Source organism: Hemicordylus capensis, chromosome 6 (assembly GCF_027244095.1).
Source record: "Hemicordylus capensis ecotype Gifberg chromosome 6, rHemCap1.1.pri, whole genome shotgun sequence".
Lineage (NCBI taxonomy): Eukaryota > Metazoa > Chordata > Lepidosauria > Squamata > Cordylidae > Hemicordylus > Hemicordylus capensis.
Window position 1 is genome coordinate 168,073,637 of NC_069662.1, and position 135,097 is coordinate 168,208,733.

A 135,097-nucleotide genomic window follows, 5' to 3' on the forward strand; every position below is an offset into this window, starting at 1 on the left:
AGGGGTGAGTGTCTCAGGGCAGGGGACACTCAGTTGGGAGAAGGTCCAAGAACAGGGGCTGGGCTGACTTCAGCAGAGTGTGTGCCCCCCCCCACACACACACCCAGTGCCAATGGGTTGTGCTGCTGATGACACTTTGTTTAAAGGCTGCAGTTTGGGGTGGGGGGTAAACTTAATGTGCAGTGAGGAGGCTGGAGTGTGTTCCCACTCAGAGCCTATAGGCTGCTGGGCACTAGGGAGCAGATACAAATATAGGGGGCTGCTGGACTGGGGGTGGGATGGCTGAAGGCTTTCTTTCTTTAAAGGCTGCAGTTGGGGGGGGTGGTAAATGGGCACAGGAAGAAGGCTAGAGTCTGTGCCCACTCAGAGCCTGTAGGCTGCTTGGCGGAGAATATTAATGCTGATCTATATTATGGGCACAGAGGGCTGGAGGAGAGGCTTCTGTTTTCTAAAACTGGAAAAGAAATCTTTGGAATGAGAAAAAAGAGAGAATTGTTTTTTAAAACCACGAGGCTGTGCTCCCCTTCTAACTACCTACTAGTACTAGCTAACAGGGATCCCTCCCACAGACAGAACCCCTGTTTAAACTTCTTTTAAACTAAACAACACACAACTTTTTAAATTCAATTGCAACACAAAACCTCCATCCAAACAGGGGGGAAAAGCCCAAGAATACACAATTCCAGAGACGTGTGTGTGTGGTGTGTGCTCATGTGTTAAATGGGTACTCACTCAGTCTAGGGCTTCACCCACATTGCATCGTCCAGTCATCCACTTCTGTGGTCTGGTCTCTGCTGAGTCTCCTTCTTTCTTCTTCAATTCTCCTTCTTCAGTCTTCAGATTGCGGGGGGGGGGACGGGGGGGAGCCTGGCAAATTGGGGGGGAAGGGGTGGTTGGCCAGGGGGCCAGTGGCTACATGGGCTCTGGGGCTGGTGGCTGGCACAGACACCAGGCACAGGCAGGCAGTTTTAATTTCATCAGCAGGAAGGGGGTGAAAAAAGATGGAATTCTCTTTCCTTCTCTATTCCTGAATCAGCAGCAGGAACAAAAAAGCAATGCAGCAGAGAATCCACTCCAGGCTGGCATGCAGCAGGGGCAGGCAGGCTGGGTGGCAAGGCAGGCTGAGCCCAGGCTGGCAAGGCAGAAGGCAATAGGCGGCAAGGCAAAGCAAAGCAAAGCGCTCTCTCTCTCTCTCGCTCTCTCTCTTCTTCCACGAGGCAGAAAGACAGAATGGTGGCTGCTGCCTCTTGAAATCTATTTGAATATCCCTCCTTGAACTCTCCACCCACCCTTCCCCATTCTTTGACCCTTCCCCTGGCCAGTGTGGGGTCAGTTAGCACTGGCAAGTGCCAAAAGAACAAATCTGGAACAAGGAGGGAATCGTCACCAGATCAGCCCATGCTTTCGTTCACTAATCAGAAGCCTGGAAGGGCAGGAAATTCAAAGAGACGTCAAAACAAAAATGGAAACTACATGGAGATTGCCACAAAATAGAGGTCTGAAACAACAAAACATTTGGCTCTGAAATTTGGGCCATTTGCTTTGGAGCGAATCTTGCTGAGCTTGCAGAGGGGTGATTTGTTTTGTGTACAAATTGCCCCAAACAGGTAGACTCAGGTACAGAGCGTTCTGTACCCGAAACGTTTCACACATCCGTAGATTTGAACCAGCAACCTCTGGCTCGCTAGGCAAGTCATTCCCCCACTGTGCCATTAGGAGGCTCATACCAATCAATCAATTTATTACTGCGGCCGTAGGCCATACAGAAAACATACAAAAATTAAAGAGAATTAAAAACAGAATATACCAGCAGTAGTATGGTACATAATAATAAACAATAGCTCCTAAAATTTGGATCTTAAACTGGATCTTAATCTAACAGCAACATAGAAGAATTTTGCCACCACCTTGGTAATCTCATTGTCTTGATCTTCCAGACAGAAATTCAAATAAAAGGGGTCAGCTCTTCCTGGGAAATGCTCCAATAGAGGAAATATAAGTTCTTTTCTGGTATCAGAATACAGGGAGCAATAAAGCAGCACATGCAAAACCGTTTCAGGTAGGCCTACACCACAAGGGCATAGACCATAATCTGAAGATCCCTTATGAAATCTTTTTTCTAGAAGGGCTGAAGGCAACACATTCATACGGGCCTTAGTAAAAGCTATCCTAAACTTGGGAAAGTGTAGGGAAGCTAAATACTTGGCACCTCTATTCCCCAAAGGGGGCATGATGCCGAAAAATAGGGGAGAACAGGTCCTGTTTCCCCTGGAGACAAGATTTTGGTGGTCAATATCACGAAGGCGTTGTATAAGTGTAACCTTCGCCTTCTCAATTCCCATGAGTAGAATTTCAGAGGGAGATAGGCCCATTTGCATTCTTTTGTTGTTAACATATGACAACCAAGGGCTAGGAAAGGAGTCTCTCCATAGAAACAAAAAATAGGAGCGCTCCTGGGTATCCAAGCAGAGTTTAATCCATCTGGTAAAAGTAAGCTCCCATGCTTTAGAGAGAATAGTAAAAAGTCCAGATTCCAAACACAATGCAGAGTAAGGTACACACCTGGGAACCCCAAAGATAGCCCTAAGGAATAATGATTGAACCGTTTCCATCTCTGATGTTACTCCCTGAATCCAAAGTGGGACGCCATAAAGTAACTGGGCTACAATCTTTGCTCGAAAAACTTGGAGGGCCATAGGCATATACTGGCCTCCTTTAGAATAGTAAAAACGCAGAAAAGCGTTGAGGGTTTTACAGGCAATAGAGATAGAATACAATCGTTGAGATTTCCAGTTGAGATTATGTTGGAAATGAATACCAAGATATTTGAATTTATAAACCTGCTCAATATTTTCCTTATTAATCGCCCACTTATAAAGTTTCCTCGCTTTAGTAAAAACCAGGACCTTAGATTTCTCATAATTAATGGATAGATTGTTGTCATTGCAATATTGGGCAAAGGCTGACAGCAATCTAAGAAGACCGAGTCGAGTCTGGGATAAAAGCACCGCGTCATCCGCGTACAGCAACACTGGCACACGAGTGTCAGCCAGCTTTGGGGCATGTGAATCTACCTTTTCTAAGCACTGCGCTAGATCGTTGATGAAAAGATTGAACAAGGTGGGGCCAGCACACAGCCCTGCCTAACCCCGCGAGTAACGGGGATTAAATCGGTTAATGCCCCATTGGAAGCATATCTGACTCGGATAGAAGAGTTAACATGGAGCTGCATAATCAGAAACAACAGTCTTTTGTCCATCGAAGATTTCCCAAGCTTAGACCATAATAATTCCCTGGGAATAAGGTCGAAAGCAGCTTTTAAGTCCATGAAAGCTGCAAAAAGTCTGCCCTTGGGCGCACTAGAATATTTACATGCAAGATGGTTCAGAATCATACAGTGGTCAAGTGTGGAGCGACCAGCTCTGAAGCCTACCTGTTCAATCCCTAGGATCTGCTGATCGGTAATCCATGATTCAAGTTTGGATAGTAAATAAAGGGCATATACTTTGCCCACTACCGAAAGCAGGCTAATGGGTCTATAATTAAATGGGTCAAGACGGGAACCCCGTTTAAAAATCGGAACCACTATTGCTATTCTCCACTTATCAGGGAAAATTCCTGTACTGTTTATTGAGGTAAACAGATTAGCTAAAACGGGGGCCCACCATTCCACATTGACCAGCAAAACCTCGGGGAGAATGGCATCAGGGCCTGGGGCTTTACCAGTTTTGAGACGGCTGAACAAATCAACTATTTCATCTGGCATAACCGGGGGCCATAAAGGTAACTTCTCAAATGAGGGTGGCGCAGAAAGCTGCGCAGGTTGAGCATCATTATAAAGAGCAAAAAATTGGGATTCCCATGTTTCAGCTGGGATCCTACACAACATATTAGGATGGTTTGTCATCGAAACAATATTCCAAAAAGCACGACTGTCTTTTTGGTTTGTAGCCAATATTAGCTTACCCCAGATATTTTTTAATGCCAGAGTCTTGGCAGATCTAAGGCTCCTTTTATAGGCCTTCTTTACCAGAAAATATGTTGGTGGGAGGTTTTGATCTAAACTCAATCTATAATCTGAGCTACAGCTCAGTCGGAAAAGCTGCTGTCTGGAAACAAGGAGTAGGGTGGAAGTCTAGCTACAACTGCTTCCGCACAGCTTTGCAGTTACAAAGGTGGCAAATTTTCATTTTGTGCAAGTGGTAGAGAAGGTGTGAGAGAGAGAGAGAGAACAGGAGCTTCCTGCATGGAAAGGGAAAGAGAAAGCAAGCTACAGAAAGGCAATTCACATGAGCAGCCCAGCCTGGGTTGGGCTGCTTGTGTGAAGTGTGATCCTGCCCCTGCTAGCCTGACTTTTAACCCTGGCCCTTAACCCGGGTTAGAGGGTGCAAGTGTGCAAAGGCGTAACTAGGGAAAATAGCGCCTAGGGCAAGCACTGAAATTGCGCCCCTGTCCAAACAGGAATGATGGGACTTGTAGTCAACAATATCTGGAAATCCTTGTTAAAAGGAACACTGTACCATCTAGACATGGTTGTTGATCAAAACCTGAAAACATGAGCCATCTCTGTAAAAGACTTAGAACAACAGTCAGGAGTTATGCGAGGATTCCAAGTGTCATTTTCTCTGTCTCATCTCATTCTTTTTTTAAAAAACATGACTTTGTCCTAGAGCAGGCATCCCCAAACTGCGGCCCTCCAGATGTTGCTGAACTACAGCTCCCAGCATCCCTAGACACAATTTTTTGTGGCTGGGTATGCTGGAAGTTGTAGTTCAGCAACATCTGGAGGGCCGCAGTTTGGGGATGCCTGTCCTAGAGGATCACCTGCCCAAATAGCCACTAGCAAAATAGGGGAAGAAGAAGGTGGTGTGTGTGTGTGGGGGGGTGTCTATAAACCAGTGAATGATTCCTGCCAGCCTTTGTCTTATGATGACTGTTGGCTCATGGTGGGGTATATGTGCATTCACCACACCAGTGCTTACTTTGACACCAAGAGGGAGGAGGATACATTAGTTTGCCACACTAGACAGAGGCATTTGCAACAGGAGCAGACAGCCAAGTTCCGCCAGGGCCAAAACCAGCCCCTGCCAGACTAAGAAATCATTGTAATTTGCCCCTTCCTGTCACAAGCAGTGTGCTGTTCTTTTATTATTGACTCTAACTCTCAGATATCCCAGTCATGGATGGAAAATTCAGGGTCAATTTACAAGAGACACATTTTCTATATGGAAGTTTCTTCTGTGCAGGTGTTGTGCAGAAACCCATGTGTAGTGACCGCCAGGGGCATAGCAAGGTTGGAACGGGCCAAGATGAGATTTTAAAATGGGCCCCCAGCCGCTCAAAGTCCAGGGCCTCCACACACCCCAGGCCCCCAAGGATTTAAGTCTGATATTTCAAAATAAGTATGCTGCCTGGAAATGCATTTCACTGAATACACACATGCACACCACACAGTATATAGTGATATACATTGAGTACTATATATTTGTGCTACTTTTAATGCCTAGAACACACTAGCAACGCTAATTATTAAAATGGCCCCCTCGCTGCAGATTAGCAAAGGAGACTTTCAACCATGCAGGGTGAGCCTATGTTTGTTTTCTCAGAATTCTGAACAAATTCAGTCAAGTTTGATTCCAGGAGGTTTTTCACAGGAGGCTTTTAAAGCCCTTTAACACACATCTCCTCTGGAATGGAGGTGCTGCATTCACATGTTGGCCAGATTGACCCTGAAGTCCCTGCGAGTTATTGGGGAGCAGTTCACACACAAGAAAAATAAAGTAAAATAAAATAAAAGCACCACACATGCTTCACAGTTCTCACTCAGACCTTCTGGGTTGCAAAACAACTTGAACATAAGTGCATTTATACATGAATGAAAGAAAGAATGAATAAATAAGTATTTGTTCCAGAAGTTTTTGTAATTTTCTGACATGAAACAAGCCACTTATAGGCCTTTTTAGACAGTTTTTGTTTTTAAAGCCAGCACATTTTTCAGTCTGTTTTAAATTAAATATTCAGAGACTTCTCACTCTTGCCCCACCCCCCATATCAAAGCCCTATGGCAAGCAGATCCCTATATACGGGGGTAACCACAAAAAGGAATTCACAGCCTACCTGGCAAAGGCTCTGCTGCAGGGAGCTCTGCCAGCCTCCTTCCTGCCTTGCTTGGGGCCTACTCGAGTTCAGGCTTCAGAGGGGCCTACTGGGAGGAGGCCTCTCTGGAAGCCCCACTGCCCACCCGCCGATAGCTGAGAGGCGCCAGGGGGAGAAGAGCTCTGCAGTTTGCAGGCTGCTCCGATCTAGGCCTCATTGCCGATCCTAGGCCAGAGCTGGAGGCAAGTGGCTGAGGGGCCCTGGGGCTGGGCAGGTGGGCAATGGGGTGGGGGTGGCAGGGACTGGCCACCTCAGTGGTGCCTAGGGCACGTGCCCTGCCTGTCCCCCCCCCCCCAGTTCCGCCTATGCAAGTGTGCCCTCAACCCTAGGTTGCCGATTGTGTGTGTGCTGAGGCTGCATGTAGCCAGAGCACACACAGAGTTGGGTGTCTAGGGTTCTTCACTCCTGGGGGAAACTGCCAATGCACCGTGCTTGTTGTGTGGTGCATTATGTGAATCCTGGAGGCCAGGACTCATTTTCCCAGCTGCCAGTGATCCAAACTGCTTGGAGCAGTGCAGATCGTATGGGTGCGTGATAGAGTGCCAAAGAGCTGCTCCTTGCTCGTCTGAGGAGAAGATAGGTTCAGCCCTGCCTCACACCCAGTGTCCCCTCTAACAGGGATTCCCAGATGTTGTTGACTACAACTCCCAGAATCCCCAAGCAAAAGCCATTGCAGCTGCGGATTCTGGGAGTTGTCATCAACATCTGGGATTCCCTGTTAGAGGGAACACTGCTCTCTTGCTCTCGCTCTCGCTCTCTCTCTCACACACACACACACACACACACACATACACACACCCCACCCATCAAGCTAGTGAGAACATCCATAGTCTTGTGCTCAAGGTTTTAGAGAATTCCTCACACGTGTATATATATTGAAGAGAAGTAAACAATGGTAGATTAAAAGCTGAGCTTCAGTGGGGGGGGGGCGGGCATTTTAAAATCTTGTCTCTTGGGCCCTCTCCAACCTTGCTACACCCTACATGAATGAATGAATCATAGTCCATCAGCATGAGGGTGCTTTCGAAATTAGACTCTGCAATGGGGTCACAGCGTATCTGCAAAGTGTGCTTCTATCCACACTTCCTGTGTTGTGACACTGCAGTCATTACACTGACAACAGGGTGCCGTGCACATTTCTGATGCCTTGTTTCAGATTTCATCGCTGTGATTTATTGCTATAACGTTGTGTGTCTGGTGTAAAAAGGTTGCTGTATTTTTCAGTTGTTAGTTTTTGCAAGATTGCTCCCCCTGCTGGAAGCTTTGCTATTTATGTTTTGAATGTGATCTGCCTGAACCAAAGCATTTTTCCACTGTTGAGCAGGTAATTTGGAAAGCACCCTGGGAACCTAAGTGTAAGAGCCTCCTGGTTTAACTGAAGCAATAAAGGGTGTTTAGTAGTGTCCCCACCCCCCACTGCCCCAACTAAGCTGCCAGCATCTCTAACATAGTAATTCAGGTGTAGATTCACCTCCGTGTATGGCTCACTGGTGCAGAAGGTAATTGATTCCACGCCCTGAGTTAACATTTTGCATCTGGCTCCAGTTGGCAGATCTCAGGATTCTAGTAAAGAACACAATGCAGTGGAACTGAGAAATGGCCACAGATGAAAAGCACCCATGCAGGGGAGAGAGATGGGCAGAAGGTCACAGGTTCTGTCCCTGGTGGCCACCACAGTGGGGAAGCAACCTGCCTAAAGAGCAGGAGGCTGTTGGTTTGAATCCCCACTGGTGTGTTTCCCAGAATATGGGAAACTCCTATATTGGGCAGCAGCAATATAGGAAGATGCTGAAAGGCATCATCTCTTACTGCGCAGGAGATGGCAATGGTCAACCCCTCCTGTATTCTACCAAAGACAACCACAGGGCTCTGTGGTCACCAGGAGTCAACACCGACTCAACGGCTCAACAACCTCTGTCCCAGGGAACCCCCCGGGTAGTAGGAAACAATCCCTGCCTGAGTCCCTGGAGAGCTGCAGAAATCAGAGCTAAGCTAGTCATGACACAGGAAATTCATGATAGATTTCGTTTATCAACAAATGTTTTCAGCGCATGTGCCCTGCCCCAGACAGGCCTTTCCCCCATATAGGTCCCTCCACATGTGTTTCTTGCCCATAATTTGAAAACATATAGGCGAGTATGATTCATTTCCCTAGTTGCCACAGCAGAGAACAGGGTATTGTTTCTGCCAGACACAAACATAGGCTTTGTTCCAAGAGGTATAGCATGAACTTTGAACTGATAGTGATTCTCGCCCACAATCTCACCTTGTCTACTGCTGACTCTCATTCTCTCACTCTCAGAAGCTCTAGAAACTCCAGCCGTCCTTCGGTGCTGCCATGGATCTCTTGGGGAGCCTCCTGGTCCTCTGCCTCTCCTGTCTGTTTGTCCTGGCCGTGCGGAGGAAGAGGGCCAAGCACCAGAACCTCCCCCCTGGCCCGACAACCCTGCCGCTTATCGGGAACCTCCTACAGCTGAAGACCAAGAACCTTATGGAACCCCTGCAGAAGGTAAGAAATGGGAATTTAGCTCTGCTGCATTTTCACTCCCTGGTCCCATCTCTGTTTAGGACTTTGGGCATGTTAATACTGCTGAATCTAGCCCCATAACAAAGCTACATGTCCTGCATCCCATCTGAAACTTCTTATCTCAGGTCAGCCACTGCAAAAAAAAAAAAAGTGAGTGACCAAATGTATTCTACTCTTAACGTTTTGCTTTCTCTTAGAGCACTTCTAGACAACAAATAAAGTGCTGTAACAGGGCTTTTCCAACTGCAATTTTATTCTCTCTCTCTCACACACACACACACTCTCTCTCTCTCTCTCTCTCTTGACCCCAGCAGATCTGTGTACCCATCTAGGTCCGAGGGGTCGTGTGCCCTGACCCTCCTGAACTGGCAGCCCTATAATCTGTGGGGAAGGCAAGTGTCTACTGCCTTGCCCACCACCCAGCCCTTCTCACTGTTTGTGAGAAAGGGCTCCTTGTCAATATGAAAGCAGCACCTTAGTGCTGTTTTCTCAGTGCCAGCTCTTGCTTTCTGTGAACTGATTTCTCTTCTGGCAAATGGTGGTTCTTCATGGGATACAAGGGCTGGAGCACAGGAGGTACTGAGAAAATCACAATAGGAACCTGTTTTGAATGTTTTCCATATAAACAAAGGGTGAATTCCCACTGCCGAAGACTACAGAAGCCTGCTGGTGGGTGTGGAAAGTGGAAAGTGAGTAAAGTCACACTTGGGAAAGCGTTTTTTAATTCAGCACTTTTTATTTCTGCTTGGAAGTGGCCTTACTCACTCTCCACCCTGCATTGTTCTCTTTCTCAGAAGTCCTAAGCATTTCCTTACCCCTGCCCTGGAAAATGGCCGTGCACCACAATGTATTTATTTATTTATCAAATTTGTATGCAGTCCCAAACTTCCATCTCTGGGTGGCTCACAACTACATTAAAAAGTTAAAACACATAAATAAATAAATACATACATACATACATACATACATACCTTACAACAGTTTAAAACCGCCATTAAATTCAATTGTTTGTTTGTTTGTATGTTTATTTGTTTAATTATTTAATAAATTTCTATGCTGCCCAAAACTCACATCTCTGGGCTGTTTACAATAAAAAATACCACTAAAACAAAATTAAAACATTAAAACAATTTAAAATGTAAAGCATGTTAAAAGTGTTAGCTATTAAAACTGTAAATCTAATTAAAAGCCTGGGTGAACAGATGTATCTTGAGTAACCTTTTAATGAGATGAGGAGGCTCTTATTTCAACATGGAGTGCATTCCAAAGCCTCAGGGCAGCAACAGAGAAGGCCCATCCCTGAGTAGCCACCAAACAGGCCTGTGGCAACTGTACACGAACCTCTTTGGATGATCTTAACGGGTGATGGGGACCATGGTGAAGAAGACATTCTCTTAAATACCCTGGACCTAAGCTTTATAGGTTATAACCAGTACTTCATATTTTGCCCAGAAACCTATCAGCAGCCAGTGTAGTTCTTTCAATACAGGAGTAGTGTGGTCTCTCCGAGATGACCCAGAGACCAACTTGTCTGCTGCATTCTGTACCAACTGCAGTTTCCGAACTATGTACAAAGGCAGCCCCACATAGAGCGCATTGCAGTAGTCAAGTCCGGAGGTGACCAGAAGATGTACCACTCTTCTCAGGTCATTTATCTCAAGAAACAGATGCAGCTGGCGTATCACCCTAAGCTGATAAAAAGCACCTCTGGCCACCATCTCAACCTGAGACACTAGAGGGAGGTTTGGATCCAGAAGCACCCCCAGACTGCACACCTGTTCCTTCTGGGGAAGTGTGACCCCACCCAGAATGGGCAGATCAAAATCATCTCCTGAGTTCCGACCCCGCATAATAAGTGCCTCGGTCTTATCTGGATTCAGTCTCAGTTTGTTATCCCTCATCCAGTCCATTACTGTCTCCAGGAAGGCAGTTAGGGAGGTTATGCCTTCTCCCGATGATGTTGATATGGAGAAATAGACTTGGATGTCATCAGCATACTGATAACACCCTGCACCAAATCTCCTGAGGATCTCTCCCAGCTGTTTCATGTAGATGTTAAACAACATCAGAGCCCATATGGAGCCCTGAGGGACACCATATGGAAGTTCAGAACAACAGTTTCCAAGGGACACCACTTGGAATCTGCCCGTGACGTAGGAGCAAAACGACCACGAAGCAATGCCTCCCATCCCCAACCCTCTCAGATGTTCCAGAAGGATACTATGGTCGATAGCATCAAAAGCTACTGAGAGATCTAAAAGGACTGACAGAGTCACATTCCCTCTGTTGATGCCCAATTGGAGATCATCCATCAGGCCGACCAGGACAGTCTCCACCTCCACAGCCTGCCCGAAAGCCAGTTTGAATGAAATGGGTGTAGAGAATCAGTTTCCTCCAAGACTGTCTGGAGCTGGGAGGCCACCACACTCTCAATTACCTTGCCCAGCCACGGAAGGTTGAAGACAGGCCTGTAGTTGCTCAACTCTGAGGGATCCAAGGTAGGCTTCTTCATAAGTGGTCTAATAATTGCCTCCTGAAGGCAAGGAGGCATCCTGCCCTCCCTCAGAGATGCATTTATAATCTCTATCAGGCCTTCTACAACAACCCTGCTGGCTGATAATAAAATAAGATGAGATGGACAAGGATCAAGAGAACAGGTGGTAGTCTGTACCATTCCAATCACCTTGTCCACATCCTCAGAAGTCACAAACTGAAACTGATCCAACTTATCCACATAAGAGGCGTCACTGTATATGTACCCTACCTATGGCTGGGAGACAAATCAGCCACTTGAATCCTCACCTATCAGCTGAAAACCAACAACCCAACATCAAATACTGGCCTGGTTTTTGCACTGAAGGAACATTGCTTGTTCCAGTTGATAATTGTTCACTGGGAATTAGGCAGGGGGAGTGCATACCCATTGACTCTGCTGGACCTCTCAATGGATTATGACACCATTGGCCCTTGCATCCTTCTGGCCCGCCTGGCAGGGATGGGGCTGAGAAGGGCACCATTTTGTAGTGGTTCGGGAAGGTGGTGCCCAAAGGTGGTGCTAGGGGACTCTTGCTCAGCTTTGTTCATTTTGTCTATGCCTCACAGCTTATCTCCTGATCCTGGTTCCTGATATCTGACTCTTCATGTTGGCATGGACACTCCAGCTTGCTTCATGGCCCAGTTCCTGATCTGCTGGCTCTGTGATGATGGATTTCTTTTATTACCTCTCTCTGCCACATCTCTGTATTCTGCTGTTTTTTTAATCTTCTTTATTTCATTTGATAGATATTGTTTTTAGTTTAACCACTTTGCATCCCTATGGGGAAAAGGTGGGATACAAATCTGTAAGTGAACAAAGAGCATTGTTTATGGGAACACATTTGTTTTGCCCCTGGTGGGAACATTTAAACAGGCGATCAACATACCCAAAATTCACGTCATGGTGGTTTCTCCCCCTCATTAGTCACCATTTCATCTGTTTGTCTGAATGCCTCTTCGCCTTGCCTAAGTTCTCTCCTCCCTGCTCTGTCTCTACAGATGTGTGAAAAATACGGACCCGTGTTCACCGTGTATTTTGGCCCAGAGCGGGTGGTGGTTCTCCACAGTTATGAGACAGTGAAGAAAGTTTTGGTCGAGCACGGAGCTGAGTTCACCGACCGAGGCAGCTTCCCAGCAGCAGATAAGACCAACAAAGGATTTGGTATTGTCCATCTGGGGGGGAAAGAGACATCATTTGCCAGAGCTGATGTGGTATAGTGAATAGGCTGCTGGATTTAGAGCAGGGAAGCTGGGTGGGAATCCCTCCTTAGCTATGAAGCTCATTGGCCAATCTTGGGCCCATCAGTAACTCTCAGCCTAACGTCTCGCAGGGTTGCTGTGGCGACAGATGCCTCAAATACCCTATTCAGACATTCAAAATATGTGCCAACCCAATATATGGGATAGTGAGTGCATCCACACAGTGGGTAGTGCCAGCAGTCATGATCCCATTTTGCCCTCCACACATGGAGTCTGAATGGATTCCGGAGGTATGAAAAGAGCTACGCTTTGTATTTGCCCATGTGAACAAAGTATGAAGGGATGCAGTGTTTGAAAAAAGGGTAGGCAACCTGAGGCTCTTCAGCTGTGGTCTGACTACAAATCCCATCAATCCTAGATACAATAAATTGTGGCTGGGATGATGGGATTTGTAGTCCAACAACAGCTGATGAGCCTTGGGTTGTCTATCTCTGTTTTGATGCATAGCATCCTCACTCACATTTCAGACAAGGCAAGCTGTGCACCCATTCTGATTTTCTCAGCCTGTCTTCTCCAGGTATCATCATGACCAGTGGTGAGCGTTGGGTTCAGCTCCGTCGTTTCTCCCTCACGACCTTGAGGGACTTTGGGATGGGTAAGAAAAGCATCGAGGAGCGAGTCCAAGAGGAGGTCAAGCACCTGGTGATGGAACTCCGGGCCAAAAACGGTTGGTGGTGAAAATGCACGCGTCCGATTCCTGTGAAGCCTGGTTGGTTTCATTCAAAGGAAATCCTAAACATTAGACAAAGGAATTTTGCACAGAGAAGAAAGCAGTTCACATGACTGAAAACTGGGTAGGACAAGCATCCTACCCAGCGTTGGGAGCTGTGTGTGCTCCTGATGCTTGATCATGTGTGAGCAAACAACTCAGGGTGGGGGAGATGATTGTGCGAGAGAGGAGCTGCGTAGGACAGCACCACCCTACTCTGCTCTCATAGTCAGTATTTTAACAAGGTAGGAGGAAAAGGTGTCCTATCCAGCTCCTCTCTCACAGATGAACCAACCGATAATGTTTTGTCTGTCATGTAAGGGACGGAGCACAAAAGCAACACAAACGCAACCCTGCAATTAAGTTCTGAGGTGTGAGCCTCTTCCAGCCCGCTGATGATTAGTACATGAATAGCACTCTGGAGTTCTCAGGGGCCTTCAGTGCATGACCTCAGTCATCCTTACAACCACAAGGGGTGTGCACAGAACCAAAAATTGTGGTTCGGTTAGAATTCGAATCAGTTCGAACCAAACCGTGTTGCTCCAAACAGGTTCGGTCGAACTGACTGGCCAGTCTAGTCTGTTTGACTAAACTGAATCGGCGGTTCAGGTGGCCAATATACTTGTAAAGGGGAATCTGGCGAGGATTCCCTTTTACATGTACAGGGGTGGGGGACCCTTCCAAAGATAAGGGGCAGCCAGACAGGGGTGGTGAGAGAGGTAATAAGCTCCTTGGCTGACCAGCAGAGCTGCCAGCATCTCTCGCTCACCATCCGTAGCTCAGCCCCAGGCACATTCCTCCCTCTTTCACCAAGCCACTGGCTTGGAAACAGCCCAGTTCTTGGCTCTGCGCATGGTAGTGCTGGCCTCCATGGCCATGAAAGTGGTGTCCACATATACAAGGATGCCATGCAAATAGGGGTGTGCACGGAACCGGCTGGTTTGGTTTGGTTCAAGTCTGACCTGGACCTGGGCCAGACAAGGCCAGTTTGGTCTGGCACCCCCTTGAAACCCCCCCCCCCCTCAGTTCAGTTTGGTCCTGGAATGGCATGACCCAGGCCATGCAGAGGCTCATTGAACAGGTGCGGCAGCTTCCAAAATGGCCACCGTGCTGAGGGGAAAGGCTGAAGAACAACTGAATGAGCCGGGTTTGGAAAGATGGAAGGCTGGCATGGGGGGCAGGCCGGGGGGAGGGTGTCAGTCCAGAGTTGAGCCAAACCAGGGGTTGTTCGGCTCAACCTCGAGCCTTCGGACCGAACCAGTTCTACTTCTAGCCGGTTCGGTACTGAACATGTTCTCACATCCCTACATGCAAATGCACATGCGCAGAGGCCAGAACCAAGCCGCTGAGGAGGGCCGCTCTAGGGAGGGTGAGCAGCGTCGGCAGCCATGCTGGCCAGCCAAGGAGCATATTATCTCTCTCACTGCCCTGCCCAGTCGCCTCTTACCATTGCCCAACCGGTTCACTCAAACTGGGCCTGGTTCCATTCAATCACAGACTTAACGCCCACCACCACCACCACCATTTGGTCCACAATCAAACCGCCAAACCAGACCTGTTTGAGGCGAGCCTGTTCTGCAATGAACCATTCATTCATACCTCTAACAACCACCCTAAAAGGTAGCTTAGCATTATATAGCGCTTAGCACTATCCCTCTGTAGGTTCTAATATAAACCTGCCTTCTTCTGAGTCAAACACTTTAAAAAAAAAAAAACCCACACATTTTTTCATATCTCGCTCTTCCTCTAAGGAGCCCAGAGGAGTTTACTACATACTTAAGTTTCACCTCACAACAACGAGAGAAGTGACTGGCCCAGAGTCACCCAGCAAGTCTCATGGCTGAATGGGGATTTGAACTCGGGTCTCCCCGGTCCTAGTCCGGCACTCTAACCACTACACCATGCTGGCTCTCTCACTTGGTCCACCTAGATCAGTATTGGGTCTGCACTGATAGATGGCACCTCTCTAGGCTTTCAGTCTTTCCTAGTCCTACCTGCAGACACCCGCAATTGAACCTGGGATCTTCTGCACGTAAAGCATTTGCTCTACTACTGAGGCATTTCACAGCTTTCCAATGTTCCACATGGGGGTCTTTCCCAACCCAAGCTGGCAATACTTCCAGGGACTGACTGACCCAAGACCTTCTGCGTGCAAATAAAGTACTTTGCCAACAGTGTACCACTCCCCTTCCCCTATGACCCCTTTCCCTTCAACTTGTGAAGTGAAGCCTCATCAACAACAGTGTGTGCACCGTGATGGAAGTCAGAAGTCAGAATCTCTGCTGCAACTTGATCTTGCATGTGTTTACACAGAATTAAAACCCATTGAGTTCAATGGGGCTTAGTCCTATGTAACTGTGCATGAGAGTGCTTGCTTGTGCACTCTCCAGGAGGGAAAAGGGGGGTCATGAGGGCAGCCGAGATGAATAGCCAGTGAATTCGTGGCTCAACTGAGATCTGGAGATTTCCACTGTGCTCACTCAGCAGGGCTTTGTCGCAATGGACTGACATTGATAGCTGGGTAGGTCCAAGCTCTGCAGTCTTTCCGATTTTCTCGGCAGGCCAGCCCTTCAACCCAGCGTCCCTTTTCAGCTCCGCTACTTGCAATGTGATCAGCCACATCCTCCTTGGAGAAAGGTTCGATTACCAAGATCATGAGTATCTCCAAATGCTTCAGTGGATCGTTGAAAGCTTCTGGCTTGCAAGCTCCGCTGCAGGGCAGGTGAGCAATCTTGGAAGAAGAATGAAATGAAAGTGATTGTGTGCTGATTGGGCCAGCGGCAGGTGGCGAAAGGGGTATGTGTGGTTTTTATATTGGCATGGTAGTGCCAGTATAGTTAAGATGTGGAGCTTCAACATTCCACTGCTATAAGCCCTGAAAATTCTATTGGCCATGAATTGGCCTATTGACCAATTCAATATTAATCTATTGAATTGTTTGTTCGATCTGCCTGAACATTTACAGGCATCAGCTAGATGACATCCCTCCAAATCCAGTGCAGATCTGATGTAAAGTGGCGGAGATGCAGTACTTTAAAAATAGGCCCATAAGTTCTTGAAAACAACTGTTGGCTACTTTTTTGCCGTAGGATAGCACGATAGATAGATAGATAGATAGATAGATAGATAGATAGATAGATAGATAGATAGATTTAATGTTTTACCTTTTTAAATTTTCAGGTATATGCTCAAGCACGATCCTGAGTTGTTTTCAAAAATTCACCCAGTATTTCCTGAGTTGTTAGCCTCTCAAGTCCCCTTAATTAGAAAGTAAAATCAAGGGCACAGATCAGCGATTTTCCCCACTGAGGCTTTTGAAGCCAGAGTTTGGAGGGGCAAATCCTGACTGGTTCTGAAGAGTCTCTCCCTGATTCAGAACTTAGCTTATTGATAAAGAAAGTCTAGGAGCACTTTGACACTTCTATATTTAAACATTCTCCTCCCCGTTTTACTTGATGGGCTTTTGCTTTCCCTTTCCATTGAGGTGAAAATAATATGGCTGAGTGAGGTCATCAGGGGATTTAGTGCTGGGTTTTATCAATATTCTGACACCCAAATCTATTTCTCCTTGTCATCAACATTGGGAAATGGTGTTAGCCCCTTAAATGCCTGCCTACAGGCAGTAATGGGCTGGATGAGGGATAATAAACTTAGGCTGAATCCAAGCAAGACAGAGGTGCTCATTGTTGGGGGTTGTAATCTACAAGATGACATAGAACATCCTGTTCTGGATGAGGTTACACTCCCCCAGAAAGAACTGGTTCATAGCTTGGGAGTGCTCTTGGACCCGGGTCTCACCCTGCTGCCTCAGGCTCAGGCTGTGGCAACGAGTGCTTTTTACCAGCTGTAGTGATGTTCATTGTGCCGTCTGGCCCGGTTCGGTCCAGCCCCCATTGAACCCCCCTTGTCTAGTCTGGTCCTTGGGGGTCCCCAAACTTTTTATTTTATTTTTTTAAAAAAAATTAGTTCTAAATACTTGCTGTAGGTTGCGGGGGAGTCCACGAGTGTTCCCCCTCCCCCCACTGGCCTCCCTCATCACTGCCGTGGCCAAGTAAATGTAGTATTTTTGGTCCTTTCGAGCCTCCGTAAAGGCGAGCGGCGGCCAATTTGACTGCCGCTGCACATGTGCAAATGCCCTCTGTGAGGCCGTAGACCATGCCAGGCCACGCAGAGGGCATTTGCACATGCACAGCAGTGGCCAAAATGGCCACCGCTCACCTTTACGAAGGCCGAAAAGGGCAAAAAAGATCACATGTACCCAGCCGCAGCGGTGATGAGGGAGGCTGGCAGGGGGAGAGTGAACCCTCACAGACACACACACCCTCGTGGCCTACAGAAAGATATATAGATATAGATATAGATATAGATATAGATATAGATATAGATATAGATAAAAAATTCGCGGACCTGTCCAGCGGTTCGGTTCTGGTCTGGACAGAACCAGGGCAGGAGTTTCGGTTCTATCCCAGACCCCCGATCCTCCAGACCAAACCTCCAAACTGCCAGACCACCGGACCGGTTCGCACATCCCTAACCAGCTGTGATTGATTCAACAACTCTGCCCATTCCTTGAGGAGAATAACCTGAAAACAGTGGTACACCAGCTGGTAACTTCCAGGTTGGACTACCGCAATGCGCTGTATGTAGGGCTACCTTTGTATGTAGTTCAGAAACTTCAGTTAGTTCAAAATGCAGCAGCCAGATTATTCTCTGGGTTTTCCTGGAGAGACCACATTATGCCTGTTCTTAAACAGTTGCACTGGCTGCCGATATGTTTCCAGGCAAAGTACAAAGTGCTGGTTGTTACCTTTAAAGCCCTGAATTAATTGATTGATTGATTGATTGATATACTGCCCTTCCAAAATGGCTCAGGGCAGTTTACAATTAAAACAAACCACTAAAACAATAAAAAGCTAAAACAAATTAAAAACAATATAACAACGATCAACAATTTAAAAACATTTTAAAACAGCAATTAAACAATTCCAGTAATTAAAAGCCCCAAAATCGGGTTAGAATTTAAAAACCCTGGAAAGCCAGGCCAAACAAATACGTTTGAATGGCTTCGGTCTGGGGGTACCTGAGAGAGCGCCTTTCTCTACAAGATCCCCACCACTCATTAAAATCATCAGGAGGGGTCTGTCTTCATTTTCCACTAGTCCATCTGGGATCGAGCCTTCTCAGTGGTTGCCCCTAGGTTTGGAATGCACTCCCTGTGGATATGAGAGGATTCTTTTCCTTGGAGGCTTTCAGGCTAGCCTTAAAGACCCATCTTTGTAACCTGGCTTTTAATGATATCTAGATTTAGTTTAAATTTTAATCAGGTATATTTATTTTTAAATTGTTTTATTATGTGTGTTTGATTTTAATGTAAACTGTCCTGAGCCACTTTAGGAAGGGTGATATATACATTGGATAGATGGATGGATGGAGTACAAACCAAGATAGATGGGTGGGGATGCATATGCATTTAAGATGCATGAATAAGTAAGTAATTTTTCCAGTGATGCAGACTGGTTTAATTTATATGAACATCACCTGTACTTAAAAATGAATACAAACCTACCGCGGAATTCACCATCACATGGATCAATTGATAAGCCCTCAGTCAATCCCTCTCCCACCCCCACCCCAGCTCTACAACCTCTTCCCCAGGATCATGGATTACTTGCCTGGCCCTCACCAAACCTACTTCAAAAACATCTTCAGCATTCAAGACTTGATAGCCCACAAGGTGAAAGACCACGAGGGAACCTTAGATCCCAACAATCCTCGGGACTTCATAGATTGCTTCCTCCTCAAGATGGAGCAGGTAGGAAATGGACGAAACCAGTGTTGGCTATAAGAAGCCAGGGTCCGAGCTTCTCATAGCCGACACTGAACCAAAGATTCCTAACGTGGGGTCCCCAGATGTTGTTGTACTACAGCTCCTATCACGCTAGTCACAATGGTCTTCAGGGATGCTGGGAGTTGCATTTTAACAACATATGGGCATACAAGACTGGGGACCACTGCTCTAAAGATTCCACGTGGAGGTGGGGGGAGACCTTACAGCAAGACAAAGGGATTACCTTGTGGCTGGCGTCTAAGCATCGTGCCAGCAACAGGGCTCTGAGCAATTTCTTCAGTGCTCTCCCTGCTTTCAGGAAAAGCACAATCCCAAGACTGAGTTTACTAGGGAGAACTTGATTATGACAGCTTTTGACATATTCCTTGCCGGGACGGAAACCACCAGCACCAGCCTGAGATACATCCTCATGGTCCTGACTGAACACCCAGCGGTAGAAGGTATACTAACTGAATGTTTGTTCTGCTTTAGGGTTGCCATGTTCTGGCTTTCCAAATCCAGGTGCTTAATTTGCATATTATGTAAATTGGCCTGAAAATCATTTTTGAGCAGAATAATGATTGCACGTTTTGCTCCATAACCCTGCTTCTACAAGGGCTAGAGTTTAACATTAATTTTTTTAAAAAAACACCAAAATCTGAAATCTGGGTGCTGCATGGGCTAAGAAATCTGGGTGAGATGCTTAAAATCCAGGTGAAACCCGAAATTCCGGGGGACATGGCAACTTTATTCTGCTTGCTAATAGACTGTGTGTTTCTTACAATAGGAACTTTAGTTATGGGGGTCATGTTTCTCAGGCAGTGGTTTCATCATTTGCAAACTGTTGTCTGTGTGACCCCCTTCCAGTCATGGCTTCTTAATTTCACTTGTTCTCTTCCCTGCCTTAAACCAAGGACCCCAGGGAGGTTACAATGTACCCTGGCCCCATTTTATCCTGAAAAGAACTCCAAGAAACAGGCTCGGCTGAGAGGGAGGGTCTTACTAAGGTAGTCCAGTGAGCCTATCAATCAAGGGGCCGCATTTCTATGCACTTGTCTCAGGTGGTGGACTTTTGGGGTGCCCTTCCATTGCCATTGGAGCCACAATTCGGGGTGACTTTTGCAAGCGTTGCACTCTTTGTGACACTTGCAAGAAGCACAGAGGGAGAAGAAGGGATTGCTGCTCACCTTCCCTCCTCCCTGCCTCCCCACCACTTTCAAAGCTAGGAACATAGGAACCTAGGAAACTGCCATATACTGAGTCAGACCATTGGTCTATCTAGCTCAGTATTGTCTTCACAGACTGGCAGCGGCTTCTCCAAGGTTGCAGGCAGGAATCTCTCTCAGCCCTATCTTGGAGAGGCTGCCAGGGAGGGAACTGGGAACCTTCTGCTCTTCCCAGTGCGGCTCCATCCCCTGAGGGGAATCTCTTGCAGTGCTCACACATCAAGTCTCCCATTCATATGCAACCAGGGCAGACCCTGCTTAGCTATGGGGACAAGTCATGCTTGCTACCACAAGACCAGCTTGAAAGGGGGCTGGCCGCCACCATGGGGTGCAGGCAAGGCATGGTAGCTTTTGTCCCCTTGCCTCAGGGTGGCATGATACCTCAGGCCACCCCTGTGGCCATCCTTCCAAGGTTGATCTGGCATCTCCAGGCATTGGCATCAGTCTTCAGGTGTGGTTGAAATCTTACATGAACATCTTACATGGTCTGTTGAAAGCGACCCCTGGAGATGGGAATGCTTGGAGATTGTGAAAAATGTTGGGGGGAATGCTGGGGAGAAAATCTCCAGGAAAAGCTTCTGTAGAGTTGGCAATACTATTGTTTGGGGAACAGCATGGCTGAGCAGGGATCTGGACCATGGTCTTCCACGTCCAAGCACAACGTTCCATCCACAATAATGCCTCGGAATTCCATGGCTGAGCATTAGCCAATGCAACATGAAGCCAAGGTAGGCAGAAAGCAGCTGAAGCTCAGTGAAAGAGCAACACCTTTGTATGCAGAAGGTCCAAGGTTCAACTTCTGGCATCTTCAATTAAAAGGATCTATGGTAGCAAGTTATAGAACTCCCTCCCCTCCGCCTCCCCTCCGCCTGAGGCCATGAAGAGCTGCTGCCAGTCAGAGCTGACAATACTGGGAACAACTGTCTGACCCGGAATGAGGCAACTTCCTTCCTTTGTAACCAACTGCATTGTTGTGCCTCCTAATAGCAGATGCAGCGATTAAGAGTGCCTTGTTCAGTTCCACACATGTAAGATTTCAACTTGCCACATTCTGGAAAATCTGTGAAAACTGGGGGTTAAGAACATAAGAACATAAAAACATAAGAACATCCATGCTAGATCAGACCCAAGGAGGCCCATCTAGTCCAGCATCCTGTTTCACACAGTGGCCCACCAGATGCCGCTGGAAGCCACAGGCAGGAGTTGAGGGCATGCCCTCTCTCCTGCTGTGACTCCCCTGCAACTGATACTCAGAGGCATCCTGCCTTTCAGGCTGGAGTTGGCCTATAGCCCTCAGACTAGTAGCCGATGATAGACCTCTCCTCCATGACATTATCCAAACCCCCCTTAAAGCCGTCCAGGTTGTTGGTTGTCACCACATCTTGTGGCAGAGAGTTCCACGAGCTTCCAGGACTTTGGCAAAGCCACGTCCACTTGAATCTCAATATCCCCTAGAAAAATCAACTGCAAGATGATAGGTTGAGAGCGGAGGAGGAGGAGAAGGAGGAGGAAGAGGCCATAGAAATTTGCCTCTAGAGTGTAACTTAAATGCCTCACTTTGGGATTCACTTCCAGCAAAGGTCCATGAGGAGATAGACCGGGAGATCGGCTGTGAGCGGCTTCCTGCCTTGAAGGACCGTCCTCAGATGCCATACACAGAAGCCGTCCTGCATGAGGCCCAGCGGTTTCTTGATTTCGTCCCTTTAGGAATTAACCGTATTGCAAGACGAGACTTTGATATTGAAGGCTTTACCATACCAAAGGTATTAGAATGGCTCAAGGTTTTTCTGCAAGGGCACTATATTGTAGCCTTCTAAAGGGTTAGTAAGTGCCCTCTTTGTTCCAAAGGTTATTTTTCCAGAACGGATGCATATAGTAGGATTTCAGACTCTGCAAACCCATTTTGTGAACTTTTTGTTGAAAAGCAGCATCTAAATATTCAAGAATAATAGTTCTAGGGAATAGGGGTGTGCACAAAACTGGCCTGAACAGGACTGGGCCAGTTTGGTTTTGTCCCCCATTGAACACTCCCACCCCCAGGTTCAGTTCATTTAAGGGGGGTTCGTGACTAAAAAAAAAAAAAATAAGTTTAGTACTTAACCCCTCCAGGGGGGTTCCCTGAGGAAGGCAAGAGGGGGGTGGTCCGCAGAGGTTCCCCCTCCCCCTATCAGCCTAACTCGTGGCAAAAATTGTCCTGTTCAGGCCTTCTTCGGCCCATTCCTGGCCTTTCCCCTGCCACCGCAGCCATTTTGGAGGCACTGTGCATGTGCAATGGGCCTCTGCGTGGTGTGGGTCATGACCCTGCTTGGACCCACCCACCCCAGTGGCCTTTTGATTGTGATTAAAAAGTTTTATAAATACATACAGCATTTCATATCTCCCAATGCACATGATCTCAAAGCTTGGTTTTCTACAGTCAGACTAAGGCTTTTATAAAGTAAAGCGTGCCACTGGGTCGGTGTCGACTCCTGGCGCCCACAGAGCCCTGTGTTTGTCTTTGGTAGAATACAGGAGGGGTGGACCATTGCCATCTCCCACACAGTATGAGACTATGGCTTTCAGCATCTTCCTATATCACTGCTGCCCGATATAGATGTTTGCCATAGTCTGGCAAACATACCAGCGGGATTTGAACCCGCAACCTCTGGCTTGCTAGTCAAGTCATTTCCCCGCTGCGCCATTAGCTGGCTGGTAAGACTTTTATACAAATCTTGAAATGAATGGTTAGCTGTCACTCTTGGGGAGTTGCCTTGTTGTCTTCTCTGCATATTACTATAGGGAACCACCATCTTCCCCATGCTGACTGCTGCATTGCATGACCCCAAACAATTTAAAAATCCACATCAGTTTGACCCAGAAAATTTCCTGGACGAAAGAGGAGCCTTCAAGAAGAATGGAGCCGACATGTCTTTCTCTGCAGGTAGGAATGGAACTGCCGCAAGGAAAAGGACATAAGCACAGCCCTGCTGGGTCAGACCAAAGGCCGATCTAGTCCAGCAGCCTCCATCCCAGGGTGACCCTCTAGGTGCCTCCAAGAAGACTAGACCTGTAGCCAAGTAGCCTCTCCTGCTATTACCCCTCCCAGCAGCTGGAATTCATAAGCATCCTGCCTCTGAACCTGCAGGTAACCATGTAGCGATCGTGATTGATCGCCACGGATAGGTCTATCGGCCACAAATTTGTCTCATCCCCTTTTCAGAGCTATCAGAGGCATAACTTGTGACACTGAATTCCAATCATTAACTATCCATTGTATGAAGAAGACCTTCCTTTTATCTGTTCTGAATCTCCTGCCAGTCAGTTTCACTGGATGTCTCTGAGTTCTAGTACTGAAAAGAGAGCAGTGGAGCTAATGCATAAGGATTTGATGAGATGGACTTTTCCTTCCGAAAAATAACCTGCTGGTGCCTTCTGTTTCCTTCTATTGCAGGGAAGAGGAGCTGCCTAGGAGAGGGCTTGGCCCGCATGGAGCTCTTCTTATACCTCACCAGCATCCTGCAGAACTTTCATCTCAAGCACCCTCCAGGAGTCACCAAAATCGACCTCTCACCGGATGTCAGTGGGGTTGGGAATGTGCCCCGCCAAGTCCAGATCTGTCTCTGCCCACGCTAATCAATGCCCATCCACCCTATGACATTGCTAGTGGGCCCTCAAGGACCTCCACCTTATCTCACTGATTCACTATACAGCTATGAAATATGTAAACTTTTTGTTTTAAGTTTCACTCTAATTTTGAGTTTTGAAAGAACTGGCAGCACCCTCTGCTGGTGGACACATAGATATTCAAAAGTTCCAGACTGACAGTTCCTTTGTCTGCAGACTGGATTATTTTTGATGCCCTGGTGGTTGCTATCATGGTTACCACTCTTATGAAAACCATGGCATCACATCTAAGCTGCAGAAAAGCTTGTTTCTACAGAGAAAATGTCAGGCTAGTTACTAGTATTTTCTTATGTTTATGCCTTGAACAGATTCAGTGAAGAAAACAAGGACTTTATCAATGATTTGGAAATGTACACCCGCTCCCACAAAGCAGAAGCAAATACATTAACATGCTTTAAAAGACACAAATTTGTGCTCTTTAAAAAATTACATTTTCCTACCAAGTTTGAAAAGATTTTTAAATTGCCCTACAAATACTTCCTTGGTAAAAGGTAAATTGGGCTGTCAAGTCGGTGTCGACACCTGGCATCCACAGAGCCCTGTGGTTGTCTTTGGTAGACTACAGGAGGGGTTTACCATTGCCTCCTCCTGTGCAGCATGAGATGATGCATAGGAACATAGGAAGCTGCCATATACTGAGTCAGACCATAGTTTCATCTCGCTCAGTATTGTCTACAAAAACTGGCAGCAGCTTCTCCAAGGTTGCAGGCAGGAATCTCTCTCAGCCCTATCTTGGAGAAGCCAGGGAAGGAACTTGGAGCCTAGATGCTCTTCCCAGAGTGGCTCCATCCCCTAAGGGGAATATCTTACAGGGCTCACACTTCTAGTCTCCCTTTCGTATGCAAACAGGGTGGATTCTGCTTAGCTTAAGGGGACAAGTCATGCTTGCTACCACAAGACGAGCTCTCTTCCCTTTTCAGCATCTTCCTATATTGCTGCTGCCTGATATAGTACCAGCAGGGATTCGAACCGGCAATCTTCCGCTTGTTAGAAGGGGAGAAAAAAGCTTTTCAGATATGGAGGAAAGATACTGCTGAGAAATATTATGCCCATGTTGGGTTGGGCACAGGCCACTGATGGATAATAAATATATGGTGGTAGAATTTATTGACTTTTGCAAATACTGAGAGGATTAACCTTTGCTGACATTAATGAAGACATCTTGAATTGATTATAAATACCTGAATTTAAACTAAGCTGCAACAAATTATGTATTATTATGTATTATGCTCCTTTGACCATAATACAGCTGAAATAGGTGTGGAATTTTATTCTAATAGTACATCTCCATGAATGGAAGTGGTGATTATTATAAGAAATGTTCTATTCAGTTATCGACTGTTGCCTAAATAGTTGAATAATATCACATATAAATGTAAAATGGCTGATTTGTGGAAGAAATCAAAAAGTAGAATTAATTGGAAAACAAGGGAAAGAACTTTCTAAATCTTGTGAAAATAGACTTACATCGCTTTTAAACCAGGACAACCCCAGTAATGTTTTGGATATCTTTTTCAAGTATTCAGTCTCTCAGAAACCTTTGAAGAGAATTATCGCATCATAGGAGAAGACCTGTGGTCTCCCATGAGAAAGATTTATTCCACAGCATTGAAGTTCTGAAGATCTAATTGGTATTTTATGATATATTATTGGATCTGCAAGTTTGCTTTATGGATTCTTAGTTAAACATTTGTCTCTAGCGCTGGCAAGAAAAAAATGTCTGTTTCCCTTCCTAATGCCCCCCTCCCTACTAACCTTCCTCCTTTATACTAAGCCCCAACCTTTACACAAACTAGTTATCAGGCATGACCCAGGCCACATAGGGGCCAATTGCAGAAGCATGGCGGCCTCCAAAATGGCTACCGCGCTGGAGGGGAAAGGCCTGAATGGGCCGATGAGCCAGCCGAACAGGCCAGTTTGGGCAGTAAGGGAGGCTGGCAGGGGGGAGGGGGAACCTCTCCAGACCCCCCACCTCCACCACCTCAAGCAACTCCCCCAGAGAGGGTAAGTTTGAAAAATATATATATATTTTTTTAATTTAAAAAATTGCAAAAACAAACAAACAAAACAAACCACGGGTAGGGTGTTCAAGGCGGTGCCGGACTGAACTGGTCTGGTTCAGACTCGAACCAAACCAGACTAGCCGGTTCTGTGCACACCCCTACAATGCAGATTCAAGTGAGCTTTTGAGTTAACTTCAAGGTTTCTTTGCCTAAAGACTGACCCTGTTAAAAAAAAACAACAACCCACCCTTTGGTTGCCTAAAACAAGCTAAACCTCACCTCAGCAGGAAAGTAGGTAAGGTTCTACGAACACTGCTCCCCTCCACAACAAAAGAGGATAATGACCACAGAAACTCAGGAGATGTGCTCATTAAAAACCTGATAGGTTTATTGGGTCTTTTCAACCTGACAGATAAGCCCTTGCATGTCCATTCGGTCTATTTACATACAAATTGTTTTTAACCTTTTCACGCCATTGTGCTTACTCTTGCACATCCAACAAAGGCAATGGATTCTTTTGAGATCCACAGGAATTCCCCTCCTCAGGTAGGAGGAACTGTCAGCATTTTGCCCCAGGGCACATTTTGGGCTATAACTGGCCCTAGTTTCATGAACCAGTGTCCTTCCCTTGGTCTCTATAACTTGGAGCCACCCACAGTTTGGGCAATTGACCTGACACCCACCATAACATCAGGCTGGGTCTTTCTCTTTGCACCATTCCTGCTCTCAGCCTCCAGATCGGCCTTCTTCACTGGCTCAGTCAGCACAACACACCTCACTGCTACGAGAAGCTGGCCACATAAGACCAGACCCCTTTGGGATTTACCCCTGCTGCCTAACCCCCGAACAGCATTTGGTTCTCTACTGCTGCCTCCCGGTTTCTGGTCCGTTTCTGAGAAAAGAAGTCTTTTGGTTGTACCTGAGCCATAAGGAAGGAGTGAGATAGCATAATAACCACTGCATCCCTCTGGGCTTCTCCCTATTCCTGTTCTTTCCTAAATCCAGAAACCTGTTTCTCTAAAGCCTCCTTTCTCTAGCCAGCCTGGAGTCATCTAATTCGGACACCAAGCTAAATTGCCTCTTTGCAAGCTACCTGTTTCATCTCTGTGATGTATTTTAGTAAAAATATTGCCTTTTCCCACTGTACCCCTAAACCCTTAAATAAACTGATTGTATTCGTGAATCTCAAGCTTCTCTCTGTCAGTTCACTTCCCTGGGACCAGAACTTTGCTCAAATTTATTCTGATGTGGGACTGCTGCATTCTAGTTTGCTAATTTCCCCACACAAGCCCAAATGCAGTTAGGGGTGTTCGCCACTCACCCTGGAGCAGTACCATTAACAGCCATGACATGCTCAAGCACCTTGAGCAGGAAGGGAATAGTGGCCACTGGGCTATAGTTGTTTACATCCTCTGGGTCCAGACTAGGTTGTTTTAGGAGTGGTTGAGTCTGGGCTCCTTGGAGGAAGAGCGGGATATAAATGTAAAATAATAATAATAACAACAACAACAACAACAACAACAAACAGGGGATAGTGAGTCCCCAGGGGCATTTTCCAAGGGGACTCACTATCCCCTCTGTTGTTTGTAATTGCCATGACCCCACTTTCACAAATACTAAACAAAACAGGCCTCGGATACCAAACATCTAAAACATCAAGTCAAATCAACCATCTGCTGTACATGGATGATCTGAAGCTGTATGGAAAGTCCCAGTTAGAAATTGAATCACTGCTAAACACTGTCCGTATATTCAGTAGCGATATAGCAATGGAGTTTGGACTAGACAAGTGTGCTGCATTAATAATGAAAAGAGGAAAAACAACAAAAACAGAAGGAATAGAACTGCCCAACGGAAGCAACATCAAGAACCTGGAAGAGAAGGAACATTACAAATACTTGGGCATTCTCCAGGCTGATAACATCGCACACACTGAAGTTAAAAGAAAAATTGGAAGTAAATACATAAGGAGAGTTAGAAAAATCCTCAAGTCCAAACTCAATGGCGGGAACACCATACAAGCCATAAACACCTAGGCTATACCTGTTATCAGATACGCTGCAGGAATAATAGACTGGACCCAGGCAGAGCTAGAGACGCTAGATTGTAAGACCAGGAAAATCATGACCATCAATCATGCTCTGCACCCCCGCAGTGATGTCGATAGGCTCTACCTCCCTCGCAGCTCAGGTGGAAGAGGAATGCTGCAAGTCCATCAAACAGTACAGGAGGAGAAAAGAGGCCTTGAAGAATATATCAAGGACAGTGAAGAAGATGCACTTCAAATGGTCAATAACGCAAAACTATTCAACACCAATGAAAGAAAGCAGGCCTACAAGAAAGAACAAGTCAAGAACCGAGCAGAAAAATGGAAAAATAAGCCACTGCATGGTCAATATTTGCACAACATAAGTGGAAAAATCAGACATCACCAAGACCTGGCAATGGCTTAAGAATGGCAACTTGAAGAAAGAAACAGAGGGTTTAATACTGGCTGCACAAGAACAGGCACTAAGAACAAATGCAATAAGAGCTAAAGTCGAAAAATCCACCACAAACAGCAAGTGCCGCCTTTGTAAAGAAGCAGATGAAACCGTGGACCACCTAATCAGTTGTTGTAAAAAGATCGCAGACTGACTACAAACAAAGGCATGACAAAGTAGCAGGGATGATACACTGGAACATCTGCAAAAAAATACAAGCTACCTCTAGCCAAACATTGGTGGGACCGTAAAATTGAAAAGGTTGAAGAAAATGAAGATGTAAAAATATTATGGGACTTCTGACTACAAACAGACAAACATCTGCCACACAATACACCAGATATAACTGTAGTCGAGAAGAAAGAAAAACAAGTCAAAATAATCGACATAGCAATACCAGGGGATAGCAGAATAGAAGAAAAAGAAATAGAAAAAAATAGCCAAATACAAAGATCTACAAATTGAAATTGAAAGGCTGTGGCAGAAAAAGACCAAAATAATCCCAGTGGTAATTGGCGCCCTGGGTGCAATTCCAAAACACCTTGAAGAGCACCTCAACACCATAGGGGCCACAGAAATCACCATCAGCCAATTACAAAAAGCAGCTTTACTGGGAACAGCCTATATTCTGCGACGATATCTATAACAACAGCAACAACATTGACGATAAAATTCTGGCATCCCAGGTCCTTGGGAAGGACACAATGTCTGGATAAAACAAACCAGTCAATAACACCTGTCTGACTGTGTAAAATAATAATAATAACAATTCTTCTTAGGGTTTGCCTTTGAATCAGGATCTTGGATGAAGGTAGTGGCAGAAGCTGCTTCTTGGAGCTGGCGGGGCAGAGGGGAGGGGAGGGAGCTAGGGGTAACCATAGGTGGGGCTAATAGTAGGCATGTCCAACCCTAAGTTAAAAAGAAATGAATCACCAGCCCATGGTTTTCTCCATCTGTAAAGCAGTTTACTTGTCTCATCTAAAATCTTCATCATCCACACCAACACTTGGCACTTGACTGTTTAGCGCTAATTTAATGCTAAATTCACAATTCCCTCCTTCATTGGCTGTGAGTAAAGGAATCCTGCCATTAGAGTGGTTCATGGTGGGTATCAGTGTGGTAGGTAGCAATGCTCTCTCTGTGTCATCCCCACTAACTTCTCTGTCTAAAGTTCTACCCCTCAGGAACACCATTCCTTTTTCTGTCAACATTGCCTCCATTTCTCCCCCTGCTTGCAATCTCAGTCCTCTCCTCCTCACCCCAGGCAGCACTAGGCAAAATCACCTTAGTGGCGGGGGAGGGAGTTTTGAATTTTGAGCACCTGTTCACAGGTAGCATCTGCTTACACATGTTTCACATGGCTTGGAAAATACCACAATTTTTTGGCCACACACAGAGCCCACTAGTTTCACAAATATGGATGTGTGTGTGTGTTTATTTATTTAAAGCAAGTCTTATTTCTCCCTTTCTCACAATATAAACATTTCTGGGATATATCCTTGGTCTGCAATCCTATGCACACAGCAGTTACATGGGAGTAAGTCCCAATAAATTCATTAAGGCTTTACTTGGAATAAACTGTATAGAACTGGCTGCAGTTCTATGCAACATTTACTTGAGAAAATCCTTTATCAGCTATGGAAATGAAACCATATAAATCACAAACCTGTCCAAAGAACTTACCTTTCAATACTCCTTTCAATACTCCTACCACTCACCAAAAAAAGAAAAAGAAAAACACATAACCAACCAACAGCAAACAATAACTGGCACAAGGACTATAGAGTAGAGATGTGCACAAAACTGGTTTAAGCAGTTCGATTCAAGTTAGAACTGGGCTTGAACTGGGTGCCCTGGTTTGATTACAGGTTTGGTCAAGCTGACTTGTGATTCGCTTTGAACTCAAACCATGCTCAGTTCTAAAAGGTTCACCGTAGGGAATAATGGGGACACAAACCACCCCATTATTCTCTGTGGGTAGAACCTAGAGGCACCAAAATGTGTAGGGTGGTAGGGTGCCATGGGTGCCAACCACCTTCCAACCCGCAAGGCAATGGGGTACTCAGATGATTTTAAAGGGATTTTTTAGTTTTGAGTGGTTTTGTTTTATCTGCCATAGGGAATAATGGGGATTTGAAGTGGTCCCATTATTCCCCATGGGTAGCACCTAGGCACTCCAAAGTAGGTTGGAGGGTAGGGCACCATGAATGCCAACTACCACCCAACCCACAAGGCAGTGGGGCTCTCAGGTGATTTTTAAAAGTGTTGTGTATTTTAGATTCTCTGGTGTTGACATTTTTCACAGGGAATCCCTATGAAGAAGTTATATAGCAATTGAGTGTGGATTCTTGGTTGCTACATAACTTCTTCATAGTGATACCCTAAAAGTTAGTTTCCAAACAGATTGATCCACTATGTGTGGATTGTCCATTGTGAAATATCTTCTTCATAAGGATTCCCCTGTGAAAAGAAGTTAACAACCAAGAATCTACAATACATAAAAATTCCTAAAAGATAACCTGAGTGCCTTACTGCCTTGCAGGTTGGGTAGTAGTTGGCACCCATGGGACCCTACCACCCAAACCATTTTGGTGTCTCTACGTACTACCCAGGGGGAATAATGAGTCAGTTTGAATCCCCATTATTCCCTATGATCAAACCTTTTAGAACCAGCTCAAGCATGGTTCACGCTAAAGCCGGACCACAGGTCGGCTTGACTGAACTGGTACTCCAGCCTGGGGACCTGGCTCGAGCCCAGTTCAAACTTGAACTGAACCGCAAGAACTGGTTTTGTGTATATCCCTAGTAAGGGCCTGCTCTCCTCTTTCTTAATGTTCCCACTCCCTGCTCCTGAACTGTGCTAGAAATGTGGTTCAAACCGTGGTTTGTGCACACCCCTACCACAAAGGTGTTAGGGTTGTATTTTGACACCCTTCCTATTTAATATCTATATTAACTATTTAATTAAGCAGCTGCTGTGTCTTGACCTGCATGCCCCCAAGTTGGCAAACAGACGTCTGTCTATTTTACTATATGCAGATGATGCGATAATTTTATCACACACTCAAATAGTCTAAAGAGAGCCCTTAAGGCTCTTGCACAACACTGTAAAAGAGAGCATTTGGTTATCACTTATTCCAAAATAAAAATTGTAGTTTTTTTCCCCACGGGGAAAAAGTACACAAATGGTACATTGATGACCAATCTATCGAACAAGTAAGTTGTTTCAAATATCTAGGTGTTGTTTTTCAGGCCGATGGAAAGAAAACAGCAAGTCAAATATTTTCCTTCGTTGGTCCAAAGAAGTGTGGCAGCTATTTTAAGATTCCATCATGCCCAGAGAGGAAGTTTCCTCCCAGCAGCTATTAAATTGTTTGCTGCTAACTTGCTAAGTCACTAGCATAACTCTTATATGGAACACAAATTGGTCCCCTATCCCAACTTTGGTCCTCTTGAAAGGGTTCAATCTAATTTCTTAAGAGCTCTCTTTACACCCTTCTGGCTTAAGTTTAATTTCACATCTTTAGATTTGACGTTTGACACCTTTAGACTTGCTGAATAATTTTCAGTCTACTTGGCAGAAGAGTATAAACCTCAAATTGCTTTCTTATGGCCTGTCTTCTGACTTTTTACTTGGGCTTACTTTTTTTACTTTGGGCTATGTCTAAAGTTATTATACAGCAACTCATAATGGATATTGAATTACACAGTGATCTACATTTGTTGTTCAGTTCTAAGGGGCTCTAAGGGAACTCACTAGACCTGATCCAGCATTATATTTATCAACACTAACTTACCCAAAATACCGAGGGGTTTTTTCTAGGGCCCATTTCAAAGCCCTTCCTTTGGCATTACTGGAAGGCACATTTCAACATATTTATCTGTTTCACAATGTCAATGTCCCTGTGGTTCCAGCGAGATTGAGTCAATAACTCAAGTCCTCCTTCAGTGTAGCTTTTATCATGATTTGAGGCTTGACCTGATCTCACCAATGTTCAGGGCATTCGTTGAATTTTACATTAATTTTCATTTCGCTAACAAAGATTCTTTGGTGACTTATAAAGCAGTTAAATTTTGGTTTTTAGCCTCCAGGGCTTGCCAAATGTCCGTAAATTTTGCTTAGGTTACACAGGTCAATGTTGTAAGAGTATCTCCATACAAATGTACTTTTCCTTTTCTTTTTGCCTGTCTTGCTGATTACTGACCATAATAAAGATTAACTGAATGGAAAGGAACCCCTTCCTCCTTTGCCCTGAAGCTGCTAGGATCTCAGTTTGCATCGTTCAGTGTGATAAACTCAGTCAGTTTTGCAGCTATAAACTTAGCCGGCCTTGTTTGCTGTTTCACTAGGTCAGTTTGACATAGGATCCTGGAGTAACCTGAAACTGCTGCTCAGCAAATAAATTCCAGCCCAGGCACTCCAGCCAACAAGTCTCTTCCACCCCTGGTTCTCCCCCATCATGAGAGCATAAATGATTAACTCCCCTCACAGCGACATTGCAGACTAAAGCTCTGTTTAGAGTTTAGAAACTCTGTTTAGAATCACCAGTGGTGATTCGCCTCTAATCTTGCTTGCCTGCCTGCTGCTGTCTCTGATTCTACTATTTTGAGAAGTTCTAAAACTCCAGCCATCCTTCAGTGCTCTGATGGATCTCTTGGGAAGCCCCATGCTTCTCCTGTTCATCTGCCTCTCCTGTTTGATTTTCCTGGCAGCATGGAGGAAGAAGGACAAGCACAAGAATCTTCCCCCAGGCCCGACACCCCTGCCGCTTATCGGGAACCTCCTACAGCTGAAGACCAAGAACATTATGGAACCCCTGCAGAAGGTAAGAAATGGGAATTCAGTTCTGTTGTTTCACCCTGACTCCATCTCTGTCTAGGACTTCGGGCATCACTTAATGCTGCCAGATATAGCCCCATAACTGAGCTTTCTGCTCTACTTCCCAGCATAACCTTCTTGTCTCAGTCCAGCACTGCAAAAAACAATTTAGAGAGCAAATGTCTTCTAATCTCCGATTTGGTATTAACCCCTAATTTGTCCCTTGACCTTACTTCCTTGTTTGTTCCTTCCCTCCCGCTGTGTGTGTCTTCCCAATTGTGACTTCAGTGGCATCCAGTTTTCTGTCTCACTACCATTCCCAACTGGAGAGGCTGTGGAGCCACCTTAGCCAGTAAGGGTGGAGACCTGGTCTTGTGGTCACAAGCATGAATTGTCCCCTTTGCTAAGCAGGGCCCACCCTGGTTTGCATTTGTATGAGAGCTTGGATGTGTGAGCCCTGCAAGATATAGTCTTTGGGGGATGCAGCTGCTGTGGGAAGATCACCTGCATGCTTGTTTACAGAAGGCTCCAAGTTCCCTCCCTAGTATCTCTAGGGAGAGAGAAAGTCCTGTCAGCAACTTTGGAGAAGCCGCTGCTAGTCAGTGTAAACAATACTGAGCAAGATGGACCAAGGGTCTGACTCACTAGAAGGCAACTTCCCATGTCCTTCCAAATGGTCATGGAATGCATGGAATGGCCAACAACCCTTCAGAAATTCTATGCATTCCCTCTGGAAGGAACCAGGGCTTTTCAGCAGGTTTAGTTTTAGTACATTCCCTAGAGCATCTGCTTTGCATGCAGAAGGTTCCAAGTTCCCTCCCTGGCATCTCCAAGACACAGCTGAGAGAGAGAGAGAGTCCTGTCTGCAACCTCGGAGAAGCCACTGCCAGTCTGTGTAGACAATACTGAGCTAGATGGACTTATGGTCTGACTCAGTATATGGTGGCTTCCTATGTTCCTAAGCTAAAACTGAATAAAGAAAGAGGTTCTCCTGGTCAGGAGAACAGCAGATTTGATCATGGCACATCAACCTGTTCTGGATAGGGTTGCACTCCCTTTGAGAGATTCGGTTTACCATTTGGAGTGCTCCCAGGTGCAGCTCTGTGGCTAGATAACCAGGTAGCTTCTGTGGCTCTTGAGGCATTCACCCAGCTTCCAGTAGTGCACCAACTACACCCTTTTTTCTTTTTTTTAAATCTCGAGCTGACTTGATCACAGTGATCCATGCCCTTGTTGTTGTTGCTTAGACTACTTAAACTAGATGAAAGTTTGGGGCGGTGTACAAATTTGATAGATACATACATACATACATACATACATACATACATACTGTAATGTATTCTAGGTGGGGCTGCACTTGAAGACTCCATGCAGAATTTTGACAGGGTTTTTGCAAAACCCTGCAAGGGTTTTGACAGGTGCCATTGTATGGGGATTGTAATGGGATTGTATTTGATAGTAGAATTTAGTTAGTTAGTTAGTTTATCACTAGCCATCTTACATTGCTATAGGAAAAAGGTGGGGTACAAATCACTAAATGAATAAATAGCATTGTTTATAGGAGCAAATTCACTTTAGCTCTGGGGAGAGCATTCTGTTTCAAAGAGATGGCGATGATGCCAAAAAAAAACCCAAACCCCACCCCATGATGGCTTCTCTCTCTCAGCAGTCACCACTTCATCTGTTTACTTGAATGCGTCAGCAGAGGCCTTCACCCTGCCTATGTTCTCTCCTATCTGCTCTGTCTCTACAGATGTGTGAAAAATATGGACCTGTGTTCACCATTTATTTCGGCTCAGAGCGGATGGTTATTCTCCACAGTTATGACACACTGAAGAAAGTTCTGGTCGAGCATGGAGATGAGTTTATCAACCGAGGCTCCTTCCCAATAATTGACAAGTTCACCAAAGAAAGAGGTATATTGTCCATCTAAAAAAGTTTTATTTTCCATCCCCTTCCTAATGATGCCTAGCATGGAATTGGCCTTTTTCACAGCTGCCGCACATTGAGTCGACACTTTCAACGAGCTGTCCACCACGAGCCCAAGATCCCTGTCCTGGTCAGTCCCTGACAGCTCAGATCCCATCAGCGTATACTTGAAGATGAGGTTTTTCATCACAATTTGCATTACTTTACACTTGCCAACATTGAACCGCATTTGCCACTTTGTCGCCCACTCACCCAGTTTGGAGAGATCCCTTTAGAGCTCCTCACAATCCATTTTGGATTTCACTACCCAAAAGAGTTTGGTATCATCTGCAAATTTGGCCACCTCGCTGCTTACCCCTGCTTCTAAATCATTTATGAATAAATTTAAAAGCCCTGGTCCCAGTATGGACCCTGGGGGACCCCACTTCTTACTTCCCTCCATTGTGAAAACTCTCCATTTATCCGTACCCTCTGGTCTTTCAACCAGTTAACAATACACACATGTACTTGACCCCTTATCCCATGACCATGAAGTTTCCTCAGGAGTCTTTGATGACGAACTTTGTCAAAAGCTTTTTGGAAGTCCAGGTATACTATGTCAACTGGATCACCTTGATCCACACACTTGTTGACACTCTCAAAGAACCCCAAAAGGTGCTGATGCTGGATGAAGGTGGTGTGCATAGAGGGGTCACATGACCCCATTTCAGACAAAAAAGTTACACAAAATGACCACTGATCTTTCTGGGCTCTGAAAACTATTCCTATTGGTCCAGGGTGGTGAGGCGTGTTCATAGAGGGGCCACACAATCACTTTCAGGGCACGCCCAGTCATATTCTAGGGTGGAAGGTTTTTTTTTAAAAAAAATTAACTTATTGATTAATTAGCAAATGTATTGACTGCCTAACTTCGAGGCAGTTTACATAAATTAAGACAACAGCAATGAAAACAAGAGCAAAAGGGGGGAAACACACAGACACACTAAAAACTAAAAGCCTGTCAAAATAAATAAGTTTTCAAAAGCTTCTTAAAGGACAGAAGGGAGGTGGCGTTATGAATCTCAGGAGGCAGGTGTTCCATAAGGAGAGGGCTGCAACAGAGAAGGCCCTCCCACAAGCCCAGGCCCCTTGTACCTCCCCTATAAGAATACCTAGGAAGCTGCCACATACTGAATCAGACCATTGGTCCATCTAGCTCAGTATTGCCTACATAGACTGGCAGCAGCTTCTCCAAGGTTGCAGGAAAGAATCTCTCTCAGCCCTATCTTGGAGATGCTGCCAGGGAGGGAACTTGGAACCTAGATGCTCCACCCAGAGCGGCTCCATCCCTGAAGGGGAATATCTTGCAGTGCTCACACATGTAGTCTCCCATTTGTATACAACCAGGGCAGACCCTGCTTAGCTAAGGGGACGAGTCATGCTTGCTACCACAAGACCAGCTCTTCTCCAAGAATTTTGAGAAGGCCTACCTGAGACAACCTCACAGGGCGCATCAAGGTTGGACAGGAGGGGTGGTCCTGAAGGTACACAGCCGCCAAACCCTGAAGGGTTTTATAGGTGATAACCAGCACTTTGAATTGGACCCGGAAGCAAACTGGCAGCCAATGCAGTGACCGCAACAAAGGTGAAACATGGTCATATTTTAGGTTGCCCATAAGCAGCCAGGCTGCCACTGTGGCATTTTGGGCCAGTTTAAGCTTCCAAGTCATCTTCAAAGGCAACCCCAGGGAGAGCACATTGCAATAGTCCAACCAAGAGATGACAAGGTCATGAGTCGCGGTTGCCAGGGCCTGCCAGTCGAGGTAAGAATGCAGTTGCACACCAGACCAAGTTGGGCAAAGGCGCCCCTGGCCACAGCTTCCACCTGCTGTTCCAGAAGGAGCCATGAGTCCAGGATGACCCCCAAATAACAAGCCTGCTCTTTCAAGGGGAGCGCAACCCCATCAAGGGAGACACTCAAAACCGGAACCTGGCCAGATCAAGAACTGGACAAGAGTAAGAGGGATTAAGCCTGAGCTTGTTTTGGCCCATCTAAACCAAAGGTTGGGGGCTGAACATCCGGGGCAAGGGTGTACCCCTGGTTCTGACCCTTTCTGATCACATAAGCCCCATTTCTTTCTGGTGATGTAAGCCCCTCCTTTGACCATTTCTTATGATGTAAGGACCTTCTGGCAGCTCCATATCAACATGGTCCCGGTGATATCTTTCCAAAGCCACGTGCTTTTGTTCATAAAGCATGTGGATTTTGAGAGCTAGTATGTCTCCTAAACTACTGGCAACATGATGTGGAAGCCATTTTTAAAGACAAATGCAGTTGCTGTGGGAGCTCATCCATTGCCCCTCAGAAGGGAATTTGAGGGGAAAGGAGCAAAATCTCCACTTTAAAAAAATAAATATGCATCCTCATTTCTTGAATTGCATGGTTGTGATTGTTACACTTGTGTCATGACACCGGATCCAGGAACTGTCCCCCAGTTGGGGCATGAGATGGACATGGAGCAGGAACAACTTAACTTTCAGACCTCAGGTGACCTTACGCTGCTGAGGACACACACACACCCAGCAGAAGCCCAGCCAACACCTCCATCATACCCCAAGATGCAGCCCTGCCTTCGTTCTCTCACTTGCAGGAGTTCCCTGAGAACCTTCCAGACTTAGCAGAGGACCCCCAGCTTCGCCTAAGCCAGCATGTAAGAAATCATACCAGGCCACTTTAAGAATCAGAACCTTCCGAAAGAATGGCAAGGCCAATTCACCTTGCCTGAGATTCGGGGAGGAGCCAAGATGGTGATGGAACAGCAGTCTATTTTAGAGCCTCAGATAACTATTTTTTTTTCCCCTCTGAGAAGCTCTCAGTCTTTAAAAAGAATCTTGACTGCCTTTGTGGGAGACTCCTGGCAGCCCCTTTTTGGTGATTATCCAGCTTTCGGCAGAGCAGAAAGTGGATAGGAGACATTCTCTTCTATGCTGCGGTGCCATTCTTCTGCATCTCTCTTCAGTGCTGGCCAAGGTGTTGACTCTAGCCCATGCAGCTGTCTGAGCTCTGGTGCCCTCTTGAATCCCTGCCTTGGCAAAGACCCTGAATGGGATACGTAGTGAGGGCCAGGCTTTTTTACAGACAAAGTCTGTGGACAGTATAGAAGGAAAGGTGTTAATTAGGACCCCTAAAAGTGTGTGTGGGGGGGGTCAAAATACCCTGCTCAGACACTCAGAAAATAGACACAACACCTGGGATAGTGAGCCAGTTCACACACGGGGAGCAGAGGGGGTGAAGAGCAAGTGGGATACCATTTCCCCCTCCACACATGGTGTCTGCACAAATTCCAGGTGTACAAAAAGAGCTACTAATTGCCCATGCCAACTAAATGTGAAGGGATACAACTTTTAATGTAGGGGTGGACAGCTGGAGGCTCTCCAGCTGTTACTGATTACAGCTGCCATACTTTCCAGGCACAATAATTTGCAGCTGGGATTAGGGGTCCAGGTTGGCCACTCCTGTTATAATGCATAGCACACTCGTGCTTATGTCTCTCAGCTGCAATGTCTCATAGTGACCACGGGGGTCGGGGTTGGGGTCATGGATAAAAGTGCTGGACTCCTCCCCTCTTTCTTCCAGTGTTAGTCTCCATTTTTGTCTCTCCAGAGATGTCTGTTTGTTTAGTCTCTCTCTCCCCTTTGCAATCTTAAGATCAGCTTTCCTATCCTTTTGTAACTTCTGCATAAATCCTCGTTGTTCTTCAAACTTAAAGAACTGTCTCCAGACCTCTTGCTTGGCTGAATTCTCTCCAAACTGGCTTTGCTCTGCTAATGGGAGATGAACTCCCATTCTTCTCCTGCAGCTTGGACACGCCAAGCCAACATACACACAGCCTTTTTTCTCGGCCTGTCTTCTCCAGGTATCTTCATGAACAGTGGTGAAGGTTGGGTTCAGCTCTACCGTTTCTCCCTCACAACCTTGCGCAACCTTGGAATGGGGAAGAAAAGCATTGAGGAGCGGATCCTAGAGGAGGTCAAGCACCTGGAGAAGGAATTACAGGCCAGAAATGGTGGGTGGCAAATATGCATGCTTTATATAGCTATTAAGCCCAGTTAGTTTCATTAGAGAAAAATCTTACAAATATGAATCCAAATATTTATATACTGCTTTTCAACAAAAGTTCCCAAAGAGGTTTACATAGAGAAATAATAAATAATTAAATAAGATGGCTCTCTGTCTCCAAAGGGCTCACAGTCTAAAAAAGAAACATAAGATAGACACCAGCAAAAGCCACTGGAGGGATGCTGTGCTGGGGGTGGATAGGGCCAGTTGCTCTCCCCCTGCTCAATAAAGAGAATGACCACTTTAAAACTTTGCACAGAGATATTTTTTGTCCGTCATATAAGGAAGGATAACTGATTATAAGACTGTGAAAGTCGTCCTGTGATTTAGGGCTGGGGGGAGCTACACACACACACACACACACACACACACCTCCTCTCTCCCTCTCCCCCGCTCTCACACCACCAATTGAGCCACGGGCCAAACGGAGACATATCTATCACAATGAACATTATGCCAACGGTCCACTCTTCCTTTCTCAACCTTCGTTAAAAATAACTTATATTTAAGCAGAGGATGGTTTAGACATGAACTATCCTCTGCTACCACTTGTCCAGCTTCCTCTCGCCATCCATCACCATGAGCCCTAAGCTAACCTCCCCACATACCTCAGTGTGTAGGGTTGGAGCTGAAGTGAATTTCCTCCTGCTGCCTGCCTGCTTCTTCTTTGGGGATCACAGGCACTCTGGTCAGCTGCCTCATCCTCATCACTGGGGAGTTTAAAGCCCTTCCCCAGACCCCTCACCTTTTTACGCCATCGCCTGCCCCCCTCCTGAAGCCCCAGCCAGTCTCTCTCTCAAGGATGGTTAGGCTTGCACAACTTCACACACGGGCACAGCCTTGGCTTGGCCTTGGAATGCTGCTGAGCTGGCTTTCTTTGCCAGCAAGTCTTTGGAGGCTGAGGACTCAAGCTCCAGTGAGCTTCCTGAGCTTCTTGGAGAGCTCAGTGTTGCTGTGACTGGGCTTGAGCCTGGACGCCTTTCATCTTATGGAGGTGAAGCCCCATCACCAAGAGTGCATGCAGTACCATGGGAAGAAGGAACCAGAGAATTTGCTACAACTTAACTGTACATGTGTTGACTCAGAATTAAAAACCCACCAAGTTCCATGGGGCTTCTTTTCATAGGACTGCACGCTCTGCCTGGCTTGTGTGCTGTCTCCAGGAGAGGAAAGGAGGGTCAGCAGCAGTGTTCCCTCTAACAGGGATTCCCAGATGCTGTTGACTACAACTCCCAGAATCCCTAGCTGCAATGGCCTTTGCTTGGGGATTCTGGGAATTGTAGTCAACAACATCTGGGAATCCCTGTTAGAGGGAACATTGGTGAGGAAGGCAGAGACTGAGATGAATAGCAGCTTGCCTAAGACTATCTAGGGAGTCCATAAATCAGCTGAGATTTGAACTGGAGATTTCCACTGTGCCAACTCAAGCAAGGCTTTTTCGCAGTGGATTGACATTGGTGGTTAGACCAGTCAAGCCATGTAGTCTTCCCAATTCTCTCGGCAGGCCAGCCTTTCAACCCAGCATTCTTCCTCAGCTCTGCGACCTGCAATGTGATCAGTCACATCCTCTTTGGAGTAAGATTCGATTACCAAGATGAGGAGCTTCTCCAAATGCTTCACTGGCTTAGTTATACCTACTGGTTCCAGAGTTCTCCTGTAGGGAAGGTGAGCAACCTTGGAAGAAGAATATGAAAGAAATGTGAATGATTGTGCTGACGGGTCCGCTGGCAGGTGGAGCAAGGGGTGAGTGTGGTTAAGATGGAATGTGGGCTTCTTTTCATGATGATGAGATAATAGATGGAAAGGAAGTGCAGCAAAATGGACTTTTCTGTGACATCAGAGTGCTTTGAATGGGAGACTACATGTGTGAGCACTTCTTGAGACTCCTTTCTGTTGGGGTTTGTGACTATTTAGCAAAGCACCAAGGAAGCGACCACTCCAGTTACAGAGTGCAGAGTTTAGTTGTTGCAGCTATCTAAGTAACACGCATGGAGATCACTGTAGAGTCTAAACTAAATTGGTTTATTAGTGAAATACATTTGGGGTAGGAAAGACCTATCCTATCTATCAGCTACATAATGAATAGGTAAGGAGAGAGGGAGCTGTTTCCACCTTCTCTCTAGAAGGGAAGGAAGAGGACTGGCTCACTACAGGAAGTACCTGAGGATTCAAGGCAGGGGTCATAGAGCAAAAGAAAGCAGGGACATTTGTTGTGAACTACACCTGGATTCGCACTCTGTATATGCTCAGAGGGAAAGAGGCAAAGTCACATCATACACAAACTGAATTGGTTCTTGGAGATGGTGACCATGTAGGATCTGGGCGCACAAACAGAGATAGAGGGAGACACACTCAGAAAGTTCAATGGGCTTTATTATAGAAAGTTGCTCATCAGGATAAAATTCAAACAGGTCATCCAAATTAAAAACATGTTTCCAATTCAAGGTGTAGTACAATGTGCCTAGCTAACATATGTGTGTGCCATCAGTAATTACAGCTGTCTAACAAATCCTAATAAAACATTTAGAGAGAAGCAGAAAAAGAAGAAAGAAGGGAGGACTTAGGAGAGGGATGGCAGTGATTAGTAAGGAGGAGGGAAGGGAGCAGCAGAGGCGTAACGAGGGTAGGGCAGCCAGGGCATGTGCCCTGGGCACCACTTGAGGGGGGCGCAATTGCCATGCCCCACCACGCCCCCACCCACCACCAAAACAATTTTTTTTAATTAAAAAAAATTTAAGAAGCCAGTGGGTGGCGCCGGTGCTGCCAAGCGGGCTCACTGCCACTGTCTCCAGGTGCCCTCACCCCACATCCCCCACTCACCCCGTCCCCCCCACTCAGTCAGTGAGGCCTCAAGCAGGCGCTCCCATTGGCGGGTGGGAGAGCGTGCGCCCCATGCTGATTGGGTGGCGGGCCGCCCACCGCCACGCCATCGGTCATCTGCAGCTGCGCAGCAGGCAGCAAGACCAGGTGGGTTGGGATTTTTCTTTCCCCCCCCAAATTTTTTTAAATAAGCCAGCGGGCGGCAGCTCTGCTGAGCGGGCCTGCTGCCGCTATCTCTGGGCACCCCCTAACCCGCATCCCCCCACTCACTCCACCGCGCCCCCCCTCACTCAATGAGGCTGCAGGCGGTGGGTGGGCACTCTCATTGGCTGGTAGGAGAGCGTGCGCCATGATTGGGCCGCCGCCGCCCACCGCCAGTCATCTGCGACCTCACAGCACGACCACGTGGGTCGGGACTAGCAGCAGCAGGCAGCAAGTTGCAACTTATCAGCACTGCAAACTGAGCAAAGAAAGAAGTCGGCGTGGATCTTACGTCCATCTTCCTCCTCTGTCCCGCTCTCCCCGCAAATCAATGCATTATATTAGTGTGTGTGTGAAAAGAATCCTCGAGCGGAGGGTCGGTGGCGGGGAGGGTCTCTGTGGGGAACTCTCCATGTCCATTGCTAATGCTAAGGCAGGGGCTGGGCGTGCTGCCACTGTGCCTGGGATTGGGAACCTGGTGGTGGTCGCTGGACTTTGGCCTTAGGTTGATGTTGGGGACGGTAGATGTGTGTGTGCGTGCTTCCTGCCTGGATAAAGCACACTCCTAGTCTTCTCCTGAGGACTGAGGGACCTGATTGCAGCAGCACCATGCCAAACGCCAAAGCCCGCCTGGGCTCTGCTCCTGCGTGTCTCGAGTGTCTCCTCCCTGGCTGGGCGAGTGGGGGGGTGCTTTGCCACTCCCAAGATGGGTGCTGCTTCCTTGCTCCCCTCCTCTGCCCTTCCCGGGCTGGCCACTGCCTCCCTCCCTCCATTCCTCGTTGCCACCCACCACGTCTCTGGGCAGCAGAAGCAGCAGCAGAAGCAGCAGGCGAGGAGGAGGAGAGAGAGAGAAAAAGAGAAGGGAATTAGGAGGTAGGCATTGCAGAGGAGGAGGCAGCAGGGCAGGCGAGAGGCCTCTGTGTGTGTGTCGTTCTCATGTGTGTGTCTCCGTTTGTGTGTGTGTGTGTGTGTGTGTGTGTGTGTGTGTGTGTGTGTGTGTGAGAGAGAGAGAGAGAGAGAGAGAGAGCGTGTTGCACGCCCTACCCTGCTGCCTAAGTAAATCCTGCCTGAGTCTTCCCTGGTCGTAGATATTTAATGGGCATCTGCCTCGGCTATGCAAACATCTGGGAGAGTTACTGGCACAGCCTGCATTTTGGGGGAGCACACAGGAGCAGCAGCTTAGTAGTTCATCCTCTGGATACATTCCAGGGAACAAGTTCAAGCACCTACAGACCTCCATTGGCTGCCTAGGGCATAGACTCCATTGTAAAGGGGAGAAATTCAAGTGAAATGGCATTCTAAGAAAATAATCTTCTGGTCAATTTTTCAGTGGCAGTGGTGTGCACAGAGGGGGCAAGGTGAATTTGTGGGCAGGCAAGCTTTTGAAACAGTCTCTGCGTATAACACACATGCTGCAATTTGTTGCTTTGAGTTCTTACAAGCAGGGTTTAATCCGAGCCAGGTGACAGGTCTCAGTTCCAGGAAAACTTCAACCCCAGCAGTTGTGAAGGCATAAAGGGGATGTATCTTGTTAAAAGGCACAGTCTTGCTGCTTTAGCTAGCACCTTGTCCATCCATGTCTGAGCCAATTCTCCAGCGGTGGGTGTGTACATCATTATATATGTGCAGGGCTGAGTATGCCTTTGGACAAATAATAATAATAATCCTGCAGTCCATACAGGAAGCTACATGGGGAGGTGAAACCACATGCTGATTATTGGAAATCAGTCTCCTTTGACTTTTGAAATTCCATGAGCTATTCGCCACCACACTCATAAGCCTATTTTTGTAGTGTTAAGGGCTAGAACAGGGGCGTAACTACTATTAGGCAAGGGGAGGCGGCTGCCTGGGGGCCCCCACGCCTCAAGGGGCCCCCTAGAGGCAAGTCACATGTGAAGTGTGTGTGTATCAGCGAGGGGCCCATTTTAAAATTTTGCCTCTGGGCCCACTCCAGCCTTGTTACACCCCTGGGCTAGAAGTTTTGTTTTAAGTTAAAGTTGAGAGTCTTGGGGTGTTACCTCCCCGCCCCCCATATGCTATAAGTAAGTGATGCTCAAATGGCAGTGACTTCTATCAGTTACTTTCTGTTCATGCAAGGTACAGAATAAAGACTATAATATATAGGACAAAGCTATCTAAAAATGAACACTGGCAGGTTTAAAATTTGACCACTTCGAATAATGTGAAATGCAGTTTAACTCAGTGTAAAAACAAACATGACAATTTTGCTGGGACTCCCCTCGTGCCCACCACCCCACACGAGAGCAAAGGCTAAAGATGTGCAGTTGATCTGATTAGCAAAATTACGAGAGTATTCTAATGATGAGTTACTGTTGTTGTTTTATACTGGAACAAAAGTAAATATTTAAAAACTGAACTTGAAAAACATGCTGTTAATAAATAACAGAAATGAATTAATAAATAACAAAATATTGCTTGTATGAGTCACAGCTTAGTAAATGAAAGGTGCATGTCAGATGTTTGGACAGAGGGGGGGGCAGGGTTGCTCAATTTCAGTGCTTGCCCTAGGCGCCATTTTCCCTAGTTACACTCTCCCTGCACATGGATCAGCCGCCCACATGATTGCAGGCTCCGTGACGGAGCCTGCGGGGGTTGGGGGAACGGGGGCCGATTGGCCCCCGCAAGCTCCAGCTTGCCCTGTGCGAGCATGCAGGGCATGCTGGCGAGGCCCTTGGAGGCGGCTTTTCGCCTCCAATCCGGGGGTCTACTTGTGAGTAGGCATGGCGCGAAGCCACGGCGTGGCTACTCACAATCTTCAAAACCAGGTTTGCGGAGTGCTCGCTCCGCAAACCTGGTTTTAGGGCAGGGGTTCTTGAGCAGGTTACTCGCTCTAGAACCACTGGGCTCTCAGCCGAGCCCGGTGGTTCTCACAATTGCAGAAAATCGGGCTAGTGGAGACTAGCCCAATTTTCTTCGATCGTGAGAATAGCCCCATTATGTGATAGTAAGTTAAATTTTAGCATTTGCATAGACCAAGCCTGGTCATTGTATTTCTTTTGAGTACCCATTTCACAAACATTGAGAATACAATGCTGGATTGCCTCTTCCTTCACAGAGCAATTAGCATCGGTCTCAGAGGCAAGTCATGTACTGGTCAGTTCACCTTGAGTTCAGGCATTAATTGATCCCTTAATAAAATGGAATCAGACACAGGCCTGGATTCCCTATAACTCTGGGTTGGTGACTCTGGGTTTAATGTTGGGGTCAGGGTGTCCCCAACACAGGTAAGGAGATTCTCACGAGCTTACTCTGCTCCCAGTGCCACTAGTGGTCATTAGGATAGTTGGTGCAAAAGGTCGATGCACTGGAACTCCATGTCCAACACTTTTTCTCTTGGTTTGTGTCTCAGCTGCAACTCTTGTGTACAGCAATAGCCTGGTAGATGTCCCTGAAAATGAGTTTATGGAATATGTTTATCATGGGACCCAGGATGGGGGCTAAGCAAGGGATTCTTTGTCCCATCTGAATCTGGACACAGAAAGATTGAAAGGATCCAGTATTGGAGGTGGCCAGGAAGTATTGCTAAGAGGTTTCTGGGGCTGTGGAAGCAGTTTTTCAGGTCGCATTGGGGTTGTGGGGGCTAGTGTTGTCTGTCTTTGTGCTTGCTGAATCATTCTTTGCCCAACCTCCATATTGTTATGCTGTCTCCAATTGGCCCACTTCCCCTAATAGTTAAAAGTTCCAGGGCCCTGTGGCATACCCAGGAAGTTCCATGGGGCCTGTGGCAAGCCTAGGAGTCTAGTTTCTCTTAGAAAGAGAGTCACTGCAGAATGATAGCATCTTTCTAAAATATGGTTTATTTGCACAGGCAGAGGTGCTCCTTTCATGAGTAATAGTGAGATGGTTGGCACATGTGGAGGTATCAGCAAGCTTTTCCCAGTTAAGTGTCTCCAGTTAGGAATTTCTGTGGCCCCTAGAATGTTCCAACACTTCATGGAATTACAGGTGTTGTGCTATATTTTGATGATGTCCTGATTATGGGATCAACCAAAGAGGAACTTGCTACTTTACTTCAGGAAGTCAATTCAGGAATCTGTTTTTTAAAAACAGAACATCCAATGTCACATTCTAGGACTACCATATTGTTGCTTCTGGTATTCACCTCACACAAGATAAGGTACGTGCAATCTATGATGCACCTACTCCAAAAACAAAGCAGAAGCTTCAGGCTTTCCTAAGGCCACTCCATTTTTACCAGGATGTTTCCACACCCAGCTTTTAGCTCGCATCTCATAAGATCAGCCCTGCTGGATCAGGCACAAGGCCCATCTAGTACATCATCCTGTTTAACACAGTGGCCCACAAGATGCCTCTGGGGATCCCACAGGCAAGAGGTATGTGCATGCCCTCTCTCCTGTGGTTGCTCCGGTATTGAGAGACATCGTCCCTCTGAGGCTGGAGATGGCCCACAGCCACCAGACTAGTAGCCATTGATAGACCTGTCCACCAAGAATCTGTCTAAAACCCTTTTAAAGCCATCCAAGCTGGTGGCCAGCACCACATCCCATGGCAAAGAATTCCAAAGATTAATTATGTGTTGTGTGAAAAAGTACTTCCTCTTGTCGGTCCTAAATTTCCCAACCTTCAGTTTCATGGGATGACCCTTGGTTCTAGTGTTGTGAGAGAGGGATAAAAATTTATCTCTGTCTACCCCCTCCACTCCATGAATAATTTTATACACTTCAATTATGTCTCCTCTTAGTTATCTCTTTTTCAAGGTAAAGGGCCCCATATGCTGTAGCCTAACCTCTTAAGGAAGGTGCTCCAGGCCCCTGATCATCTTGGTTGCCCTCTTCTGCACCTTTTCCAGTTCTACAATATCCTTCTTAAGATATGATGTGGCTGCACCATAGATTTGTATAAGGGCATTATAATATTAGCATTTTTATTTTCAGTCCCCTTCCTAATGATTCCTAGAGTGGAATTAGCCTTGCATTTCTTTTGCCAGAGTTTATGTTCCTTCCTGTTCTCTTCATTTGGGTAGGACTTCCATTTTCTGAAGGAAGTCTTCTTCCCTTTTATAGCTTCCCTGACTCTACTTGTTAGCCATGCTGGCATCCTCCTGAACTTGGTGTTACCTTTCCTCCTTCTTGGTATACATTCCAACTGTGCTTCTAGTACTGTGGTTTTAAACAAGTTCCATGCTTTCTGGAGTGATTTGACCCTCCTGACTTTCCCTTTCAGCTTCCTTTTAACCAGTCCCCTCACTTTTGAGAAGTTTCCTCTTCTGAAGCCCAACACATCTGTGTTGGACTTCCTTAACAAGTTTCCACTTGCATATATGCTGAATTGGATCACACTATGGTCACTGCTACCCAGTGGTTCTGCAACTCTGACATCTTGCACCAGGTCCTGGGCGCCACTCAGGATTAAATCCAAAGACACCATCTCTCTGCTTACTTCCACGACTAACTGTTCCAAGGCACAGTCATTTAGCACATCTAGAAATTTGGCCTCTCTGTCATTACCTGAATGTGAATTTACCCAGTCTATGTGTGGGTAGTTGGAATGGAGGGTGTGTGGAGGAACGAGGCCTAGCCCTCTTGGGTTTCTGAAAATAAGGCCCAGTGTTGAACAGTGTATTAATATTCCCAAATGTCTTCTTTTTGTAAATAGCGCTTGCATTATAAATTAATTATCAATTGTATTACTATTCCTAAAACCTCTGCATTATTGTAACTAGGATTTCTATATATGTAGACCTGCCTTTCAAAAAACTGGTAGGGTCAAAAGTACATACTTGTTTTTCTGTTTTGTGGCATACCCGGAGGGGAAGTTACTTGTGTCATGGTTAAAGAACATAGGAACATAGGAAGCTGCCATATACTCAGTCAGACCATTGGTCCATCAAGCTTAGTATTGTCTACATAGACTGGCAGAGGCTTCTCTAAGGTTGCAGGCAGGAATCTCTCTCAACCCTATCTTGGAGATGCCAGGGAAGGAACTTGGAACCTAGATGCTCTTCCAAGAGCGGTTCCACCCCCTAAGGGGAATATCTTACAGTGCTCACACTTCTAGTTGCCCTTTCATATGCAACCAAGGTGGATCCTGCTTAGCTAAAGGGACAAGTCATGCTTGCTACCCAGGAGCAAACCAAGGTAATTTAGGTGCCTGGACCATCCCCCCCCACACACACACAGGCGTGGCCCCTCAAAACCACCTTTGGAGGGCCTGCCCCACTGAACCTCCACTGTTGGGGGGGGTGCTTTTAAAAAATTCTTACCACAGCCAAGGAGTGGCTCCGGTGGGGGAGCGGGGAGCAGAGCAGTCCTTCTCCCTTCCACCCTCCCCCAGTGGCAGAGAGACCGGAGCGACACTGGTTGCATCTGTTCAGGCCAGCATCTTTAACAAACTACAAAGCACACCTGTGCAGTTGAGATTGTCGCATGATGTAACGGGCTTGTGACGATGATGTAACGGGCTTGATGTAACGGGCTTGATGTAACATGATGTAACGGGCTTGATGTAACATGATGTAACGGGCTTGATGTAACGGGCTTGTGACGATCTCTAAAGTAAGGTTAGGGTAAGTAAGGTTAGAAAAGAGCAGGGATAGGGGGAGCCCAGAGGGGTGCAGTGATTATCATACAACCTCATCCTTCCTTTAGTGGCGATTGGAGCCTCATGTCTCAGGTGCAACCGAAGGACCTCTTTGCTCAGGGATGGAAGCAGGCGATGAAGAATCTAAAGCAACTTGGGGGTTAGGCAGCAGGGGTAAATCCAAAAGGTGTCTGTTCTTGTGCAGCCAGCTTCTTGTAATAGTGAGGCAAGCTGGGTAGACCAGTAAGGAAAGCTGATCTGGAGGCTGTGAGCGAAAATGGTGCAAAGAGCAAGGCATGGCCTGATGGTATGGCGGGTGCCCTGTATCACCCAAAATATAAAGACCAAAGTATGCACACTGGTTCAATAAACCAGGACCAGTAATAGCCCCAAATGGGCCCTGAGGCAAAATACCAGCTACCTTCTTCCTGAGGAGGGAAATTCTGGTGGATCTCAAAAGGATCCATTGTCTTTGTTTGCTATGCTTGAGTAAAACACAATGGCATGAATGGTCAAGAACAACCTGTATGGACGAAATGGACGTGCAAGGATGGTATCTGTGAGGTCGAAAGGACCCAGTAAACAAATCAGTAATTTTAATGAGTGCACTTCTGAGATCCTATTGCCCACTTAGCTCTTTGGTGATGGGGAAGGAAGCTGCGTTCACAATGCCTTATCTAACTATCCCTGCAGAGGTGATCAACATTAGCTTGTTTGAGGCAACTGCAGAGGAGAGGAAGTAAAGAGTCATTCTTCGGACAAAGAGATCTTGAGCATGGAGTTAACTCAAAAGCTAACTCAGTCTGTCTAGATATTCCCTAATATAGGGAAAGGTGCAAGGCTTATCCCCTTTCAATTCACTTAGCAGCTGGTTGAATCTGGGGGCAACTGTCCCACTAAGTGACCTGTCCCAAATATGCCAACAAACAGGGAGCCCACGATCCTGTGAGACTCCTGAGCATGTTAAGAGTGGGATCTATAAGCCTGTAGTCCCAAACATAAGCAGAGAGGCTTCTGGGAGCCCTCAGAATAGCAGTGCTGGCAGCAGTGGTAAAAGGGTTAGGAGGAAGAGGCAGCTGTTCCTCCACATGTGGTGGCAAGCAGTGGGATTGAAAGCTGTTCCTCCACAACCTGCAAACTATTGGGGAGCACTTCACACATGATTTGGGTTTTTCATTGCATGTTAGAATGCAGCCTGATTCATATCCAGGGTAAAAAAAATCCACTTCTTGTGTGGGTTTGGGGGTAATTTAGGTGCTTTAGGTAATTTAGGTGCCTGGACCATCCCCCTCCCCCACACCCGGCTAGAAGGAAAACACAGAGTCATGCAATGTGAACTTGCACTAAAACAAAACCCAAGAGCAGAGGGGAGGGGCTGCTTCCCTCAATGTCGTGAGTGTGATTTGACGTGGCTTCGCTCAACATTTACCCTGTAGCATGGAAGCCATGTGCGAATAATGCCCTGCGATTGTAAATGTCCAGCTTCCTCAATTTACAAATTCAAGTTCAAGTTCTTTAATGTTACAGCCACAAACCAAAACAGAAGAGAAAGATTACAGTTATATAACAATAAATGGAGTGTATATAATTAAAACAGGCTGAAATTAGAATTAGTTAAAAAAAATTGACAAAATTGAAAACATAGTGATAATAAAAATATCAGTAAAATATCCGTATTAACCATCCGGTGACGTATAGTTATGGCAGCAGCACAGAATTTAGCCACATTAGATGTAATTAAACACTCTGAGTCCGAAAGCAACAAGGAACAATAAAATTGCTTCTGTCATCTGGGAAATTTACAAAGCAAAGGAGTAATGAAAGATTCACGGATATCCTTGTAAAACAGGCAGAATAATAGAACATGTTCAGTAGTTTCCACCTGATCCAACCCACAAGGGCAAAGTCTGTCAGCAAATGGAACCCCTCTATAGTGCCCTTCTAGAACTACTGAGGGTAAACAATGACAACGAGCCAAGGTAAAAGCTTTCCTATACCTCGGAAATTCCAACCAAGTAAAATAATTCATTGCAGAGACTAGATATCTTCTTTCCTCTGAGATGTAAAATTTGGAGACCTTCCCAAGGTCATTTTGCCGTTCAGAGTCGAACACTCATTGTTTAACCAGCAACCTTGCCTGATCAAATGCCAGCTTAGACAGAATTGTAACAGAGGCCCAAAGTAGCTATTTTAGCCTCAATAGACTGGATCCACCTGGAGCCAAAATCATCCTGTAAAATTAAGAGGAGCCAGGCCAACTGGATGATAAATTAGTTTGAGCCAGTAACAGAATATAATAATCCAGATACTGGCCTCCACCCTAATAAAGCCAGTCTCCAAATGGGCAGCAGCATTTGAAAAAGATCTTGGAATATTAAGGGCAGTTCTCAAAAAATTTGACTGTACACATTCCAAAGTTGTTATATTTGGAAAAAGCCCCAGCTGCGCTCCATAAAGTAGTTGGGACAATGACTTTGGTTTGAATAGCTTAAAAGCTGCTGGTAAGTAGTAGCCACCTTTTGATCGCAAGTACTGTAGAATGGCAAGTGAGCTTTTCTGGGCATTGGAGGCTACGTAGTTCGCGTGGGCCTTCCTAGTGCCCCCAGCATGGAAAACTACCCCTAGGTACTTAAAGAATGATACCTGCTCAATAAGTTGACCCTCGATCCTCCAAGTGCGAATCTTAGGTCTCCGTGCGAAAGCCATTATTTTGGTTTTCTGGAAATTTATCTCCAAACCCTCCTTCTTGCAGTACAGACTTAATGCGCTCAGTGGGTTTTTTTAGGCCAATTGGCGTCCTCGACAAGAGGACCACATCATCTGCATAAAGCAAGATAGATACATGCCTCCCTGCAAATTTAGGAGGGTGGAAATCTAAATGGCTCAATTGTTCCACCATAGAATTTATGTAGCAATTAAATAATAGTGGAGCAAGTATGCAGCCCTGCTTAACACCTCTCTGAGTCACAATAGCACTCGATAGATGCCCTTGAAGGCTGCATCTAACTTTAAGAGAAGTGTCCGAATACAGCACTTGAAGCAGGCATAACAAACGATGGTCTATGGAGGAAGTGCCCAGTTTTTCCCAAAGCTTCATCCTTGAAATAGAATCAAAAGCTACCTTCAGATCTACGAAAGCAGCATATAAAGAGGTTGTACCTGGGGTGGAATATTTCTCAATAAGGTGCTGCAATACTAAACAATGATCGATAGTAGATCGACCCTCCCTAAATCCGTCCTGTTCATCAGCAAGAAGGTTCTCATGATCTAGCCAATCCTTTTACTTTTCATGTAGATGTTTTGCATAGAGCTTACCAATGATGTTCAGTATGCTGACTGGTCTATAGTTGGCCGGATTAGCATGTGTACCCTTCTTAAAAATAGGAACAACAACTGCAACCCTCCATGTTTGGGGGATTTGGCCAGTCCTATCTATATAAGTGAAAAGTGAGGCCAGGATTGGTGCCCACCATTCTGGATTATTTTTAATTGACTCCGGGGGAATAAAATCTTCCCTTGGTGCTTTGCCAGGTCTTAATTGTGCAATTAAAGAAAGAATTTCAGAGATTGAAACCGGAGCCCACAAATGTGTAGACTCAATCTCTTGAAAAAGATGTTCAGAGCAAGCATTAGGGTCACTATACAGCTCAGAGAAGTATTTCTCCCACACTTCAGGGTGAATGTGACACCTAGACGGAGTGAAATTATAACTGGAGGGATACTTAACTAAGCACCAGAATAGCGATGAATTTTTAGTTCTGACCACCTGGGCTAACCTCTTCCAAATTCTCCCTCACAGCTTCTCTTTTTTTATGCCATAACAAGCGCTTATATTGTCTTTTTTCCTGCAGCAGAATCTGAGCATCATGCCCACTAGAAGTTATTTTATATTTCTGATAACTAATAAGAAGAGCTTTCCTGGCACCGACACATTCTCCATCGAACCAAGCTTGGGAACCCTTTTGACGGTGCCGAGAAGGCTTACAAGTATTACTACATAATAGCTGTTGACATTCGAGAACTAGGGCATTATAAGATGTCAAAAGGGTAGGTGGTGAGTCGTTACTAAGAACAGATTCACGTATATTCCTCAAATGATCAGAAGCCAACAGATCTTTAAACATTTGATCCAATTGAGTTGACCATCTTTTTCTGCTCATTGCATCCCCACCCTCAACAGGAAATGGGTACAAAGATTTTAAGTGTGGGTGAAGGAAGGGGGAATTGAGACAAAGAAAAATAGGTAAATGGTCACTATTAAATCTAGGGGTGACCTCCAAACTCTTCGTATAAGGGAGAAGATTTCTTGAGGAAATGAAATAGTCAATAAGGCTCATCTTAGAACCTGCCAAATAAGTGAACTCAGCAGGATGATCTTTGGGGACTGAGCCGTTCAGTATAGTGAAATTGACTCTAAAAACCATGCGACTTAGACACAAGCCTGCATGGTTAGATTTCATATCCTTAGAGGCTCGAATAAAAGGGAGTTCATCTACCCCTAAACTATTTGGGTAGGCCTTCTGTTGTGAGTATAAAGTAAAATCATCTGGGCCTATCCTTGCATTCAGGTCCCCCCCTATTACCACAAAAGCATCCGAATAGACAAATAAGAGATCTACAATATAATTTTCCAATTCAGACCAGGCCGCTCCAATCTGTGATTTTCTAGTCTGCAGAGGGAGGTAAATATTAATGATCAACAGTTTATTATAACCGAATTGGATCAAGACAGCCATGGCAAAAGGTGTAAGAGTAGAGAGGAGTCTCGAAGAGGCTCGCAATAAGGTGGCAACAAGAACGCGCAGCCCACCTTTACATCTACCACGACCCACCCCCGGCGACGCTTTGAGTGTGTAAGACAAAAAGCCATCAAGGATTAGGTCATCCAACATCCAAGTTTCTTGTAAAAGAATAATATCAGCGCTGGCAAGAAATTCCCTAAAAGAGGGATCAATTATAGAAGAATGCCAGCCCGATATATTCCACGTTAGAAGCCCTATTTTATTTTGTCATTGCAAAGCTACCAATGAATCCTTGGCAGCAAGATCATCCTCCCTGCAGACATTATTTGCGTGGTAAAATTCCTCAGATTGATTTAAGAGGCCTAAAGGGACAAAACCCACCTCATCATCAGCCCGGGGGGTGATCGTAGGATGTGTTACATACGAAGACATTCCCTTAAAGGGCTGAAACCCTTCCTGCATAACACCACTATTCAGACTTCTGTTAACCAGAGCATCTTTTAAGTGAGATAGTCTGGCTACAATATCAATTTGCTCATTAACCGGGAGCTTTCCCAAACTTACAAACAGGGCTTCCTCTTCAGGCAAGAGGCCACCAGTTTGATTGTCAGTTGCCTTTTTAGATTGCACCTCAATTATTTGGCGCTCATTAACTGGGAGCTTCCCAGAGCTTGCGGGCAAGGCTTCCTTTTCAGGTGGAAAATTATCCATTACACTATCAACCACCTTATTAGATTGTACTTCAATTATTTGATCGCGAGGGCCAGTAATGTGCTTAATATTACAGTCCTGGAAAACTCTAGTCGCTCGAATTTTACAACACTGAAGCACACTTTGATAGCTCAACAGTTGAGAAACCATAGCCTTGGAAGAAAATGTTACAATAGCACGAGCACTATAATAGTTAAAGTACAGATATTGAATATCAAGAACATCATTGGCAGTAAGGAAAGTCAAGCCAAGCATTCTCATTAGATGAATAAAGTGAAGCTTTCATTCACTCTGCTGTAGCAGCCCTCAAGGCTTGGGGAAGTTAACAAGAGCTGCTTTGTAAGGAACCAGCCGCAAATGGCAGCTGTTATCAGCTCCTGGGACAATAGGCTTCAATAATTCAGGTGGTAAGGATGACTGGCTCAAAATGAAGGGTTCCCTCCTAGTGAGCAACCCTGAGTCCTCAGAAGTTTTAGCTGCCTCCCCAGTAGAGGGCTCAGCCCCCAATATTTTCTCCAGAGGAAGCTCAACTGTCCCTTTAACAGCAGATTTCATCTTCTTCCTTTGATTTACTCAGTTCTTTCGGTTCCTGTCTCTGTTTTTAGTGCCAGCATGAGAGCTTTGTGGAGCATCTAGAATTTCAAACAATCTATTAAAGTTCATTTTTGTGCCCCGTCCTGATGCAATAGAAGACCTCTTATTTTTATTTTTATTTTTAGTATTATGTTTGTGTTTATGTTTATTTTTGTTTTTGTTCTTATCTGTTTTTATATTCGTTTCCTTCTTCTGTGACCCTTTTTCTTTCGCCTTGGCAAGCTGAATAGGAGAATGTGTTATTCTTATTTCATCTGAATATAAGGCAGTTGAAGATAAATTGAGCAGAGATGAGGAAAGATCATCAGTTGTTACATCAGCCTTCTTGGTAACCGTTGATTGTAAAACTGCCTCAGTGAGCGTAGTTAGCAAGTTCTTACACTCCTCAAGAAATGCTCTAATCAGTGGGATTTCCATGGACCAGGTGGAAGCGAGTCTGTTAAGCTGCTCTTGCTGTTTAATCATAATTTCCATAAGAGCAAAAGACCATTGGTCCTGATTACATGTGGAAACTCCATCACACATAGAGCCTCCATTATTGGGTACAAAGGAAACTTGAGGCGTTGTAACAGTATCTTTCCAAGTAGTATCTCCCAGACCAGAGTTAATTGAACTGGCAACTCTTGTCTCTGCATTAGCAATCTCTTGAGCCAAATTAGAGCATGTATTTTGCATCTCCTGAGTAACTTGGAAGTCCAGGCGGAAAGGTCCAAGAGACCTATCTAAGTCAGGTGCTGTCCCAGTCTTTTCTAAAGCCATCACTGGGGTCAGCGTTGTAACATCCACAGATTTAACAGGAGGAAAGAAGTCGGTAATAGTAGCCTGTCTGTTATTTTTCCGGCCCTTTGTAAATTGTACTCCAGCATCAGCTGGCAAAATGCCCAGTGTACGATAAATGGCTCTAGTAAATACCATTTCACAAGGAGATGCTGATAGCTTATCCTCAAAAAAGAGATAATTGCCAATTAACAAGATATGCTGCCAGCTGCATTTAAGAGAAAAAAGACAAAAACACCAACCAAGCCATTAGCAGCATTAATGGACGAGCAAAGACTTCAAGGCTTCAGGAATTAAATCCACATAGGCATAGCTAACCAACCTTGTATCGGCGATTCGCATTTGAAAACAAATATCAAAGTCCTAAACCTTTGGCCAGCTTTTTCCGTTAAATCTCCCGGTTTGTTTGCATTCATATGTTTAAATTCATTATCTTCAGCAGGAGCTCAGATAGCTGCGTCTGTGCTTGCCAACACTGGAACCGGACCAATTCAAATTTACATTTTTATTTTTTTTTTACAATTCAAACTCTATGTTCAGGGGTGGGCAGGGGAACACACCACATTATAGTTCTTATGATTGTATTTTAAATCTTTTTAGTCAGATTTGTTTTATATTTAACTTAATATTTCAATTGTGTCATTTTTATAGTCATTTTTAATTTTTGTGTCTCCAAGATAGGGCTGAGAGAGATTGCCCGTAACCTTAGAGAAGCCACTGCCAGTCAGTGTAGACAGTACTGAGCTAGGCGGATCAAGGGTCTGACTTAGTTTGAGGCAGCTTACGATGATCCCCAAAGTGGGAATGCATGCCTATTTAAGTTGTCTGTGAATCATCTCCCCCCCACCCCCACACCCAATGATGCAGCCTGGTTTCATTCATTCATCTGACCATCTGTGCTTAAAAATGAATATAAGCCCACCAAGAAATTTACCAGCACATCCATCAATCTATAAACTCTCTCTGTCTCTCTCTCTCTCTCTTTGTCTCAGTTCTACAACCTCTTCCACAGGATCATGGACTACTTGCCTGGTCCTCACCAAACCTACTTCAAAAACCTCTCTAATGTTCAAGATTGGATAGCCCAGAAGGTGAAAGATCACGAGAGAACTTTGGATCCCAACAATCCTCGGGACTTCATAGATTATTTCCTCCTCAAAATGGAGCAGGTAATTGTCCCTTTGCTAAGCAGGGTCTGTCCTGGTTTGTATTTGAATGGGAGACATGTGTGAGCACTGTAAGATATTCCCCTTAGGGGATGGAGCTGCTCTGGTAAGAGCATCTAGGTTCCAAGTTCCCTTCTTGGCATCTCCAAGATAGGGCTGAGAGAAATTCCTGCCTGCAACCTTGGAGAAGCTGCTTCCAGTCTGGGTAAACTATTCTGAGCTAGATAGACCAATCGTCTGATTCAGTAGAAGGCATCTTCCTATGATGCTCAGGCCAGATATAAGAAGTCTGACCCCCTAAACCAGGATTTCAACTTTGGTCTCTTAGATGTTGTAGGACTAGATGTTGTTGGTGGACCCTTGATCCACCTAGCTCAGTACTGTCTACACTTGTATCCTATCCAGCCATATTCCCAGTCAAGACCATTGTGACTGCGGATGATGGGAGTTGTAGTCAACAACATCTTGGGACCCAAGATTGAGAGCCCCTGTCCTAAACTGGTGTGTGCATGTGTGTGTGTGTATTGTTGGCCAAACTAGATGCAGCAGCAACAGTCACAGATTAAAAATCAAGTCTTCTGCCAAAGCTTTATGAAATGGGGAATGAGACTGAAAACACACTAATACCCACCCTCCTCCAACTGATACATCCTTGCCATCCTTCCCCAGTGGGGCTCTGAAAAGTAACTCCGACCATTAGAAAAGTAGCAGGGATGCAGCAGTTTTGGAGTAAAACACACAATACAGGGAAGGGTTTCAGTTGCTACTCTACCCCATTTTGTAGAGTGGACTCAACAGAGTCCAAGTTAGGTCTTGGCCATTGTCAGTGGGACTTATAGAGAGCAGGCAGAGGGTGTTTTCAAACAGAGAAATACTCCATTTTATTATTATCATCAAATCTTTTGAAAAGGCTTGATTCTCATCACCATTTGGCAGCAAATGGCCAGCACTTGGAGCTACAAAAATTGCACAATAGCCAAGTACATCATCTGAATGCCCAACAGAAAAGTAGCAATGGAGTATTTTCCATCTGGAGATACCCAGAGAGTGTTTACTCCAGTGCAGAAGGCTTTGTCACCAATGGGAGTAAAACCATGAATTTTTGATAGGCTGAAGACAGTTAGAGGTGAGTCTCACGATCAGTGAGACTCACCTCTAGGGGGTTTGCGGGGAGAGGGGGCTTAGCCCGCTCTCCCCGCAGACGAGCAGGAAAGCAGCCCTGGACAGCCAGATCGGCTGCCCACACGACTGCCGGCTCCATCACGGAGCCAGCGGGGGCTGCGAGGATCAGGGGCCGCATGGCCCCCAGAAGTTCCAGGATGCCCCGTGTGAGTGGGTGGGGCATCCTGGAGAGACCCCTAGAGTTGGGAGGCTTGTTTCAGCCTCCCAGCGGGGGTCTCCTCATGTGTTGCCGTGGCGTGGAACCGCACTGTGGCAACATACTATCCAAAAGACAGGGTTAGTGGAGCGCTCGCTCCGCTAACCTCGGCTAAGGGGAGGGGGGATTTTGAGAGTTTGCTGCCGGGAGCCACACGGGAGCACACAATCCACCAAAAGCAGGCTACACTCCCTTAGCCCACCTTTGGTGGTTCATGAGAACCTCCTCATAGAGTATTCTGAGCAGCATCTCAGCAGGCTTTTCACCCACACTGTGAGCCCTTTTGTCAACTAATTTTATGCACATATATAACGGGCAGCTGAATACTGGCTCCCCCTTCAGTTTTGACCTGGCCCTCATGGTTCAGGCAGGCTGTCTGTCATTTTTCTTAAAACATCTTCAAGTGACACATATTTGTTTGGTTGTATAAACCCTGAACTTACACTTCTTAAAACAGTGCAAAGTTGTCTAAGCAGCCAGGCATGGTGGGAGTTGTAGTCATACAATTTCTGGGAACTCAAGATTGGAAACCCCTGCTCTAAAGATTGTCTGTGAGGGTCTTAGAAGGACTTAAATCCTCCAGGAGACCCAGGCCTTGTGCCTGGAGTTTGAGCATCAAGCCAGCCCTTGGTATAGAGGGTGACTTCCTCAGCATTCTCCCTCTTCCAGGAAAGGAATGATCCCAAGACCGTGTTTACAAAAGAGAACTTGATCGTGGCGATTTTCGACATATTCTTTGCTGGGACAGAAACCACCAGCACCACCCTGAGATACATGTTCATGGTCCTGACTGAACACCCAGCGGTAGCAGGTATACCAACAACTGAATTTTGTTCTGCTTGTTAATAGATTGCAAGTCTCTTAAAATAAGTCGCTTTTGTTGTGGAACTCTGTTTTTGAGGCAGCTGCTTTCATCATTTTTTGCCTGTCTGATCAACTCCCTCCTGTTGCGGCTTGTTAATTTCCCTTGTTCTCTTCCCTGACTTATGCCAAGGACCCCAAGGAGCTTCCAATTTACCCCAGCACCATTATATGCTGACAACTATTCCAAGAAACAGGCTAGGTAGAGAGAGAGTAGGGTTGCCATGTCCCCCAGAATTCAAGGTAGCCCGTGGATTTTAGCTCTTCCACTCAGATTTACACGGATTTCAAATGCACTGCCCAGATTTTACTCTGGATACAATCACATGGGAGGGCAGAGAAAGAGGGGAAAGTATACAAATCTGACAAATAAATAAATACATAAAATGCAAATTAGTTGCTGCATAATTTGCCACCCGGATTTGGGAAGCTTGAATATGGCAACCCTAAGAGAGGGACTCACAAAGGTGGTTCAGAATTGGCCTGGTGTCTCTGGCAATTGGCATCCATCTCTAGCTGGCTGACAGTGACATGACATTCAAGCATTTTTGAATGGCTGGATATTTTAAAATACTGGGGGAAATGCTTGGGGGGGGGATCCCCAGTAAGAGTTTCAGTCAGAGTTGGTAATGTTATCTCAGTAAATGTCACGCCTGAGTAGGGATTTGAACTGCTAAGGCCTTCTGCCTCCAAGGACAACACTCCATCCACAAGAATGCCCCAGAAGAGTCCCGGGTTCAATTCCTGGCATTCCTAGTTAAAAGGATTTAACGGGCATTAGCAGCCCAGTCCTGTGGAGAGTTAGGCACGCTGGCTCTACATAAGCTCAGGCTGGACGGGTGGTACGCTGCCTTGCAAAGGCATGCATGCTACTCTAGCTTATATTGCAATGAGACACGGGACAGATGGGCTGTTTTGCTCAGGAGCTTAATGCATTGCAAGTTTGGCGTGCTAACACTTGTTATGCATTTATATTGGAGCACAGAATGCATATGCTTAGGATAGGTTATATAAATTACAACAAGCATGGCATAATTGCACAGGGAATGAGCATCAGATTGAATGCCGAGGTCAGCTTGGCCCTTTGTTTATACTTGGGGGCTTTCCCGTGCCCGTTCCCCAGGAGCTGTGACCTTCCCCGAGTGAGGCTTCCAGGGGCAAAGCGGGAGGCTTTTGTGGGGCACAGGAGGCAGTTTGACTCAGCTGCACAGCTCAAAGCGGCTCCTTCCAGCCCTCCTGCTATGCCAGCCCTTCCCCCCACCCCTTTATCTTGGCTGCAGGGGACGATTGCGTAGGAGTCAGAGAGAAAGGTGAGGCTGAGGGTGGGATAGAATGACAGATTGGCAGTGAGCAACTTAGAATAGTTCCTTCCCCTGAATAGTTCCTGCTGAAGCAAAGTTCCAAAGTTCAATAGTTCCTGCTGAAGCAAAGGCAAAGCCACCTGCTGCCCAACAACAACACTGCATGTGTCGTCCTGCCGGCCGGCTGCCGGCACCGCGAGTGTGTTGCGGGGGGAAAACCCTCTAGAATCTAGCCTTCCTGTTTGATTCAGCCACTGGCTTTCATCCTTCTATCAGCTGGATAGAGAACGGGGCGTCTTGCCAGAACCAAAGAGGATTAGGCTCAATTCTCGCCGATATACTTGCTGTCTAACTGAATGGAGTCAAACAACAAGGGTGCGTTGCTCAAAAAAAAGCTTTTATTTCATGTCATGAAAGGCACAAGTATCATCAGAGAGCATCTGGCTGATACTGCGCGCCCAAGCCATACAGCTGGCTAGTTTTTATAGGTCTCAAACATACAAGCATATCAACAACGTGATTAATACACATTATTAGTTATTAAACGTACATATTTCAGAGGTGCCATCTAGAGCCTGAGAAGATGAGTTACTACCTGGCTTTTATGACAACTTTAATCCCAATGGTATCTCTTCGTACCAGCAAGACCCTCTTTCTGCTGACTGAGGAATTCAGCTAATGGCCTGTGTTTGACCACTCCTGGTACCTGTTATCTCTGGTGGGCTTCTCAACCCACATTCTTGAGAGGGGGCCTCCCACTCTTGACTTTGGCCTCTGTTACCGAGAGGCTTCTTCACTCTGAATAACCTGCTAGCTTTATATTCCATTAGGGATAGGAACCAAACTTTCCTGAATTATACCTTGATACACACTTTTATATACTTATTTGTAGGCCTGGATTAAACAATTCGTTATCAAATGACAGAGGCAGACTGACAATGTGAAATATATATTTCCAAAAAATGCCGCTGGGGGTAATTTTCCTACCATAGGCATCCGCCTCTACTGCCTCTCCTTTAATCCGCCTACGGTTACACAGATTGGGTTGTTTAAAAAACTGTTAAGTAAAAAATTGTGTATAAAAGGGGGTTGCTTTTAGCACACTTCAGTCCAGCCTGGAGATCAAAGTGTGCCAGTCCGAGCTGAGAGGCAGGAAGAGGACAAGCAGGTGCCGTCAAGAAGCTCCATGTTGGAGAACTGTAGGAGCTGAGTCCTGACCAAGGGAAAGAGCTGAGTCCAGCCAAAGAACTGCTAGCACCAACTGAAAGAATCAGTGCTGTGGCTATGGCAGTCACGACTTACAGAGAGTGAAGACTCTCTGATAAGGGATGAGATCATAGGCGGATTAAGGCATAGGCACTGGAGACGTCCACCTACAGTGGCAAAATTTGAGGAGCGGCAACTATTGGCACTCCTCACATTTTGCCGTGCCTCTCTGGGGCGGGCGGTAGCTGCGGGGAGGGGAAAAAACAGGAAATCCCCCCTTTGGCCTTTAAAAATTGCTGCTGCCACGTGGCAGGATATAATGCAGTGCTGGTGGCTGGGCTGCCTGTAGGGAGGGTGGAGCGAGGTGAGGAGGGAAGAGTACTACCCTCTTTTATTTACCTTTTTAAAGTGTTGTGCTGCCATAGATAACTCTGGTGCGGTGGTGGCCGGCAGCGGCCCCTCCCCTCCAGTAAGTAGCATTAGCCCCTGCTAACTGGGCAAAGAGGCACCTTTTAATGTGGTGATTCTCTTTATTTAGCAAGGGGAGAGTAACTGGCCCTCTCCACCCCCAGCACAGAACTTCCAGGGACTGTTGCTGGTGTCTTATCTTATGTTTCTTTTTAGATTGTGAGCCCTTTGGGGACAGGGAGCCATCTTATCTTATTTATTTATTATGTGTCTGTGTAAACTGCCCTGAGCCATTTTTGGAAGGGCGGTATAGAAATCAAATAAATAAATAAATAAATAAAGATTATTATTATTATTATTATTATTATTATTATCCCTCACAAAGCAGGGAGGCTCACAGCTTGGCGCCGAAGCCGAGAAGGCTCTCGCACGCCTTTCAGGCTGCATTTGCTGCCTGAACAGCGTTTATTTCACTTTCTCTCCAGCAAAATAAACACTGTTCAGGCAGCAAACAGCTGCCTGAAATGAGGGGGAGAGCTCGCACGGGGTCTCTGGAGCCCGGGGCCATGACCCCTTTGCATGTAACATTGCACACATGGGGGCACAGGGCCTCGAGCTCCAGAGAGCCCGTGCGAGCTCTTCGGCATTTCAGGCAGCTGTTTGCAATTGCTGCCTGAAATGAGGGGGAGAGGAGAGCTTGCTCGGCTTCAGAGCTGAACTGTGAACATTATCCCCTTTATGAGGGGTAATTTTACTGGAGGGGAGGGGAGCAGCTGCTACCTGCCACTGCCACACCAGAGTTATCTATGGCAGCACAGCACTTAAGAAAGGTAAAGAAAAGGGGGTAGTACTCTTCCCTCCTCGCCCCCCTCCACCCTCCCTGCGGGCAGCCCAGCCACCAATACTGTGCTCTATCTCACTGCGGCAGCAGCAATTTTTACAGGGAAAAGGGGGGATTTCCCCTCTAGCCCTCACTCCCAACGGCAACAAAATCCTCCCAGCGGCGGCAAAGAGGTTAATCCACCCTGGATGAGATCACAGAAGAACCAGGGATGGATTGAACCCCAAGTCTGTACAGGTGACCCAAGACCTGAGACTACACTAGGAACAAGCCAGCAATTTGCTGCAAAGGCTGAAGTAACAAAAGAATGACTCTGAGCTAGAGACCAATTTTAGATCGTTTAATTGCATGTGTTTTTTCACCCTTTTATTTCATCCTTTATACTCCAATGGTGACAGGTTTGTTTTCTAAGAATTCCGCTGAATAAAGAAACCCAAAAGCTAATGTTTTAAACTGACCATTTTTTTTTACGAAGTAAACTTTTTTGTTACATTTAAAGATTAGTAGCTTGTTTGTCTCTACACCACACCTAAAGGCTTTCTGCTCTACTGAGGTGGGGGTGGGGGGTGGTATTTTTGCAAAGGTGTAAAGCCTGTTTTAGTAGACCCAGCCACATAAAAGAAAAGTCTATTTGGTGACAGCAGTAAAGTACAGATGAGTGAGAAAGGTAATTCTGCCACATGTTGTCACAAAGGTGGGACCACTATGGGAAACAAGATGCTGGACTAAATAGGCTTTGGGCCTGATCTAGCAAGGCTTTTCTTATGTTCTTATGTAACAAGGTGAGTCATAACCAAAGATTTGGCAAAACCATATCAGCATAGATCTTGAGATCCCCTAGAAAAATCAGCTGCAAAGTGACAGGTTAAAACTGGAGGAGGAGGAGGAGGAGTCAGCCACAGAAAGTCTGGTTTAAAACTTAAATCTCCACCTTCCACTTCCAGCAAAGGTCCATGAAGAGATAGAGCGAGTGATAGGCCACGAGAGGCCTCCAGCCATGAAGGATTGCCCTGAGATGCCGTACACGGAAGCCGTCCTTCACGAGGTCCAGCGGTATCTGGATCTAGCCCCTTTAGGGTTCATCCACAGTGCGAGACGGGACTTTGAAATCGAAGGCTTTACCATCCCCCAGGTAATGGAATGGCTTAAAGTTTCTCTGAGAGGTCAATATATTGTCTCATCATTACAGACTTGATGCATTAGCTAGGAGGATGCTGGATTCCACAAACCCACTTTGTGAACCTTTGGCTGAAAAGCAGTGTCTAGATATCCTAAATAGGTCTGGGGGAGAGATTTGGTGGATGTACAGATCTGAATGGCAGTGTTGACTTGTCAGGCCCTTTCACGTGCTTCCTTTTGTGCCTGGAGATGCCTCCCAGTCAATACCTGTGGGATGTCATCTCTCTTATTGCCTTTAAATCTGCCCTCAAAACCGTGAACCTTTGGGACAACCACAAACCGCAGGAGTGGCCTACCTGAGGCTGTCCAGCAATCATCCGACTACAACTCCTGTCACCCCCTAACACAAAACAATTACTGGAAGGATGATGAAAATAGTATTCCAACATCAGCTGGAGTGCCTCAACCCCTCCCCGTCCCCCGGCCGCTGCCCTATTGTAACCAAGTCTAAGTATGTGTAACTGATATAAATATGCTGCCACAGGGGCATCTCGGGTATAGAAGGCACACAGGTTAGAAACATTGGGTTATTATGTACATTAGCTCTTTAGCAGTGCATGTATTATTGCTATGTGGTCCAGCCACAATCCTGTATATTCATCTCTAGAGCCTTTATTCTACATGTAAGTGTTGGAAGTGAAGGACTCTGCGCTGTCTTATGTCTCAATGACAGAGGGGGGCAGACTAGTGAGTCAGAGGTCTAGAGGGGTCAAGACATTGGTCATCCCTTCTCTACTGCTATGACACTATCCCTTTGATATGTAGAGTGCTACTCTCGGGGACTGCCTGCCTGCCTTGCCACTTCCTATCCCTCTTTCCCCTTTCTTCTGCCTTGCAACACGCATGCTCCTCTCTCCCTGCACCATATGTGCAGAGATGCAGACACCATCTCTCTGCATCCAGCTAGCTAGCTAGATTAGAGATCCTATCTCTTCACTTTACTATATCTAGAATGGAGTTCACCAATAAAGACTCCTTATATTGATTTGAAACTATGAACTGGCTCCAAGTTTCTTTTACTCTCTGCATACACGCATGCCTAGGCAGACTCCGCTGTGTTGTGCCTCAGTGCACTCTGCTGTAATAGAAAGGTTTCTCTTACCAGAGAGAATTCCCAACAGTAAGATTATCCAGAAGCAGGGGCTTTTTCTCTCTCAGCCAATCCAGAGTAAGCTGCTCTGCCCTTTGCTCTTAGCTCAGATTCCCAGGGCTTCCACTACGGGGCAGAAGCTCTCCAAGATGGGTCCTTGTAGTTAGATAAAAGTAAGATTGCTTTTAAAGTTAGAAAAGGACTACGTGTCTTTTCACCTAGCAATCATCTTTCCACAATTCACCATCTTCAATAAATCATGTTCTGGTCTTTGATCTCTGTTTGAACTGCAAACCCCCTACGAGCTGAAGAATCTCTGAGATGTGAGTTATCTTGCATGCTTGGAAGGAAAATAAAGTTAAAGGTAAAGTTGTGCCGTCAAGTCGATGTTGACTCCTGGCGCCCACAGAGCCCTGTGGTTGTCTTCGGTAGAATACAGGACAGGTTGGACTTCCGGTTGGACTGCTAACGAGGCTGCATGCTTCCCGACAGGAGACCGAGGAGGAGTATTTTAAGGGGGTTTTGAGCCTTCATAACCCCCCCTTACCACCCTGGATTAAAGGGTTTGGATCAAGATTGACCACTGTATCCCCCTGGAGCCTGCTCCTTATCTCAGGGCTGTGCTGGAAAGTACAGCTTTGATTTAAGTCGAGCGGTGGGGGTTGGGATTCATCAAGCTACACTCCTCCATCAGAAATCCAATGGACTGAAGCCGGTCTGGCGTCTAACTTCTTTCGGTTTGGATTATAATTAATGCTTAAAGTTCAAGAAGCTCACCTCTCAGCGTGATTAGTGATAAATTGCTGGAATTCTACCTGCGTTTGCTGTAAAGATTGGACAGAGCTCAAGCCAATCTGTTTTACTAAATGCTGGAATTGAAAATCTGAACTGATGATTAAAAGCTTTAAAACTTTTTTTTTTTAAGCAAAGCAGTGGGAACTATTATTATTCTCTTTTAGTACCTTTTGAGAGAGTTTAACTTAAGGGATAAGTGATTTGCTGTTTGCTGTTGAATATGTCTATCATGAAGTCCACCAATTAGAGGAAGAAGGCGGATTATTGAACCGTAAGAAAAATTAAACTGGCAGTGATAAGATACAAGAGTTGCGGTCTGGAGCTGAGTTTATTTGGAAAATATTTGCAGGCCTGTACTTTCTTGCAGAGCAAAGAGGCTGAATCCTGCTGTAAGAGCAGTGTTGCTGGAGGAGTTGTAACTAATGCAAAAGGTAAAGCAACAGAGCCAAACACAGACCCAATCACAAGCTAGGAGATTTTCTGTTCCAAACCCAGGCCTGGGTGAAGGGAAAATGTCTTCAGAGTTAAATGAGACAATAGTTGCTATGAAACAGTTACTAGAAGCTAATACAGGCACCCTCCAACATGTAAGTCAAGACATACAAACACTTAATAAGAGAACATCAAACATTGAGGAGACAGTGAAAAAATTGGCGTAAGATAACAAAGAATTTAAAACAAGGGTGGAAAGTTGGAGCAAGATGTAGGATCACTAAGAGATAACATAGAAAAATTATTAGATCAAATGGCTTTGTTAGAATTGAGGCAAAAAGAGCGTTTCTTGAGGTTTAGAGGAATCCCAGAAAAAACTGGTCAAGACATTAAAAAGTGCTTAGGGAGGAACTTGCATCACTCTTGGGAATTTCAAGTGAAGAGATGGATCCGCAGATTGATGCAGCTTTTCGCCTGAATTCTGAATTTGCCACAAAAAATAAATTAGCTAGGGATTGCATGGTTCAATTCAATTCTAAATCAATTACAGAGCAGATACTCCAAGCACATTTTGCCAAAGCCCTTACTATTGAAGCCCAACAGGTAAAAGTTCTGAAAGAAATACCATCCAGGATTTTAAGGAAATGTAAGGATTACAAATTTTTGACAGATGCTTTGATCACCAATGGAATACGTTTTAGATGGGAACTACCTGAAAGGGTCTCCTTTTTCTACAAGGGAAAGAGGAACAGATTTACAGAGCTCCCCAAAGCGCAAGAATTTTGGCAGAAATACAAAAAAACTTTAACTTCTGAGCACCCAGTGCCTTCAACACATAATTCTAACTAGCCAAGATGGATTACAAAATAGCTTCATGGAACGTTAATGGGTTAAATAGCAAAACCAAAAGGGTTAAAGTTTTTCATTTTCTTAAAAAAACAAAGTTTGGACATTGTATGCTTACAAGAGACACATATTAGAAAACAAGATAGAAAATAAGAAGGCCTTGGGACAAGAATTTGTTTCCTCTGATAAGGAGCAAAAAAAGAGGGGTAGTGTTTTATGTGAAACAACAACTTGAACCCAAGTTGATGTTTAAAGATGAAGAAGGCAGGATGCTAGCTTTGGAAATTTTGTTTCCGGAATCAAAACAGTGATAATTGGAATTTATGCACCCAATGAAAAAAAAAGTAGAATTCTATAATTATCTAGAACAGAAGATGGCTGAGTTATCGAATGCTAATTTGGTTTTACTGGGAGATTTTAATGGAGTTGTCTCTACATCCTTGGATAGAAAATCTGATATGTCTGAAAGGAACCTACAAGGCAAGTTACCTAAAGCTTTTTTTGATTTAGCAGAACATATGGATCTTTATGACTTGTGGAGAATCAAAAACTCAAATGCAAAAGAATATACTCATTTCTCTGAAAGATATAAATCTCATTCAAGGATAGATATGGTCTGGACATCCAAATCTATTACGCCATGTATGAAAAGAATGGATATCTTGCCCAGAAGCTTCTCAGATCATAATGCAATTTGCTTTACATGGAAAAAGAAGGGAATGGTTTCCTTTCGCTGGAGACTGAATGAACACTTGCTGAAAAAAACGGATGTTGTGGAGAAAGCCAAAAGGAAGTTAAAGGACTATTTTGAACTGAATTTAAACCAAGGAATGGATAACAAAATAGTTTGGGATGCAGGAAAAGCGGTTATGAGAGGTTTTTTTATACAACAAAATGCATACTTTAAAAAACAAAGGGGACTGGAAAAAGAGGCATTATTGATGGAGATTTCTAAAAAAGAAAGAGAACTTTTATGGGCCAAGGATAAGAAGAACATTACTCAAGTCATTAAAATGCTTCAGCAACAGCTCTCTATGTTAGTATTAAATGAAGTTGAACGTAACTTAAAATATGCGAAGCAAAAGTCATTTGAATTTGCAAACAAACCAGGCAAGTTGTTAGCTTGGAAAATTAGAACTGAGAAAAAGAATAAGTATATATCCAAGATACTAACAAAAATGGGCTTTCCTATGATGAAAGGGAAATAAAAAGGGAATTATTTAGATACTATTCTGAATTATATAAAGGAAACAAAGTAGAAGATATAAGAATCGACAAATTTCTCAAGACACAAAATATTCCAAAACTTTCTAAGGAACATATAGAAATTATGAATGCATCGATATCAATAATGGAAATAACAGAAGTAATAAATCAAAGCAAGGCTAATAAGGCGCCAGGGCCCAACGGGCTACCAGCTTCGTATTACAAATAATTTAAAGATCAAATATTACAGCCTTTGCAATGGATGATGAATGATATTTTGCAAAGAGGGATTATGCCGGAGTCTTGGAAGTACGCCAATATCGCAGTAATTCCAAAACCGGATCAAGATTTAACGCAAATCAAGAACTACAGGCCAATCTCACTCTTAAACAATGACTACAAACTTTTTGCCACCATTTTGGCAAGGAGAATGAAGGTTATATTAAGACTTTTTATTCATGAAGATCAAGCAGGCTTTTTGCCAAAACAGCAATTAAGAGATAATGTAAGAACAGTTTTGAATGTACTGGAGTATTACGAAAAACACAATAATAAACAGATAGCTATGATTTTTCTGGACACAGAGAAAGCTTTTGATAATGTCTCCTGGCAGTTTATGTGGAGGCTATTAGATGTAATGGGAGTTGGTAACAATTTCATTAGGGCTATCAAGACAATCTATTCGGAGCAATATGCTAAAATTATTATAAATGGGGAACTATCAGACATTTGTAAAATACAAAAAGGAACTAGACAAGGATGTCCACTTTCCCCATTACTTTTTATATTAGCACTGAAAGTGCTTTGTAGAAATATTAGAGAAGATGATCAAATACAGGGCCCAAAAATTGGGAAACAGGAGTATAAACTAAGAGCCTTTGCGGATGATGTAGTGTTTTTTCTAGAAAATCCATTAGAGAAGATCGGAAGACTCTTGGAAAAAGTACAACAATTTGGCCAACTGGCTGGGTTTTATATAAATAAGACTAAAACGAAGGTGTTGACAAAAAATATGGATCAGAAATATAAGGATAGATTTTTTGAAATAAGTGAACTGAAAGTGGAGAAGAAAATTAAATACTTGGGCGTCTGATTGACAAACAAAAACACTTTGTTGTTTTTAAATAATTATATTAAAATATGGAATACAGTAAAAACTGACTTGCAAAGATTTTTCAACAGGGTTTGAAAATTAGTAATATTAGCAGGTTGAGTAGAGTAAAATCGAGTTTGTAAGGTATAGGATATATGTTTTGAATTACTATAGCAATGGTTGAATTGTATAGTTAGTGATTCGCGCAGATTGGTGAGCGGGAAGTCAACACTTGTTTAATTGGATGTAACGAGATTGTTAAGATATTGTAAAAATCAATAAAAAAATTTAAAGCAAAAAAAAAAAGAATACAGGACAGGTTTACCATTGTCTCCTCCCGCGCAGTATGAGATGATGCCTTTCAGCACCTTCCTATATCGCGGCAGCAGTGGGGATTTGAACCAGCAACCTCTTGCTCCCTAGGCAAATTACTTCCCCACTGCCCCATTAGGTTGCAGAAGGAAAACAGAGCCTGATTTATAGCAGCTTCCCTCATAAAAACACAAAGTAATCTTATGTTTGCTTCATTAAGCTTTATTCAAAAACCGCTCCATTTTTTCCCTCCACCTTCTCTTCCGTTTTCTTTCTGACTCCACCACCCGCCCCCACACACTCTCTACAGGATCTCCACAGGGACAAACTTCTAATTAACAAAGCATGATAGATTGCTAGATACTAGTTTATAAACAGAGCCTTATAAACCAGTGGGAATTGGGTTGTTTGAATGACACGAACTGGAACCACCTCTCTTGTTCCAGAATAGCAAATGCATCATATGAATGAACAGCCTGAGCAGCTCAAGTGAAAGCTGGGGCAATGCACTTCCCAGCTGGGAGGTGGCCAAAATGCATCTAGGGGCCCCCCGAATTCTAGGGCCAGCCCTGCATGGAGCCAAGCTGGCCTTCTCCATGGGTCTCTCATCAGTGGTTTAATAGCAGTGCCTTAAATAGCATATCAGAATCCAGGCTTGCCTCTTGTGGGCCCAGCATCAACCGGGGAGCATGCTGTCATGGGTTTGGGGAAGCAAGCACATCCCTGACTGAAAGGACTTGGACTGCCTGGTGACATCATCAGGGGTCTCCAGGTTTTCAGCGAGACTTTCAGGCAACTCCTGCTACTGTCTGTCTGCCATGTGGCTCCATTTTGATCAGCTAAGTCCAGCGCCGGCTTCCCAGCCTGCCTGAGCCACTCCCAGTAGGGTTGCCATATTCTGGCTTTGCAAATCCTGGTGCCTATTTTGTATACTATGTAAACTGGCTTGAAAATAATTCCTGAGCAGAAGAGTGATTGCACGTTTTGCTCCATAACTCCACTCTACAATAGCTAGAGCTTAGCTTTGTAAAAGAGAAATGAAAGCTGGAATCTGGGCAAATCTAGGTGGACTAAGCAATCTGGGTGAAATTGTGGGGTACTTTTTGCTGCATTACCAAACAGTTAAATACAGTACCATGATCACAACATGTTGTGATTGTGGTAAAATATTTATTTTGCTAGAACAGATCCAGCATTTCATGTCAGTAAATGTCAGATTATTCACACTTTGAAGCTATTCTCACGGCGACACACAAGTAGATCCCCGACCGGAAGGCTGCAAGCTGCCTCCCAGGCTCGGGGGTCTCTCCAGGATGCTCAACACACTCGTGTGCGGGGCATCCTGGAACTTCCGGGGGCCACACGGCTCCCGATCCCCACAGGCCCCATAGAGCTGGCAGCCATGTGGACAGCTGATCCAACTGCCCAGGGTTGCCTTTTGATCATCTGCCTTTTGATCATCTGTGGGGAGAGCGGGCTAAGCCCGCTCTCCCCACAGAACCCCATCCGGTGCTTCACACCAAACGTGTGAAGCGCCTCTTTGACTTGCAATAAAAAGCTTTTAAGGTCTGGGTACAGATCTTGAAAATGGTATATGGATTAACTCCTCTTTGTCACTTGTGAACTGTTTCCTCACTGTCTTCTCTGCGTTTTACGATAGGGAACCCCCATCTTCCCCATGCTGAGTTGTGCACTGCATGACCCCAAATATTTTAAAAATCCACATCAGTTTGACCCGGAAAATTTCCTGGACGAAAGAGGAGCCTTCAAGAAGAATAGCGCTGACATGCCTTTTTCTGCAGGTAGGAATGGAAATGCCACGAGGAAAAGGATGTAAGCAGAGGTCTTCTGGATTAGTCCAGCATCCTCTTTCCCACAGTGGTCCACCAGGGCATTTTTCACACATCAGGCTGTCCCGTGAGTTTACTGTGAGGCTTTACTGCGAATTCGTAGTTGCCCCAAGAAATCGATGCAAAAAGTGGATTTTCTTATCCCGGATATAAATTGGGCTACACTCTAATGTGCAATGAAAACCCCGAATCATGTGTGAAGTGCTCCCCAATAGCTCACAGGGACTTCAGGGTAAATCTGGCCAATATGTGAATGCATACCCTCTGTTCCAGAGGAGATGCAAACTAAAAGCCCTGTGTGAAAAATGCCCAGGTGATTCTGAGCCCCTCCTGCTGTTACCCTTACTGTGATTTGTAGGCATCCTGTCTCGGAAGCTAGAGGTAGCATGTAGTTATCATAACTGGGAGCCACCAATAGGTCTATTGGCCACGAACATGTCTAATCTTTTTAAAATCATCAGAGATAGTGGCCAGTTCTACAACTTGTGGCATTGGATTCCAAAATTAATGATCCACTGTATAAGGAATGCCTTCCTTTTATCTGTCCTGAATCTCCCACCAATCAATTTCACTGGATGTCTCTTGAGTTCTAGTATTGGAAGAAAGAGCAATAGAGCTAATATTGGCCATGCACAAGGGTTTGATGAAAGAGAGTTTTTCTTCTGAAAAATAACTTGATGCTACCTTCTGTTTCCTTCTATTGCAGGGAAGAGGAGCTGCCTAGGAGAGGGCTTGGCCCGCATGCAGCGCTTCTTATACCTTACCAGCATCCTGCAGAACTTTCAGCTCAAGCACCCTCCAGGAGTTACCAAAATTGACCTCACACCAGAGGTCAGTGGGATTTCAAACGTGCCACACCAAGTCGAGCTCTGTTTCTGCCCACGCTAATCAGCTGCCTCCCCTCCCATAGCATTGCTGAGAGTCTCACAAGGATCTCCACTTTCTCTCATTGATTCGCTATATAGCTATGAAATATGCGTAAGCCTGTTTGTGGGGCGAAAGGTGGCCATAGTTAACTGTATTGGCTTCACCCAATGGATCCTGGGATTTATACTTTCAGAAAGTTTCAAAAGCATTCTCAAAAGGAGGCATAGACATTCTGACAGTTGCGGACTGGGTTATTTTTGATGCCACGGTGGCTAATATATTTACTACTAGATACCCCTGCTCACTTGGCAGAGAGGCACCTTTTACTGTGGTGATTCTCTTTATTTAGCAGGAGGAGAGTAACTGGCCCTATCCACCCCCAGCACAGCATCCCTCCAGTGACTGTTGCTGGTGTCTATCTTGTGTTTCTTTTTACATAGGAACAAACATAGGCAGCTGCCATATACCGAGTCAGACCATTGGTCTATCTAGCTCAGTATTGTCTACACAGACTGGCAGCGGCTTCTCCAAGATTGCAGGCAGGAATCTCTCTCAGCCCTATCTTGGAGATGCTGCCAGGCAGGGAACTTAGATTGTGAGCCCTTTGGGGACAGGGGTCCATCTTATTGATTTGTTCTTCTTTCTCAGCCATTTTTGGAAGGGCAGTATAGAAATTGAACAAATAAATAAATGAATGGATTTTTTAAAAAACACTCTGATGGCAGATATGGCATCAAAAATAATCCAGTCTGCAGACAAAGGAACTGTGAGACTATTTCTTTCTTATGTCTCTGCCTCCTGCAGAGATATAATGTGCTGATTAAAAGAATAATCACTTTGGGGTAACAATGGTAATGAAAGGGCGCTGGTTATGCTAAGTAAAATCTCACACTAGGCCTCAGAAGTCTAAAGGGCTGTTTTTGCTAAATGACAAATCACATGCGTAGCAGATTAAAACCTTTGTCTCAGAGCTAGCTCACTTGAGGGAAAGAAAATGCTGAGTCATCCCTGCTGAGCTGCCTGGGTGGGCTTCTGATAAAACTATCCTGTATTCCTGGTGGATTTAAAATGCTGCCGCCACCACCCCTTATAGCCAGAGTCTGAACTCCCCTGAGATTTGGGGTGAAATATCACACAGAAAACTCTCTTAATTTTGCTATTGGACAAGTACAAAAAACGTATATGCTTACACGGGATGAGAAAAACTGATAGCTGCTGAGAGCTTAAAGACATAGGAAGCTGCCATATACTGAGTTAGAACATTGGTCTATCTAGCTCAGTCTTGTCTTCACAGACTGGCAGTGGCTTCTCCAAGGTTGCAGGCAGGAATCTCTCTCAGGCCTATCTTGGAGATGTTGCCAGGGAGGGAACTTGAAACCTTCTGCTCTTCCCAGAACGGCTCCATCCCCTGAGGGGAATATCTTACAGTGCTCACACTTCTAGTCTCCCTTTTATGACGCCTTTGCGCCAAAGAAATCCCCTTTTCTGGCCCCCTTTCCCCCCACAAGTTAAAAACCAACTCTGAGACACCTGACCTCATGCAAGTCCGCACCCTCTGCTCAGACTTGCTTTCTTGTTCCCAGAAATCCCAGCAACAGCTCTCTAGTCCCTCCCACCCATTGGACTGATTGGGTGAGCCTCGCAGTTCACCACCCTGTCAGTCAAGACAAGGGGTCACTTCCAGTTAATTCTTTAGAGAGAGAGGAAGCTGGTCACTACAACATAGTATTTGCTTACAGAGGCGTATCCAAGGTAGGGCAGCCATGGCACGTGCCATGGACACCATTTGAGAGGGGCGCAAATGCCACTGACTGCCCCAGCCCCACCATCACAAAATGACAGTGAGTGGTTAGGCACCCCACGCTGCTCACCACCGCAGCATCTCCGGCTCCAGGCGCCCGGCCATGCTGTAGCTAGCCATGCCTGCTTCCCTGCTGCCATGGCCATGATTGGCCGGACAGACCGGGCACCACCCCCACTCGCTCTTGCACAAGTGGGCGGGCACCCTGTGCTGCTCGCCGTCGCAGCATCTCCGGCTCCGGGCGCCTGGCCGCGCTGCAGCCAGCCATGCCTAGGATTCCAGCCTTAAGCAAACTTAGAAGTCTTTTTGATGAGCACAAGTCAAGGTGCATGATTGGGGTTGGAAATAGCTTTAAATCCTGAATATTTTGCATGATGATGGCTCAAACTTTGTGTCTTGGGTATATTGCAGATGGGGGATGCAGCTGATTTCATTCCCCATCCATCCTTTATTGCTAGAGCGGCGAGGAGGCTGCTCAAATGGTTTGGGATTAGCAGTGGGGAGTATTTCTTTGCTCGGGTTTGGAAGAGGAGGACAAAGGAAAAGGAGACAAGCAAGGAGGCCTGCTCATTGTCCAGAGAGGGTGCATTTTTGTCAGCCTACTGTTGGTTGCTATAGTGAGGATGCAAAACCAAACAGAAAAGCACACAGTTCATTTTGCTCTGCTTTCCCCAGCTCCTGTGAGAGGGAGCTCCTTAATTCTAACCAAAATAAAAGCACCAACACTGACCCAAGGGAGCTGCCTGACCTCCAACCAAGAATGGAGGTGAGGGACGGGAGAAAGTATGTGTGTGCGCGGGTGGGACGCAGGGCCGGCTGGTCTTGGGTTGCCCAGATGGGGGGGAGAGGGCGCCCAGTGCGCAACAGGCAGAACTACAAGCCCCATGGGGCGCTGCGGGTTTAGGCTAACTGAAAGACTCCTCTCCAGGCATTTCCCTTGGCTGAGCTGTCAGTCAGCCTCATCCTGCACACCTCTCAGCCAATGGCTAGCAGAGGAAGAGAGACTCAATGAGAGAGGGGTGGAGCTAGGGTGGGAGAAAGGAATGCTGCCAGCCAGGAGGCATTTGCAGGAGGATCTGGAGGGAGGATAGAAAGTGAGAGAAATTTGAGCTTCAGTTTTGCATTTTTTATTTTTTATTTTTTTGTTAAAGGGGCGATCTGCTTAAGGGAAATTTCTTTGAAGTGTTAGAAAGTTCTTGAACTGAAGATTCGATTCTGCATTGTGTTTTGTGCTTGCGTTTATTTTGAAGGGATCAGATTATTGGGCAGATTTCTTTTTGAGTAGCATGCATGCATTCTGCTTTTTGTACTTGCATTTCCTTGGAAGAGGCCAGTGTACTGAGTACAGATCTTTGAGTAACACATATTCATTTTGTATTTGTAATGCATATACTTCGAAGGGGCCAATTTACTGAGCATATTTCTTTTTGCACATTCTGCATTTTGTCCTTGCATTTCCTTGGAAAGAGCCAATTTACTGGGGACAGTTCTTTGAATGGCATGCACACATTCTGCATTTTGTCCTTGCATTTGCTTTGAAGAGGGCAGCTTACAAGGCACATAGCTTTGAGTACTACACACACTCATTTCTGCTTGCATAGTCTTTGAAGGGGCCAACTTGTGGGCACAGTTATTTGATCAGCATGCACTCATTCTGCATTTCTATTTGCAATTACTTCCTTTGTAATGGATGGGAAGTGATGTAATGAAATACATTACTAATGAATGAAATGTAATGTAATGAACTAAAATAATGTTTTTAATAAAGCTTGGTTCTCAGCAAGAACATTCCTGCTCTGCTGCAGTAGAAAGCTGATTCTGGGATGGGGTGGTCATTCCAAGAATCACCGGATGCATGTTGAAATTATTCCAGAATACCCCAGAGGATCCAGGTGTCACACATCCTTCTCAAGCACACTTCCCCACATATCCAAAAACCAGAAATGGAGATAGGGAGCAGTGCTTCAGGAGTAGCTGGTATAAGGAATGTCCCTAGTTGGAGCACTCGGGTTCCAATGACAAGGTCATTGATCACATCATAGACCAATTTGCATCAGTGAAAGCAAGGCATGTACAGTTATAATTTTCGTGTAGTGCCATAATTTGTTAATTAAAAGATTAATGAGCTTGACTTGTATTTTTGAGCTGATATTATGGTAACGTTATCTGAAAGATGGGTGTCAGATGTTTGGCCAGGGGTGCAATTTCAGGGCTTGCCCTAGGCGCTATTTTCCGTAGATACACCTCTGTTTGCTTAACTTCATACAACAGCAGAAAAATGTCAAAGTAAGTGATGTTTGCGTTGTCTCAGTCAATTGCAAGTGACTGTTTAACTACCACAGTTCTTGGCTGAGTGCTTGAATAAATGAGGAATGTATGGTGGTTTAGGGACTTACCAGCTCTCTGGGGAACTGATGATGAGAAGCCATGAGAGTCTGCTTCTTCCCATGATAAACACACAATCCAAAGCAACATTTCTATTAAAAGGGGGGTGAGTATTGATTATTAATACAGTTGCTTGCGTATGATCATAGGTTTTGTCATACCAAAAAGATCAAGAACAAAGGCAGTTTTTTCAACAAACTTCTTGTCAGTTCCCTCATGCACACTTACATACTAGGGTAACCAACCATATTTCAACTTGATCCCTCACATTGTGGAGAAGCTCTTTGACTGCCTGTGCACCAGATCTTTAGTTACTGCCTGTAGGATGTCTTCCGTCTTCTCGCCTCCCAAATACCTGTCCACTCATGGGCCTGGGCACCTGGCATTTAAGGCTTCTTGTGCTTGTAATAAGATAGGAAGTGATGCCAGAATAGACTTCTGGTTTAGAGTAATAGAATTACAGAGCTTCAGAGTTGGCAGGGACCTTAGAAGTCTTCTTGTTGAACCCCCTGAGAGATGGCTTGCCCAGCCTCTGTTCGGAAACCTCCAGCAAAGGAGAGCCCAGCACTGCATGAGGCAGACGGTTCCACTGTCAAACAGCGTGCACAGTTAGGACATTCTTCCTAATGTCTGACCTGAAATGGCTGCCTTGTCATTTCAGCTGAAAACCAAGCAGAGGGCTGCACACACCACAAGAGCCAGCCCCCCAGCACAACCCCCTTTGCATGCAGATGGAAAGGGCAGTGGACAAGGAAATCCAGAGAAGGTGCTCTGCTCTGTTCCTGCCTTCCACGGCAAGTGCATGGAGTGGGGAGCGGGAGGCTCAGGGACAGAGGAGCCCGTGCTGGGGTGCATGCTGAGAGCACCACTGCCGCCTGATTCTTCCAAATAGATTTGGGGTACAGGGCCAGGCAGGCAGGCAGGCAGGCAAGTGGTTTGGGCGCACTCAGGCAAACATTTGGGGCACAGCCCTTGTGCCAAGGACTAGCAAGCCAATGGTGCTTAAGTTATTGCACAAGACCTGCTGGTGGGATAGTTCCACGAGGCTAGTCTGGGACATTGTGTGGAGATACAGCCACTGATCCAGCTCATTACACCCAATGAATGTTCCTTTCACACCCCTCCTAAAGTGCATGGACTTGACCTGCTTCCTCTTCCCTGCAATTGACCACCCCCTGGTGGCAAACTGAAGCACTGACACACATCTCCTCGGCCATCATGCTTTGCAAGGGAATAATGTTGTGTCCATTGCTTTCCCCCCTCTGTGAGTAATAGCAGTGTTGGGTGGGGTGATTAACTCAGACAGTCGGCACACGGGCAAAATGTTACGCTGCCCCCTCCCACTGTGCCATGTCCTCAGTCCCCCCTAGAAGAAAAGAGGAGAATTCCAATCATATCCACTGGGTGACCTGGGACCAGCCGCACTTATTTATTTCTATTATTTTATTTTATTTTTTACATGTATATCCCGCTTTTCCTCTGAGGAACTCAGAGTGGCGTACATGCTTATGTTTATCCTCACAACAACCCTGTGAGGTAGGTTAGGCTGAGAGATACATGACTGGCCCAGAGTCATCTAGTGAGTTTCATGGTTGAATGGGGATTCGAACTCAAGTCCTAGTCCAACACTCTAACCACTACACTATGCTGGCTCTCTCAGCCTAATCTACCCTATAGGGTTGTTGTGAGGATAAAATTGGACCATATGCACCATCCTAATTTCCTAGGATGAAGGGTGGAATGAACCTGAAAATATAACAGTAAGCCTAATAAACCACTTTCCATAGGAATCTTTCCTATGGAATCACAATCTATCACTTACTTATAATGCACAATTCCAGGCAGGAAAGGTGAATTGTAATTCTGATGTTTTGAGGTTGACTGATTTGATTAAGAAGGTGCCATTAATGAATATTATAAATAGGTGCAGAAGTAAGATGAATTTGCTCATCATTAGGATTTCTTTAAAATGCAGTCAGTGGTGGGCGAGGGGAAGGCCCTCAACAACCTGGTTGGAAATGGGTAGCTGTTAAGCATAGTTTCGTTGTGAAATCTTGGCAGGCTGGACATCAGCTCCAGGACCCTATTATGTATTTTATTATTTAGTATAGTTATATACTGCCCAAAACTCACGTCTCTGGGAGGTTTACAATAAAACAACACAAATTAAAACAAAATCAAAACTTAAAAACATTAAAACAATTTAAAAACAATAAAGGGTTCTATAAGCCTAATTAAAAGCCGGGACATTGATCTTTTACTTTCCCCCACTTTAATAGAAATGTTGCTTTGGGAAGGGAGAATAAGGGCAGAAAAGTGTTGGAGAAAAGGGCTACTTTAGCTTTCTCTGCTTGTCATTTCTCCTGGAGGCTTTACACACAGGGCTTCTACCCTGAATCTCCTTCGGAAGAGATTGTGTGTGTTCACACACCAGCCAAAAACTTACCCCGAAGTCCCTTCGAGATCCTTGGAAGCACTCCGCACACAAGTCGGGCTTTGTCTTGCGAATTCTCGCTTATCTCAATGTATTTCCGGGTTTTTAAAATGCTGGTTTTAAGCTACTTTTTCTGAAAACATTGGAGCAAATGGGGAGAGGCACTGAGGTAGAATCATTAGCATGATAAGAGGGATGCTCTCTTCAGAAATGCAGATCTAGCTCTGTAGGAAGTTCTCTCCCCCTCCCCATTGGCTAGAAGGAAAACACGGACGCATGCCATGTGAACTTGTTTTAAAACAAAACCCGAGAGCAGAGGGGAGGGGCTGCTTCCCTCAATGCCACGAGTGTACTTCGAAGTGACTCTGCTCAACATTTACCCTGAAGCATGAAGCCACTCCCTGGGGAAAAGATTATAGGTTTAACTTTTGCATTGAAATCAAAGGGATCGTACGTGCTAGAGGGGGCCTGACTTCTTTGGCCTTTGTGGGTGGGGAGCAAGGAAATATCGTGACCAGTGAATGGATGTGGCGTGCATGCATGACTTCCCTGTGGGTCCCCTCCATGCAGTGAGCAGGAATAGAGAGAATTATATGAGAGTTCATTTGTGTTAGCTATGCAAACCCTAGTACTATCATGCATATCAAAGCAAACGTACATTCATTCATCAATAAATGTATCCAGTATTCTGAACCCTGAGTACTCTGTTCCCAGTCTAAATTCATTTCTACAGGGTACAGCACAGGGCTTTTCTTAGTGCAGAACTAGGTGATTGTCAGTCCCCAGCCTGTTAATTGGGACTGAACCACAAGGATATTTATTATTATTATTATTATTATTATTATTTTATTTATTTTTTATTTACATTTATATCCCGCTCTTCCTCCAAGGAGCCCAGAGCAGTGTACTACATACTTGAGTTTCTCTTTCACAACAACCCTGTGAAGTAGGCTAGGCTGAGAGAGAAGTGACTGGCCCAGAGTCACCCAGCAAGTATCATGGCTGAATGGGGATTTGAACTCGGGTCTCCCCGGTCCTAGTCCAGCACTCTAACCACTACACCACCCTGGCTCTCTTATGAATCAGACACAAGATGGCCTCCCTGCACCTCCCTAATTATGACAAGGGCCTCTGGTTGGCTGATAGCTCAGTGACTGGGCTCCCTCCTCCTCAGACACCCATCACCTGGACTTTGGAGGAAAGTATGACGCAAGAATCAGCTGCCATGGCACAGCGTGGAAGCAGCTTGTCTGGAGTGCAAGAGGCTGTTAGTTCGAATCCCCATCGCTGTGCTTCCTAGACTGTGCCGAATAAATACATTTGTAGTCACTTATATTGGGCAGCAGTGATATAGGGAGGTGCTGAAAGGCATCATCTCATACTGTGCAGGAGGAGGCAATGGTAAACCCCTCCTGTATTCTACCAAGACAATCACATGGAATGTGATCACTAGGAGTCGACACCAACTCGACGGCACAATGACACAAGAAGAATTTCTTAAGGGGATTTTATTATGTAGCGAAGCTTTATGTAATACTTCCAGGCCAGAAGTTGAAGACAGCCCTACAGGGAGCGAGGCAGAACCTCCAGAGGTGAGCTTCCAGGGTCTTTGCTGGGATGCTGAAGCAGTGAGCCCGATGAGAGGACAGTGAGCCCTCCTTATCCAAACCGGAGAGCTGCAAAGCCGATGCTCACCCCATGTCTCTTCACAAATCGCTTAGTTTTTCTCCAGAACCTTCTCCAGCGGCTCCTTGTGATACGATCCAGCTGCAGCAGAGGCACAAGACAGACCAGACCGTCAGCAGAAGCAGAGTAGTAGGCTGTGTGTGGCCCCCCCAAAGCGCTTGCCTACGAACAGAGGCGAATTAACGTAGTAGCAAATGTAGCATTTGCTACGGGCCCCGCATTTTCGAGGGCCCCGCACGCCTGGCTTCCAACTGGGAATTAAAGTTAAAACTTTACTTGTTTTATTTGGTCCATGTTAGATCAAATATCCCTTTTCTGCTAAATGTGTGTTTTAAGAGAAGGCCCAGCACAGCATCTGTCCTGAGGCTGTTGCTGGTGCCTACCACATTTTTCTTTTTTGAGTGTGAGCCCTTTGGAGACAGAATCATCTATCCACTCTTTATTTTTCTATGTAAACCACTTTGAGAATTTTGATGGGGGAAACGGTATATAAAAGTTCACTGTTGTTGTAGTAAGTGTGAGTTTGTGGCTTGGTCTCCCATACTCCAAAATATAGCAAATGAAAAAATTGAATTACTTTACTATGCAAGTAAATCATTTACGTTTTAATATTTATGTGCATTTTTTTTTTACATTTAGGGCCCCTTTATAACATATGCTACAGGCCCCACACTAGCTTAATCCAGCCCTGCCTACGAAGTGCCCTGGTGAAGCAGACCAGGGCGCTTTCCAGATCAAAACCAACCACAGGGTCACTACGGATCTGCCAAGCGTGCTTCCCTTCTTCCTATGTGTGACACTGCAGCCCCTACGGTGACAGCAAGGGGCCCTTCACACTTCCGATGCCTCCTTTCGGGTTTTACCTTTGCGTTATAGTACTACAACGTTGCAAGTCCGTTGCAGGGGGAAAGCTGTATTTTTCCCACTGTAGGAGTTTGAGATTACAGGGATCGTTTTCAATACGACCCTGCCAAGCCGAAGCACTTTACCCCTGTTGCAGCGTGTAATCGGGAACGCGCCCAGAGGTCCACCTACAGGAGCCGTCTTCTTCTGAGAGTGGCTAACCAGATCCCTCTAAATGTAAACGGTAAGGTTGTGCCGTCGAGTCGATGTCGACTCCTGGAGACCACAGAGCCAAGCCCAGGAATGGGGCATGCAGGCAAGTAGCCCTCCCTACTGCTGTTGCTTCCTATTATTCAGGGGGGTGCTCCCTCTAAACCTAGAGCAGTGGTCTTCACTATTTACAAGCCGGGGCCACTTTGGTGAGAAAACCTTCCATGTGAGAGCCGTTCCCCACTGTGCTGACCTCTGCACGGTCCTGGGCTTTTCTCAGTGCTGGGAGGGCCCTTTAAGAGAGAGGCTGCCGCCCTCAACAGCCACGAAGTGAGGCTGGTGGCAGCCCGTGAGTGGCCGCCACCGTGGCCCCTGGCCCCGCCCCTGCATCTGATGTCAGATGCAGGGGCCCAACTAGCCACGCCCTCGCATCTGGCATCAGGTGCAGGGGCGTGGCTGACATCAGTTGCATGGCCAGGGGCCAATGCAGCGTGGGCCAATTTTGTTCGCAAACAGGGCCGCGCGGCCCCATTGGGGAGTGAAATAACTCCCCCTGAATCTGACACCAGACGCGGGGCCATGTTGGGGCCACAAGGTGTGGCCTCTGATTGGCAGCGTCCCGGGTTCTTTGAGCCTGTTCACCCAATGGTGGCTCCACCCCTGCTTCTTGAGAAGCCTGTGGGGAAAGTGCTGGGAAGAACTACACTTCCCAGCATTCCATGCACACCTTCCAAGATGGTGCAGGGGCTCAGCTTCCCTTAAAAGAGCCCCTCCTGGCACGGCACGGCACGGCATGGCACTGCACCGTGGAATGGTCATCTCCGCATAGTGCCAAGGGGGCTGTGCCGATGATTCCGCTTTGGCCAAAGCTTCGCACAGATTCAATCAGTCAGAGGGCCAGCCTGGCCTCTGACATTACAATGAAAAGGACTGGCCTAGAGGCTCCAAGTAAGCATCATAATTAGTAGCCACTGACAGACTTAACAAGTCCTCCTTTTTGTCCTTCCTAAATCTCCTGCCGTTCAGTTTCATTGGAAGGGAGAAAAACTCTCTGTCCACTTTCTCCACACCTGGCTTCTTCAGCTTGCCAGGATTGTTCTACGCCAGCACTGTACAACCTGGACCCTCCTGCAGATGTTTGACTACAACTCCCATCATCCCCAGGCACAGTGGCCACTAGGAGTGGTGGGATTTGCCGCCCAACATCTGCAGGAGGGCCAGCGTTGTCCTGCCCTGATCTAAACAGAGTTGCCAACTTGCCAGAGTTCAACAGGCTAAACCCATGTTGATTTTCCTAATTGGCTTCCTATCAGATGGGAAATGGCCTCAGACACAGACAAGCCGGAGGTACCAGAGTGGGGCAAGACCCAAGTCTGCAACCCGGCATAGCCGTGTGGGAACTATCTGGACACATTTTGGAATTCAGAGAATGCCCTCCGGAGTTATTTCCAAAAGTGCTAGACGTGGGTTCGTGAATTTTGCTCCTCGAATCGGATCCTCTCCCAACCCAGATTTCAGCAGCATCCTGAGTCTGTAAGCAACAGAAAGAGTAGAGAAGACCATTCAGATTGGCCAAGGAAGTACCTCTTTGTTCACATCCTCACACTGCAAGATAACTGTTGCTGGAAGCTGCTCATTGGAATAGAAGGCAGAACAATCCCGTTCGATCTGTTGGAGGAGAGCAAACAAATGAAGGAGGAGACCTGGTCTTGTGGGAGCAAGTGTGCATTGTCCCCTTTGCTAAGCAGAGTCCACCCTGGTTTGCATTTGAATGGGAGTTTATGAGGCTATTCTCACGACTGCAGGAAAGCGGGCTAAGGGGCCAGTTATTTCAGCCCGATAGAACATTTTTCCCTTCCGCCGAGAGCCTCCCCCATCCCACGCCCGGGCCGCCGAGAGCCCAGGCAAACTCTGCCAATTATTTCAGGCAGCTCCGACTGCCCGATAGAACGTTTTTCCTTTCCTCTCCCTCTCTGGGAAACGTCCTATCAGGCAACCAACGCTGCCTGAAACGACAAAGGGAGAGCTTGTTCAGGCTCTCGGCAGCCCAGGCCATGCCCCTTTGCATGTGACAAGGGGGTGTGGCCTGGGGCTGCCTCCTCATGTCAGGCAGCATCAGCTGCCTGATAAGACGTTCTCCCATTTCCCTCCCTCCAGAGAGGGAGAGGAAGGGGAAAACATTCTAGCGGGCAGTCAGAGCTGCCTGAAATTATTGGCAAAGAGTTTGCCCGAGCTATCGGCGGCCCGGGTGTGGCAGGGAGGAAGCTCTCGGTGCATAGGAGCGGGGAGTTTGCTCTGGGCTCCTCCGGAGCCCGAGCCACGCCCCTGTGTGCATGACGTCACGTGCACAGGCATATTGGAGGGGGCCGCCAAGCAGGGCTGGACACAGGCCGCCGCTCGGCTAGCTCCGCTCCTGGCTGGGAGAGACTCCTGCCTGCAACCTTGGAGAAGCTGCTGCCAGTCTGTGTAGACAATCCTGAGCTAGATGGACCAAGGGCCTGACTCAGTTGACGGCAGCTTCCTGGGTTCCTACGAGGCTGCTTGCTACCAAGTCAGACTGCCTAGATCAGTGTTGTCTATGCTGACTAGCAGCAGAGGCTCTCTGGGTCTTCAGAAAGGGGAGTTTCCATTGTTTCCAGCACTACCTAGAGAGGCTGTCAGGCAGGGGCATCACAAGGCCAGCGTGGGCCCCGGGAGAAGAAGTCAAGACAGGCCTCCTGGGGCAGTGGGGTAGGGGGAGAGCAAGCTGTTGCCCGCCCCGCAGAGGCCAGGGAGCTGTGTCCCCTCTGGTTCCATTGTAGCTCAACTCCTGCTGTCAGATATTGAGACTGGGAACTCCCTGCATGCTGAGCAGAGGCTCTGTTACTGAGCTACAGCCTTTCCGCCTAAAGCAGGGGTTCTCAAATTTGGATCCCCTGTTCAGCTCCCATAACCCCCAACCCCAATTTAAGCCCTACCTTAAAGAGTCCCAACACCAGAGAGTTTGAGAGAGAGTCCCCTCCCAGGCTCCATGGTGGAGGAGGCACAGCGTAGGCTGTGCTGAGTACGCAGGCCAACAAGCTCCAATGCCCGTATGGGGCTCTCCTCTCGTGCCGTCTCATATCCCAGTTTGGTGGGCTTGGAGGATGGTTGTTGAAAAGCAGTATGTGTCTCTTCTATATTTTGAAGAGTTTGTGAGTGTGTTTGTGCAACAGGACATCATACTTCCCGACTACCGACTGATACCAAATTGTGCATACACAATCCTGCCGCGGAAATTAGCCGAATGAATTACTTTTTACACTGGAATACGCTGGGGAAAGGTTGAAAAATGTATCTTCTAGAAGAAATTCCAGATATTATTATCAGACTTTAACTGTTATTGTTCTGAATAGAATTTGAACAGTAATCATATTAAAAAAATTGCATCATGCCCAAGAGAAACAGATGATACTTCTCAAATTCAAATCTATTATGATTCAAATTTACCATATTTGGTCATTATTCAAGAAAAGGACGAGTGTTTGAAGTTGACATCCAACACATTTCAAATTGTTCTTTTACTTTCCTTTTGCAAACACATTAATACAAAAATCCTCTTACGTATATATTAAAAACTATCTCATATTTTGAAGAATTTGTTTATTTGTGGATTTGTTTATGCAAAATAAAGTTACACTTCCCGATTACCAACAGATACTAAATTTTGCATAAACAATCCTGCCGCTCCTTGAAAAACTCATGTGCTGTCATCATACACAGGCAGTCATGGGGGGGGGGGGGGCGCGGCGGCATTAGTCAGTCCAGTGGGACACATGCCCTGAATCAATTCCTTAGTGCTATGAAAGCTGTTGATCAGTGCTTCTCCTCCCCAGCCAACACAGGGGGAGGGGGCAGGCACCAGGAGCATCTGCTGCAAATAAATAATCTTTTTTTAGAAGAACTGCACTGCAGCTGTCACACTGGGAGGAGGACCCCCTTTCCCCTAATACTTTGACAAGTTTTTCCCCTCCCCAAAGTTAGCCTCCCACATTGGGGACCCCCAGTTTCATCCTGCACCCAATTCTAGCCAAAACAGACCATTCAACTTGGGTCTCCTTTGAAAGTACTCCCTGTGTGTCCAGAGCCAGAAGAACCTGGGAAAGCTTCTCCTTGAGGAAGATGATGGAGGGAAGCCATAAAGGGGCAGGGTGGGTGGTTAATGGGGGAGGGAAGGAGGAAGGAAGGAAGGAAACTAACTGTTGCAGCTGAAGGGTATTTAGATAACGGCAACATCCACCTGGCTCTCAGAGGAGAAAAAGGCAGCTGCTCAGGGCTTTGTGGCTTGCTAGAAAAAGGGAAAGTGGTGCAAAAAGCAGAGGGGTGATTTCAGGAATGGAGAGAGACTCCGTCACCAACCACAAACCGGGTGAGACCACAGCAAAAGGTTCCTTTGCACTTAAAGGGCTACACAACACTTGTGAGGAAAAATCCAAAGAGTCTTGTGGTGTCTTAGACTTGTTGGGGCAGAAGTTGTATCTTCCTCTCCCAGTCACAATAGTCTGGGGATGATGGAAGTTGCAGTCCAACAAAATCTGGCTGGGGTGATGGGAGTTGTAGTCCAAGAAAGGCTATTTTGGCTGGGGATCATGGGAATTGTAGAGACCCAAGTTTGAGAACCCCAGGTTTCCCAAATGTAGCAGTGCATAGGACGTATCAGTCATTTAAAGTCCTTACATATCAGTCATTACACTGAACAAATAAACAAGAGTAAATTAAAATGATTTGGCTTTGGTTTCTCCAGCCGCAAAGCGAGGCGGGCGGCAGCCTGTGTTCAGCCACCGCAGCCCCTGGCCCCGCCCCTGCATCAGACGTCGGGCTAGCCACGCCCCCACATCTGACATCAGAGGGGGCGTGGTCTCCCAAATGAGGCCATGCAGCTCCATTTGGAAGGCAGATCAGCCCATGCTGCGTTGGGCAGCGTGGGCCAGAGCGACTCTCCCTGCCTTTAAAGGCAGGGAGAGCCGTTCCAGCCACGCTGCCAATGTAGCGTGGGCCGATCTCCCTCCCAAATGGGGCCACACGACTCAATTTGGGAGGGAGATCACCCCCGCTGCGTTGGCAGTGAGGTTAGTAGCGGCTCTCTCCGCCTTTAAAGGCTGCCAATACAACGCAGGCTGATTTCCGTGCAGCCCCGTTTGGGAGTGAAATAACACACACACCCGCATTTGACGTCAGACACAGGGGGCATGTTGGGGCCGCGAGGCATAGCCCTTGATTGGTGGCGGCCTGGGTTCTTTGAACCCGTTCGCCCAATGGTGGGTCCACCGCTGAATTTCTCTCTCTCCAGGAGATTCTATAACTTAAACAGCCAACGGCACTAAAGCAGGGCGAGCAACTCAAGGCTCCAGCTGATGTTGGACTACAACTCCCATCATCCTCACCTACAATAAATTGTGGCTAGGGGTGATAGGAGTTGTAGTCTAGCAATGAGGAGACTCTAGCTGGCCACCCCTGTGCTAAAGCTTTTGCCACAATTAATATCGGCCAAGTCTTCCGGGTACCACAGGAATCGGCTCTTTACACTAACACAGCTGCCCCCGATAGTTCCGATGGAACATGGAAGCTTCTTCAATAACCAAACATGGTGGGATGTACAGAGGCTTTTTTACCCCTGGACTTCGGGGCCAAAGTCCAGAGCCTCCACAGCAGTGTTCCCTCTAACAGGGATTCCCAGACGTTGTTGACTACATCTCCCAGAATCTCCAGCCAAAAGCCACTGCACCTGGGGATGCTGGGAGTTGTAGTGAGCAACCACTGGGAATCCCTATAAGAGGGAACAGTGCTCCACAACCCCTGGGCCCCCCGCAAATCCTCTTTAGTTTGTCCTGGGTTGTGTGGTCGCCCAGCAGAGCATGACGATGCTTAATTTGCAGGGGAGGGGGTGCCTCCAAAGGCCTTGAGGTCCAGGCTCCAACATTACCTAGGTGCACCTCTGGGGATGTAACCTGGTGGGGAGGAGGGTGAATCCTGAATGTGACAGTTTGGGAGAAAAGCCATCTAAATTCTGGGAATTAATGAGTACACAAAAGGTGCAGAAGATAGAAGAGGGGAAATGTTACTATGGAAACAGCTGCTTCATGGGGGGGGTGTGCATCACTTACTTTATTCATGCCAGGCTTCCATTAAAGGCACAAGAGCAGGGCTAGTAAGAAGTTGGCAATCTTGCAATTGAGAGAAGCTCCAGCAGGGAGAAGCACCCCTCCCCCACCACCTTACCCCATTCTCTTTGTAGTCGCATTTGGAAATGTCAAGGTTCTCTGTCACACGGCAAACAGTCTCTTTGATGGAGAATTTCAGTGGCCGAATGGCTTGAGAAGACGCGTTCTGTAAAGACATCCAGTGAAAGGAATGAATCAGTTCCTCGGCCAACTGGTAACAGAGAGCATTTCTTCTTAGGGTTTGTCTTTGACTCAGCACCTTGGCCTGGATGCAGCTCTCCATGTACACTACAGCCATCCGAAAGACGGCATCGGAAATGTGAACGGCCCCTTGCTGACAGTGCAGGGACTGCGATTTTGAAACACAGGCAGTACGGAAGCACACTTAATGGACACGTCGTGACACTGTGGTAGTGTGCAATCTGGAAAGCACCCAGAAGGATAAGGTTGCTAACTGAACTGTGCGTGGAGACATCTCCCTCCAAATGTTTCACAATATCAAGCCATTAAACCTCCGGGATAGCTTTCAATAGTGACCAGGAGATTGAGGCTGATACCCGAAAGGTTGGAACCCCTGTTTTGCAGGAGAGCTGTCTTGTGGTTGTTGTGCCCTCGAGTCGGCCCCGACTCCTGGCACCCACAGAGCCATATTGTTTTCTTTGGTAGAATACAGGAGGGGTTTCCCATGGCCATCTCCCATGCAGTAAGAGATGATGCCTTTCAGCATCTTCCTAGGTCGCTGATGCCCAATATGGTTGTTTCCCATAGTCTGGGAAACATACCACGGGGAATTCAAACCAGCAACCTCTTGCTCGCTAGGCAAGTCATTTCCCCACTGCGCCATTAAGTGGCAGCAAGCATGAATTGTCCCCTTTGCTAATGTCATGGATATGACGCTTTTGGTGGGAAGGTATATGTGCCTGCCAAGAACGTATACTTAATCTCAACGGAGGTTTTCCCTCCCACAGCAAAATGAACTCCTATGGTACTGGAAGAGGCCAATCCAAGGTTTGTTCAGACTAGTAAAAAAAGAAGTAGGATTTGTTACTCCTCCAATATCCATTTATTGCAGGTTCTCCAAAACTGTATCAGAGCTCAAACACTGACACCAAGTTAAGGCACATCACTTCATTAGAGGTTTTCAGTTGCAAGAACAAAAAGGCAAAACCAAATGAAAACACAAAAACAAGCTCCAAAATCCAAAGTATTTCCCCTCCCCCGCTCCCTCCCCCGGAGGGTCTTACTAAAGGAACAGCTTGCAGAGTGGACATTTCCATCCCAGATATCGCCAAGCCATGTGAGGATCCACTCTATGAGGCGCTTGACACGAGCCGTGTGAAGCACCAAAACAGGGTTTGTGGGGAGAGAGGGCTTGACCGGCTGTCCCCGCAGACAAGCAGGGAGCCCTCCCTGGGTGGCTGGATCGGCCGCCCAGACGATTACCAGCTCCATCACAAAGCCAGTTGGGACGGCGGGGTCTGGGGGCCTCCCGTCCCCCAGAAGTGTCCGAATGGCCCACACGAGTGCACGGGGCATTCTGGGGAGCTGCCTGATGCCAAGAGGCTTGTTGTCGCCTCCCCGTTGGAGGGCTACTCGTGAGTTGCTACATGCAGCGCCACAGTATGGTGAAACACAGTCTTTTGGCCCACTTTCTGGGCACTCTCGCACCCGAAACCCAGGTTAAGCAGTGGGCTCCGTAAGTGGGATTGCCCCGGATCCGCTGCCAGGAGCCGCGCAGCACCTGTTGCTGCACATGAGGAGCAGGAACTGGACTGGGCTCCCTGAGCCCAATTCCTGCTGCTCATGAGAATAGCCTCAGGATCACTCCCTTCCACCCCAAGGCGCTGGTTCAGGCCTGAGTTAAAGGGTTTTGCTCTCACTTCCCCCAACTCTAAACAGTCAAGTGCTGATGATCTCCTTGCTTGAGCAAGGAGGGAAGGCGTGGAGGCCACACAGAGAGCACACAGCCACTGGGGCTGCTCTCCGCACAAACCGGGTCTCGCTCTTGCACCAAGGGTGCGTACAGTGGCTCTTCTCTTTGAATAATTTGGGAGCAAACACTCACCAGTCCCACTCACCAGAAGGGATGTAGTCCATAACAGTAAGCAGGGCTTGCATTTGGATGGGTGACCACATGTGAGAGAGCCAGCATGGTGTAGTGGTTAGAGTGCTGGACTAGGACCGGGGAGAGCCGAGTTCAAATCCCCATTCAGCCATGAGACTTGCTGGGTGACTCTGGGCCAGCCACTTCTCTCTCAGCCTAACCTACTTCACAGGGCTGTTGTGAGGAGAAACCTAACTATGTACACCACTCTGGGCTCCTTGGAGGAAGAGCGGGATATAACATGTTAGTTAGTTAGTTAGTTAGTTAGTTAATAATGTGAGTGCTGTAAGATAGTCTAATAATAATAATAATAATAATAATAATAACAACAACAACAACAACAACAACATTTATATACCACTCTTCAACCAAAGTTCACGAAGTGGTTTACAAAGAAAAATGCATAAATAAGATGGCTCCCTGTCCCCAAAGCGCTCACAATCTAAAAGAGAAACATAAGATAGACGCCAGCAATGGCCACTGGAGGAATGCTGTGCTGGGGCTGGATAGGGCCAGTTGCTCTCCCCCTGCTAAATAGAAGAGAATCGCCACTTTAAAAGGTGTCTCTTTGCTCAGTGAGCAGGGGTGTAAGATAGTCCCCTTAGGGTAGGGGGCTACTCTGGGAAGAGCACCTGCCCTGCTGGCATGCAGAAAGTGGCTGGTTCAGTCCCTGGCAGCATCTCCAGGTAGGGCTGGGAGGGATTCCTGCCTGAAACCTTGGAGAAGCTGCTGCCAGTCAGTGTAGGCAATGCTGAGCTAGATGGACCAGTGGTCTGACTCAGTATATGGCAGCTTCCTCGGTTCCTGTGCTGCATGCAGCCGGTGAAAAGGCCTCCTCCTGTCAGGCACTCGCGTGGCTCTTGGGGCAAAGGGAACAGCTCTCTGCTGCCCTTCGAGGTCATGTGTCCACCACGTCACAGAGCTACTCACCCAGTCTGGCTGGGGCTCAGCTTCCAGCAGCCGGAAGGCAAACTCTGGGGCTTGCTGCTGGTTGTAGATGTCAACCGAGGCAGCAATGACCTCATCGAAGCTGAGGGCAGAGGTCTGCGAGGGTTCCGCTGCCACGGCCACCCCAAGGACCAGCAGCAGTGCCCAGCAGAAGTGGCTCCCCATCTCCGTGCGTCTCTTTGGGGTTTTGCTTTTTGCACCAGCTGAGAGTTCTGGCTCCCCGGGGGCTCTTTTTATAGCCTGCCTCTGGGACTTCCTACCCAGTGGGCTAACGTCCCACTGGCTGTGGGTGGGTGGGTGGGTGGCTTTCTTTTCCCTCCTCAGGAAGTGCCCATTGTTGGCCAACCAAACGGTGGGATAGCAGTTGGAAACTGGGAGAGTTGCTGAAATCCTTTGTTCTGCTTGCACAACAGTCCAGGGGGCAGGGGGGGAGTTAGGAAAGGTGGAGACAGTTGGGGAGTCTGATGTGCCGTTGGACCCCAGGCTGAGCTCTGTTGGCACACTTCCCCAGCTCTATAGATGCCTAAGTGCCCAGGGAAGTCAAACGCCTTGGAATGAAGAGAGCCTGTGCACAGCGCTCTCTATCATTCCAGTGGGGTTCGTGCAGGAGAACTTCCCGGTGGATTGGGTCCCGCAGCACCTCTTACTGCTGAGGTTTGCGTACACTAAAGTGCAGGGATGTGCTAGAACCCCCTCTCCTGCATCAAGGTCCATCACACAACGGCCTCTGCTGGAGGCACGCATTGTGAGCACAAGCTTTGGCTACCACACAGTGGCAAGTTGTTGTTGTTTTTAAGAGCCCTTTGCCTCATTGCCAGATTCCTCTTCTTTTCCTAATTTGCATCATTTCCACCAGTTTGGTACTGGGTGTCACTGGCAAATGTATTGCCCGTTTCCTCAGACACCCTTCCTTAACAATTCCCCAAAAGAACATGCTAGATCTGAAATCATATATACACTTTAAAACATGGTTTTTATCACTTAAGAATCTTCCCCTCCTCCACTTTAGAATATCAGAAGAGGTCAGGCGCATAGGAAGCTGCCATATACTGAGTCAGACCCTTGGTCCATCTAGCTCATTACTGTCTTCACAGACTGGCAGCGGCTTCTCCAAGGTTGCAGGCAGGAATCTCTCTCAGCCCTCTCTTGGAGATGCTGCCAGAGCGGGAACTTGAAACCTTCTGCTCTTCCCGGAGCGGCTTCATCCCCTGAGGGGAATATCTTGCAGTGCTCAGACTTCTAGTCTCCCTTTTTATGCAACCAGGGCAGACCCTGCTTAGCTAAGGGGACAAATCAAGCTTGCTACCACAAGACCAGCTCCTACCCAAAATGGTAGTCCAAGAGGAGTCCATGTTGTCCTGTATTCTGCTTCCCACAGTGGTTAGCAAATGACTCCAGAAGGCCCAGAACCTGGCAAATTCATGTGGGGAAAGACACCCCTTTAATCTCACCTCTGTCTCTGTATGGAAGTGTGGTTAGACAACAGGGCAGTTCTCACGACCCTAAGGAGGAGCGCCCCGCCAACGGAGGAGAGCCCTGTGCACTTCTGGTCCACAGTCCTGTGTTTTCAAAGAACAAGGGGAGTGATTGTGTGGGAGCCGGGTGCTGGGGAGGACAGGCCCGGCCAACCATCATTCTGTCCCCAGCATTTTAGCTCTTTATCTAAGGAAAAAGATGACTAAGGGGAGACATGACTGAGGTCCATAAAATTATGCATGGTGTAGAGAGAGTGGACAGAGTGGACATTTATCTCCCTCTCTCACAAGACTAGAACTCAGGGGTCATCCCATGAAACTGATGGCTAGGAAGTTTAGGACCAACAAAAGGAAGCACTTTTCTCACACAACGCATAATTAATCTATGAGCACATGTGATGTTCAACACTCATACAATGAGCGTACAGGTACAGATCTGTACACAGGTGCAGTCATTCACATGTTACTTTCAGTGCAGGTAGGCAGTACACTTTGTATGTGTGCCATGTATTTGAAGGGCCTATATTCAGATGATATCCAGAAAAAAAAGGTTTTTCCCATGATACTCTATGGATGCGAAAGCTGGACTTTGAAGAAGCAAGACAGAAAAAGCATGGACACTTTTCAACTTTGGTGCTGGAGAAGACTTTTGAGGATACCATGGTCAGCCAGGAAAACAAACAAATGGATCATAGAACAAATCAAACCAGAATTTTCACTCGAGGCACAAATGACCAGGCTCAAACTATCATACTTCGGACACATTCTGCGAAGACCCAGCTCCCTTGAGAAGTCCATAATGCTGGGGAAAGTTGAAGGAAAGAGAAGAAGAGGATGACCAACAGCAAGGTGGATGGACTCGATTACGACAGCAATGAATGCACCACTGAGAGGCCTTAAAGGCCAAGTTGAAGACAGGTCATCCTGGAGAGAATCTATCTACGGGGTCACTAAGAGTTGACACCAACTTGACGGCATTTAATCAATCAATCAATCAATCAACATCCAGATTCACTTTTAAAATGAATACAGGTAAAGTCATTCACACAAACAAATGTGCAAGTGTACAGACATCTGTATGCTCATACAGCATAATGTCTGAATTGGGCTATAGTTTCACTAGAGTCTTGGCAGGGGTGGGTAGTGAAGGAAATGGAAGGCAGGCAGTGCAGCAAGCAGGATACACGCACTATCTGAATGTCAGCAGCCATTCCTGATGCGAGGACACCCACATCTTGTCACAAGGCAGTACAGGCCGTTATCCAGGGTAGGCAAGTGAAGGTATGTCCTGCAGTATTAGCTAGAGGGAGTGTAGCAACTTTTGAAGCCGGAAAAATCACAAGTAGTAGTGAACAATCGTGATGCATCTTAATTAAAGACTCCCAAATGATCACTGCAACAGCAGAAAAACTGTGTGTAGTTTTGGGCTTTGTGGGGTGAGTTGGGGATGGGCCTTAGCTCAGTGGTAGAGCGTCTGCTCTGCGGGCAGAAGGTCCCAGGTTCAATCCTTGGCAGGATCTCCAGATAGGGCTGGGGGAGACTCCTGCCTTGGAGAGCCACTGCCAGTCAGTGTAGACAAGACTGAGCTCAATGGACCAATGGCTTGACTTAGTATAGGGCAACTTCCTACGTTCCTAGGAATTATGGCTGATACATGTGACTGCTAATGTTGTGGCAGTTGGAGTTGGGGTTGCTCTGAATTTTCCTTCTGAGGAATAAGCAATGCAAGGGATCTTTGCACTGGACTGCAGTTAGCTTTCAGCACAAACTATGCAGAACCTCCCTGGGCAGCCTGATCAGAGACCACATTCACACATAGCGGAGCTGTGGGTCCAGTGCACCCATGGTCCTGCTCCCCACTCTCCAGCCTGCATTCAGACAAAACGGAGAGCGTCCTCTCTGCAGTCAATGAGACTGCAGAGAGGAGGGGGAACTGGCTGTGTGGGCTTCCTTCTTGCTTGAAGGACAGCCCGCACAGCCAATCATGCAGGAAGAGAGGGAGGAGCTTCCTTCCTCAACTCTAGTCCAGGGGAATGCAGCCTCCAGTGTCGCATGCAGACGGCATGGTGGAACCCCAGTTTTGAGCAGCGAAATTCGCTACAAACTAAGAGTTCGAATTGGAGTCTCCGGAGCAAAACCTCGGGTTGTGGAAGGAATGGGATCGAAGTTCATGCACTCTCAAACATAATGGTAGGGAAACCCCTAGCCCCTGCAACTCTGGTTCCCCATTACATGCAAATGCGGACAGAGAGTTTGATCAATGGGCTTGATCTGAGAGTTTGGAAAGCTTTCTTAATGCTTGACTTAAACCTCCAATCCCTCTGAAAACCATCCTTGTCTGGTTTCCACTGGACAGAGTGAAGGGATATTTACTCAGAGATCCTTTCTTACACTTATAGGCAAATGGTCCAAACATTTTAGGAACATGGTGTGTCAGAATCAGAGAGCAGGGGCCAAAGTGCTCCCAAAGCAAGAGTGACAGAGGTAATTGACTCACTCCTCAGACTGCAAGGAGCCATTCAGGAATTGCAAGCTGAACTGACTGGGATGAAGATTCTTCTTTGACTGTGAAACTGATGTTCACTCAGAGCACAACTGTGAAAAAAATGCATCCACTGAGCTGTTCCCTGGGATACATTTCTGGGACAAAATTCTTTGCTAACCAGATTTATTTATTTATTCATTCATTCATTCATTCATTCATTTATTACATTTGTACACCACCCCAAACTTTCATCCCTGGGCAGTTTACAATAGTATAAAACAAGTTAAAATATATACAAAAACTTAAAACAATTTAGAAATTTAAAAATCAGCCATGAATTAAAACCTTAAAATTTTAAAGAACAGAAAAAGCTTGGGTGAAGAGGTGGTTTTCAAATACTTTCTAAAAACTGTCAGAGATGGGGAGGATCGTATCTCAGTAGGGAGCGCATTCCACCGTCTTGGGGCAGCAACCGAGAAAGCCCGTCCCCATGTGGCCACCAGCCAAGCTGGCAGCAACTGAAGATGGACCTCTCCGGACAACCTCAATGGGGTCTTTAGTAGATATTCCAGCAAAAGACAGAGAGGAATGCTCCAGGGGAGAAAGGATAAAATCTTCCCAAGCTCAAAGGATCACAATATAGAGACTGGAGTAGAAGTTACAGGAAGAAGAAAGGAGGAACTGTCCAACAATAATTTTTTGCTCAAAAAAGTCCCAACATGTTTTGAGGTGGAAACCTCATCAGGGGAAACCGTGCACATATAAAGACAGTACATTTCTTTCCAACAATAAACTATTATTCCACCCTTCCTTCTTCACATTCATTTTGGTGTGATGCTATCCCTGTTGTCTGTTTCCTTGGAGCAAAAATGTATTTATTTACTTAGTGTATTTATTTATTTTAGTGTATTGCATCTCTAGGCAGTTTACAATAAATACAACATAATAAATACAGCATAATAAAACAATTAAACATAAAAGACAATTTTAAAGTCACAATTAAAATCTAATTAAAAGCTTGAGGGATGTGCTTTAAGCAACTTCTTTAAAACTGCTAGAGATGGGAATGCTCTTACTTCAACAGGGAAGTTACAAAATAGGTTAATCCAGGATGAGTCCCATCAGCAAGACATGATGTGGGGGAAGGGAGCAAGGGGCCCAGGGGGATCCCATCTTTTCTTCTTGGGTTCCTGGACCTACTTTAACTTTGTTACACCCCAACACCCTGGATCTCCATGCCAGGACAGGACCCAGGAAAAAGACCCCCTTGCTAAGTGAGAGGTTTCCTCCCCTCTGTGCTTTGCCCTGTGGGCAGTTGTGCAAGCCAGGGAAAGCATTTCAGCAGTTCCTCTTCCCACATCCAACTGATCTTCCAACTTTGCAGGTTGGCCAACAACGGGCGATTCCTACAGAGGAAAAAGAAAGCCACGTACGCACAGTGAAGGAGATGTTAGAGGCCCCTGAAGAGATGGGAGATAAAAGCATCAGCCTGCACACTCACCATGTGAAAAATCAAGATGGTAGGGCTGGTGGGCATGAAGGCAGCCATAGCAGGCCTCAGGCTCCCCAAAGGAGACACATGCCTCTGCTGTTGACACTTGCAAGGAAGTCTAGACACTTTGAACTTCAGAAGAGGAAACTTCTCTAACATGAGGAGTTTGGTGAACAGAAAACTGAAAAGGAAAACCAGGAGAGTCATTTCACTCCAGAATGCATGGAGTTCATTTTTTAAAACCACAATAGAAGCCCAGAAGTAAAGTAACTTTACTTGTTAGCCATGGTGGCATAATCCCAGACTTCTTGGTACCTTCCCTCCTTTTTGGTATATATTCTACCAAAAAGGAGGGAAGGTACCAAGAAGTCCGGGATAATGCCACCATGGCTAACAAGTAAAGTTAAGGAAGCTATAAAGGGGAAGAAGAATTCATCCAGAAAATGGAAGTCCAGGGCACTTTCCAGATTGCCTGCTACAGCCGCGGTAAAAATGCTTCGGCTTGGCAGGATCGTATTCACAACGGTCCCCAGAATCAAAAAATCCCATAACGGGAAAATACAGCAACCTTTTTGCAAAGCAATTACAATGTTATAGCACTATAGCACAGCAATTAAATCCAAAACAAGGCATCAGAAATGTGGATGGCACCCTGCTGAAGTGCAGGGACTGTGGTGTCACAAAATAGGAAGTACAGAAGCACACTTAGCAGATATGCCATGACTCCGTTGTAGGGTCTAATCTGGAAAGCGCCCTGCCCAAATGAAGAGAACAGAAAGGAACACAAACCTGGCAGAAGAAATGCAAGGAGACAATATGGGAGGAGAAAAGAGAGTTTGAGGAACATTTATCTAAAAGCATCGGGGGGGGATAACAAAGATTTCTTTAAATACATCAGAAGCAGGAAACCTGCCAGGGAGGTGGTTGATCCATTAGATGATGAGGGAGTGAACGGGATTATTAAGGAGGATATGGAGATTGCGGAGAAACTAAATGAGTTATTTGCATCTGTCTTCATGGCAGAGGATACTGAGCATATACCTGTACCTGAACCGAGAGGGACAGAGGCTAAAGAACTGAGTCAGACAGAGGTGACAAGAGATGATGTTCTAAACTATTTGGAAAAAATAGAAATTAACAAGTTCCCAGGGCCAGATGGCATCCACCCAAAAGTCCTTAAAGAAATCAAATGTTAAATTGTTGACCTTGCAAAAATATGTAACGTAGCCCTACAATTAGGCTCTGTACCAGAGGACTGGAAAGTAGTCAATGGAACACCGATATTTAAAAAGGGATCCAGGGCTAGGTGGCCAGATTTGGCTTTTAAAAAGCCAAATTCTGGCTTATGGCCCATTTGACCCACGAGTATACCCCTTAGGTTCTGGCAACTCTGATCCAGGGTGATCCAGGAAATTACAGCCAGTTAGGTTAATGTCTGTGTTGGGCATATTGATGGAAAGCATTAAAGATAACATTGTTAAGCATTTGGAAGAACAGGCTGTATAGAAAGAGAACCAGCATGGCTTCTGCAAAGGCAAATCTTGCCTCACGAAAAATTTGGAGTTCTATGAGAGTGTCAGCAGGCATGTGGATAAAGGTGATCCAGTTGACATAGTATACTTGGACTTTCAAAAAGCTTTTGACAAAGTTCCTCATCAAAGACTCTTGAGAAAACTTAGCAGTCAAGGGATAAGGGAACAGGTTGATGTGTGGATTGGTAACTGGTTGAAGGACAGGAAACAGAAGGTGGGAATAAACTGCCAGTTCTCTAAATGAGGGAAGTAAGAAGTGGGTCCCCCAGGCATCGGTACTGGGACCAGTGCTCTTTAACTTATACATAAATGATCTAGAAGTTGGGGTAAGTACCGAGGTGGCCAAATTTGCAGATGACTCCAAATTATTTAGGGTAGTAAAATCCAAAACAGATTGTGTGGAGTTCAAAAAGGATCTCTCCAAACAGGAGCAGTGGGCAACAAAATGGCAGATGCGTTTCAATGTTAGCAAGTGTAAAGTGATGCATATTTGGGAGCGGGGGGAACCCCACTTCACATATATGCTGATGGGGTCTGAGCCATCAGTGACTGACCAGGAGAGAGACCTTGAGGTCATGGTGGACAGCTTGTTGGGGTCGTGGTGGACAGATCTTGGGGTCGTGGTGGACAGCTTAGATGCAATGTGCAGCATCTGTGAAAAAGGCCAGTTCAATGCTAGGAATCATTAGGAAGGGGATGGAAAATAAAACTGCTAATATCATAATGCCCTTATACAAATCTATGGTGCAGCCACATTTGGAGTACTACATACAGTTCTGATCACCATACCTCAAAAGGACATTACAGAACTGGGGAAGGTGCAGAAGAGGGCAACCAGGATGATCAGGGAACACCTAGAACACCTTCCTTACGAGGTAAGGCTACAACAACTGTTAACTCCTTTCGAGGTAAGCCTTACAACAATTATGCATGGTGTGCAGAGAGTGGAGAGAGAGGCATAACACTAGAACCAGGGGTCATCCCATGAAACTGATTGCCAAGAACTTCAGGACTGACAAAAGGAAGTACTTTTTCACACAATGCATAATCAGCCTATGGAATTCTCTGCCACAAGATGTGGTGACAGATTGCCAACAGCCTGGATGGTTTTTAAAGGAGCTTAGATAAATTCATAGAGGACAAGTGTATCAATGGCTACTAGTCTGAGGGCTATAAGCCACCTCCAGCCTAAGAGGCAAGATGCGGCTAAATGCCAGTTGCCTCTGGGTTTCCTCTTGGGCTTCTCACCTCTTGCCTGTGGGCTTCCCAGAGGCATCTGGTGGGCCACTGGGTGGAACAGGATGCTGGACTAGATAAGTTTCCTTGGGCCTGATCCAGCAGGGCTGTTCTTATGTTCCCAGTTTGCTTTTCACAATTTTCAAGGTACAAAAGATGGGTTGTAGCCAGGCCCTAGGAAGTGTTGAGACCACCCACCCCCTAATCACAGCTCCGAGCACGTGGTCTGCTGCACAGGACCAATTCCAGAGGCTTCTGAGGCCCTCAAGACCAGCAAAGCTACTGTCCAACTGTACTACTTTTCTTCACATGCTAAATGGGCAAAGTGGCACCTTTTAAAGTGTTCCCTAATTTTGCCTTTTTAGTATCGGCCTATCTATCTTTCTGTCTATCCACCACCTCAAACTTCTACAAATTAAAACAGAAATTGAAATCTTAAAACAATTTAGATCCACAAGTCTGGTTAAAAGGCTTGGATGAAATAATGAGTCTTTAAATACTTTTAAAACATCTTCAGAGATGGGGAGGCTCTTATTTCAGCAGGAAGCGCATGCCAGAGTCTCGGGGCGGCAACAGAGAAGGCCCATCCTTGAGACAAGCTGGTGGCAACTTCAGGCAGACCTCTCCGGATTATCTCAATGGGCTATGGGGCTCATACTGAAGGAGATGTTTCTCTTAAATCATACTGCCTAATATTGAAATATGCACAAATATTCATGTCCACAAGAAGAGTTTGAGGAGATTTGGGAGTGGGCTGATTCATGGTCATTTCACAGGGGAACTCACAAAACGACCTCAAAATGTTTGAGGTGTCAAGGGAGTGTGGGGAGTGAGTGTGCAGAGAGGGCTTGACTTTCAACGTAGCGTCACAACATTGCACCTTGACCAGCGGCAGCAGCAGCAGAAGCAGCAGTGCTTAAATGCTTCCACTCTTTGTGGTGACCAGCTCTTGCGGCTGCCATTTTGTTTCTTTGAAAACACACCAATAATGGACTTGACAAGGTCACATAATTCAAGACATTTAAAAGTTGTTAGAGCTAAAGATTCAGGAAGCTGGTTCCTAGCAAGGGTTCTTAAGAGAGCTCTTGTTCTGTACAGACTAGAACAAACAGCACTGTACTTTCCACCGGGTCTTCTGTGTGTGTGTGAAGTCTGCTTCCTCTTGTTATTGTTCCAATCCAGTTCCTGATTTAAACAATAAGAAAAGACCCTGTTTCTCTCCCAACCCCCAACTCCTTTTCACTAGCAATGATCTTCCCATTTTTAATTGGCTTGGATGGCCTCTAAGCAGAAAGGAATGTGCTTGTTTTGTGGGGGAATCCCCTGATTGGTAGCCAATCAACATTGATCTCCTCCACCATCAGCACATAAAAAGGAATTCCCTGGACACCAAAGGCCAAATCAGCAGCTGCCAAAGATGGAGAGAAGCTTCTGGAAAGTCCTGATGATGGTTGGGGCTGCTGCTGCAGCAATCACATTGGCTCCTCGGCAAAAGCCGTTGACTTACAAAGAGGCTGTCATGCTCGCCGTTGACCTCTACAATGAAAGGGCAGCTGAAAACTTCACCTTCAGGCTGATCAACGCTATACCACAGCCTGAATGGGTAAGTACTGTTCTTCGTGCCATTATAACCAGAATTAGTGATACATCTCCAAGTTCCATAAGCAAGTATAGGTCCTTGTCCCCAAGGAACTTACAGTCTGAAGCCAGAACCCAAAGAAACCATGAAACAAGTTCCATGATCCCAAGGCTGAGGTGGGTTAAGATTTGGTTTTCGTGGACAACAGCCACTCACCCTACATAGCAGTCTGCTTGTTTAAAGAACTCCCCTCTGGTATTGCCTTCAAAGAGATCTCTGAAGCCCGAAGGACCAGAAACTTTTAAAAGAAAAGAATGGAGTGTGAGATTCACAGGATTCTGAATTTTGCACCTCTTACCAATTTCTGTGCTCGCAAAGGCTGCTTGCCAAATGACAGAATTCACAGTCAGTTCTGAGGGAAGTTTCCCAAGTGGTTTGCAACTGGGCATGGAAAATCAGCAGCTCAAAAGAGGGGAGAGTCAAGGTTCTGTTGTGTTTGGGCCAACCTTTCGTTTGGCCTTAAGCAGCACTTTGGAACCTGGCCTAAATTTCAAAGAAGTGGGGAGAACTCAGAGGAAGTGGAGGGAAGATTCCGGCCAGAACAACTGACCAGCAGAGAGAGGGAAGGAATATGGGAAGTTAGGTAGAGCAAACCCAGGAAGCAGCTGGCCAAGTGCAACTCCATAGGCTTGAGCCTTCCTGGGTGAGTCCAGGTGGGGACTCCCCTGAAGATTTGCTGGGGGGGCGGGGGACTTTCTAAAGGCTACCTTGTAGCATGGCAAGAGGCTTATTTCCCCCTTCCATTCTCTATTCAAAAGGCATGTTTGAGCTCCTCTAATCCAGAGAAGGAAAACTCATCCAAGCAGAGCGAGAGCAGCTTGGCTCAAGGAAGGTACAGAGACAATAAGGTTGTTTCTCGTGACCAGAGATTCCTGGGGAGGATAGGGCTGGCCCAGGAATCTCTGGTCATCTGGGGCATTGGGACTCCTCCCAGCCCCAAAGCTCTGAGCCTGGGTGGGTAGCCCAGATCCACTACCCAGACTAAAAGTGAGGTGGGAGGGAAATTGAGCCTGACCTGCCTCTTCCTCACCCACTGCTGCTTTTAAACTGCTCCTGGTATTTTTTCACACAGGGCTTTTGAAGACCTTTAGCTCTCATCTGCTCCGGAATGGAGAGGGGGCATTCACATATCGGCCAGATTTATCCCGAAGTCCCTGCAAATTATCGGGGAGCAGTTCACACACAATTCGGGTCTTTCACTGCACATTAGAGTGTTGCCCAATTTATATCCAGGGTAAAAAAATCTACTATTTGTGTCAGTTTTTTGGGACAACTTCCAGTTCGTAGTAAAACCTCCCCGTAAACTTGCAGTAAAACCTGCTGTGTGTGAAAGTACCAGGATGGGCAGCAGCCATGTTTATCATAAAGTTCTGAGGCTTGTGAGGCCAGAGAGAAGAGCAGTCTTGCTGTACTGAGGACTGTCTCCCCACTGCTTGTGCAATGCATTATGGGATACTGGAGGACCCAGTCTGGTCCCATCCTCCCCAAACTTAGCTTTGGGGATTGCTCACCCTGTTCATGTGGGCACATGAGTGGCAAAGCCATGAGCAGAATCTGGCTGCCTGGGAGCAGGAAGATAGGATACTACCTTCCGTCCAGCTCCCCTGCCATTTGGTTGCGTGGACAAGTTCAATGGCTTGTTCACACAACTAGGAGCAGAGTAGAAGAAGTGTCCAGCCTGGATGTGCTCCCAGTTTCCGGTTGTGTGTGTGAAAACATTAAAGAAGTAGGTGGGGAGTATGTTCATGTGTGAGGTGGCAGCTGGGTGGGACGAGTGTCCAGCTTCCGTGTGTGCAGCCTCGATGGGATGGAGTGTGCAGACTCCGCCCTCAGCTTTTTACCAAGGTCAGTGGAAAAGATGTCCTAGCCAGCTGCCGCCTCAGTCGCACATGGGAATTCTCCTTACTTCCGACTGTCATGTTGGCAAGCACATGGCTGGAAATCAGGAGTGTTCCTGACTCTCCCGGGCATTTCTCCTATCCTGCCGGTGGTCACGCGAACAAGCCACAGAGTGTGAGGAAGACAAGAAGCTTGTTTGCCATAGGGGAGCTTTAGATTAATAGTCTCTGGTCTGGTTGTTCATTTTATATATTTCAGGATGCAAATTCTAAAAGCACCCAAGAGCTGAACTTCACCATTAAAGAGACAGGGTGTCCAGCCCAGGAGGAATGCCCTGAAGAAGAAAGCAGCTTCAGATGTGATGGGGTAAGGGACCAGATCAGGGAGTTGGGTCATGTCCATACCTTCCTGTGGAGAAGCTGGCCCTGTGCTTGTTCTATATTTTAATCTTGTTGTTTTGCTTGGCCAAATCACAGCAGTATTTTGCATCAGCAGGCTTGAGAAAGCTTTCAGCCAGTTAGACTTGCCTATCTTTGATCCTGCCTGGCATATATGAGCATTTTATTCAGCCCATTCACACCTGCTGTGAAACCAGACTTCTTCTGTAGACACTTCCTATAAGCCTGGGGTAGGTAACCTTGACTCGCCAGGGAGTTAGTCATACATGGCTTTATGCCCTGGTGTATCCAAAGTGCGAATCTGCTTCAGAGCAGATTCAAGGCAGTTAAATTTGGGGGATTAGATGGACCGTCCACAGAGCCATCAGCTCCTCCCCGCATTCCCTGCTATCTCTCTCCTGTGCGCGTTCCCACTACTTGCTCTGGATTTTTTATCCAACCAATCACATCCCAGGAGGAGGAGGTGGGAAACCATTTCCTTATTTTTTGTTAGTTTGACAGCCATATTTCAGCAAAATTGACAAGGTTCGGAAAAGCAGAACCAGCCCACATTTCTCATTCCCAATTGTGCGTGCTTTGACTCAGGAATCTCCCCACCTCTCCTTCTGGACTGCAAAAGGAGTTGCGGAAGTACGGTTAGGCTCTTGGCTCTTTTATATTTCTTTTGAACTTCCTTCTTTCTGCAACTGGCACACTATTCTCCAGCAGGTGGTGCTCCTCTACTCCTTTTCTTTGGCAACTGTCATAGTGTGCTGCATTACGAATTATCGTAATGCAGCACATCCCCGAATTATCGGCACTGGCCCCTCCGCACATTACAGATAAACTTTGGGGCATAACAGAAGCCTTAGGGCTTTTTTTCAAAAGCCTCTGGAAACAGAGGAATTTTTTAAGCCAGGCATAATTCAGGCCAAGCCAGAATGCACAGCCATGATTTGGGGGGGAAATAGAGTCCTGTCTGTACTGGTCCCTGGCAGCCCGCAGGGACTTCAGGGTAAATGCAGATAATATGTGGACTGGCACACTCCATTCTGGAGGAGATTCAAACTAAAAGCCATGTCTATAAAGCCTCCAGGAAGTTTTTCACATGAGGCTTTTGAAGCCCTTTAACTCACATCTCCTCCAGAATGGCGGGGGTGCGTTCACATATCGGCCAGGCAGTTCACATACAATTCAGGGTTTTCACTGCACATTAGAGTGTTGCCCGATTTATATCCGGGTTTTTAAAAAATCCACTATTTGAGTCGTTTTGGGGGGACAACTTCGAGTTCACTGTAAATCCTCCCCGTAAACTCGCAGTAAAACCTGCTATGTGTAAAAGCCCCAGCTGTTGCTGAACTACAATGCCCATCATCCCCAGAAACAGTTTATTGTGGCTGGGGATGATGGGAGTTGTAGTTCAACAACAGCTGGAGAGCCAGGGTTGCCTACCCCTCCTATACTTGTTTGTCTCATCTCTACCACCAACTGGCCCTGTCTGGGTGGGAGGAATTTGCTGGCTCTACTAAAGTTGTCCTGAGAGCCATTGAATTCCATGGCCCTGGAGAGAGAAGTAGAGGATAGAGGGGGTCGAATCTGAGACCTTCCACATGCAAAGCAGAGGCTCTGCCAATGAGCTATGCCCCCACTCCGAGTACACACATGCATACCCCCAGCCACTATGACACTGATTCTGGCTTCCCTTTCTTCCCTTGCAGCTGGTTAAAGCGTGCTCTGGGTACTACTTCCTTGAGGAGTTCCCACCTGTGACTATTGTCAGCTGTGATGAAGTAGAAGATGAGGTAAGAAGGTTTCCCAGGCTGCATGCTGAGGATCCCTTCATATGGATGAGTTTCCTCCTTAATCCCTGTTAACCAGGAGCCAGAGTGGTCATAGGTGGATTACCGCAGAGGCAATAGAGGCAATTGCCTACGGTGGCAAATCTGGGAGGAGCAGCACAAATCTTGGGGTGGGGAACGTTTTTATCTTTAAAAACAAAGACACTTTTTAAAAACTTTTAAAACTGCCGCTGCTGCATGGCAGCAGTGAGAGGTTGTCTTCTTTTGCTGCCCCCACCGCCACAGCAAGGAGGGTATTGGGGGTGGCGGGGAGGAAGGAATTCCCCCCATTTTTCTTTAAACGCTGCCACAGCGGCGGGATGGATGGGGCCTGGGGGCGGGCAGTGCAAGCGGGACGGGGGACGAATGGGAGCCCCCCTGGTCCTTTTACATTAAAACGCTGCACAATGGTGGAATCAGGTGGCAGGCAGCAGCAAGGGCTGTATGTTGTGGGGAGGAAGTCCCCCGTTTACCTTAAAGCAGCATCTGTCTGCTGAGTACCAGGACGTGTGGTCAAACAATGAGGGAGAGCTCCTTACAGCTCCCCTCCTTCCTCCCAAATGAATGCACACCCCCAACGCAACTACGCTGTGTTGGGGGGGCCGGGGGGGCCCAACCAGTTGATTTTAATGGGGGTTAAAAGAGCGGGGGCTGGGGCGGCCGCCCTGCTTGCCCTGCCCTAAGGACAGCCCTGGAGAGGGAGATAGAAGCAGAAAGCCTGGGGGGCGGTGAGGTGGCCTACAGCCCACTTGCTGAGGATCAAGGCCTTAGAGATTGTTGGGGTTTGTGCTCATTTAGCAAAGCACCAAGGAAGCGACCACTCCAGTTACAGAGTGCAGAGTTTAGTTGTTGCAGCTATTTAAGTAACATGCATGGAGATCGCTGTAGAGTCTAAACTAAATTGATTTATTGATGAAGTACATTTGAGATAGGAGAGGCCTAGTCCTGTCCAACAGCTACATAATGAATAGGTAGGGAGAGAGAGAGATGTTTCCCACCTTCTCTCTAGGAGGAGAGGAAGAGGACTGACTCACTACAGGAAGTACCTGAGGAGTCAAAGCACGGGTCATAGAGTAGAGGCAAGCAGGGACAGGTAAAGGAGACCCTCACTAGCTACCTCTACTCCCAATGCCCCTAGTGGTCATTAGGATAGTTGGTGCAAAAAGTCGATGCACTGGAACTCCATCTCCAACAAGAGGAGGTGCTTCTCTCTTTTCTCGCCTCAGCCCAAACGTGTAAAGCGGTCCAAGTTCAAGAAGTTCCTGAAGAAGGCAAAGGACCGCCTTCGCCGCATCTTCAAACGTAAGAAGAAGGAAGAACCGACTACTAGCAGTCGATAGGGAGGGAGGCTAATACGTTGGATGGACTCTGAGAATTGCCTCCTGGAGGTGGGCAGCAACTCTGTCTCCCCCTGGACTCCTGGTTCATCAGCTCTTGCCAGGCCTCCTGAACCATCTGCTGCTTCCTAGTGCAAGGACAAGGCCTTGGAGTGCAATCAGGAATATTAATGGAAGAGATATTATGTCCAGAGAGGCAAGCGCAGTCTGCATTCAGTGCTCTTGCTGCTGGCTGTTTGTTAGCCCCGCCTCTACTCTAGGTCTGGAATACAAGTAACTAAAGCTCCATTCAAAAGCTGGCCTGGATTAAGGAATGAGTTAACCAAACACACCACACCCAGCTAGTCTGCTCTGCTCCTTCCAGCTGATCGCTTGCAGTCCTCACACACAGACAGACACACACACACACACAAGCCCCCTGACTCTTCTTCACTTCCTTTTTATTTCCTGGCGAACTAACTGGACTTCGAGGCTGTACAAGCAGACCCTTGTCAACTCTGAGCACTGGACATCGGATACAAATAAGCAACTATGGTTAGAATAAACTCTTGCCGGTGCCTTAATTACTTGCCGGGTTTATTTATTTTATTTATTTTATTAAAAGATTTTTAATATACCACCCAATCCACAGACTCAGGGCAGTGTACAAAGCAAGAAAAGCATCTGAGGGTTTAAAAAAAAATTAAAGGGCAAACGCCTGGTGGAAAAGAAATGCCGTCAATAAGGTTTTAATGGCTGAAAGGGACGAGGCAGACCAAATCTGGGGCGGGAGGGGAGGGGAGGAGATAATTCCGAAGTGATAGGGCAGCAACAGAGAAAGCCCTTCCATGGGCCCTAGTACCATGGACCTCCCTAAGACCAGGGACCCAACGAAGGGCAACCTGAGAAGATCTCACCGGACGGGACAGGACTGGCCAGGAGAGGCGGTCCGGAGAGTTGATCCAGAGCGTGCCTTTGAATGACTCCAGGGTTTCCGAGCAGACTATCCTGCCAATGCCCATAAGTCAGGGGATGGTCCTCAACTTTGGGTCTGCAGGTGTTGTTGGACCACAACTTCCATCATCCCAAAGACCATTGTGGCTCGGGATGATGGGAGTTGTAGTCCAACAACATCTGCGGACTCAAAAGCTTGGGAACCCCCTGAGCGAGAAACTCTGGGTCTATCTGCCTCTGTCCATTCAAAAGCTGCTTATCACTCAGGGCCAGATTAGACATGACGTTACACCTGCCATTGATAAGTGGTCTTAACCAGGAAATAATCCTTTTTATGCCAGAAGATCAGCAGTAGCAGGGGCAGTTCAGCCCAGGAGGACTGTTATGCGTGGTGAGGTGGGGGAGTATTTTAACACTTTCTGCTGTGCCTTTTTGCACTGAAAATCAAAAGGTGGCTATTTGTCCCCAAAGCAGTTATTTGCAGAAGTGCATGTGAAACGTGGCCGTATTTTGCAGAGCTGAGCAATGATATATTGATATCCAAAGTTACTGCCTCTGCTTTAGTCCATTATAGGAATGGTTTTTTTCTGAGCCATTTCTCTAAAAATAAGAGATTCTTCTCTTTGTTTCTACATAATAATGCACAGGACTACATACTAAGCCTGTATCATGCCATTTTCGTTTGTTTACTACAGTACTAGGGTTTCAGTTTTCAACTTTCATTCTAATTTTGTCTCTATTTTCCCAACTGGACAAACTCAGATGTACTTGGATACCTTCAGGTGCAACAATTTGTAGTGCCATCTCTCTATACACTGGAAATCTTAGTATCCTTGTTTGAATAAAGCTGAGGCATTTATACTTCTAAGTTTCATAAATACAATAAGCAATTTAGTTTAAGTGGCATGCAAGTTAAAAGTGATACATTTCATGCTCTTAAAGCAGTAAAGTAAGTTTAGGCTGGCTTTTTAAAAAACAAAAACGCTCAGTTAATTAAAAAAAAAAATACAAGCATGAAAACAAAAAGGTATGAAAGTTCAGGTTTGATAAGCAAGTATTGCATATATTTCAACTGTTTCCCAGGAGAGAAAAAAGGATGGTTTCAACGTTTAATCCCAGGAAGGCTTTAATGTCAATGGAAATTTTGCATTTCTACCCGACCTCCGGAAAGTTCTTGAGAATGTCCCACCACTCAGGAAGTGGGGACAGTATTGTACAACTGCTGGGTCTCCAAATGGGAAAACAGAAGTCCTAAGTAACCAAAGGATTGGTGGACTTGCTCAAGGCCCGGGACATCTGTCCATGAGCAGCAAATCTGACATTGTACAACCACCTCTTGGAAAGAGTGTTGCAAGGACACTCACTCACAAATACCATTGCAGAAATTCACAAAGAGGAAGGGGGACTTCTTCCCAACTGCCACAACAAGGGAACGAGAGCCGTTCTTTCCAGAGAAGCTTCTCTTTTCAGGAGAGGCGTTAAATATCTTGTCATCCTTCTGTGGTAACAGAACAATGAAATATATCAGGGGTAGGGGTGTGCAAAACAGTTCACTCGTAGACCAGACCTCCGCAAACTGAGCTGGTTCAAGCAGTTCGGCCGTGAACCGCATTGAACCGGTTCAAGCTGGTTTGTCGAACCAACCGGTCCAGTTCTGACCAAGCCATGCTAAACAGTCCATGCACACCCCTAATCAGAGGTGCCCAAGATTGGGTCCCTTGATGTTATTAGACTACAACTCCCAACAATGCTCATCACCTCTTGGCCTTTGGCCATTGTGGCTGGGGGTGGTGGGTGCTGAAGCCCTACGACATCTAAGGACCCAACAAGCTTGGGAACCCCGAAAGGATATAATGGCTCAGACCTGAACTTCCATAGATACATTGGCCCTGCCATGAAGCAGCAGATTTGGGGACATTTGCTACTTCCTCATTGTACATGAAGAAGTAGTATCTATATATAGAGAGAAAACCAAATGAAAATTCTTAATATATTGGGCGGGGGGTATTTAAAGGGTAGGAATGATTTAGCAGAAAACCAAGGGGAGGGGAGAGATCTGCCAGAAAGTAGAAGGTGTGATTTCATTAGAAAGGAAGAGGGAGGGGCACCATTTGGTGCTCAGCTTCAAACAGCAAAATGATGTGGGCCAGCACTAGGTTGTCTGTCTTGTTAAAAAGCAGCCTAATGAACTTTCCCAGACAGCAGGCTTGATCGTGGGTTTACTACGAGGCTTTCCTGCAAACTCATCCCCCCAAAATGATGCAAAAAGTACATTTTTTTTACCCTGGATATAAATCAGGCTATACTCTTAACGCGCAGTGAAAAACCCGAATCATGTGAGAAGTGCTCCCCAATAACTCGCAGGAACTTCGGGGTAAATCTGCCCGATATGTGAACGCGCACCCTCCATTCCGGCAGAGATGCGATCTAAAAGCCCTGTGTGGAAAACACCAATGTGGCTAACAATAAATCACATTAAAATACAAATACAAAGCAATGAGAGCAATTGAAACCATAAAAGCACAACAAGTAGAAAAGCAGTAGACAAGTCGAAGAGCAGTATGAGAGCATTATGAGGAAGGGAGACATTTTTCCTATCAACCTTTGTCACTCGCCAGTGATTGCAGACCTTGATCTTGTCCCACCTTCTAGGAGAAGCCGCACGTGATCCGAGCATTGAGCTCTGGCATCCTGGCAAAAAGAAGATATACAGGGGTGCAGAGAAAGGGGAAACTTGAAAAGCCACTCCTCACATAAATGTGTTTAGGTGGGGAGTGGGGGGAGAAAAAAACTTTGCGGGGCAATATGGGTTATTAGGTTTGGTGAGTGAGTTCAGTAAAATGGGGGGACTCCCCAAATGGGGAGGAGAGCTGGTCTTGCAGTAGTGAGCATGAATTGTCGCCTTTGCAAAGCAGGATCTGACCTGGTTTTCATTTGGATGGGCAACTACATTTGAGCACTATAAGACCTTATTATTAAGGGATGGAGCCAGAGACATTCTTACCCCTGGACTTCAGGGCCGAAGTCCAGGGTCTCCACACCACCTGGGGGCCCCTAAATCCGCTTTAGTCTGTCCTGGGTGGCGTGGCCACCATGCTGCATTGCCGCCCCGTGCTTTGTTGGGCAGCTGAGTGTGATTGTGACCTGCACCGGGTGATTTAGAGACAGAGGGGGGAGGGGGGAAAGATATATGTGGGATGGGAATATGTCGAGTTGTGTGTTGAAATGTTTCTGCTGATGCATGATTTGCATAAATATACCTGTTTTATATTCTTACATTCTTGTGAGTTGAGTTGCTGTTTGTGCCCTCAAGAACCCACGTGTTAAAAATACTGCATGTGTCATGGTGTGTCTGTGTGTGTAGGGGGGTGATGCTTAACTTGCAGTGTGGGTGGGTGGGGGTCCAAAGGCCTTTAGATCCAGCCTCCAAAATTACCTAGATGCCCCTCTGGATGGGACCATAGCTCAGTGGGAAAGCATCTGCTTGCATGTAGAAGGTCCCACATTCACTTCCTGGCATCATCTCCAGGTAGGGCTGGGAGAGATTTCTCCCTGAAACCTTGGAGAAGCCGCTGCCAGTCTGTGTAGACAGTCCTGAGCTAGATGGACCAATGGTCTGACTCAGTGTAAGGCAGCTTCCTATGTTCTTAGATGCTTTTGAGGAGACTTGCAACCTGAAGATATATATTGGAAATGCTCTTAACGTGCACTGCTTGCTTGCAATTTAATCTTAAATATATCCAAGATCAGGCTCTGAAACTTTCCACGAGTTTCACACATACATACTCCCCCACTGGGGGAGGGGGGAGCCTTCTGAAATGGCACTTCTGTTATTTTCCAATCAAGCTTGGATATTGGCCAACACTATTCTGCAGGCAAAAGGACCGACCACAGATGTGAGGAAGAACCCCTCTCTTGGCCACTGTGAGCCCACAGCCCTGTGGGGACATCGCCACTGAAGAAGCAGCCTGTCTTATATAAAGAGCAAATCCCTCCTAGGCCAAGACACTCCACTCCCAGTGTGTCATACAATGGGGAGCTACTGGGCAGTTCTCCTTCTGGTCGGCTTGGCCACAGCCATCCCCTTGGCACCACCAAAGACCTTGGGGGAAGCTCTTACTCAGCTTGTGGAGATCTACAACCAAGGGCCAAATGTCCAAAATGCTTTCCGTCTCCTACAGGCAGCGCCTCAGTCAGGACTGGTAAGTAAGGATCACCACGATTCAAGTCTGCTGAGTATAGATTGATGGGCTGAGTCAGAGCCAGAACTGACATGAATCTTGCCCTCTCTGTGTCTTCAGCATCTTCCTCTGCAAATGTGGATGAATATTCTCTGAATACCTGGCTGAATATTTGGCTGAATATTCTCTGATGGCTTTATCCAAGACACGTGCCAGTTTTTCTAACTAGATCAAAGAGATTGTGCTCTAATTGGTTGTGGTATCTCTTGTAAATTTTAACTTGTTTGTAATGGCATGGGCTTTCAAACTTGGCTCCCCAGATGTTGGCCTACTACAACTGGGGACCCCAGGCTGAGAACTCCTGGCCTATGGCTAAAACAAGAAACTGAACAGAAACTGCTGGTTACACGGCCTGAGGGCAATAAAGGCACAGGCACAAACAGGCATGCTCAGGGTGTTGTGATGTGTGCGCCACACTCTGAGGGGCTCATCTGTGCTAGATTAGCAAACTGTGACAAAGGAGGAGAGAGTTTTACAAAGAGTCACAAATCTTGTGGACTGGCCCTGCAGTCTGGGGCAATGTAATGCATGCCAGCTGTTGCTCTCACACCTGTATCCGATTTCCCACTTAGAATTCAAGCTCCAGTATTCCTCAGCAGCTGAACTTCACCATCCAGGAGACTGTGTGCCCAGCCTCGGAAGGAATGGTCTCCGAGCAATGTGAATTCAAGCCTGATGGGGTAAGCAACCTCTGAGGGAAATGAATGCCATCTGACCAAGTACTTTCCACTGCTGGTTACTGAGGCAAAGGGTGCTGGAATTCAAGACCCCTTGAAAACCACACTCTCTCCTTTACAGGCCCTTCCTCCAGTTCTAGGTGTCTGGGGAAGGCAGGCTGATTCCAGTCACTTGGTGCCAAGCGAACAGCACTCTGCACATAGTCAAGGGAGCTCTCTTCTTTGCTATGTTTTGACATATTCCAAAGTTGAGCCCTGTTTAAAAACAGGTTCTGGGGTTTGAGGTTGCATAACAGATGTTGAGGCTCAGGATTACACTCCGCCTGTATCCTGCTAACATTTTCAAACATGACTGAGATGTTGACATTTTTCTGTTTTTAAGGATGAAACCACAGACACAGTGCCTCTCAACAGCTGCAAGACTGGGGTTGCCAACTTTTTACTCACCACCACTCCTGTGTCTTTAATAACACCTTCATTGGTAGACCTCCATTTTAGAATCTAGGAACTGGGTCTTCCAAAGATTGAAAGGGCTGTCCCAGAATGCATTGTGCTGGCTGGAGAATGGAGATCCACATTACAGCATCTGCCACCATCTGATTGGCCACAGGGTGGCAGGAGGTGGGCCCAGCCCTATTAAAACCATTTAAAGGAAAGGATCATAGAGTATGCTGTGTGGAGCAGCACATACACATATTGCAGTCCTTGTAGCTGCTGCTCTCTATTACAAACATGGAGGCCAGCTGCCAGGAACTGCTGCAAAGAGAAATACCCACACCCAATCAAAAACATCGAGGTAAAGGAGTTCTCTTTCTCTCCTACCTTGGTAAAGAACAAGGTAGAGAAGCTTGACTACTCACATCTGAGTGAGCTTTGGAGGGATTTTCATGAGTTCTCACAAGCCTCTTAAAGAAATAACAATGTAAATACTAGAAGTGCTAAAAAGAAGAAAAGAAATTGCTGGTTCTTGAACTGGAGAAGTGAATGAAATTCTTACCAGTTGCCAACTCTGGGATGTTTTTAGTGGTACAAAATTAGTGATACAAATATCTTGGGTTATGAGCCCCAGGGTTGCTCAAGAAGTTGTTGGACTACAACTATCATCATCCCCAGCTACAATGGCCAAATCTGAGAACCCCTGATTAACCTATATTACATGTGTGCATTCCATTTTGTTTGGATCTGTCTTTCTCCTTGCCACAGTGGATTGCTTGCTTGTGGGAGGAAAACCAGAGCTCTAACATTTTATCTTCCCTTTGCAGCTGATGAAAGATTGTTCTGGATACTCCTCCACTGAGCAGGCAAATTCCCTTGTTGTTATCACATGTGATGCTGCAGTTCAAAAGGTAGGTGTTTTGGGTTTTTTGCTCAGTCGATGCAGAGAGCTGGGCACAATTTCCCATCTATGGCATTGAGGGTTTCCTCACTCTCTCCTCCTTCAGTTGATTTTGCCAATAAAAGGGCCAGAGCTACAATAGGGTGGATGGGTTCAAAGAACCCAAGCTGCCCTGTGTCAAGGAGCTGCCGAGCTCCCCGCTCCGGCTGGCCAGTGCTCCTGCTGCTGCCACCGCCGGCCACCTCATTCAGCCACTTGCCAATGGAAGGAAGGTGTGCATGTGGCCCCATCAAGCTTGCCCTCCCAAGGAAAGGGAGAGAGGTCTAGGAGCTGGGTGGCCTATGAAAGGAGGGCTCACTCACACACCTGATGGGCCGATGGAACGAGGGCAGGGCTGGGAGCCAGGCAGCAGGAGGCAGATGCAGCTGGCAGCAGCGGCAGTGGTGATGTGGAGGTGGCAGCCAGGTGGGCAGGTGGCCAGCTGGATGGGGGAGGTAGGTCGAGGGGGGGAGTGAGTGGAGTTGTGCATGCCTATGAGCATGTGCATCCCCCTGGGGGGACTGACGCTGCAAGAGGGGAAGCTGCCTGTGTTCACTATGCGGACATGGGCCCACTCTCCCGTCACTACGCCCCGGGTCAGTACCTGGTTAGAAAGCATCTTGATGTTGCTAGGCAATGCCAGGATGTGCTCCCGAACCACTTCGTGGGCACTGGAGGAACACACCCCATGGTTGCCTACTCACAATGTGTGCAAATCCAGCACTTTACTCAGATAATTCCCAGAGACGCACAAAGAGTAACTGTCAGTTTTGGGACTCTTTTGAAATAGCAACTTCAGCTCGATAAACAGTGATGTGGAATGTTTCAAGAGGCCATTGATTGGCACAGGAGAAGAAGTCTATGAGTCTACCCCAAAGAGAAAGAGTAACAAAGGGAAAGAGTAAACGTAAACCATCCAAACAGTTATCCTAAGGCGTTGTTGTTGGACTACAGCACCCTTTGGCCATTGTGGCTGTGGATGGTGGGAGTTGTAGTCCAAGAACATCTGGAGGACCAAGTTTGAGAACCTCTAAGTTTTTTGGTTATAGGCTTCCATTTATTGCCACCTAGTAGCTCAGAGGTGGAAACAGGGATTTGAAAAAGCATTATTAATAAAACATGCTCCTTGGGACAAAACTAGACGTTACATTTTCTGTCCACTTCAGCTTAATTAACTCTTGATCATATATTTATCCTCCATCCTCCCTCGAGGAGTGTCCTTCCCCTTGCTTCTGCAGTCCCAGGGTACCTGGAGCAGAATTCTTTTCAGACAGGAAGGGTGGAAGAAAGCTCCCTGCAGCAATCACTTCTCTAGCTGATGGCTGACCAAACCAGTCTTCTCATTGCTTCTTCCTGTGAGAAAGGAGGTGCAACCTCCCAATGGCCCTTGTTCCTCTAGGCAGAAGCCAGAGTATCCTTCCTCTATATCCGTAGTCCCAAGGCAATAGGGAGGTGCACAAAACCAGTTTGCCCAGTTCATTTCAAATCCAAACTGGATTCAAACCGGACCAGGCATGTTTGGTTTTGGCACTGCCTAAACAGGGGCCCAGTTTGGTTTAAATTAGTGGTTCGGGCCCAGTTCAAGGGCAGTTTTATTTTCTATTTTCAGTTGTTCTTTTTAATATTTTCAGGTTTTTTTAAAATGGTCTACCACCCATTAAGAGCAGTGGTGGCCTTCAGGGGGTGCTGCAGCGGCTGTGGAGAGGGTCTCCGGTGTCTCTCCTTTCCCCCACCAGCCTCACCCAGGGTCGTTTTGGCCCTCTGTGAGCTTGCGGTGGCCATTTTCAAGGCTGCAACGCATGCATGCAGGCCATTTGTGTGGGCAAGTGACCATGTGTGGTGGCCTCAAAGAGGGCTGAAGCTGTGCTCACAGAGGGCTGAAACAGCTCCGAAATGGGCCAGCCCAGCCCGTGGGTGACCTTGGGGAGGCCAGCAGGTGGAGGGGGAAATGCCGGAGACTCGCCCGCGGCTGCCCCAGCACCCTCTGAAGGCCACGGCTGCCCTCGCCGGGCAATAAGTCGTTTTTTAAAAATTGAAAATAGAACACACCCCTGCTCTCGAACTGGGCCCAAACCGGGCCCAAACCAGGCCGAGAGGTTCAGTCTGACCTTGGACCTAACCGGGTTCGGTTCGAGTTCAAACTACTCAAACTGAGCCGGTTTGAGTGCAAACCTGTTCTAATTAGAACCAGTTTGCACATCCCTACAAGGCAACTGGGCTTCCTCCTTGGAGGGAGGCACCGAAACTCAATGGTAGAGCACATTTTCTGCATCTATGAGGAGTTTCCATGCTCAGTCACAGCACTGACCACCTGAAAGGATCTCAGCTGACAGGGCCTGAAGCGTTGGAGTTAGACTAGCTAGGTGCTGGACCAAGAGTCTGATGCAGGGTAAGGCAGTTTTTTAGGGACACTTGCACTTGCAAAGACATAACCAACCAACCCTTCCACAACGGCCCTGTTGTGTCCGAATGAGAGCTGACATCCATCCTGTGTCTATTTCTTCCCCCCAGCCAGTCCAGACCACCAGATTCCGAGGGCTTCGAGGGCTCCTGAGAGGGCTTGCAAAAGGGATTTCAAGAGCATTTCAATAGGATTTCAATCCTCCAATCAATAACTGCAAACAGAGACCAGGAGTCAAGACGAAAGGGATGACCCTGAAGAGCTGAGTCGATGATAGAGAAAGCCAGCTTTTGGAAACCCCTGCTTCATAGATCTTGCTTTTGCCTATGCAATCACTCCACCTCCTAAATTCAATTGCATTTGCAATAGAATTTTTTTTTAAAGCTGTTCTGAAATCTATGTTGTCTAAGGCTGGTTCTTTTCCTGCTTGGTTTGTACCCTGAGTGTCTTGGGGGAGGGTGGAATATAAATGTGACAAATAAGGGAATACTGAGATAATGAGGTGATTCACACAATGGGAAACTGGGTAGGACAAGTGTCCTACCCAGGTTTGGGAGATGTGTGCGCTTCCAGTGTTCGGTAGTATGGGAGAAAACTAAGTAGGGAGAGAGAGAGAAGTCCAGAGTGGTGTGCATGGTTATGTTTATCCTCACAACAACCCTGTGAGGTAGGTTAGACTGAGAGAGAAGTGACTGGCCCAGCGTCACCCAGTGAACTTTATGGCTGAATGGGGATTTGAACTCAGGTCTTCCAGGTCCTATTCCAACACTGTAACCTTTTTAAGGTTTTATCATTGTTACACATTTAAAGTACAGTCTTCATTCTTGTACTTGTCTCCCTTGTTAACCTGCTACACAATATTACACCTGTCCTTAAAGTTCTTCTGTGGCAAAGACACGAAGGGCAGAGGAAGAAAATTAAGGATGGGGTGCATATTCAAATCTTGTCCATGGGCCCACTCCAACCTTGCTATGCCCCTGCTTCCGCTGAGTCAATCCCTTCGTCCATCTGGCTCTCGGAGCACTGCTGCCAGTCAGTGAAGACCGTGCTCACTCAGTCTGCTCTGACTGGTAGCAGCTCTCCAAAGACTCAGCCAGGAGTCACTGGTAGAGCATCGGCTTTGCCTTCAGAAGATCCCAGGAGCAGGGGCATAACAAGGCTATTCCCACAAGCAGCCTAACACAGGCTAGGACAACCCAGCCTGGGTTGGGCTGCTTGTGTGGGGCGCCCTGTTCGAGGCGGATCTGGGCACTGCCGCCCTGCCTAACTGGACTTTTTGCCCCAGTACTAGGGTCATGTGTAGCCCAAGCATACACAGAGCTGGGCATGGGAATAGGCTGAGGGAGGGTCCTTCAATGCACCGCACCCCTGGCACAGTGCACTGAGCGATGCCAGAGGACTTCCTCCTCCAGCTCCCTGCTCTGCCATGGCACCGATCGCGTCCTGCGCAAGTGGCAATAGATCATGCTATTCCATAAACAGGGTGCCACCACCGAAAAGGCCCTCTCCCTAGTAGCCACCTGCCTCACCTCGTTTGGCAGAGGCACCCGGAGGAGGGCCTCCAAAGAAGATCTTAAGGTTCAGGTTGGGACATTTGGGGCAAGGCGCACTCTCAGGTAACCCTGCCCCAAGCCATTTAGGGCTTTAAACATGAAAAACAGCACTTTGAATTGGGCCCGGAAATGGACTGGGAGCCAGCACAGGGGGTGAAGCACTGGCATAATATGCTCAAAACGTCCAGTCCCAGTTAATAATCCTGCAGCCCTATTTTGTACCAGCTGCAGTTTCTGGGCCGCGCATACAATGCATTGCAGTAATCTAAGTGAAAGGTTACCAAAGCATGAGAAACTGTGGCCATTGGCCAAGCTATCTCTGTCCAGGTACGGTTGCAGTTGGCGTAGCGGCCAAACCCGGGAAAGGGCGCTCCGAATCACTTGAGCCTCCAGCGACAGTGCTGGATCGCTGAGCACCCCAGACTGCAAACCTGGTCCTTCAGGGGGGGTGCAGCACCATATAGAATTCATTCCATACACAGATTTTCTTTAGTTAGTGCCCCCAAACCTCAAGTTTTATTTCCTTCCATTGTTGTGAGCCAGGCCTGATTTATATACTAAATATGCTCATTAGCTAGCATACAAAATTAGGCCTGTCTCATCAGTGTCACCAAGTGACCAAGTTCTTTTATATAGTGACCATGTAGGATCTGGGCACAAGCAAGAAAGGAGATCAAAGCAATCCTAAATGATTAAATGGGCGTTATTGAGTATAAAAGACTAACAACATCAGTCCAACTGAGCAGAAAGCAGAACAAGCTATCAGTATTACTAACAATATTTCAACCCTAGCCAGCAACAACATTCACCCAGTGTTCCTAACTAACATATGTGTGTGTGTATTAAATCTTCCTAGAGCCTAATATAATTCAGATATAGATGGAAAAAGGGGGGGGTTAAGAAAGGTTGAGGACTGGCATGGGTTGGGGATATCAGGAATTAGTGGGGGGGGGAGAAGGAGGGGAAAGGATGGAGGGATCCAAGGCTTGTGGAGGCAGCATATTACCTGGATCAGAGGCTTGAGAACGGTGGATCTTCAGCTGAAGGAGTGAGGCTATGGCTGGGGACAGGAGCTTTTAGAGCGATCATCAAGCATGCAGTTTGCTCAGAGCAAGGCTGAGAGTCAGAGCACCATGGTTGGGGAAGTCTTGACTTCTCACTGCGCAGCAGAAGTCACAGAGTTCCTGTCCATGGACAGAGTTCCTGCTTGTTGCCCCGCAGCTTAGCAGCAAACTCTGGGATGGCTCTTGAGCAAATATGTTTGTTAGGCAAGATTGCTAGGGAGTATCATGGCTGGGGAGGCTTGACTTCTCACTTTGCGGCAGAAGTCACAAACAGTCCCTCCTCCCATGGAAAGAGTTCCTGCCTCTAGCCCCACGGCTTGGGCAGCAAACGCTTGGATTGCTCATGAGCAGATCTTGCTTGTAGGCACAAGATTGCTAGCTCTCTGTCCAGTAAGCCGCATTCTTTATAGTTGTATTTCCCTTTGATCTCCCATAGAGTCTTCTGGATCACAAAAGGCATCGATTGCCTTTTAATTATCAAAATTAGCTCAGGATATTTGGTCTATTGTCATTCCCCAAAACAGATCTACATCTTCTCCTGCCTTGTCCCAAGAGTGTTAAAAGTCAGGAGTTAGTGAAAGAGTTAGTTCTATTTGTGTGAGACAGCAATTAAATTACTTCTTGTGTACCTCTATCTAGTGTGTAATTATAACAAAAGAATATTTAAAGTAACATCAAAAAGGGGTACATGTGTGAGGCAAGTTAATCAACACATTTGACTAAGGCAGAAGCATCCTGTCAGTGAGGTAAGGGGATTACTGGAGGGCCAGTTAATTTCAGCAGTGTGAGACTGGTAATTAAGCCTGACCCATTGTATCTCTTGTGAGTTCCACAAACACTGATAAACAATGCTAGATTACCCCTGCCTTTGCAAATCATTGACCAAGCAGTCATGAGATCTGGGGGTCAGTTTACCTTGAGTTCAGGCATTTAATTGAACTCATAATATAAAATGAAATCAGACACAGGCCGGAATTCCATGTATTTCTGGGCCGGTACCTCTGGATCTAAGGTTGGGGTACATGTGCCCCCAACACCATCTGCCCAGCCGGCATCCCATTTTCCTCCACCAAGTGCCAACTATTAGAGCCAGGAATGGGGAGTCCTAGTCACTGCAAGCTGTAACCACTAGGCCCCTAACTTCTTCCCTCACTGCCATTAATGTTGGAATGGCATAAAGCTGAGCTCAGTAGGGTGACTCTGATTGCTGTAAAGCTATTGCTTGCTTCCCTTGTTGTTCTAAAGGTTCAGAAACTCAACATTGTCCAGCTTTGGAAAGCACTTTCCAAAAGCATAAACCCACCTGAGAAAGAAAAAGGATCCACATGAAATCAGGCTGTGTGGGAAGGGAAGTGGCAGGGTTAATGGGAGTCAGTTCTGACCAGGCTCAAAAGGCTCCCATCCAATGGAGAATTTTCTCTGAATAGTTTGTTCATTCAGTCAAGCACAAAACAAGTAAAGATGCCGTTGTTGTTGTTGTTGTTGTTGTTGTTTCTCCACACCCGTGCCATTTGGCCCCATCAGGGCTCATTTCTCCTGTTTGATCTGAGTAAATCAAAAGCTGCTGAAAAGAAGGACTGAGAAGGCAAAGCAGTGGGAAGAGGACAGACTGAGCATCTTTTCCTGCTTGATGATTTTCAGTCTGAAATCTGCCTCCACAAATATTCACTTTCCTGCAGTTTCTTGGCAAGCAAATTTCAAAGACAAGGATCTGTTGGCACTACAAAAAGTTTTGCTTTAAAGATATGATGGCTTACCAAAGTCACTCATACCAAATTCCTGTTTGAAAACATTCTGGTATGTGGCTAAAATCAAGGTATGTTTTCAGGGGGAGACAGCTATTAGGAGGTCCTATAGGCCCATAGAATAAAGAGGATCAGGGGTAACATGTACAGAGAGATGATATCTATTCTATTCTATTCTATTCTATTCTATTCTATTCTATTCTATTCTATACCACCATTCCAAAAATGGCTCAGGGTGGTTTACACAGAGAAATAATAAATAAATAAGATGGATTGTTTTGATTGTTTTAATGTTGTTTTTAGAATATTGTTTTAAAATTTTAAATTGTGTTTTAAATTTCTTGCTTTTAAATGTTTGTTTTTGTTTTTAATTAATCTTTTATTTTTCAATCTTCTTGTAAACCGCCCAGAGACGTAAGTTTTGGGTGGTATAAAAATATGTTAAATAATAAATAAATAAATAAATAAATAAATTGATCCCTGTCCCCAAAGGGCTCACAATCTAAAAAGAAACACAAGCTAGACACCAGCCACAGTCACTGGAGGTACTGTGCTAAGGGTAGGAAGGGCATGGATAGGAGTGGATTTACTATATAAAAGTAAGTGTGTGTGTGTGTGTGTGTGTGTGTGTGTGTGTGTGTGTGTGTGTGTGAAATTGATTAAATATTCATCAAAACACTTTAAAAATAAAGTCAGATAATCTGGTTCACAAATGCATAATATAAAATGATTGGCAAAAATAAAGTTTCTTGAAAAGTCCCAAAATATAGTCTTATTGGTCTATAGATCCCAGCCATGCAGGGAAGCCAGCGGCGGCCCAGGTTCTGCCGCCACAGCAGCCCCCTAGCCCTGCCCCTTGTGTCTGATGTCAGACGCAGAGAGCATTCAGCCCTGCCCCCCGCGCCTGACATCAGACGTGGGGGCATGGTTTAGCTTCCAAACGGAGCTGCGCACCTAAACATGGTTTAGCTCCGAAACGGGGCTGACTCTCCCTGCCTTTAAAAGGCAGCAAGAGTCGCTCTGGCCACGCTGCAAACACAGCGCTGGCCAATCTAACTCCCACACGGGACACCAAGGCCGCTGAGGGGCGGTGGCAAGGTTCTTTGAACCCATCCACTCAATGGTGGCTCCGCCCCAGTAGATCCTTCATTCTTATGTACATAAGAACAGTCCCGCTGATTCAGGCCCAAGGCCTATTTAGTCCAATACCCGCTTTCCCACAGTAGCCCCTGAGAAGCCCACCGACAAGAGCTGAGGGCGTGCCGTCTCTCCTGCTGTTGCTCTCCTACAACAGGTATTGAGAGGCATCGTGCCTCTGAGGCTGGGGGTGGCCTGTAGCCCTCCGACTAGCAGCCATTGATAGACCTGTCCTCCATGAATTTGTCTAAGCACCTTATGTAGGATAAGACTTTGAGTCTTCCTCAATTTATTCTATGGTGTTCTTGTTGGATCAGGTACACATCCTTTTAGTGATTGGTAAGATATATCCACCCATCCACCACCCACCACCCTCTCTCTCCCTCTCCCTCCCTCCCTCCCTCTCTCTCTCTCTCTCACACACACACACACACACACACCCCACACTTACAGAGAGGCAAAAGAAAGAGGAGAGAGAAAGTAAATGGGAAGATATTGGGAGTCCCCACCACCACCACCACCACTCACACCAGGTCAACAGGCAACTCTACCCACCTGCTGAGATGGAGAAAGAGCAGCACAAGCTTTGATTCTCATGAGCCTGAGGACCCTCAGGAACTGGGGGCCTCAGGTTCATTGAACCCATTTGCTCAATTATAGCTACTCCCCTACATAGATCTGAATAATGCTCTGGTGTTGCCTACATGGTCTGGGGCATTTTATTTCCCATCTGCAGCTTTTGCACTCTAACAGTTCTTGCAGCCCTCCTGCATTCTGGGTGAGGAATGCACCAAGGTCTGGCTTGTGTTAGCCAACCTGTAGATCTGGAGGCCTTCTGGCCCTGGGATGGGCTCCCCATTGTTCTCTAGCACCAATGCTCACACACTGTTTGAATACACTCAGAGGAAACAAAACCATGCTTTCCCCTTATTTATATCTCAAACTTTTAAAATAACAACTGCTAATATCCACCTTCAGTAAGAGGAAAAATTGAGTATTTTGGCCCAATAATATTTCATTGATAGGACTGCGATAAACCTGAAACCTCAATTGTTTTATTCTCAGAATTTGAAATATAGGAGCAGGGGTGGAGCTCTAATTGGGCGGATGGGTTCCAAGAACATGAGCCACCCAGTTCCTGGGGACCACCTGGCTCACCTCTCCCCCTGAGCTCTGGCTGGCCTCATTCCCAGCTGACTTCTTTGTTCTCTTCCTCTCTCTGAGAGAGAATGAAGAAAACACCCAGCCGACAACAAAGCCAGGAAATGAGCTCCAGAGAGATGCACAGAGCCCTTCTAGGTGCTGGCCACACCCCCTGCATGTGATGTCATACACAGGGGTGTGGCTGGGGTGTGTGAGGGGCCACTTGTTGTACAAGTGTTCAATGTTATGTCTGAATCAGGCTATAGACTTTCTGCCTCCCCTCCAAGATTTATAGCTGACCTGATCCTTCTACTTCCAGGAACCTGTGAGATTTATAGCCTTCTTTTTCCAGCCCACTTCATGCTCCCTCCCCCCACCCCCCAAAATGAATCCAGGATGATTTATTTCTACTCTTCTGGAGAGAGCAGGAGCAAGAGGAAATGTGCACTCAGGAGAGCCTTCATAAGGCTGGAAAGATCAAGCAAGAGCCAGAAAGGAATCAGAACAGAAGGGAGCCTGCCGAGGTGTCTGAAGACCCTAAGGGGGACACCTGAAACAACTGGCTTATTGGGGTGTGAGTTAGTGATGGAAATGGAGCCTGCATCTTTTCCCAGAAGTGCCATTATGTGGTATCAGCATTTTGTATTGAAATCATGGCGTATCTTTCTGGAACTCCATGAAATTATGCCAGGTGTTCCTTCCAGTTTGTTCCCTGCATCAATTTCACCACTGTAGATGTATGGAAATGCAACCACTTCAGAGAGATCACTGGGTAGGACCATAGAAATATAGGAAGCTGCCATATACTGAGTCAGACCCTTGGTCCATTAGCTCAGTATTGTCTGTCCAGGCTGGCAGTGGCTACTCCAAGGTTACAGGTAGGAGTCGCTCTCAGCCCTATCATGGAGATGCTGCCAGGGAGGGAACTTGGAACCTTCTGCATGCAAAGAGACAGGTGCTTTTCCACTGAGCTATGGCTCCATCCCCCAAGGGGAATATCTTACAGTGCTCACATGTAGTCTCCCATTCAAATGAAACCAGGGCAGACCCTGCTTAGCAAAGCAGGCAACTCATGCTTGCTACCAGAAGACCAGCTCTCCTCCCTTCTGTTGAAAGTGAAGGACTCTGCACTGTCTCATGCCTCAATGACAGAGGGGACATACTAGTGAGTCAGAGAGCTAGAGGGGTCAAGACATTGGTAATTCCTCCTCTCTACTGCTCTGACACTATCCCTTTGATATGTAGATTGCTACTCTCAGGGACGTCTTTCCTTCCTGCCTCCCTTCCTTCCTCCTTCTTCTCCCTGTCACACACACTCGCCCCTCTCTCTGCAGTATGTGTGCAGAGATGCAGACAGCATCTCTCTGCATCCAGCTAGATAGATAGATTAGAGATTCTATCTCCCCACTTTCCTATCTAGAATGGAGTTCTCCAATAAAGACTTCTTATATTGATTTGAAACTATGAGATGGCTCCAAGTTTCTTTTGACTCTTAGCATACACGCATGCCTGGGCAGACTCCGCTGTGTTTTGCATCTGTGCACTCTGCTGTAATAGAATGGTATCTCTTACCAGAGAGAATTCCCAACAGGTTATAGGCCCAGAGCCTTGAACTGCGTGTACTGCAACTAAAGAGTTAAGTTTGTTCCCGGAGATCCAGTGATATCAGCTGTGGGCACTTTGAATTGCTGATCTACAGCTGCTTTTATGGAGCACAGTGAGGATGGCTAATTACCTACAAGAAAAGCTTAGACTGACTGTTCCGAACCCAGACAATTACTTGGAATGGCAAATTTGACTGCAGCTTGCATGAGCGGAAGGACTACAGAGGGTCACTGAAGAGGATGCTCCCTCAGACGGAAACACACCTGCAGAGAAAGCTGCTAAGCAGGCATATGAACTGAATGATGCTAAGGAGCAGGCCCTCATCGCTTCTTCTGTGAGTAATCATTATCTTTCTACCATGTGATTTTGGGACCTCAACAGAAATGCTGAGCAAGTTAGATTCCTTGCCACTGAAAAGGGGGTGGGCATACACCTTTAATTTGAAAAAGAAAATGCAGAATCTCCAGTATAAAGATGGCAACTGCTTTGCCAGCCATGTAGGAGAACTACAGGACTATTTTGCATAATCTAAAGCAGCAAGAAAAGGATTTACAGAGAATCAGAAATTGGAAGCTCTGTTTCTGAGCATGCCCCCCACCCCCAATTACAGTAATATAATCGGGCAATTGGAAATCCACACTGCTCTAACTTTTGAGAAAGCGGTGGGAACTATTTCTTCTGAAGCAAGCAGAAGGCAAGTTTTGAGTTCTCGCTATGATGATAAATTGGCAAACAACTTCGCTCTTAAGGTGACACTTGGCCATACCAGAGAAAACCCAAGGTGGGGAGGGAATTCTGTGAGAGGAAATCGCAGGGGGCCCCATCTGTATACCAAAAGCTCTGGCTCCATTGCCAAGGGAACTCAGTCCAGAGGGAGAGGTCACATGACTGCCAGCAGGGAGACAGCTCCTGGGATGTCTGAAATGATGCCAACTGAAACGAATGCCTTTAGCTGTTTTCTGTGCAACCAATTCGGCCACAAGGTGGTCAACTGTCCCAAGAATCAGACAAGAAAAGCTGATTTTACTGATAGAGATTCAAATAAGAACTATAGTGTGTCCTTATTGCAAGGAGATGCAGGATTCATTTTAGACAGTGGATCAACAATTCACATCTCAAATCACCTGGATTTCTATACTGAACTATTTGATGTTCCCGAAAAGATTGTTCATTTGGGCAATAATACTACAATTAAAGCAATTAAAGCAAAGAGGAAAGGCGAAGGAATTTTGTATTGCAAGTTACCAGATGGATCCATTAATGAATTTCTAGTGGAAGATGTTTTGTTTATCCCTGATTTCTCAAGCTCCTTGCTTTCATTATCCAAGCTAGAGAAACAAGGCTGTGAACTGTATATTAGGAATGGACAGTGTGTTGTTACCCAGAATGGAGAAGTCTGCCTTGTAGGTATGGAATGCAAAGGCCTCTACAATGTGCAGGAGCAACCTGTATCAAAGACGGACAGAGAAAAACCAGCCTGGTCCAAACCTGAAGCATGTCAGCCTAATAAAGTGAACCTTGCTCAGTCATGCTCTCATGAAAACTGCTTGCAACTGTGGCATAGACGTCTAGGTCACAGGAGCTATGAATCAATTCAGAACATGAAGGAAAGGGGATTAGCTGATGGCATTGATTTTATACCATGTGACGTTGTGACTAACTGTGTTTGTTGTCTTGTGTAAGACCTAACCAGGTCAATTTTATATTGAATAAGTGCATAGATAGGTTAGCCATATTGTATTAAATGAATGCTTGACATGAGTCTGTTTGCTTGCCACAGTTTAGGTCTTGTAAGATGAGATCATGCCAAATTCCCCTGTTCTAGCAAAATTTTCCATGCTGACAAGAGCTTTTGTCTAAAATTAGAGAAAATCGGCCTGTCGGCTCGGGCACACTACCTCATTTTTCAATACCTCAGATCGAAAGTGCGTCGAGACTCAGTGTTCCATTTGAACGGGGGTCACTTGGCCCACACCTTGTTCCTCTTTCGCATCTCCCCTGGAACAGATTAGCTGAAGGTCATGAATGGTCAAGACCCCTTTCTCTGTCCAATCACCGTCGGTGCATGGGCAGATAGGGTGAGGGTACTTAAAGACCCTAATCTGAGGATAGAGGGTACCGGGCTCTCTCCCTCAGGGAGGGTGGCTCAGGCACAGCACACAGGAGGAGGAAAGGAGGGAGTTGATCCGGTCAATCAATTTGACGGCACCTAGCATCTAGCAAAAAGAGGAACAAGTCGAGGTTCCCTTGGGGCATAGTATATTGTGACCGCAAGGGTCTGGCTGTCCTGTCAGTGTCTCAAGGATGTTAGTTTTGTGACTGCTTTGTGTGAGAGAAGTAATTTTGCTGCATGCTGTATGCTGTGATTCATCTGAACATTGGTAAGAAAATAAATCTGTTTTGATTAATCATAACCCCTTCATTCTCCTCGTGTCTTCTTGGGTCTTGGGATTCTTGACGGCCAGGACCATCAAAAGAACCCATTGGTCAGTGTGAGGATTTTTGGAGTCTTCATTTATTCCTGGTTGCAGGGATTTTGGAGAGTCAAAAATCTCTTACACTTGAGTCCAAAGCAGTTAATAGGCCATTTTCTAAGCAGAGTGAAAGGAAGACCAGAAGACCTTTAGAGCTGATCCACACAGCAGGGGCATGGCAAGGTTGATGTAAGTGTTAAGACCTGGAGCTACCAGAACAGCATGTCTTTCTCTAGTACCATTCAATGACTTGCATCGTCCACAATTTACAAAACCTTTTACAAACAATTTAGGATGATGTTCTATTGTGGCACATAGGAGAGAGAGAGGGAGGGGGTGTGTGACTATGCTTCTTGTTACCACTGTTCAGCCTCATTTAAGATTTCTTTCCTTCATGAGCTGAGTTTCAGTGAGGGGGGCGCATTTTAAAATCTTGTCTCTAGGCCCACTCCAACCTTGCTTCACCCCTGGATGGTTGGTACAAGCTGGTTGAGCCCACTGTAAAAGAGGCTCAGCAGCTGCAGGCTCCAGGAGGGGCAGCGTGCATTTTCAGGTGGGGGGGTGGCGCGTGTGCTTTGTTCCACACATTTCAGATTTCCGAGGTCAGTTGTTTACTAAACTTATCAGACTCCTGCCTGCTTCCACCACACGTGGTTGTGTAGGGAGCCCTTTTTGTTCTGAGGATTCATGGACTCTCTAGAAAGCAAGCTGGGGGCGGTGGGGGATGCTCTACTATCGTTTCCTCCTGGCCTCACAGGGATCCTGCAATGGGGGGGAAGCTATCCCCTTCCCTCTGGCGCGGAGGAAAGAGGGACACGGTGCAGTTTGTGGGTAAATAATTTGGGAATAAAGTAAGGGAGCTTTATGGTTGTGCAATGTGCAGAGAAAATAGCGTGATCAGGGCTGGGAGAGCAGGAGAGCGAGAGCAGAAGGCGGGCGCCAGCTCCAAGAGGGGAGAAAAACAAACCAGCCCAACACAAACATACTCCAAATCATTTCAAGCTTTGCAGCAGAGGCAGAGAGAGAGGACCTGCCAAGCAAGCAGGAAGGCGAGAAAAGCCCTCGCAAGCCCTGGCTGAGAGGGATCCTGCCGCCCCCCCCCACACACACACACACCCCGCAGAAGGTTCCCTGGGATGTGTGCAGTGATTACTGTTCTTCATTGGTACTGTTTTTAGTTGGGTCTGTTGATGTGCAGACCTTGTGACTGTAGTTGGTATATGAAAATGCTTACAGTTCTTCTGTTGTATTAGCTGGTTCTGCTGTGCTGTCATTTACACCTTTTAACTAGTTGGGATAGTTAGCAGAGTCTGCATCGGGCCAGGAGAAGGAGAGGAAGACAGTGACGGGGCGGGAGGGGGGCGTTTAAAATATCTTGTCTCTGGGCCCACTGCAAGCTTGTTACGCCCCTGAGCCTGACTCCTCCTCAAGTTAGTCTAAACTTGAAAGAGAGAAGAGCCTTCTTTGTTGTTGGCAGGGGTGGGGGTGGAGTTTCCTGATCTCTGTCTGCAGATCATTTACAGGCTTCCACTCAGGAAGCCGCTACTATTTTGTATACTCATTGCCTGCTAAGTGTTCTTATCAGCAACGCTGCCATCCTCCAGCAGGGAGCAGGCAATTATTTCTTGATTGTTCCTTGTCTCTGAGTAAGTAAAAACTGCTGCAGAAAAAACATTTTTAAAAAAAAATATTTGGGGGTGGGGGTGTTCATCATCATTCTCATTTGTTGCCCACCAAGCCCCTGCTGGGCTGCATTCAGTACTCTCTGAGTAAGTAAAAACTGCTGTGGAAAAACCATACGGGGGACACGGGGGGGGGGTGCGATACCTTATTGATGCAATTCAGGCAGCAATTGTATCCTTGCTTGCTTTATATATTTTTTCCTCTCATTGGTGGTGGTGCTGGAGGAAAGTGAATAAGGCAGGCTTAGGGCAACCCCCCTCCCCAGCAGAAATTCATCATGGCACGAATCTTCACCACCTACTGAGGGAACTGTTGTAGATCTGGCTGTTGCAGAGCTGCTGAGGGTTTCGCTTTCTCTTCCATCTACTTGCAGGCAGGCCTAGCGGAGTAATAACTTGTAAGAAGTAGCTCCAAGGTCCGTCATGAGGAGCGAAGTACGGGGAGGTTGTATTAACTAGTTCGTGAGGGAGAGAGGAAGTAAGGGTTGTGGACCATACAAATACAGCATTGCCTTAAAATAGAATGAGTGGGAGGTTGTGTTTTTTAGAGACAAACATTTGCCTTTCATCCATAATTGGAAAAAAAGTGGTGAAAGGAAGGTGTTAATGGTGCACAGATCTGGGTCCACCAGAAATAAGTGGGCTACTTCTAGAATCAAATGCTAGGTCTGTGTAGCTGGATCTTATTGGGAGAGAAGAGCAAATGTTTTAATGTTCAGCTTCTGTAAAGATTAAAATGGTGATGCTAAAAAGAACCTTTGTCCCCAAATACGACAACTTCTTTTTTCATTTTATTAACCAATGATATGATAGGAGTCTTAGGAGAAGATACAAGAGGTGACATATAAATGATGATGCATGCTTTAAATGAGGATTGGGAGGTGTGGTACTAGGAAGTTATTCTTACAGTCTGAAGTTTTATCAAAAACAAAAAACACTCTGCCCCCGTATGAACACAGTAGCCTAAAAAGGATCTGACTAACCTTTATTTGTATACTCTCAACAGTGTGATTCCCATGTTGGTCCCAGAAAATGAACAATTTCTTATGTAGATGAAAGTAGTACCGTATGTAAGTTTGCATGTTACACAGCATTCTTCATTGGGCTGAGCAGCTGTAGAGATCTCACCTCTCTTTCAACAGAACCACACAGCACATTTCTACAGTGAGGCTTCTTAAAAATGCAGAGACCTCAGTAAATACACTCAAATAAATCTCTACCGGGTTGTCAAAAACAATTTGTTTTCACATCAATGTGCACAGGAGCTTGAGTTATGCCTTCATAGTTGACTGCTTTCAAAACTGTAAATTTTGCATAAGGTTAAGATGAAAGGGAGAGGGAAGCATGAGTTTACACGATGCAGAACAGCAAAAGGAGAAATTGATCTTGGCAAAACATAATTCCACCTTTATTTCTAATAGACAAAATACGAAGCAGATCTCTGTGTCCTATCCACCCCCAGGCCAGTACCTCCAGTTACTGTTGCTGGTGTCTATCTTACATTTCTTTTAGATTGTGAGCCCTTTGGGGACAGGGAGCCATCTAATTTTAATTTAATTTTAATTTAATTTTAATTTCTCTGTGTCAACCGCCCTGAGCCATTTTGGAAGGATGGTATAGAAATGCAATGAATGAATGAATGTGTGCATGAACTGCAAAGATGGGATCAGAATATTAATTATTAATCTTGATTGCCGTCAAGATTCAGAAGTCTCTTATCTTGACTTAACAATTTAACTGATTTTGTGTTTGCAATCAAGATGATCACACTTTAAAAAGCTGGGCTGCTGCTCATCTGTAGTAACAATTTCCAGAGGGGCCATGCTGTCTGATGCAGTCAGAACACAAGGGGGCTATTCTGACAATCAGGGGAAATCGGGGACGATTTTTCCCCATCGTCAGAACTACTAGGCTCGGCTGCGAGCCTGGTGGTTCTAGAGCGGGTAACCTGCTCGAGAACCCCTGGTCAAAAACCAGGTTTGCGGAGCAAGAGCAAGCTCACGCGTGGCATACTGGGGCTTGCGGGGGGCATGCGGCCCCCGCTCCCCCCAGCCCCCGCTGGCTCCGTCACGGAGCCGGCAATCGTGTGAGCTCCCTCTCCACTCGTGAGACCCAGCTCAAGAAGTTTTGTGGCACTTTAAAGATTAACTCATTTGTTGTAGCACAGGCTTTCATGGACTAGATGAAGTGAGCTTCAGTCCACAAAAAGGTTAGGCTACAATTGCCATGTTAGTCTCCAAGGTACTCTAAGAGACCTTGTTTCTTCTGAAGCAGTTACTTAGCCATGTGAATTTAAGCAACTTACTTCTCATTTAAAAGGCACCTCTACAGTAATAGCTTTATTAAAAAAAAAAATAAGTAGATGAGTATCATCAATCAGTTAAGGAAACTATGGCAGAGGACAGCTTCTGGCTTTACACAGCAGTAAGCACGGGGGAGCGGGGTCCAATCTAGATTTCCTGGCAAACATGCCTGAATGATTGTATATATCCCATGTAATGTGAAGCAGTGCTGGGCTAGGACTGGGGAGACCCGAGTTCAAATCCCCCTTCAGCCATGATACTCGCTGGGTGACTCTGGGCCAGTCACTTCTCTCTCAGCCTAACCTACTTCACAGGGTTGTTGTGAGGAGAAGCTTAAGTATGTAGTACAGTGCTCTGGGCTCCTTGGAGGAGGAGGAAGAGTGGGATATAAAAAATGTAAAGTAAAATAAATAAAATAAAAACTTCATTAATTCTTTAAAAATCAGCCCTTTGCCCAATTCCTTTGGAATCTGGGTGGTGGCAGGCACCCATTGGGGCACTACCACCCGACCCACTCTTCTGCCCCCAAAGCCCCCTTTCTGCCCCGAATCTGCCCTAAAGAACCTAACAGCACACGTCAACAACAGCAGAGCTTTGCAAAGAACCAGGTTTCCAAAGCAAGCACGATATATCACACAGATGCAGCAGACTAGGCCTTAGGGCCAACAACAACACAGTGCCCTGCCCTCCCTCCCCAAGCATTTTTCATCCACAAACAACAGAGACACAGCACCACACAACCTATTTGATGCAAGCAATCTAGTTTGAATAAAAATGATGATGATGCTAGAAGTCACAATATGACCCAATCTTCATTGCAAAGAAGAAGTTCAGAGAGAGAGAGAGAGAGAGAGAGGGAACCAGCCAGGATGCTCATCTATGAGGTCCCAAAAATACACTACAGCACAGCAAACCATTCCAAGGCATTTGAATTGCATAATGTATATACATTGTAACTAGGAACCAGATACAAGGGAACAGATAGGGAGCAGTAAGTTAAAGTTTAATAACTTTTAAAGTTTAAATGAAGTTAAATTCATTGCAACCCAAACTAAAACCTCCCTCCAAAACAGGGGAAAAAAAACCCCAAGAATACACAATTCCAGAGGGTGTGTGTGAAAATGGGGTACCCTCACTCAGTATAGGGCTTCACCCTTCTGTGGTCTGGTCTCTGTCTCTACTCTTCTTCTTCAATCTTCTTCTTGACTTCTTCTCCTTCTTCAGTCTTCAGATTGGGGGCGGGGGGGCAGGGGAAAAGCCTGGAGAATCTGGGGGGTGGTGGCTTGCTAGGTGGTGGCTGGCACACAGCAGGCACAGGCAGGCAGTGATTCTTTCAAGGGAATTTAAAAAAGAATTATTCTCAGGACAACAACAACAAAAATAAGCAGTGCAGCAGAGATTTAAAAAATTAATCTATTCCTAGGCTGGTAGCCACACTAGCCACTAGCCTCCAGCAGGGGCAGGCAGGCAGACTGGGTGGACAGGCTGAGCTCAGGCTGGCAAGGCAATAGGCAGGCACAGGCAGGCAGTATAGAGGCAATGGCATGGCCATGGTGGCATGGTGACAAGCAAAGCAGCAAAGTTCTCTCTTTCTTCCTCCTGGCAGAACAAGGCAGAATGGTGGCTGACAGGCTGAGAACAAATGTTTGAACAAATCCTTGAACTCCTTCCCTCCCACCCTTACCCCTTCTTCGACTCTTCCCCTGGCAAATGTGGCAAGAGCCAAAGGAGCCAATCGGGAGCAAGGAGGGAACCATCAGGAGATCAGCCCATTGCTTAGTTCACTGCTCTGAAGGGAAAATAGGCAGGAAATTCAAACTGATGTCAAAACACAAAATGGAGACTGAAGGAGAAAGACGTTTAGCGATCACAAAATGGAGGTCCGAAACTACAAATCTTTCAGAGCCGAAACAGGGGCAATTCATTTTGGCTCCAAAACTTTCAGGCTTGGCCATCGGGTGATTTGTTTTGCCTACAAATCTCCCGAAATGGCCCGTTTCGGGTACAAATCATTTTGTACCCGAAATGTTTCGCACATCCCTATCAATCAACACCCAGGTGTGTGTTTAAAAATAACCATACTTTCCACTAGTGTGTGGAATGGAAGACTCTTTCCAACCACGTGACAAGACTGAAATGCCACAAAAGAGAGTTCTTTTTGCTTTCATCATTTCAAAAGTTCAGGACGGTTTGATTGCTTTGCTTCTTTCTTTATTGCTCTTTCTGGAAGAGCTAACACCAAGATTCTAGCTATTTTTTCTTCCCTACAACTAACGTAGCAGATCACCTTTCCTTTCGGGTATTCTTTTAAAATTATCATTGTCCTCATTGCATTATCTAATGTCTTGCTTCTCAGTTTTTCACCCCATGGTGGTGTCGAGGAATGGTTGATTTAGGTCTGCTAAGGAACTTACTTGAGACAAAATGGGCCTATGCAAAAAGAGAAAGTTTGCCTTTGAACCATCATGGAAGCAGACTGCTATAACCCAACATCAAAAAAAGTCATAGAATGGCTTTTTCAAGGGGTTTGGGGATTTGTTTTGTTCGTAAGACAGAGCAGCTTTGAAACTCACTGGTGGGTGAAAGCCAGCCAGAGCTGAGGAATATTATCTAGTTTGGAATGACTGGTCCCTAAGAGAGATGGTGCCAATGCTTCAGGTTCTCAGAGTGGGGATAAGGCAGACTCTGGCAACAACAAGTGTACCGAAACAAATCAAGAAGCCTCACAGGGTCAGAACTGCCTCTAGGAAGAGACGTGCGGGGAGGAAGGGTGCAGGGTGTGCATGTTTCTGTGCGCATGCTAGATGCCTCCAAGGCTGAAGTCCTGCATGACAAGCAAGAACGGCGACGTAGTGCCAGTAGGCAAGCCAGAGGTCTTGGGTTGTGGGGCAGTCAGTGGGTCTTGGGGATGCCAGCAATAGTCCTACATGAAGTTTATGCAAAGATTTTTATTCAACCTGTAAATAAAATAAAACATTTGTTAAAACAAAAATGAAAAGTTTAAAACATTACAATTTAAAAAATTTTAAACAATATTTTAAAACAGTATTAAAACCATTAAAACAATATTAATTAAAAGCGTGGGTGAACAAATGTGTCTTTAAATACTTTTTTAAAGCTGCCAGAGATGGGGAGGCTCTTATTTCACTAGGGAGCACATTCCAAAGCCTCGGGGCAGCAGCGGAGAAGGCCAGTCCCTGAGTGGCCACCAGACGAGCCGGTGGCAACTGCAGACAGACCTCTCCAGCAGATCTCAGTGGGCGATGGGGTTCATGACGATGAAGACGTTCTCTTAAATACCCAGGGCCCAAGCTGTAGGGCTTTATAGCTTATAGCCAGCACCTTGCATTTTGCCCAGAAACATATCGGCAGCCAGTGTAGCTCCTTCAATACAGGAGTTATATGGTCTCTCTGAGGTGACCCAGAGACCAACCTGGCTGCCGCATTCTGGATCAACTGTAGTTTCCAGACTACACACAAGGGCAGGCCCACATAGAGCGCATTGCAGTAATCCAGTCTGGAGGTTACCAGCAGATGTACCACTGTTTTGAGGTCATCTATCTCAAGAAACGGACGCAGCTGGTGTATCAGCCGAAGCTGATAGAAGGCACTTCTGGCCACCACCTCAACCAGGGACACCAGGGAGAGACTCGGATCCAGAAGCACCCCCAGACTGCGTACCTGTTCCTTCTGGGGAAGTGTGACCCCATCCAGAACAGGCAGATTCAAATAGTCTCTCAAGTTCCAACCCCGCACAATGAGTACCTCCATCTTATCTGGATTCAGTCTCAGTTTGTTATCCTTCATCCAGCCCCTTACTGCCTCCAGGCAGGCATTTAGGAGGTTATGCCTTCTCCTGATGTTGCTGACATGGAGAAATATATTTGGGTGTCATCAGGATACTGATGGCACCCTGCACCAAATCTCCTGATGATCTCTCCCAGCGGTTTCATGTAGATGTCAAACAATATCGGAGACCATATGGAGCGCTGGGGAATACCACTGGAAGGAAGCTTCGCAAACTGTTCTAATGTGAAGTGGTGTGGAGGACTCATTCCACAGTTCAAGGATTTGTTAATATCTATTCAAGGATTTGTTAATATCTAAAGCTCCCACCCCACCCCCTCTACCTATATATATATTATTTTTTTCTCTGGTTCTTGCACAAATGCACAATCCCTTTCTGTTTCCTTAATATAGAGGCAATCAAGGGATTGCAGTCTGCATCATGGTGCTCCCCCTAGTGGCAGTTTTGCACAAAAAGGCCTAGAGAGAAAAAATATTTTTTTAAAAAACTTAATCACATCATTCCCGCTCTGAGATCCCATTGGCCCAAAATGTGGGGGGGGGGGCAGTGAATGTGATTCTTTTGGAATATGGACACCCCCTGCCTGGAAAACCCACTGCAGAGGTGGGCAATGTGAACGGCCACAACGCTGTCACGATGCATT

At 46.3% G+C, this 135,097-nt stretch overlaps 5 protein-coding genes across 10 annotated transcripts in view; 4 read left to right on the forward strand and 1 right to left on the reverse strand.

Moving 5' to 3' along the window:
• The first annotated feature begins 6,205 nt into the window (after window positions 1–6,205).
• On the forward strand, window positions 6,206–27,089 carry LOC128329877 (cytochrome P450 2C19-like). Of its 2 annotated transcripts, XM_053261735.1 has the most exons (10): window positions 6,211–6,338; window positions 8,459–8,665; window positions 12,218–12,380; window positions 12,996–13,145; window positions 15,749–15,909; window positions 18,823–18,999; window positions 19,334–19,475; window positions 21,816–22,003; window positions 23,019–23,160; window positions 23,671–27,089. In XM_053261735.1, exons 2-10 carry the CDS (start codon window positions 8,495–8,497, stop codon window positions 23,850–23,852), a joined length of 1,476 nt encoding a protein of 491 aa, XP_053117710.1. In that variant the 5' UTR covers window positions 6,211–6,338; window positions 8,459–8,494; the 3' UTR covers window positions 23,853–27,089. The 2 variants fall into 2 exon arrangements, with proteins under 2 accessions (XP_053117711.1, XP_053117710.1); XM_053261736.1 differs by lacking the exon at window positions 23,019–23,160 and having other exon boundaries at window positions 6,206–6,338; window positions 23,671–23,818.
• A 5,834-nt stretch (window positions 27,090–32,923) lies between these two features.
• On the forward strand, window positions 32,924–88,522 carry LOC128330319 (cytochrome P450 2C5-like). 4 transcript variants are annotated; one of them, XM_053262982.1, is made up of 10 exons: window positions 32,924–33,215; window positions 34,962–35,124; window positions 39,034–39,183; window positions 40,741–40,901; window positions 56,635–56,811; window positions 58,856–58,997; window positions 63,748–63,935; window positions 71,417–71,558; window positions 72,313–72,437; window positions 88,250–88,522. In XM_053262982.1, the coding sequence occupies exons 1-10, from the start codon at window positions 33,036–33,038 to the stop codon at window positions 88,370–88,372; spliced, it is 1,551 nt and encodes a 516-aa protein (XP_053118957.1). In that variant the 5' UTR covers window positions 32,924–33,035; the 3' UTR covers window positions 88,373–88,522. The 4 variants fall into 4 exon arrangements, with proteins under 4 accessions (XP_053118957.1, XP_053118958.1, XP_053118959.1 ...); XM_053262983.1 differs by lacking the exon at window positions 88,250–88,522 and adding an exon at window positions 79,984–81,388; XM_053262984.1 differs by lacking the exon at window positions 88,250–88,522 and adding an exon at window positions 80,637–81,388.
• On the reverse strand, window positions 80,587–91,228 carry LOC128330320 (cathelicidin-2-like). 2 transcript variants are annotated; one of them, XM_053262986.1, is made up of 4 exons: window positions 91,046–91,228; window positions 88,070–88,177; window positions 83,417–83,500; window positions 80,587–80,860 (listed from the first exon to the last, which is right to left on the reverse strand). In XM_053262986.1, exons 1-4 carry the CDS (start codon window positions 91,226–91,228, stop codon window positions 80,753–80,755), a joined length of 483 nt encoding a protein of 160 aa, XP_053118961.1. In that variant the 3' UTR covers window positions 80,587–80,752. The 2 variants fall into 2 exon arrangements, 1 of the variants encoding a protein (XP_053118961.1); XR_008310047.1 differs by lacking the exons at window positions 88,070–88,177; window positions 91,046–91,228 and adding an exon at window positions 85,892–86,026 and having other exon boundaries at window positions 80,810–80,860.
• Window positions 91,229–100,700: 9,472 nt separating this feature from the next.
• Window positions 100,701–116,339, forward strand: LOC128331377 (cathelicidin-related peptide Oh-Cath-like). Its single transcript, XM_053264720.1, has 6 exons — window positions 100,701–100,886; window positions 103,020–103,127; window positions 104,857–104,940; window positions 112,060–112,167; window positions 113,427–113,510; window positions 116,051–116,339. The coding sequence occupies exons 1-6, from the start codon at window positions 100,701–100,703 to the stop codon at window positions 116,129–116,131; spliced, it is 651 nt and encodes a 216-aa protein (XP_053120695.1). The 3' UTR covers window positions 116,132–116,339.
• Window positions 116,340–124,407: 8,068 nt separating this feature from the next.
• LOC128328801 (erythroblast NAD(P)(+)--arginine ADP-ribosyltransferase-like) overlaps window positions 124,408–135,097 on the forward strand; it is a 17,471-nt gene continuing 6,781 nt past the window's right edge. Inside the window, exon 1 of the mRNA XM_053258881.1 lies at window positions 124,408–124,521. The gene's annotated coding sequence lies outside the window, so the exon portion shown is untranslated. The remainder of the gene's footprint in view (window positions 124,522–135,097) is intronic.

What these genes read in the sequence shown, in the direction of transcription:
- LOC128329877 (XM_053261735.1), top strand. Translation starts at nt 8,495, where the DNA reads ATGGATCTCTTGGGGAGCCTCCTGGTCCTCTGCCTCTCCTGTCTGTTT. An exon ending in TTATGGAACCCCTGCAGAAG is followed by an intron (nt 8,666 to 12,217) that starts GTAAGAAATGGG and finishes CTGTCTCTACAG; the next exon opens with ATGTGTGAAAAATACGGACC. An exon ending in AAGGCTTTACCATACCAAAG is followed by an intron (nt 22,004 to 23,018) that starts GTATTAGAATGG and finishes ATATTACTATAG; the next exon opens with GGAACCACCATCTTCCCCAT.
- LOC128330319 (XM_053262982.1), top strand. Translation starts at nt 33,036, where the DNA reads ATGGATCTCTTGGGAAGCCCCATGCTTCTCCTGTTCATCTGCCTCTCC. An exon ending in TGAACACCCAGCGGTAGCAG is followed by an intron (nt 58,998 to 63,747) that starts GTATACCAACAA and finishes TTCCACTTCCAG; the next exon opens with CAAAGGTCCATGAAGAGATA. An exon ending in AAGGCTTTACCATCCCCCAG is followed by an intron (nt 63,936 to 71,416) that starts GTAATGGAATGG and finishes GTTTTACGATAG; the next exon opens with GGAACCCCCATCTTCCCCAT.
- LOC128330320 (XM_053262986.1), bottom strand. Translation starts at nt 91,228, where the DNA reads ATGGGGAGCCACTTCTGCTGGGCACTGCTGCTGGTCCTTGGGGTGGCC. An exon ending in CTGAGCCCCAGCCAGACTGG is followed by an intron (nt 88,178 to 91,045) that starts GTGAGTAGCTCT and finishes ATGTCTTTACAG; the next exon opens with AACGCGTCTTCTCAAGCCAT. An exon ending in GTGAGGATGTGAACAAAGAG is followed by an intron (nt 80,861 to 83,416) that starts GTACTTCCTTGG and finishes CCTCTGCTGCAG; the next exon opens with CTGGATCGTATCACAAGGAG.
- LOC128331377 (XM_053264720.1), top strand. Translation starts at nt 100,701, where the DNA reads ATGGAGAGAAGCTTCTGGAAAGTCCTGATGATGGTTGGGGCTGCTGCT. An exon ending in GTGAATTCAAGCCTGATGGG is followed by an intron (nt 112,168 to 113,426) that starts GTAAGCAACCTC and finishes TTCCCTTTGCAG; the next exon opens with CTGATGAAAGATTGTTCTGG. An exon ending in GTGATGCTGCAGTTCAAAAG is followed by an intron (nt 113,511 to 116,050) that starts GTAGGTGTTTTG and finishes TCTTCCCCCCAG; the next exon opens with CCAGTCCAGACCACCAGATT.